Below are 144179 nucleotides of genomic sequence, written 5' to 3'. Positions count from 1 at the left end.
AGGTCAAAATTGAAATGGAGTCAATAAAAATCATTAGATTAACAGTGATCCTGAGCTGAATCACCATCTAGCTGATTCACCAAATTAATACAGCCAGCCACCATATAAAATGATTGCACAGTGCAGTCAGTTCTTACAAACCTGCAAATAGCAGGCACTGTCCATTTAAAACCTGTCCCAATTACATCACTCTACTTACAGCAAAGTAATCAGTCCAACCAGTTGAATCTTTTTGAATAAAAAGAATCCTGTTTTCCATCTTAAAGGATGCATAATGTCCTGAAGTTCCTACACATTTAGCAGCTAGCTGATCTGGCATACTGAATTTTGATGCAGTTTCTGTCATAATTATGTTTATTTTAATGACACTTTCTCTGCCCTCGAGATGACCACATTATTTCTTTTAGGTTTAGTATAAGGAAAAATTACCATGGCAAGTTTGAGGCAATGAGAGGAAGGCAATTCAAACTGGGCTCACCCACAATACACCAAATCTCTCTCACTGACACAGGTGCTCACTCTACCTTAAGCTGCCACCACAAAGGACTTGGGCAGATACAGCAAAGCACGTTTATGAATCTCTCTATCAGAGTTTCAACTCAGCAGTCACTCCAAAAAGCAGAATCTTTTAAAATGGCCCCATTTTACAACAGCCAATAATCTAAGTGTTGTTTAGACAAAAAACTACCAAATCTCTTTATTAAAACCACACTCAGACTTCATGATTAGGGCATTTCTGTGACAAAATCAAAGGTCAGCATGGTGACATCAGGATATAAACCACTGCACTTATTTGAACAGTGATGGTACAACTAGCAACCTATATACCTTCATAGAACCATAGTAAACCTCTTGAAAACAGGGAAAATGGTAGAAAGAAATGGATAAAATTAGGGTCAAATATCTGCCTTGTTTCAGTCCAATGTTATCAGCACATTTTCTCTATTCCTCGAAGGTCTTGGTTTTAATTCTAAATGCTTCCATGTCTTGAACCATATGAGCAACATTGAGAATTTAACTGAACTTCTCATATGCTAAAATTATAAAAATCCTTGCATGGATTGCTGGATTAGGGTCAAATGTTCCTGGAACCTCACATGCATCCTAACCACTGAGCATGCAGCAGGCATCTGAAATAAAGAGGTTTAATCTAAAACCAGACTCAGTCAAAACCAAAACCAAACTGAACACAACTAATATCAAACCAGTATAATCTGCTCAATGCAAAACTATTTGAAAATCAGCCCATAAGTTTTCAATATTATCCAAGCTTTAAACTGAATCTACTCAAACCTCCCAGATGTAAAAAACCCCAACCAAATATCTCTTAAAACACTTCACTAGCACATGCTGCAAAACCACTTGGAGCCAGAAGTCCATTTCATTGCAGATAGATGTGGACAAAATTCTAGAAAGAAAGATTTTCCACAAGAGAGTAAATTAAAAAAAAAAATGGAATTTTACAAGGTTTTGTCATGAATCATATTGGTAAATCACTAGAACTTTTCATTAAGAAAAGTTCAGTTATCTGATATTTAAATGACGTTAAAACATTTTGTGGGTTATGATTACTACTACAGTATTGAAACATTATTATTAGAACCTCTTGTAACTGAATGCAGTTTTAAAAGTTGAATCAGACAGTATTGTTTGACTTTGTTTAGACGTTTGGATGTGCCAATGAAAATATCGTTTCAATTTATCCCAAAACAAAATTTCAGTTTTTAAACTACACTTTCTGAACTACACTATGCTTTTCTTTCACTTTCCTGGTCAGAAGAGGAATTCTACTTTCCAACTATTTTTTTTCTTTGGGGGGGGTATTAGAAATTACAATAAATCCTCTGAAACCAGGGAGCGAGGGTATTGGGGGATGACTTTCATCTAAATCTTCCAGTAACTGCAAGTATTATGGTAAAATTAATTTCTTTCCTATTTTCTATTGTGCCATCACACTCCATTCCATTTTTTCTTTTTTTTTTTTTCACATCAGGAGCTTCCAAGCTAGGATGCTATAGGAAGGAAGACAATGTAAAGCACAGGGGAAGAGATTTCAGGCAATCTGGTTCAATAAATTACACACCTTCTCCCTGCAAACCTTGTCTTACTGGAGCAAAGCACCACAGCACTGCTGCTGGAGGAGAAGTGCGTGGCTGGCACATCCAGACAAGATAAAGGCAGACTTTAGCCACCCCTACTGATAACCCTGACACCCAGTTGGATGGCCACTCCTGTCTCTGGCATTTTAGATCTCAGACAGGATCTGAAGCTCCTTTCCATTCAGCAGCAGTGGCCCTTTCCACTCTTGTTCTCACACAAACACCTTCCCCAGTGTCAGCTCACAATGATGTTGTCACCAGCAGTGCTCAGTTTCAGGTGATAAGGTGCTACCCCTTTCAGATGAAGTAGTTCACAGCCTCCTACAAAATGAATTCCACTTTGCTTATACCATGGATGTACTTCCAGCAGGTATGTGCAACGAGAAGAAAAGCTCACTTTAAAGATGTATATGCTCTTAATCTTTTTAATATATAATTACTTTATAACCACAGCCCAGTTACAAACTTCGTAATATTATTTATCTTTGAATTTTCTCTTAGCAATAACATGCAGTAGCTTCTAATTTCCCTCAGGTCGTGGTTCTCAGGAAGAGACAAGAGACCCTAAGCCACAACTCTGTGTCAGTGGAGAGAAGTAAGGTTTGCCTCTGGCCACCCTTTAGTTGAGAAGCACTGGACATTTTTGGAATCTTCCTGCACACTACCTTTGACTGTTGTTCACAATCATTAGTTGAAATTTTAAGAATACTCTGAACAAAAATACATTTGGAAACAATGCCACCTGCAGCTTTAACCTATCTCTGCTGATTGTGGACAGGGTTTTGGTTCGTCACACAGCATGACATAAAATCTTACGAGATATGAGATAAAATACTCCCATTTGGGCCAACTGGAGAATCATAAGGCACCCCCGGGCTATTTCTAGATGGATACTTAAATTTTATTTAAGTTATGAAGACCTCCCACAGATAAAGAAAACAGGCTGCTCATTAGCCAGAGAAAAGAGTTGGGTAAGAATCTAGGTAGCACATAGCATTGCTTTTCCACTGAGGAAGAATAAATTAGAACAGTTTGCACTTTCTCTGCCTTCCAGACAATATGTTCTACAAGAAAACTGAGGATAATTTGTCTAGAATGTATTATTCATATACAATTAAGATGTATTAAAATAATAATGCTGGTAAAGTCTAAGGATCTAAACAAAGAAGGTATGTAGGGAGATTTAATATCTTTTTATTAGACGGACATATTTAGAAAAAAACAAACAAGATTTCAGGAGCTGAAGACCATCTCCAATGATCTGAGGAACTGTATGCCCAAAAAAGTCTGTCTGATCTTCCCCTAACTGTATCAGTTAGGCAAATAAAAGATATTAACCTGCCTCATAAAACTTACTTCACTTAAAATAGTGAGAAATTGTGCTCACAAGGGTTTATGCTAAGATATGGAAATGGTGAAAACAGAGAGAAGAAATAAGGTTAAGAGCAGGGGATATTATTCAAACAATTTATGCTAATATTCTCCTAAATTCCAACATGAGCTTCCAGCAAAGCTGTATTATTTTCAGTGAAACAAAATTATTCATGTGGAGGCTAAGCAAATTCAGAGACTTGCTTTTTTCAAACTGGCTTTGTATTTTATTCCTGTAAAAGCTTTCAATTGCCTGGTAAGTGAAAACAGCTAATTTAAGGGCACAGTGTATCACCTAACCAGTCCTGTCTACAATACCTAGGTAATTATTCAAAATTATTATTTATTCTTAAGCAATGAGGATGTACATAACAACTTCCTTTGAAGGAAGGAAAGTGGCACAGTATTTGCCTACTTAGCCAAGTACAGACTCTGCCCTTCCAAGAATCATTGACATGTATCATTCCAAGGTATTTTAGTCGTTGTGAATGCTTTGGTAAGTTCCAAGGATATCATAGTGAATAGTGTCTTAGAATGGGGCTGCTTGGAGACTTAATAGGCACAGCTGCCTGTGACATGTGCGTGCTGTCACTGCTTTGGGGTTTGGCACATCCCACCCAGAAACAACCAACTCTTCAAGCTCATGCCTAAACTACAGACCTGAGGCACAGCTGAGAGGGAGGCAGGCTGCAGCAGGCAGTCCTGTTTCTCTAAACAAGGAAAAGCATGTGTGCTTGGAATCATGTCTCAGGAATGAAGGAGAATGGGAAAAGCCTACTAGCTTAGCATCTTCTTTGAGATACCTTAAAGAGAAAGACAACAACTTGCATGTTAACAACATTAACTATTGGATACTTCAGAGCACTCTTCACAATTGCTGTGCTACAAATTGAGATGAATGTATAGAACAATACTTTTACATCACCCTCAAACACAGAGCAGTGATGAAGTTTAACCATCAACACATTTCTGGAAGCCAAAAGAACTCTATAACCTAGTCAGATTGGGCATTTACAGTAAATACCATGTAAGCGCCCTCAATAGGAACCATGAAGAAGTTGCTCTGTGCTACTGCTGTCAGGCAACATGTACATGGCTTGATTTTAAAGTATTGAGGGTTGGCTGGCTAGGGGCCAAAATGCCACACTGCTTGGCTCTGGCAGATATTTGTTGAAGACAGAATGCACACAGAAATGTCAGCACTGTTTTTTCTGCAGTGCCTGTGCATCTGGCTTCATTTGACTGACGCTTAAAAAAAAAAAACACAACAATTTTCCTTCTTTAAATAGAGAGAACATTTCAGGCCAGCACTTTGAAGTGTTTACATTAATTGTTCAATTTTAAGAAGAGCTTTACTATAAATAGCATTGCCAAAATAATCTGACTCAGTTGTCACCCACATAATAAGGATGTTCCTATTTATGTTTCTTCCAGACATCTAAGCTGCTTCCAATTTTATTTTTTTTATTCATTTTAAAGTAATACTGATGAAAAGAGGAAAAGGAAAGGGTTGTGTTAGACGTACATCAATGAGAACATCACTATGTCCTATTAGAAAATTATTAATTCAGAGGATTTGAAATTAGTTTAAGTAAGGCAGAACATAGGGGAATTCTAGTTCTCCTACAGTCAAATCTTGAGGCTCACCAAACCTGCAATGGACTCAAATCAAGGCCACCTGACTTGGCCACTCCCGAGCTCCTCTAGAAAGCTTCAGTTTTATCAGTTCAGGAATCTTCCATTAACTGTCCACCTTTAGCATCAACACTTGTCTGTATCTCCCTCATTATCTGCAAAGGGAAGCCAATGTTTAAAGACCCTCCCTTGATCCAGCATTAACAATAAAGTGCAAATTTTCAATCAGGCTTCTTAACAAGGCTCCTGAAAGGGTTGCCAGACCTTCTAATCCCACAGCCAGGCCTGTCAAAACACGGCAACTCTGGGCCACAAAACCCCCAGCGTGCACCTGAATGGGCTCATTCGGCTGGGGAGGAACGACCGAGTCTTTCTAATTGACAGAAAGGGGGAGGAAGAGAAATCCCACAAACACAAATCATTGAAACCCACACAAGTGAAAAAATTCAAGCTGATCTGGGAGCAAGCACCAAACGGAGCTATTGGCATGAAAGAATCACCCCGAATGAGATCACACTGCACTGGAGCCACGGCAGCTGAATGGTGTGTGTTTGAGAGGTGCCTGAGGCTGGGTTTGCCTGTGTCAGTACAAGAGACTGAAAGAGCAAAGGCCACAAATCAAGCATTAAATACTGAAAACAAACTTTCCTCTTTGCTCTCCATCTTCCATGAGTCTCTGGAAATGGCCACAAATAAACAAAACAAAGAAAAAAGCCGGGGGCAAAGGCAGAAGGACGCTTGAATTAAGCAGGAAAGCCCTGAGATACATGCACAGACTGCACACGGGACCATGAAATTCTGGTTTGTAGCTGCAGAGATTATTCCTGACAGGAACACAAACAGTGTATATTGCAAATTGTATGGGATGGAAGGGTTTAAAGGCCCTGTCTGGGTCAGGGGACACACGCTCATGAACACCACTGACCCCAGGCTTCAGCTCAGAAGAACCCTGCAGTTCCAGCAGTACAACAGCCTCTCAGGTTTATAAAAAAAGCTCCTGTTGCTAAGTGCGGGCTTGCTGGCAGACATCTATATGCACCATTTGCCAAAAGGTGCCTTTTCCTCTTTAGACTTATTGAAACTTCTGTAAATTAACAGCTAAAAATGCCCTGCTTTTCACAGGTTTTAATTAAGATTGCTTTCCCCCTGCAGGAAGAGAAATACTGAAAATAGCCTGAAAAATGAGTCCCCTTGTTGCCAGGTGAGTTTCTCCAACACACCCAGCCTTGCTAATGAAGTAAAACTCTTATCGTCACTTCAGGTGGTAGCTAATTAGTATATTTTCTTAATTAAAATGCTTTTCCTATCGAGGTATCCTGCAAAAAGGCCAGAGAGGGCATTTTGTTGCTATGACCACTTAAAATCAAAATGTCTTATTAGAGGAAGGGGACATCTGCTCTGGGTTTCAAAACCTGCTAGAAACTTCCTGGGAACACTGTCCAAGTCTACAGCAGGAACTGAATTGATTCAAACTCCAGGTAAGAGCTTCAAGAACAAAGGATTTAAACTACAGAGGGCTCATAAACCAGCCCACAGGAGAGGTGCCACTTTAGCCAAGGGCTGTGTGTGCAACTAAGTACTGTCTAATCAAAGTGATGCAGTTCAGGGCCTTTTACTTTAAATTTTGCTTTAAAATAAATTTAAACCCTCAAAACTTTCTCTCCACTGATTTTAACATCTACGGATCTTTAAATAATAACTTGTTCTAAACTGACTTCATGGCTTTGTAATTAGCACGTTACCTGAGCTCTTATAAATGTTATTAGCATTGCCACAGGTCTTTAAAGAGCCAAATGGTGTGTTTTGGCTGCTGGGCTGTGTACTTGACCAGCCTGTTTGGCATCTCAGTTCCACTGATCACAGTTATTGGTTAGGACTTTAAACAGAATGCATTTTAAGGTTGGGAGAGGTGGGAAGGGGTCTCATTGGAGGGTCACTGAAATAGGGGCTAAAAGAAGATGATGGATTTGGTATATTTTTACTGCAATCAGCTTCTGGATCTTCAGTATTGAGGGTTGGCTGGCTCTTCCCCTCCCTCCATTTCTCCCTGGAAAAAATGTGTACAGAGCTATCCTCAAACTTTTAGCTGAGCACAAAAAAATAAAAATATGTGAACTCCAGCATTTGTAACAGCTTTTCCCCTTTTTTCTCATTTCCTGTCAATGGTGCTCAGATAACACAGAAACTCAAGTCTTTCAAATGCTGTAAGTTACTTGAAAGTACATTGAAAGCATCTCATTCTGCTTTTACCAAGTTTGACTCTCCCTCTGATTCCTGCAGAATGGGAAGTAAGAGAATAACACTCTGCTTCCATCTGTCTTATTGTATCCAAGAGTGCAGAAAGGAGCTGTCACTCCAGCAGCTCTCCATCACAGCACTGAGCTGAGGTCACAGCTGTCTTTCACCTATTAAAGATAATTCCAGGCTTTGTCTGCAGTGTGGAGTGTTTTCTTCCTCTTTCTTTTTAGGTGTAATATATAACCTTGTCAAAGAGCTAAATATACTGCAAGTTCTCACAAGAAACAGAGAAGTGTCAGGGACTGAATCTTTTCACACTGACTTTATAATAAGTTTCCGGGTTTGCTTTTTTTTTTTAATAACAATTTGATGACTTGCAGAAGCAGTTAATTTTCCCCTCTGGTGCAGTAGCTCAGGGTTGTGAATCAATTTGTTCTAGCACAGACATAGGTGAAATCCTGGCCTTACTGAAAAATCCTACTCCAATGGGAGTTTGTGAATGACATCTTGGGAGGGCAGAAGCTGTGACCTCCCTTAAATGTTAAAATATGAGGGGATTTGTTTATATTCCAAATGTATGAAAAACCTTACCGTTCATGGAAGGATTACTGACTTGACAAATGTTAGGAAAGGACTGTTGAAAAGGGGAGTATCTTCAAGATAGAAAAGCCAAATTTCTAGGGAGAAATTAATAGTTCTGTCAGAGTGAGAAGTGAAATATTCATTATTAGTTTTAAAAAAGGAAAAGTTATTAATTTAAACAAAACATAAACAAAGTTGCAACCAGGATGAAGAACTGCATGTCTTTTACCCTCAGTCCTGGCAGAACGATGGTGAATTTTTGCAAGAGGAATTAAGAGACTCATAGACTGAACCTCCCAACCTCCCATGTCTGTAGTAGGAAGTCTGGGATATAGCAAGAGGCCTGAATGTCTGTCAGCCCTTCAGGTTCCCTGCAGCAGAGCTGGGAAGCTCTGCATTCCACGGCAGAAGTGTAGCTTGCAACCATGATACCCAGGTTCTTCTATGATGATGTGCCAAACCACATTTCTCTTCAGTTTAGGAACTGCAAACTGGCAATTGAAATGTGCAGTCAGATGAGTTTCCTGACTCAGCAATGAGTGACTGAAAGCAGGTTGTGCCTTTGCAGTGTGGGAAAGAGACACCACTGAAGGACACGAGAGGTCTGTAAAACCTGGCTCTGCACAGTGATGGGTGGATAAAAATTTCCTATTCTAAGTATCTGTTCCAGTGCCAGTGGTCAAAAAGCGAACAGCCTCATGTTCAAAACAAAGGAAAAGATAAGTAGTAGAGAGAAAAAAAGCAATTCTTTGAAGATTTTAAGGTCAAGCCTCACATTCCTTTCATGAAGTCACATCTTACATTTACTACAGAAGCCTTCTATTTCTTAAGTTCAGTTCCTTGCTCCTCCTCTCTGCTTCATTATCTTCCCACATAATTCTGCAATACAATCCTGCCACAGTTTTCCAAAGAATTTGCATTTGAACTATGTAGTCATACATAAGGCACTCTCTGCTAGTTGAGATACATCTGTGCTGTGTAACACCAGCCATCCCTAGATTAGGGTTTCAGAATTGCACATGATAATAGTAGTAAGAAACTGGCTCATCTCTGAATTTGTAGTGAAGCAACAGCTGAGTGAGAGAGCAGCCGAGGATAGAGCTGGATGACGAACATGTGTGCGCCCGGGACCACCTGTCGTGTTGGAGCAAATGTATCTCCTAAAGGTCTGTGCTGCTCCAAGCCCTGAGCACAGCAGGGGGGGTTCTGTTCAAGGGCAGACACCTCCTGCTCTGCATCAGCTTTGTGATGCTGCAGGCACTGCTGAACTCTGAGCACTGTGATTGCTCTGACATCTGAGTCACTCAGCCAGAGAGGAGCAGCATGGCAGGTGGGTAGAGCCCAGGACATCCAGCCTATGTAACCAAAACTGCACACAGAGAAGCACAGGTCCCCAAATAACACGGTGATCAGCTGCCTTTGTGCGTTTGTCAGCAAGCACCTTGGGCAAGAGCCCATGCTAAACCAGGCACTGACTGGGGCAGGGCCTCTGGTACTAATCTTCTATTAATAAATAAGTTCACTTACCAGGAGAAGAGTCTTTACTAATGAAATTTGCAGAAAGATCTAGACCTAGACCCTTCCTAGAAATTCAGCAGGTACTAGAAATTGGGAGCTGCTGCCTCTCAGGGATGTCCATCACATGATACTGCAGTTTGTATTTGCGTTGACATGACTTTGACAGACTTCAGTGCCAACTTTTTGGCATCCCTGTTTCTGCCCTGCTAGACAAGAAATACCTGGAAAAACTGTTGGTTTGCTCTGTTTTGTTGAACATGTACAAAAAGCAAGTGTAGGCCTAGGTTTGGCCTTGCATCAGATGTGTCCTTGAGTGACCCATCTTCCCCACACTGGTGACCTGACACTCCTGCCAATGCTGATGGTGTATCATGACTGAACAGACTGCTCAGAAGCTGCTTCTCACCACCTGCAAGGCCACCAGCTCCTCTGCATTTGGCCAGCAAGGGTTTTTTTCAGCTTCTGCACGCTACACTGGTTAAAACACTGCACTAATACCACTTCCATCTGCTCAGGGGAATCTCCAGCCAGTTCCATGTTCCTGTGTAATCCGATCTCAGTTATGGATCTTGTTTAAAACCATGCTGATCAGTACATTTTACATACATCATTCAAATATAGGTCAGGTTTTAAGTTTCTATGGGTAAGGTTCTATGGGTAGGAACCTTTCTAAGGAAAGGTTCTTCTCAAGGTGTGAAAAGCTATGAAAAGCTTATTCACTAAGTGCTTTGGGACTATTTGAAAAATTCTTTATGTAGAATTAAAAGTGAGAAGTATTTTTAAGAACTCCAGTAGAAGTCAGGTGCAGCAGAACCCCATCCCCAAACCCAGTACATTTAAATGTAGTTGATGCCTTCCTAAATTACTTAGCAGAAAAAAACCAAAGTGTCATACAAAAAGACATAAAGAATCGAAATATTTTTAGTACCTAATAGTGCACATTTGTATAATAATTGCATGCTATTACCTGGCATTTCTCAAATGTAGATTCCCTGTTGGACTGTGCAGTTTCAAACTTCCCCACTGAAAGATTTTTCCTAGAGGAACTCCAAGGACTACACTAGTATGCTTTGATTTTAACATGATGAATGTTCGTAATGAAAAATACATTGTTCTGTTTTCTCCTTGAAGGAAGAGAATTATAGTTAGAAGTGTCAAGATTAAAATCTTTTATCTCCCTATCTGAAATTAACAAAATCAGCATTTATCAGGAGTCCTAAAGGCACTTCTCTCACACAAAATCTGAAATCGCAATTTACAGATGATACATCTGTTAATTGCAAGTTCTATTTTTGACAGATGTTCGATATGTATTAATGATCTAGTGCTTTGACTAATCCAGCCAAATCAACAGCTTTAGATGGAATTCAAAGGCTATTTCAGGGAGCTTTGCCAACATTTATGTCACTGGATTTAAAAAAGAAAAAAAATTGTAGTAGAAGCCCGTCTCCCATCCTCATAAATCTAAGTGTACAGAAAGTAAAATATGAATTGTCACACTCTTTCCATAATCAGGCTGACCAGAGCTACATTGAATAAATAAATAAATGGACAAAATACAGCTAATGTTATTGCCCATGGGTTCAATATTTACCAGTTTATGTACCATCTGAGCTGTTTCCTGTAATCAGCCAGGCACATGGCACTTTCATCCTCAAGAGACGTTATCACCATGACAACTTTATCAGAATAAATTATGAAACACAACACTTGGGGCACGCAGAATGTGGGCACAGGTTTGGAATATTATTTTGTTAGCTACTCCTTTAACAACACTCCAAGCGCCCACTGGAGAAGAGGAAATTTAAAAAAAAAAAAAAAAAAAAAGTCCCTACAAACCACGACTACCGAAACAACAATAAAAATGTAAAAACTTTACAAAAAGAAAAGGAATAAAGTCATTAGGCTGAAAAATGGGCAATCAAAGAAGCTATTGCGCTCGGCAGATGGAAAAGCAGCAGGTGCCATAGTGCGGTGGGACCTTGCTTCCCATCATGCACACTCCACAATGATGCAGCCTGACAGGGAAGGGAATTAATGTGTCGGAGCAGGTACTTTGTGTCCATTAGCTGACTCTCAATACATCCACACAGACTGCTACCTCTGTCTGCTCTCTGATAAAATGACTAACAATCCATTGTTCGGAAAGTTGGGCGCGAAAGGAGGACATTGTGTGACCTGCCTGTCACTGTCCCAGATTAACGGAGTAAAAGTGACCAAGTAAACATTTCTGGGCTTCAAACTGGGATTAGAGATTTCAGCCTATGAATAAATTATTTGAATGCAGATGTTTGGAATACATTAAGGTAAAACACATTGGACAGGCTCCACTGGGGGGAAATACTGATGAATAGAATTTCCAAGCCCATATTAACTCTGGCAAACAACAAAAGCAGCGTGCAAAGCCTGATAACACACCCACACCTATTCTTTATCTGGGAAAATCCCTTGCTACACAAAGGACAATTTATGTACTGTAAACTCCATTACTCTGGCGGCCCAGGATACATCACTATATTCTGGTTGGTTTGCATTCCTCGTTTCCATCACAAATGACAGAAAATACAACCAAAAAAATAAAAACCAAATCAACACAGATAGTCTTGAGAGGTTTCAATTTGTTCAAGTCACTCAGTCTCCTTCACTGGCCATCTGTCCTTTTTGTTGCTAAGTTCAAGGATGTCTAGAACGATAAGTACAAGAATTACTTCTGGCAGCAACACAATGACACACTTTGAAGTCTTTGCTTCTGACACAGCATTTCCAAAGAGGCAAATGCTGCTGGAACTACCAGGCTTGCCCTGACTGAAACAAACTGCAAATTTATTTCCACAAATAAAAGAAATCTTTAAGATGGCACCACTAGTATTTTTCAGTGACTACAGGAATAAAAAATTGAAGTACACACTCTGGAGTGTTTAATATGAATCTGGAACAATCATATGCCAGGTTTCTGTCTGACACCAAGGTGGAAGATTTCCATGCATCAAAATATTTTCTTTTGTAATTCATAACAGTCCTCGAGTACACTGTGCTTTGAAAATGTTTGATTTCTCAATATGATAAGCAAACAAAACATTAATGATGTCAGAACCCTGCTGCTATTTCCAACTTAATACATTACATTTTTCTTTGTAATGATCACAATTAAAACAAACAAAAAAAGCAAACCAGATATATGGATAGAAAAAGCAAATCACTGGTCAATAACAGAAAAGGTGGAAAATGCCTGCAGATTAGACAACATACCTTGTGCTCTCGGTCTGTTGTTGTGCAAAGAATCAACAGCTGCAGTTAAAATGGAGTGTAAATTTTTATTTTAATTCCTTGGATTTTTAAAATCTAATTTATAAACAGATATTTATCATTCTTCCCCCCCCCAATTTCATTGTCAGTGATACATCATTACCCCCTAGAGCTAAGAATTATTTTCCTTTAATTATTTCATCTTCTCAAAAAGTAAGGACCATTATTTCCTGAAAACATCCTTCAGAATCCTCTTAGTTTATTACATTTGTAGAGTAAATAAAAACTTATCATTTACAGATATCTCTAGAAGAGAACTAGCAGAGGACCCACAAGGCTTAGGCCTTTCAAACAATCCACTAGACACAAGCAGTAGGCACTTTATGAAGTCCTTGATTAAAACTGTGACATGGCCTTTTATAATTTAAAATTTGGTTTAGGATATCAAAATACCACCAGAAATGGTCCATTTGTTTTGCACTGATAACACAGGATATGACTGTAGGGAACTTTCAAATGAATAAAGCATATGCAGGACTAGCCAAAGGATTATTTTAGAAATTTGGGGTACAGCCAGGGCAACCTTCACACCTGGCTTATTTCAGTGGCATTTGAGATCCAGTAGAAGAATAAGAATTAACACTGAGATAGAACATGTTCAGAAGGGTCACGGCAGTTCCAGGAACTAGCACATGTAATTAGAGACTGTCTCTGCCTCCAGTAAATCTATGCATTTAAAAGGAAGGCATGAGAGGGAGATGAGACCAGAGAGAGAAATAAATACCACAGAACTGTGAAAAAACTCTTACCTAAAAGCTTTAGGCACAACATTAAATCTCAATATGCTTCTGCATCAGTTGTTAAAGCAAAAGATCCCTGGCTGTCCAGATCTTGGAACTACCCCCAAACAAACACACTGCATCAAATACAACCCACTCAGGTGCCTCTGATTAATTTGATAATGTAGTTCAAACTGCAAGGCACTGCTGTGCTAAGATTTGCGACTTTAAACTGAAGGGCCTGTGTTTTCCCAGAGTCCTAAGGGATGTACCTCAAAGCCTAAACATGATATACTTATTTCTATACATTCTACTTCTAGCAGCTGCCATTTAAATGGAAATGACTGGATAAATTTCTAATCATGGCCTATAAGAAATATTTCTAGTAGCATTTGGCATGATTGATTTGAGTTCCGTAGCACTGCCTTCTCACAGGGATTATCCATTTTGCAGCCTGCTTTGCTCTGCAGGAAGATGGAATGATAGAGACCGAGGGGGAAGAATGTATACAAAACTCCTGCAAACCAGCAAGGCTAATGGCACTATTTATTCCTAAATCCGTATCAGAGCTCATTTTGTAGTTACACGCAACAGCAGACCAAAGAGAAATTGTAAAGATCTCTTCCTTAACTTGTGGTTTAAAAGGTTTTTGTAATTGCTTTTTTTGACCATTAAAAAGCCAGTTAAGATGTACTGTGCCTGCAGATGCTGCATGTTTACAAACACAGGGTCAGGTTACTCCCAGCAGTTCAGAATGCAGCACCATTTACACTGACACATTTGTAGGTAGCATGGCCTCTTCTCTATATGCTCATTTACAATCTGTTGGCATGTCCATTTAAAAAAAAAATAAAAAAATCCCTCTGTGAAATGGATAAAATACTATTACTAAATGATATGCGTAATCATTCAGTACCATTACTACTGAAAGGTGATATTGCAGTGACATTGAGAAAATTGGATCTATTCTTCATACAATTATATAGCTACACTTTCACTCTAATGCCATTCTAATTGGAAAGGAGCACTGAAATGTGAAACTGGGTGCATTTCAATATCTAATTATCACTCAGTAACTCATTCTCAAAATAGTTTTCTGGAAAAGACAGTTGCCAAGAATGCTATTTTAATTCTGAAGTCTTTACTAGCATACTCACAGAAAAAATCTTTTACTCAATATTTGTCTGTATTTCAGCTATGCCACTGTGAAAAGATGGACAATAGATATATACAAGTTGGTCTGGCTCCAATGGAAAAGTACTTGCATTTACCACTCTGCCAGTTAAGTAATTGTGAGCAAGATCTGCTTCCTAGGGCAGGAACTCTTAAGGGTTAAGAGATAAAACCAAATTGAATTAAAAAAGCAGCATAAAGCCAACATTTTTTACATAAAACACTTGCTAGATAGTATAAGAAAAGAAGTAATTTTACTTATTGTAGGTAAAATCAGCAGGATCTATGTTATATACCCATTACAGGCTTTAACAGGGTACTTTCCAATTGGTATTTCTCCCTCAGGACTTAACCTGATGATAATCAAATGCAATTTCATTTTGATAACAGAATACTTTGGGAGAATTTTGTAATGAAAATATACTAAAGAACCAAACAAACATGAAATATGACAGTTTTGGGGTTGAGTCTGGGTTTTGTTTTTGATGTGTAAAAGCTTCTATTACTTTCAACACCCACAGACACAACAATTTTTGTATTCACAAAAACAAAAGGATGCCCTGCCTGCTGGTGTCAATTGGCAGCATTCACCTGCTAAAAGCCTCCTTGTAACAAATCCAACAAATGACAGTCAGAGATCAGCGAGTCCCAAGGTGCTGAAGCTCCAATTCTCTCTGTTTCCAAGATTGGGCTAAAATTCCTAATTTTCCCTGCAGAGTCATTCTTCTCTCCTCAAAAGCACAATTCAATCTAAAAATGAAATTATTTTTGTTGCCTAAAGGCTGTGACAGGAGGTGTTAGGAAGAACAACTTTGAGACAGCTGATTAGCAATACCAGGCATTCCAAACACACTCTAACATGCTCCTTTCTGACTGATGCTAATCTGTAATTACACATTTAAAGACTTTAAAGACAGGGAGCACCGCAAGAAGTTTCTTCAAACATCATTGCTATGTATTTTCTTGCCCAGCACAGAAAGAATGGAGCAGGGGGGAAGGGAATAGAACCAAAAATAATTTCTACAGGTGGAATAAACATCATTCTAAAGAGCCACCCAATCCTGTGATAGTTTTGAAGTTCATCCTCATTTGGTGTCATCTGCCAACTTAATAAAGCTACCAGTAGCCCCAAGCCCTGTGCAGAGTGCCTGGAGAGCCCACTGATCCCTTTTCAACAAAGCCATCAGTAACTACTCTTCAACTACAGTTGCTCTAGAACTTCACATGTGGCTTCTGGAACCTCATTCATTCTCTCCAAGTTTCAATACACAGCTACAAATGGCTCCAAGATTTTCTAACTGGTGCTCTGAATGTCCTACAGAGAATGTCTTCAGACTTAAGTATTTTTAAAATATCCACTAGTTAGAAGCTCTACAGATGAGGATAGGAGCTATCACGGCTTCTTTCATATTAGTTTTGATCATATGTTTAAAACATGTTTTGCTGAAAACCAAGGCAAAAAGTAGATTTCAGCCTCCTGGGCAGTGCCTGCTGCTCTCTCTCCTTCCCTGCTAAGCAGAGAAATAATTGATTCCTGGGTTATTGGCATGCAGAGTGTTTTCTTCTAGTATTTCATGCTCCTGGGTCATTGGTTCTTCTTAACCTTTCTCATATTTTTCTCACTTAGTTTTTCTACTCTTTGACAGTCATTCTTGGCAGTTTCACCTACTTTCCACTTTCTGTACAATTCCTACTTGTGGCTTAAGTCCTTGAAGAGTTCATGATTTAGCTGACCTTCACATAAGGACAGCCAGTGTCTGTGGCCTTACTGGAAAGTCTTTTGGGAACTGCCAGTTCTTGAAAGTCTTTGCTCTTGCACTGACACAGTATCCATATCAGTAACCCAAGGCTACTAAGTATTCTTTTATTAAGTCCAGTATTTTTAATTTGATTTTATCTCTCTCCATCTTCTTCTGTATCAGAAATGTCAATATTCAGAGACTTCGTCATGAACCCGCTTTCACTTTCGCGTTTTCACCTGTTCACCCTTCATCACCTCAATACAGTCCATGAGACTTCCTTCAACTCGTTCTTCACTTCTAAAAGCCTGAAAACTGACTGCAAAATGTTTTAAGCTGATATGGGCCGTCTGGATGCCTTTCCAGCAGATAGGTGCACAACAGCATCGCCATCACCTTTGGTTACTATTCTTGTGATCATTAGAACTGTAAGATACTAAGACATTAATGGAAGTCTCTGCATCCATTTCTTGCTTATGTTCTGCTCATCAAAGCAGTGTGTTCTAAATATCCATAAATCATTAACCAGCATGTCCATTTCTCCTCAATAGTTCATCTCCTTGTCTCATTTTTTAATAACTCCTCTTTGACAGGTAGAACTTCATCTTTCTACCTGAACAATTAATGCCTATTTATATTACTATTATGATACATGTAAAAACTTGCAATTCCACCCTTTTACTTTCATAATCCTTGCATTAAAGTACTCAAAGCACAAATGTCTGTGACATATGACATAAGAGCTGTCAGAAGCAGCAAGGATTTGAAGGATATCTTAAAAATAAGTACCAAGGACTCAATTTTCCCCTCTATCCCAGCATATAATGAAATGATAATGGTGCTTTGCTGTGGCTGGCCAGAAGGAAAATGTTACTGACAGATGGATGCCAAAAGAAAAGAGCTAAAAACAACAGTCCTAAACTGATGAAAACAATTTAAGAATCACAGTCTGTTGCCTAAGTTCAAATTGCTGAGCGATTCTAATGAAGACTGTTCAACCATACTTTTGGATTATCTATAATCAGTTCTTGAAAAAGAAAAACTCCAAATCCCACTGCAACTTGACATTTTTACTATTCTTTTTATACAATACCAGTTAAGTAATTTATAACATTGAAAATCTTTAGCATTTTAAAGGTGATGGTAGCAGAATGGAGGAAAAGCACAAACTAAATAATCATTTTTCATAAGAGATCTTATTTTTTATGAAGAGGATGAGAATTGTGGATCTCTGCAGGAAAGAATACAAAATGAAATAGAAGAGCATCTCATCAATTTTGGATAACAAGAATGCATTGCTAAATAAATATAGCACCATATTTCTCATTTCTTTGCAAAGTTTGAAAGTAAGCTCTTAAAGTTAATATAATCTTAAACTATATGGATTAACCTTTTCCAGGTGTAGCAACCACCAGGCAAAAGATAGAGGGAGTGAAATTCATATTCCAGCAAAAGGCCAGAAGTAAATCCCTGCTCTTCAATGCACCCTGGAAAGCTTGTTCTGACCATTCACATTGGGCTGAACTTCATTTTAAGAGAGTTTTATGGAGTAAGATAATGGAGTTATCACTTACCAGTGGGGGGAAGGTTCGTTTCACTCAGTATTGGACACCTCCTCTGCAGCAGCTGCAGTTAAGTTAATCAGAACAGGATCTCTCTACAGCTCAACTTGAAAATACCTGCGCTTCTTAAAGAATCAATTCATCTAATATATTCTGTGTTTCCACTCCTGAGTGAGCCAAACCATACCCCTAAAGGCCCTATTGACCATAAAGGGAATCTGGACAGCTACTTTTGGCCACATGAATCCCACCCTCAACAGCACCACAGTCCAGAGTTATCTCATAACCTACATGAAAATAAGGACATTAAAAAGTTCTGGAAGAACAAAGGTAGATTAAAAGCAAAGACAAAAATACAGAGGTATGAAAGATGCCATTATCCTCCATCACAGAGGAGATTTTCAAATAAGTAATGAGAAATATATCACATTCTTTGAGTTCCAGATCACAGAGACAGTTCCAGAATCCCTTTTTCAATAATGCTTTTCCAACATTTCATTTGTTTATGTCATACTTTTCTGGTAGAAGGAATACCACAGCAGAGGGCTTTAATCACACAGTACTTATTTAATTTTGCAATGTGTTTCAAAGCCCTGCTAGACATGAAAACCTTAATAATATAAATTCTCTTCTATTAAAAAAAATGTTTATTTTTAAAGCAACGCAAAAACAAGCTAGAAGCCATAGTTTTCTTAAAGGTTTGTCAAGAATATTCAGCAATTTAGTAATTGATTTTCAGTCAAAGTATATATCTTTTCTGTGTTTACAATAAATATTCAATAAATAAATGGAGAAGAAGACAAACTATTTTCCCAGTCCACTCTCTGCATAAATACACCAACATAACCTGAAGTCTATTTTTATCTGTGTCATATGAGTAGTATTAACATTGCCACTGCATATAATTTTTATTCTGCCTACATTTCAACAAAGAAATTGAAGTGAGAACTTTTGGTCAGGACTTGCTGAAGAGGTATTGTATCACTTGATAAAATATTTGTTACTGCTAACAGAGCAGAGAAAATCTCAGGAACATGTGATAACTCACCCACTTTCAAGCTTTTGTCCTCATCTATTTTTTATTCTTGACTCACACTATAGCTAAAAATATTTTCTCTCAGTTTTAACTGGCTACTGAGAATTCAGCCAGTAACTGATACGATTTATCTACGATAAAATGCTGTATTAAAATATAAGAGTGTAGATGAAGTTTAAATTATTTTTGTTTCATCAGAGCCATACCATGAATAGTAAAACCAACTGACTTGCAGTGGTTGCCTCTGAATTTTGTCTCAGCAAAATTACCTTGTTGCTAGAGGTGATCAATGCAGACTCACAAACCTGTGTAAATATCCATTGACTACACAGCAACCAACAAGAGGGGAGAAAAGTGTTGCTATCGTACTTATCTATCAGAGACTCATTAGCCTGCAGATTATGGAGATGTCCTGCCTTTATCAAGTTAGATGATGTTAACATGAGCCTCTGTAAAAGAGATTTTTCTGTGAAGTTTCAAAGAACACAAAAACTAAGGGGCTTTGAGTTGATAACAACATATTGATATCTTTATCCATCTTCTTTGTTTCACATATCCTCTGGGCATCTCTGGAAATATCAGCCCTTCCTCCCCTCAGGATTCATACCATCACACTGTGAAATCCAGAGTTCCCCCATCACCTTAATAGGTCTAGACTCAACTATTAAGTGTTTTAGCCCAAAGGATGACAGGGGATTTGACAACCTCATATGTTACATGAACAAATCTGCTGAGACAGATTAACTACACTGCTCCATTTCCATTTCCCACTGCCTCTTGTGACTGCAACAAAGCACCTTTTTCACCAAAATGGAAAGCATCCCTCTGAATTCTATATAGATATTAACTACCTGAGCTGAAGCATCAAGGAGATGAAAGCATGTTTAAGAAACCAGCCAGGAAAGACTAGTTTGCTTCCTAGTCTAATTAATTGAATTGCATTACCTGCTATAGCACTCTATTAATACTAGGACCATTAAGCAGAACTACAGCCTCAAAAGGATTTTCATTTATTTTATACATCTAGACTGACTCCATCCTGATATTTTACCAGCACAAACCAATCCATTCAAAATTTGCGCATATCCCAGCCTGTCCACTAATCACAGCCAAATAAATCACGATAAGAACAACACCACGGGAGAAAATAATATCCAATGTTTTATTCTCAATATCAGGTACCTCCACACAGATGTTGACAGCAAGTTTCTGCACTCTTGATATTCATATGTAATAACGACTTTTCATTAACCAGGTAGAGAATGCCACAAGAATTCCTGTTCAAAAGTAAAACACGAGTAGAGTAAGACCATACAGTCAGAATATAACTCTGAAAATTCTGAACCTGCACAATCAGAGAAAGTAAGCTGGCTCCACAGAGAGAAGCCTCATAAGAACAAAACCTCATATACCATTACTTAAATTTTAAGATTATGAGGTAATCTTGTAGACAATATTTCTAAGCCTGAAGGGCTAAAAGCTGTGAGGTTATTAACAGAGCCATGCCTTTGCAGAAACTTGCTCTCATCTGCCTCAGACACTTAATGACTGGTTGGAAGGGAAAGGGAATCAGCTGCTCACCATTAATCATTGCAAGAAGTAGCCCTGCAAGCTCATAAACAGCAGGAAAGCCATTTTTACTGATGTGGTTAAGATAGTGGCACAGGACAGTGACTTTTGCCCCATTTTCATCTCCTCCACTGTTCTGAGGGTGATGACTGAATATCAACACTCCCTGACTTTAGCTACACTATACCAGCCCTTCCCTTGGCAATATTGTATTCTGCCTTCCTTCCTTTGAACTTAGCTCATGAAAAAATTGCAAGGCAGACAGGCACTATACATGAAAGCCTTAAATTGTAAGACCACAGAAAAATGCACGTTATGCTAACATTATGGCAAATTTAGTATTTCAAGCAGATGCCTATATTGTTAGAAAAGATTATATTTTAATCTTCTTTTTTTTTAACTTAATGTGTGTCTTCTTTTGTGTTTCCATGATTCTCAACAGTGTTATTAACATCTCATTTCTTCCTGTGTTACAGACCTCTTACATCTCTCTTTTACATAGACAGTGACCTCTGTATGCCCTGAAGCTCACAGGGCAATCTATTTATAACTGAAGTGGAATGAATATTTCACAGAAATGTTTCATTTAAGAAACTTTGTCACTTTTTCTTTTTATACACTATCAATGGAATATTCCAATCTTTTACTTAAAAAAATGACTGAGTGTATTTACCATCTGGGCAGTTTGGCTTGGTCAAGCCCTTCTTGGTCAAGAACTTTCTGTTCTTTGCCTCAGTAAGTGTGTTAGCAAAGTATTATTTTCAAACTATGATCACCAGAACAGAATACTGCTGGAGGGGCCTGGAAAAAGCAGACATTTCGGAGGACACTGAACACAAAAAAGACTCTCTTGTAAGAAAAAACTTAATGTAAGAGAGGTTTAAATACAACTTAAGAAAATTCTTCTGGAAGGTTAAATGAATATTCCCTTCCCTTATCATGGCACTATTAAGACTACTATTCCTGTGTCGTTTATTTACTAAAATAGCTGTATTTCAAAAAAGTTGTTGGGTTACTCTAACCCAATGCAATGAATGCATTAGAGACCTACTCACAGACTTCATTCTGTACGAAAAGAGCAAATTAAATACTTCCATATGTTTACTGGAGCCATATATTCTAAATTTCATAGGAAAAACATCTGCTAAAATTGAGCCAGTACCAAGCAGTACTGTATTACCTCTTATAAACATATAATTTGTCATTTTTTATCTTCCTTGTTCAAGTACAAAGTGACCTCAAAGACCTATTTTTTAGTTTCAAGGTATTTTTCATAGTTTTTTCTGTGAAACAATAAACAGCAAATTACTGTGACCTGTTGAATTTGAAATGGTCTTCCCAGTACATTAAACTAACTCCTTACATGTAACTTGGCAATTGTTACCTGTTATCAGCCTTAGGTCAGTCATTAAAAAAACTACAATTTTCTAAGATAACGATGAGGTATTGGATAAACCTCCCCATATTTTAGGGAATATAACTGCAGAACCACCTTTCCCAGAACTTCAGAATTCCCCCTCCTGCAGAAAGAGGACTGAAAAGAAATATAGGTCTGTGAGCTACTGAAACAAAAAATTGAACATATAAGATAATGTTGAACCTGATAATTCAGCATTAAGGTTTTTTGACCTGATAGTGTCCTAATGAAAAATAAATACAAATGAGCATTTGGTCTGAGGCATCAGTTGTGTTCTTAGGCTTCTAAATCCTTCTGCACAGAAAAAGGATCTATGCCTTTGCACAGTTTCTAGGAGGATCTGTTTCTTGATCTTCCCAAGCACAGAGGTCAGTAGTGCCCAGGGTGCTCCTTTTTACCCCTTCTAAAAAGAGGTGCAATGTTTCCCTTTTTCCAATCACCACAGACTTCACCTGACCACCATGACTTTTCAAATATCATGAAGAATGGCTTGGCAACTACGTGCAGCCAGTTCCCTTGGGACTCTGGGATGCAATTCATTGGGTCCCACAGACTTATACATGTTCAGGTTCCTCAGGTGGTTGTGAACCTGATCTTCACTTGTAGCAGAAGGGACATTGCTCCCCCTGTCCCTGCTCTGCAGTCCATCCACTTGAGAAGTGCAGGAAGAGAGACTGTCAGTGAAGAATGAGGCAAAAAAACCTGTCGGGTACCTCAGCCTTCTCCTCATTTGTTGTTACCACTTTGCCAGTCTTGCTCACTGGAACAGCAGGGTGGAGGCATTTTCTTTCTTTGGCCTTCCTTTCCTGTCCAACACACTTGTAGAAACCCTTCTTGTCACACTTTATTTCCCCTGTCACATTATCTCCACCCCTGTACTACCAGGCCACGTCCCTATGCTCTTCCCAGGACACATGTCCTTGCTTCCACTGCCTGTGCACTTCCTTCTTGCTCTTCAAGTTTGACCAGCAGGTCTCAACTCATCCATGCAGGTTGCTTGCCTTCACTGCCTGATTTCTTATGCCTGGGGATCAAGAGCTCTATGGAAAGTGTCAAAGATCTGCCAGCTCTGTTCTGCTCACTCATCCCTGAGGGCAGCTTCCATGGGGGTCTAGTACATTAAAGGCTGTATATGGTGCTGCATAAAGGTTGACCATACTTTTATATAAGCAAGAAGACAAGCAAATTTGGGATAGTTTGTATCATTCTATTTTATATCTCCAGTCTACTTTCTCTTTTTTTTTTTTTCTGCTTACAAATGCAATGCACTTGTTGGCATCACGTAGCTGATGATTTTATTAACTTCACTGGACAGCACCTGTGCACAATTAATGACAGAATCTAAATAATGTTTTATTTCAAGAATCATGTAAAGTCATACCCCTGTTTGCTGGCTTCGAACTGCATAATTTAAAATGCATCAGCATTTCTGTCCCAGCTCATACTCCAGCCATTACGAAGTTATGGTTATGCTCTTCTAATTATATTGCTTATGTCAGGGAACAATAAATTCATTTATTTTGAATAATTTACTGTTCAAACTGTACCAAACTCTTCATATCAATACTGAGTGCCACAATTTGTATATATTAAGTACTAACACTTTTGGTAGTGACAAATTTTCTCTTTTTTCAATTTCTTTAACTCTGAAGCTAATAGATCTGCTTATAAAATCATGACCCTTCAATGAGACAGGATGACTGCAGAGTTGGTATGTGACACTATTCTGGTTGGTTTCAGTTGCGTTTCAGTCTATATAAGAGGGAAATAACATTTTCCACAAGGAATATGCCATGAAAACCCTTAGAGCTCGTTTTTAATGAAGAATCGCCTCCTTTGAAGCCAGCCACTTTCCCAACCAATTACTTATTTTAAAAATAATGGTAATAAAAAGATTAATTCTTATGATTTATCGGTCCAATTTTCAGCTAGCAACCTTCATTTACACATGGGCAAATCTATTCTTGTAAATACAAGTGAACATAATTTTGAAGTACCAATTCTTGCCTGACAGATTTGTGACTGTGCACATTTCATGCTCTTTTCATTAAGAAAGTCTATTGCATTAATGGACACGCCAGGCACAATAACAGTGCAAGCAGAGACACTGCTTTAAGTTATGCTGCCACAAAAACAAGCTGGGCATAATTTTAAAGGAATTCCAGAGTAAATGAGTTATTAGAGTCTGGTTTAAAACAAAATACTGTAAGGCCTCTATTCTGTTGTATCTGTGCAGTACAGTGGCTTTGGGGAAAGAAAGGTTGCTGGCTGCCTTTGTGTCATCCCTGGACTTTGGCTTTACTCAAGAGCAGACTTGTCAGCTGGTAACTGATTTTAACCACATGCACTTAAGGCAGTCTGGAATTGCTGGTAGAGGTGCACCTCCCATTTTCCATCACTGGCTGAGGAGGGCAGAGAGCTGCCTGCCCCTCTCTGTGCCCTTACTCACATAGTTCTTACAGGATCCTGTTGTATATCATAACTCTTGGGGAAAGGAGGCAAGACAATGCTTTTACAGAGGTATTTCAATAGCTGCAAATTCTCCCATAAACCAAACTATATCTTGATTAACAGCTTTTGTAAATTCAAGAAATACTTGCAGGAAAATCAAAATTCCAGGTCCAAACCTCTGTGAGGACTCTCCCTTCCCTGCATCTCAATCCTTCAGCTTGACCTACTTGCATTTCAATCTGTCAGACTGAAGCTACTTGTAATGTTGTGGCCTGACATAGCTGTCCTAAAATTCATTTTGATCATGTTACCTCTTGGATTAAGAAGCTTCATCGACCTTTCTCTTCTTTTTTTTTTTTTTTTCTTTTTTGAGATCAGGGATATAATTTAAAAGTTTTACTATTATGTTCAAGGTACTTCAGGCCTCTCACCCATGTTATTTATAGGAACAGATCAATGCCTATGTTCCACCTTGGAGCTTGTGCTCAGTCTTAGATTACTGTCTGCCTTGACTCCTTATCATTCTCCAGTAAAATTCAAGCATTTTTCATTTTGCCTTTTGTACATCCTGATTCTCGCCAGGAACCTAAACCAGCAACCACTGTACATCAAAAATCTTTCCATTAGACAGGTACTTAATTGTTTTGCTGAACTGGGACATAAGTTTCTGTTCAAGCTCGTGACACACCTCAATGAGCAGGTACAGCAGGCCAGCAGAAGTGCCTCTGTGCATTCAACATTGCACTATGGGTTTCAGATTTACTTTGAACTAAATTAGGTTAGTCCCATGGATTTAATGCTCATCAGCATTTGGAGTGAATTAGGTACATTTCTAGGACATTTTTTTCGGTCCAATTTCATTGGAGTGAAATCAGAGTTTACTCCAAGGCCATCCTCCAATGCAAACCTAAGCACTCTAAATGAGGGCCCTCAGGAGATTCCTCTTCTGAGCCAAACTGAAACACTAATACAGATACACTTTTGGGCTCCCCAGTGTAGGAAAGGACCATTACTATTTCCTTTTCCTACGTTTTTCCAAATTTATTCCATGCAGGTAAAGATTTCAGAAGTGATTATTATACTGTTAATGTCATACAGTGATGAGGCTCATAAGCTCCCAGGCTGTTTTTAACATAAGGCAATGCCAAAGACACTGTCTCCAGTTACAGATTGGTAAAACACTTAGCACAAAATGAAATTACAAGGCCTTCTCTAGGATCTTCCTTCAATGGCTACTATTTATATCTAATAGACACTGCAGAATTGGCTATTTGGATACACCATTAGAGAGAGGAACTTCACCTCATGTAACACGTTGTAGTTTATGGGAAATGAAGTCATGCAGCTCTGGCAGTTAATAGTAGCAATGTCAGTCTTTGCAGAACTACCCAGTAATCAGTGGCCCACCATACATTTTAAGCAGGTTGACACTGATTTCCACTTATCCCCAAATACTTAATTACTGTTGGATATGGTCACAGTGTTGTCAAAACCATGTAACTCCAATTCCCCATCACTTGCACATGCCTGGGACTGAATTGTAACCTCACAGATGTGTAAATGAGAAGAAAATATAAATATTATATTAATGTTGCATCTTCATCAATATCAACCAATTAACTGCCTGAAGGAAAAACATAAGCACCTGCATTTGGAAAGGGGGAGAGAAGAGCATATTTATTCTATTACCAGAGCAAATGATGAGTGAAATAAAGCAAGAACAGAAGAAAAGACATTTAAGTTCACACTCTCCTTTTTCTTCCTTAATGAATAGAAATATATGCCATCAAGGAGTCAGTTTTTCCAATGGGTATGTTTTGGTTTCTCATAAAAATAGCAAATATGATGTCTGGAGGGTTTATCTGACAGTAGCACAACCACTTTTTGCTACCTCCTAGGCTCCTGACTGCTAAAGTAATATAGGTTTTGTTAATAAAGTGCACATTGCTGTATATTCAGTACAGGTACATCACGACTCAGAGAGCAAACCCTTGGTGATTAGTTATATAACATATACAGATGGTTTGTGTAACCCTTTACACAACCTCTTCAGGTTTCTAATGTGATATAATTTGGTCTTTCAAGCTGTTGGCCTGAAATAGTTGCCCACTGAAATGGTGGGCAGCTCCCTAATCCCCTCCCTTACAGGGCAGTTTCTCTGCTTTCTTTGTGCCTGTCTGAATCAGTCAGGATAAAGCTAAGTCCACTAAAGAAGGAGATGACATTTATAGATTAGCCAGAGGAAACTGTGATTGTGGTGCTTCCTCCATTCTCTGAGAGATTTTGCTCATCCTGTATCCAGCACACTGAGCTGCTGCTTGCAGTTTCACCAATGGATCAGCACACACCTTTCCAAACATTCTTCTCTGTCATTTCCCCCCTTGCTTCAGAGTTAAGCTTCATTCATTAATGTGATAGTAAATGTCACAATTTTGGGGGTTCTAGGTTCAAACATTTCTGAGAGTCCTGACTCTCTGAAACAGTTATAATTGTATATACCCTTAGCTATCACAGCTTTATAAATGCCTCATAGTGGAAAGCCAAAAACTAAAACAAATCAAGTACTAGTCATTTTTTAAAGATCTTCCTGTAATTTCTTAAGCCAAATCACAAAATCATTACTCAGGTAAAACTTATTGGAATGGACATAAAGACTGACTGTATAAAAATCAATAAGAGAAGAATTCAGAAATCATGTGTCCAGCAAGGAGCAAGTTCTTTAAAGTGTGCGATTTTAATTGGACTCTCAAATGATGTAAGTAATGATCTTGGAGGAAGATATAAAGCTATTGGGAATAACATGATAGCAGAAACTCACTACAGTTTAAGATGCCAGCACACCCACACCATAGTACAAGCATGAGGGAGAGGATGAATTGCTTTAAGACTAAGACTGATGAGAAGGAAGTGACATTTCGGTATGATTCATCACTTATTGAATCCTATTGAGTGGCAGGCTGCTCATTCTAAAAGTCCTCAGCTCTGAGAAGAAAAAAATATTTGAAGAGAAACATTCCACTCCCCAGTTCTTATATGAGCTCAATACAGCAAAGTCATCTGAGATAACTGGAAAATGGCCATATGTTATGTTACCTGCTGGCACTTATTATGGTGAGTGCATATATAAGCACACCCTTTGCATAAATAGACTATTCACATAACTGGGTGATGTGTTTATATAGATATGTACACATACAGATCAATAAGCAAATAAAGGATTTCCAGAATGTGTAGCCCAATCTGCATTGCAGAAATCATTAAGGATTGTTCCAACTTTTTGTACTGTGAGATTTATGGTGCTCTAAATCCCATTTATATTTTTATCTGAATCAGCCTGCTCATCCCTTGCTGCTTTGCCTCCCCAAATCAAATTCAGTCAGTTCTCCCTAGCTCTGTCTGAATGTTTCCTTTGATTGAGTGATGTTATTTCTAGAAAAAACACTCAAATCAATTTAATGCAAATTCCTTTTCACGTCCTGGTTGACCCATCAGGACATCGACAATAATAGATTGAAGTAGTTACTTCCTGAGGCAGATGACTCATTGAGTGCTTAGTAATCAATTTTCATCATTGTGACTGCATAATCTGTCTTTGGGGTTCTGTCACATATCGTGACTGGAATGCCACAGAACCCTGGACTGCCTGATACAGAAAATGAATGGTGAGCCATCAGCCACTCAGCCATTTTTAACTGCACAAACCACCACAACAGTCACATCTGATACAGAAAGGCTCCACCTGTTCTCATGCACACCAGGGAAAGGCAGGAGTAAATAATCCAGGCAAACCAGTGGTGCTATATGAATTGAAATCCATAAGCTCAGAATTGGATCCTTTGAGGATATGCCAGTTTAACATTGTTGTGAAATCAGAAGCCACTCACTGCATTTAACCTTTCCTCATCTCTGTAAAAACCTGATTCACCGAGAGGTGTGCAATAAAACAAAGTGAATGAGTTTTGATCTACTGTAGAAAAGACGTAAATTCATTTATGGAAACTTAGATGGGAGAACTGTGGATTTAGATTACCTAATTAAACACGTCATGGCTGTAGACCTGCTTCCTCTGTACGCAAACCTGCAATGATTCATAGCATCCAAGCTGCACCTCACCCAGGACATGTCACATGATGACACTGCATTATAGTGACTGCATAACTTACACTCATTCTGAAAGATCACCAGGAACATGTGTGTCCAGCACAATGGCAGGAAGAAGCTCCAAACTCTAATGCCATAAGGTAACCTGCCAAAACATGTTCTTGCAACTAGGATGCTGGACTAACTAAGTCGAAGTCAAAGTTTTTTGACTATTGCATCCTACTGCACCCTCAGTGCAACAGGATGAATGATGATTCTGAGTCTCTTCATGCTGCAGTGTTACCACTGGGTTAAGATTCCTTCATAATTGGACTGTGTAGGGAAACAAAAAGAACAGGACAAAGTACAGCTTGCAGATTTATGTGCCATTTTAAGGTAAGAACTTTAGTTCTTAAGATTCATATCAGTTTGACAATTTGTTCTGTTTTGTTACACACTCTTCGTTATCTCTGGTGTGTCTTTGAAAAGCAACACTTGAAAGATTTGATATTTTTTGACATTGTAGCTTTCTAACAGGGGAACATTGCTCTTTCTAACAAATTCTCTGTTCATGAGGAGTACCCTGCCCCGCCAAGCAATTTAAGAGGCAAACTCCACAAAGTTTGGAGGCATGGCATGCAGTGGAGCAGTCACCATCATCCTCCAAGAAATGTAACAAACCCAACCACAGAAACAAGGAAAGTTCTGAGTTTAAGCTAGTCCATAAAAGTCACTATTAAATAAGTCTACACCAGCAGGAAAAAAATCTGATTTCCTGCAGCAGTTTCCAAATGATCTTCAAGGCACAGACATGCAAAACTACCTTCTCATCAAAGAAGAGCCAGTTTCTTTAACATTTGGGAAAGGATTCTTTTTAACAGCTAAACTGGTTAAATTTTTAGCAGATATGTACATCTGAATAATAATAAAAATACCTACTATGGAGAAACTTGAAGTATTTCTTGTATATTAGCAACCCCTCCAAAAAACAGATGTTTTAAACTAAAGCAATACAAGAATCTCCCTAGTAGTATAATACTACTGTCATGCATAATAACAAAATATCCTTTAACTGCAACACTCACAAGGTTCTGTGATTCAGAAGCACCCTAAGTGATGTAGACAGAAATAGCTGGATGTGACACAGTTCATGTCCAGCAAAATAAGCTTTGGGGGCTCCACCTCAAGTAACTCCTGCTATTAGATTTTGTTGATGATGCTTAAAGAGCAAACCCACCTGCTGCTCCTTAGCAAACTCAAGGCTCCCAGGGAACACAGTGGGGCTTTAGTTTTACTGACTAATGAACAACCACCTCATGAGACAGCACACAAAATAAATAGTGCTATTTAACCACTGCAGTATGGTCAAGAGTACACTGGCATTATTCTACCTTACCAGTTCTCCAGTGTAGCCTAAATCTTGTACCCTGAAAGCAACTGCAGCCTCTGCCTGTTAGAGGTTTCTTGTCTGGTTTTGGTTCCAGTTTAGATCCCACAGTAGTTTCAGTAACAGAAAAACTGTAACAGAAGTACCAGGGTGCTGGTACTGAGTCCTGAAAGCTCCTGCTCCCCCAAGCTCCATGGCTTGTGTAGGGTTTGATATCAAGTTACCAGGAATACCAGCGGCTGTTTGGTAATTAAGTGCATATTCACAATGCCTCAGGGTTAATTACATGGCTTGGGCCTGGCTCCCATACTCATTCACAATGATTCTGTAGTGACCTTAGCAACAATAACTCTTTCCAATCAGCTAGAGAAACAGAGAGAGGAATTTTGGTAGAAGACTATTGTAAATGAACAAAGTCACAAACAGTTGCTCCCTGTAAAGATGCTCCAGGGCCCTGCACCTCTGCTAACCAGTGCTGCTTGTTCAGTGTCCATGTATATCTCTCCCTAACATACAAAAACTTACAGTAGGCATGACCCAGTCTGTGGTAATTTCAGTGTCCAAGTGAATGTGCAGTAGCAGCATGATCTCAGAAGCGAGCTCTGATATTTCACATCACACAACTGAATGTCTGATAATTATCAACGCAGTGACTAAGACCAAAAGACAACCTTTCCTAAGGGAAAAGCACATACAGAGATTCTGGAAGGCAGAGACACATGTACACTTAAAAATAGCACCTGTCTTAGCTATAAGTTCAGTTCCTTTTGATCATGGTTATTATCTCCATGGCTGCTCTTTTGCCTTGATGATTTCCTGTACTGTACCACTAAAACATATTCTCAGACAGGTGGGTTTTTAAGACAGTTGCTACAATAAAAGAAAGTATAAACAAAAAACACAAATACATGCTGGGCAGAGAACGGATTAAGAACAGCCCTGAGGAGAAAGACTTCAGACTCAACACAACCTGCAGCCCAGAAAGCCAATCCTAACCTGGGCTGCACCCAAAGCAGCGTGGGCAGCAGGTGGAGGGAGGGGATTCTCCTGCTCTGCTCTGGTGAGACCCCACCTGCAGTGCTGCATCCAGCTCTGGAGCCCCCCAGCACAAGAAGGGTTGGACCTGCTGGAGCAAGTCCAGGGGAGGTCATGAAGATGCTCACAGGGCTGGAGCACCTCCAGGCTGAGGGAGTTATGGTTGTTCAGCCTGGAAAAGAAAAGGCTCCAGGGAGGCCTTAGACCACCTTCCAGTTCCTAAAGGAACTAAAAAAGAGCTGGAGAAGGACTTTCAAACCTGTTTGAAAGCTAATTTTAAAGTCATTGAAATAACTCTGGGTATACATCATAATTCACCTATGCCCACAAAAAAATCTTGTTTCAAATGCTTCATTCAATAATTATTGGAAATTTCCATTCTTCTAACTAGTCTGTAAAAATAACATTTCAAAAGATAAATAGCAAATAAGAAACAGTCAAAGTTTACTGATCACAATTCCTAGGCTGAGAATTATCTGTCCAGACAAGCAAGGAAATATTAAAAAATAACAAATGCACTATCAGAAAATAAAGAAAATTTATTGAAATATTTGCAAACCAGAAAGTACTATAGTCATAATAATTTAAAACAAATATGTTTTCTATCTCTACTTTCTAAGTATAATAACTTATTGCAATTGATGTGAATAATCTCAGCTCTGCATTCATATAATCCTTCTCTACAGTGACACATCAGTTAAAGAGCAGCATTAGCACAAAGTCCCCTGAATGTAACCATAGTTGCACTGGAATAGAATATAATTAACCTTTACATAGTTCAGATATGCAAAGGTTATGACACCTGCCCCCTACAAACTACTCATGGCTGGTCTTGGGAAACTGGGTTTCTTGTAGGTACCTGGGTGGTTGTTCTGAATCTGCATAAATACACACATACATCATGTTCAGGAGAATTTCTAGTACTTACAGCAATGGTTCATGAGACTGCACATTATCTGATGTGAGCAAGCTTTACAGATCTGTTTTAAATGTATTCCCTGCCCTGGATCCCATCTCCTTTGTCCCTCGGTACTTGGAGGAGGACACTCCTGCGCTCCAGTTCAGGAGACAGTGTGATCAATGAACGCTCGTGCACCAAGAGCTCATGGCAAAGTCAGAACCCTGGCTATGCAAAAGCAGGGATTCCATCCCCCAAGAGAGCCCTCCCCAGGCTCTGCAGGCAGGTGCACTCCCCAGCTTGAGTGCAGGACCTTGTTGCAATGTGAGTGACGGAGGCCCAGCCGGGGCTCTGTGATGGGGAGGATGCTGGTTGTTTGCATCTTGGCTACTGCAAGATCACTTGGGACATTAATAATACAAGCATGCTGTGCTTCGATGTATTTTTAGCAAGGCTTTTGAGATGAGGATAGATCTTAGTCAACCTTCAGTACACACAGATTGAGAATGTTCTTTTGAAACATCCCATCCAAAAGACTTTGCCTTTTTCCCCCAAACATTCCAAAAGAGCAAACAAGGTTCACAGAAGACATCATCTGTCTAGAGGGCTTGGGGTACTGATGACAGGAAGAACCTGATCCATTAGGGAAAAGTCTTGACTGAATAGCTTTTGATTTAGTCATGATCAGGGAAAAAATTATTATTCACAAGCTAACTATGAAAATTAAGTCTGTAACAACTACTAAATGCCATCATATTCAGTATCCTTGCAGATGGAAAAGCCAGAAGAAGAAAGAAAAAAAAAATCTGTATCACTGACACATCAGCTCTTTAAAAGTTATATAATGGAGAGAAGGCTCATTAATGAGAATATCTGAAAGTAAAATTCTTGTAAACAGCAGAGACATTGTTTAAAGGTATCAGAGTCTCAGAGATTTTAATATGTGAGTAAGGGGCATTATTAGCAGTAAAACAACATCCATCCAAATAAGTAAAAATCATATGTAAATGCATACAAAGAAAAGCCTAAATTCTTGGAAGTTAAAGCAGGTGAGATATTTTGGGGAATAATTTATTGCAGACTCAATAGTTAGCAATAAAAGCTTTTTTTTTAAATACAATGGAAGGAAGAAGGCTGACAGAGAGTTGCTGTGATCAACAGATAACCAAGGCAGAAAAAGGGGCATCCTGCTATTCCCAAAGAAAGCCTACTTTTTGCACCTGTGTTCATTGATGACAGGAATATTCCCACACCAGTATAAGGTGAGTCTGAGGCAATGTTTCAGTAACAAAGGTTTTACAGGAGGGGAAAAAAAGCTCCAAGCAACCAAAACCAAACAAAAACCCAAACAAAACACAACAGACAAACAAACAAAACCAAAACAAACAAAAAAACCCAATCCAAACCTGAATGGTAACAGGTTTCCAGGATCAGAGGATACTCATCTAAAAGCCAGAAAACAACTAAGAAAACCCCACTCTCTGCAGCATATGGTTACTGCTCACAACCAAAACCCGTGTTCCTGTTCCTGCAAAGGGTGGGTTCCACACTCTGTGACACAAAAGCACATTGCTTGGCTATTTCTTATCAAAGCAATCAGAGTAATGGGTACAAGTTACTCCTGGGGACATTATGGTTGGACATGAACATGAGAGGAATGTTTTTCACACTTAGGACAATCAGCCACTGGAATAATTTCCCCAGGGAAGAGGTAGATTGCCCAACACTGGATACTTTTAAGATCCAGCTGAACGGGGCACTGGGTCATCTTGTCCAGACCGGTGTTTTTGCCAGAAAAGGTTGAACCAGATGATCCTTGAATTCGCCTTCCAACCTGGCATTCCCTGATGGTATGATAGTAGTATTCCCCTTGGCTGCACTGCACATCTGCCCTGAGAGTGGGACCTTCACACACCACTGGAGAATGAATGCAGTGGGGCAGAACACCCTTCTACTGCCCTGGCAAAGGCTGTGTTGAGAGGTGCAGCACATACTGATCACTTTTTCATTTTTGGATTGGTGATGGTAAATTGCTATAATCAGAACAGCTGGTAACAGCAATTTTTATTTATCATTAGCAGTCTAAGCAAACATCAAATACCAAATGGACATAGGAACTAAAGAACAATGCTAGTCATTGTAAGAAAAGAGCTCCAATAGTGTCATGTATTACACTGTGCAGAACTCAGCATAGCAGTGTATTTAAGAGATGGCTGCATAGCAGTAGCTGGTAAATACTTCTCGCCATTACATCTCCTTGTTCTTGATAGTTAATCCCTCAGAATCAGACTTTAAAGTGGCACCAGAAGTCTGGGGCTTTGTTCAGGTGTTGTGGGTTTTAGTGCTCTCAATCTGGTATTTTTGTGAAAATGAAATATTCCTTGTCAATAAAGGTAAATAAATATAATAACACTTATGATGGTTGGAGGATCTTGATGATGGATTTTTCCCAATTGTGACTCCACACTGGGATTGAAGTGCCAGAACCAAAACAGAATAATGTGTTCACTGGTTCAGTACACAGCCCATACCAGGAAGGTGGAAAAAGTCTGCTTTCTTATGTATAACTGTATTCCTTTTCTAAAATTTTTCCCCTTTAAATCAGAAGTAAAAGAAGTACAAGTCCAGGGTAACCATGTGAATACAATTTAAGATCTGGATCAGAGCAGAGAGGAACTGCTAAAGTTTATGTCATTAGCTCAGTTGAAGTTCTGTGGAAGAAAACATCCCCAGCAATTTGCAAACTTAGAATATCTAAAAGAGTATGATTGGTTTACTAGACTCCTTAATTATTTTTATGTAAAAATGCAAGTGCTATATCAGACTCATTTTCCTTGGTAAAACTCTAACCAAAATGGGAAAGGAGCTTTAAAAAAGTACCTGGATTATTTTCAGGTTTTCCTAATTAAAGTTTGGTGAGACAAAGTACTTGATATCTGGGCTTATGTCCCTTTGAGGATATTTTGCTTCTAATGCATTTAGTGTTAAAAAAGTACATTATCTTTAATGTTTAAAATATCAATACCACATACTGAAAATCTAATCATTCTCTTATTCCCTGGTGGAAAAATTCAGTGCCAAATACTAGTGAAATATGCAACTACATTGCCAGATCTTGCCCACCAAACTGAAAACAATTTTCCAGTTTAGCAGAGGTGCAAAGCCATAACTACATGTTTCTGTTTGCTTTTATTTTCCCCTAACCCCAGGATAATTGTACATAAGAAACTTTTACATGTGCTTCTGTTTGTGTGCATGTCCTTCTCTCTCAGGCTTTTATCTCACAGAACTGAAAATTTAATGGTTTCTTTACTCTTTGCAGAATATCATGAAAGATTATGAAAGAAGAGATGCATAGATGGCTGAATATACTTGGCTCATATGAGCATGTTTATAAACTGCTAAAAACAAGCCTCAGAACAAGAAGACTTATAAATACTAGAAAGAGCTCACTGGTATTAACTTGACAGCAGCATGTCAACAAAGGTGTTTAGATACAACATCAAAATTATGAACATACCACGTGCTTTGATATCTGTTGTCATCTTTGAGCAATAGAGAGGAAAAAAAGGTAAACCATTTCTTTAGTTTAACTTTAAATAAGGTTCTTAGCACCATTCACAGGAGTTTCGTTTTGTTTTTATGTCTCTGTGCATTGTTCTAAGAGAATATGTTAGAGTAATGAAATATCTCTGCAGCCACTGACCTGCAGTGGCACTGAAACATGTTGCCAGTAGAAAGCAGAATCCCAAACAAGATAATGGGATTTCTCTTAATTTGATTTGCCACAGATGGAGTTAGCATGCCAGTATTCTCCTTGAAGAGATGCTACTCTTTATGTTTTGGTTCCCAGTTAACACAGTCACTTAGAGGTACACAGTGCTGCTGGCTCAGCTACCATTTCACATAAATCTAATTTGGCCTTGCAGAGTGTTGCTAGTTCTATGGATCTGAGGAATTATCTGACAGACAACAGCCTAATGCATCTGGCAAAATGTGGAGTTCTGCATCCCATTTGGTGCTGGTACAGCAGAGGAAGGAAGAACTGCCATCACTGCAACTAACAAATCAATGTCTTTCACAAATGCTCCTCTGGTCATGGCAATTCAGTAATAATAATAATGAAAAAGAGATTAAAAGGATAGGAAATTTCAAATTGATTTTGAAACTTTCTAAACTAGGCATCTGAATGGGTGGTCTGAGATAAGGTAAATGCAGAGTCTAACTCCTAAAACTCCATGTAGGGAGTGGCATTGCAACTTTCCTCAGCTTTTGGAAGCTTGATTTTACAGCTCCAGAGCTCAGTCCTTGAAAATCACCTTCTAGCAGTTACACTAAAGTACACAGAGCAAGGATATGGGCAACACTGATAAGGAGGCACCTACCCTCTATGAAAAACAATCTGAACCAGACTCCATCCTGAAGAGAGAAATAATAATAATAACTAAACACGACTAGGAATGATCTAATTTTCGAAGAGCAATTAGGAGCCTAAATTTTTCTACTTGTGCATAGTAGCACCAGAAAGCCATGTGACTCAAAACATTGCACATACAAACAAACAAAGTTAAGTAGAAATAAAAACACAATATGTAAAAAGTTAAATGGGCATAGAATAGATTAGAACAAAAAGTAATTTGAGGGAGCTTTACTTCTACTGAACTACCAGGTCCTATTGACAAATTGCACTAGTGCTGGACTTCCTCCTTTTAATTAGTTCCTGCATCTTTGCTTACAACTGTAACAGCACAAGGATTGAGGGCCTCAGCAGAATTCAGCTCATAAAGTTCTATTCAAGCTCACACCAACATAATTTATGGTCAAACCCTGTGCCATAAAGAACATAATGTTAATGATCTTAGAATCTGTTAGGCCTCTGGAACAACTGAGAGTTACAACTGTGTCTGTGTACACATTGGAAACTCCCCAAGATTAAAGCCTAAAAAATGAGCTTCTGTCATATTTCACAATCCAATTAAATATTTCAGTGTCTCAAGGGTCATCAGTTAGGTCTCAGAATAATAGTCAAGCAAGGCAGGAAATGAGTAAGTATTAGTGTTCGAGCCTGGTTCATCCTGAAATCAGACCTAAAGAGATGCCACTTCATCCTTCTAAACAGGATACTAAAATGGGAACAAATTGTGAAAAAAGGCATTTACACAGGTAAAATCTTCTGACAGGCAACCTTCATTTTGTGGTCTGTTACAAAAGTACTGGAAACCAACAGTGAAATTCACCCAGGTCCTTTTTATTGCCTTAGTACCACCGTGTGTTAGCTATCAGCGTTCCTCCTAGGATTTTATCTAAAGACCCCTTATCTATGAAGTGCCTGTCACCCACGTATAGAAAAACTGCCTGAGCATTGCTGGTGCCACTCCATTTTGCAGCTGCTTAAGTCCTTTGCAGTGCTCAGAGCAGCGGCTGCATCACTTTCCTCAATAGTAGGAGGGGAAAGTAGCTGGAGAGGGGAAGTAATAGAACACAAACATCATAAAATACACTAATAGGGTGGAACATAATGCATAAAACCCCAGCAATTTTCCATAACTAGCTGATCATTAATAACTTCTTAGTATATATTAGGTAGCAACAGAATATGGAAATGTTTCAAATGACACGCAGAGAAAAACTGAAGATAAAAGGATGTAGTGAACTTAACATTATCCAGGAATAAAGATGCAGATCTAGTCAGTAAGTTAAGAGGCATTACAGATCCCAGAGTGAAACTGTAAGGACTAGGTTAAGTAAGACAAATGCCCTGGTTCCATAGCACATGTGAGCAATGTGATTTCATGCCCTGCACGTGTCCTTTGCTTCTGAAGAGCACTGACAGTACAAAGGACAGGAAGTTTATATCTGAACAGGGAGTAGTGTTACAAGTCACTGGAAGTGCCTCTCATCCCACTCTTTAGTTGATTTAGAGGAGAGAAGCCCCTTTTCCTTCTAAGTTAGTTCAGCTTTTGTTGTTTTGGTTTTTGAACAGACATGAAGGAAGTTAGTAGGGCCTGGTGGTAGCTGATAAGACCCATTCCAACACGATTTCTCTTTCAAAAACAATATGTTGCAGATAAGATCATAAAAAAGGCTGTAATTTGGGGTGTAAGACTTTCCTTCATGTGCAAGGACAAAGCAGTTCACACCATAACAAAGCTTTAGGCACTGGGTGAGTCTGTAATTTTTTTTCATCATCATCATCATTAGCCATTCTTAATTTCAGTACCACCTATCAGCTTCCCTTTTCAACAGACAGAGGTGATAGTTTTACGAAGCTAATAAAGCTTGTTAGTTTATAGCTTATGGATCCAGATCCAACTGTCTGCTTATCACCTCTGTTCAAGTATTTTAAGATCCAATAAATTTCTCCAGACCAAACTCCTGTAGCATTGCACAGGGACCAAATCAAGTGAGCTTGTCATGAGTCAGCCTTGTCATCTGCACACAGCTTGGCAAGATCAGTGCACGTGCCCAGTCCAGCTCATAGTAGCTTTTATGACAAAAGTACAAGAAGATATCAAACAATTTATGTGACAAGCAGGATAATACAGGAAGATGTGAGCAGCTGATGGAAGCACAACAGGGGAACTTAAAGCACTGCAATCAATAGGTAGGGACAAAAGTTCACAGTCTTAAAGTACAAATAAAGATAGTGTTTTATGATCTATCTCCTCTTCTGTTTTCCAGCCCCAAAGGATTTGCATTTGTCAAAGATCTCCCTGGCATTTTCTCTGGTGCTCCATATCAAACCTTTCTCACTCAAAAAATCAATCTACATGCCAATCAATGTTCTCCAGAGCTTATGAACTTCCTAAAGAGCTCTCTGCATTGCAATTCTTCTTCAACTTATCTTAGCACTTCTCTCCTGCTTGCTGGTTCTTGGTATCTAGATCTGACAACCTACATGCTTGAGGACTTCAGAAGCTCTGAAACATTCTGTAATGACTGGAAAATCACCTAAAAACACTGCAAGGTATTCTAACCACTGAAAGTTTTCCTATGTTTGTTCTGTAGAGTTTTCATTTTTGGAAATTCTGTTGAAGAAAAAAATTCTACATGGTAGGATGGCATTTTAAGAATAACAAAAATATGTAAACATCTATCATTCTGAAATCTATCATACAAATGTGGCAAACTCAAAATTTAAGTTGCTCAAACCAAACATCCCTCAGATCCGAAACACCTCAAGATTTAAAATATTATTAGAAAACATTCAATTATTTTGGCCACAGTCAGTCATTGAAATCTCTTCAAAAAGTACAGGAAACCCTACTTCTCTTGTATTACTAGCTGAGGTGATACCAGATTAAGTTTTCTCTTATGAAACTTAGAGGCCAAGAGGGAGCAGATAATCATCTGAATTTTTAGATGCTCATCCTGAAAAGATTACAAAATTCACCTATAGCTGCTTCTCACATTTCTCATGTGATTGAATCTGTCAAGGATTTGAACTTGTACAATCAAAGTACTCTGCTATCACAGGTCATTTTCTTCGCCAAAGACAGTCTCATTTTTTTTTCTTCTGAGGATGAGGTCTTTAACATTTACAGTCTTTAAAGACTAGTCATGCACTTACGAAAAGCATTAAAGCCTCACAGAACATCACTTTATGGCTGCATGTACTATCATCAACAAAAGAACATCTGTCAAAAAAAACAACTCTATCTTTTCCCCTAAACTGTGAGAGAGTAATTTTCAATGTAAATGAGACCTGAATATTTTACTCTTACCTGGCAAGAATCTCACATGAAAAGCAAATGAAGCAAAAAAGACTGACATTATTGCTCACCAAAAATAGAAATGTCTCAGATGCTCAAACATTTGCTTAGGATAAACTACAAAAAGGCAAGATAATTAAAAAATATCTCACAGCCTTCTTCCTACTGAGTTAAGACAAGAATATTCTTTGATGTTCCATGAAAACTGTGAATCTTGGCCTTATGACTTAAACACTTGCAGGCCATACAGAGCTTTTTCACCTATATTTGGAAAATGCCCAGAAAATGTACATGCTACCAAACTACACTCAAGTCTTTCAATGGTAGCAGTAACTGCTTGAATGAGAGAACACTTAAACAGAGCTACAACAAAATGAAGCATAGGCTTGTGTTCTTGGCTGAACTGGGGCAGGCAATCACAGGACATCCCAAGGCAGGCCCTGGGAGGGAAGGTAGGCAGTGCTCTCAGTTCAAGGTAGGCAGAACTTGCATCATAGTTGCACTGCTGGGAATCAGTACAACATAACCTCAACCATCAGTAATAGTGGCTCGGGAAAGGATGTTGCCAAGTCTCTTGGTTGCAAGAAGCTACAAAAACATGACACTGAACACCACAAGATACAGAGAATGCCAGAGATTCACAAATGTATCAATTAAGAAACAGCCAAGGCAAGAGATCCAAAAATCTGAAGTGCAGTGATATTTAAACCATTCTAATTTTTTTTCTGGGGCTTGAATCGTGATTGCTGAACGTGGGGAAGTGGTAGCTGGCACAGAGGTCTGTGCACTACAGCCCTGGTGGCTGCTGTTGTTACTGCCCTCCCAGCACACCAGTACAGCAGCGTGCAAAGAAATACCAAATGTGTCTCCCTGCACAAAAGCAGCCCAGGAAAAATAAGTGAGTTTTATAACACGGGAAATCTGAGAGGAGACATGAAGCTTTCAGAGGAAGCTGGATACAGAAGGGTTATGCACGTGTAAGCATCTGCGTGTGTCTGTCTATATACATGCACACGTATATCACACGTTATCTATATCAAAATAATATCATGCACACCAAGCTGAGAAACAAGAAATTAAGAAGTGTGAATAAGTGAGGGTTTCCTCTGCAGCTGACAACAAGGAAATACCTGTTTGCCAGAATTTTAAACAGTATACAAGCCCCAGCATTTTTGGCACTATAGTTTATTGTATCACTTCCAATGACAAAGATGGAGAAAGACATCATTATTCCATAGAAATTGCAACATTTTTTTATTTAGGTTTTTATTCTAGAGCCAGAATCAGTGGCACAACCCCAATTATTTTCCAGACTAGGAGAGGCAGAACTGGAGAAAAGACTGATTTTGAGAGGACAATATATTTAGAAATATCTTCAGCAGCACAGTCCTGCTAAGCCTCAAGCCATTCTTCTGGTGATGATTTTCTCTGTGAAGGGCAGTACATAGGAATAAACTGTATTGTATCCATACCCAGAAAAGCAAAGATTAAGTGTATGTGTCAGTCTCACCAAGATTCCTAATGTCTGAGGATTCAAAAAACCTGAAGGTTTTAGCTATAGATATCCTTCTATTTTTTAATTCACAGTGTCTTATTTCAAGGCAATTACAGTGTATGTAGTGGTTTATTCTTTCCAAACACATGGGGTAGAACCACAGAAAATTTACAAAGCTTTAGGAATACGAGTAGCAGAGCCTTACAGGAAAAATGATTCAGGAGGGTCATACTGAAACTTCAAGTTTGATCCAAATACATTAAGAAGAATCCTGGGATGTTTCTACCAGAGAACTGTATTTAAATGTGCAATGTGATTTCCCCTTCTCCCTAGTTATTATCTGAGAAATTTTCTTCTGAGCTGGCCACTAGCACCGTATCTCAGAGAAGAAAACTAGACAATGGAGTTGCTAAACTACTTTCTCCTGATTCACTTATGTATTTATGGCCCCTGTCCCTCACAAATGAAGGAGCATGCACTGGTGTCAATGCACACAGATAACTTCCTGAGCTCAGCACATTTGTTCACATGGCTGACGGTACAGATGCAAGTAAGTATTTGCAGGCTTGGTTCATTGTTATTGAGAAACTTAGAAGCATTTATTTTCTATATTCAAAAAAAGAAGTGATGGGCTGAAAAGTAAAGAGAATCAAATAAAATTGTTTCAGTTATTGGAAAGACTGCTATTGACTCCAACAGGTATTTGTTGGGATAATATTTCCAAATGTCTCAAAAATTACACAGGCTGAACAAAAGAAATAAATTACTGACTTCTAAGGACAGATTCAGCAATTTGTTTTAGGGCACCAGAAAACTTTTCTATTTAACTTATAATCCATAAAATAATTGTTTTCTCTGACATGAAAACAAAACATACAGACTTTTGTTTATGAATATAAAGAATAATGATGCAAGTCAAAATGTCCAGATTCCAAAACAAATTCTATCCCTTCTTTGTAAGCTGACATTGAATTTTCTCCGAGTTCTCAGTCTGTAGCTATTGCTCCTTTGATGATAAATACATACACGCAAAAATACAACAGAATCTGTAAGGCTTTTAGAATGTCCTTAGACAGAGAAGTATATACATGTCACTTGTATTTGTAGGTGTCCAGGTATAGAGGATTTCAGAGGCTTTTTTTTCTCTGCAAAGCCTTAATTTCTCAGAAAGTTACAATGAAAAAAACCTTTAAACTCACACAATGAAGTGGCAAGTTCAGGGCCTAAGGCATTGTTTTAGCAAAGTAACCATATGCTTATCCAAGAGAATAAGGAGAATTTAGTTTTGATGTGCACATAAATTTATTGCTGCTGTGAGTCTAGGTTTGAAGCAAATACTTTAATCCCTCTATTCTAGAAGCCTACTCCAGGCATTAAGATTGACTTGCTTTCCTGAAAAATCTAAGTTTAAACTTTGTAAGTAATCAAGAGAGGAATTGTTTCATGGAGGGAATTACATATCCTTCCTTGTCTCTCCTGCCCCAATGACTGTCTTACTAATAAGTAATTAGCTAAGCTACAAAAATATACAAGTCACTTTTGGAAACTCATTTCAGACACTGATAAATAAAATTTATCATAAAAATTTAAGATAAAATTATATTTCAAAAATGAAACCACATTTTAAAAGGCAAATAATTTTTAAGTTCATTTCTTCACTAATCCAGCTTTATATACTTGGAATAAAAAAAAAATGGAAAATATGCATCAAATCTGGATTCCCCATTAGCATTCGGTTAATCCACTTAGCATTCTCCATTGCATAAATAGGGTCAGCTCTTGGTTATAAAGCACGAGGGATAACTTCAATAAAGCAAACAGATAGCAAAATATATCTAAATGAGGTTATCAGAGCATTTTCGCTACATTCACCTGACAAATATGTTTCCATAAAGACTAAGGGTTGGATCAAGAAGAGCAGGCAGATAAGGGAGCTCAGCCAGCTTTGAGCACACATTATGGGGCTGTGCTGCAGGAAGGATGGATTTTGCTCTCAGATGGCTGGCCATTCCTGTTTTATACAGCCTGGCTGTCGGGTCCCAGCAGCACTGGCTGCTGGTTACATTTTTCCACTATATAGATTAAACTGATGAATGCTTTTGAGATCTGCCTCCAAGTATTTCAACTAAACAGACAGGCTGAAAAGTCACAAGATTGGATATCTCTTGTGTTAACTGGCTATGTTCACTGGACAAATGACTTTGTCTCTTTTAAAGCAGAGTAAATATGTCAGCAGGAAAAGCAAGTCCAAAGGGTGGAAAATATGGATAGGACAACTTTTGGGGCCTTTAGCAGAAACAAAAGAGAACAGTTCCAACAGGAGCATTTTACTTATGCATTTATATACCATATTTTGAGCCTTTCACATTAGAAACATCTAAACTGAGAACCTGAAGGAATGATTTCATTCGTAATGACATCGTGCAAAGCATAAAGCCTCAATGGTGCCAGATGTGCTTCAGGGGAAGGAGGCGGATTTAATGCTGCAACCTGCAACTTTGTGAGAAGTAAACTGTGACAAAGATCCCAGGATTTATCAGAAAGACTCCATCCAAAAAGCCTCTGCTTTGGGACAAGAAATCTGGACATTTCCTGCTGAACACTGCACCTTTCTGCAATGACTTAACTACCTTCAGGGGCTGCCCAAGCTGTGGGTCACCCACGGGTGAGCGCTGCAGGAAGGCAGATCCCTGCCCTCGTGGTGAAGGACAGAGCTGTGCAGGGAACAGGATTGAAGCAGCTGACAGAGAAAACAGTGTGGGGAACCCAGCACCGACTGCAGTGGGTGGGAGCAGTTGTAAGGGTGCACAGCCAGCAGGAACTGGGGCAGTCGGCAACAAACTCATCTGGTGTGGGCTGACGGGAAAGATGGTGAGAGGCAACAAGGGACAGTGGCTAATGACAAATACCAGGATTGGAAAGTCTGGAGAGGCCTCCTGGGATGTGTGCTATGCCTTTTTCTTGGGTATTTGCCTTTTAGATGCTCTGTTAAAAACAGGAGAGTGTGTTTACTGAGACGTGCTTGGTCACCTTCAGTTGACCACTGTCCCTTTGGAAAGGAGTGGGAGAGGAATGATGTAGTGTGTCTTCCCAGATTGAAATCCAGCATGTAGAACTGCTGTGAGGTCTTCTAGAGCACAGAGCAGGTCAGGTGGAGACGAGGAGTGGAATGCTGTAAACTAGCCAATGGTAAGAATGTACCTGAAGGAGTAGAAATAGCCAAAGCTGAGGGGATCAAAAGAAAGATACTTCCCCTAGAAACTCATAAGGGTCCTTGGAGAGTTTGCTGCAGTACAGGAAGACATCAAAAGGCTTCCTGCTTAGGATAGAAAGTGGGATATCACCCCAAAATGTCAGAGGACAGGACTGTCACTGAGAGAAGCCAGGAGGAAAGCTGCTTAAGAAGCTTTTATTTCCCTCTGGCTCAGCCAGTCTGAGGTTCATTACAGAATATCTCTCATGAAACACCATTTTAGAGACCTGACAGTCCTGCTGATTTGAGTGCCACTCGGAGCAGGAACACGAGTTAGCTCTGCCTCCATGCTTCAGCTGATTCAAGGTCTGGTCCCACCTCCCTCACCAGCCTTTTAAAGGTCACAGAAACTCAACAGCCACCTCAGAGACAATCTGTGAGTGTGCCACAACTGCAGGAGAAAGAGCCAGCTGACAGCCAGCTTACCAGCTCTTGGGGGTGGGTGTTTGTCTTGTGACAACTCTTCATGACATGTTCTCATGTTTCCAGCACTCCAAAAGAAGTTCATTTGATTAACTCTTGTGAACAAGAAAGAATCACTTAGATAACACTGAGACAACTAAATTCAACTTCCCAGTTTTCTGGATAGTGCTTGTATCTTTGTGGGTTCTTATTTAGTAAGGTCCTCCAGAGGCTCTCACTACAGCCAGTCAACATCTGGCAGAAGAGTTACATGGTATTTATTGACCCTTGTAAAGCTCCTAGAAAGCTACAGATGGGAAGAAATACGTGAGGAAAAACCCCATTTATTTCCCTGAATCAAAAATAACACCTAATGATGAGAAAAAAAAAATTGACAAAAAATAGTAACTTTGCCAAAGCTTTTTTCATGAATTGAAGAACAGTTTCAAAACTGAAATTCCTTAGGCCAATATAAAATGATTCTTCTTCGCCTAAGCTAGGAGATGTGCTTTTTATCCTTTAAAGAGGCCATAGCTGTACATATTGATAAAGTGTTCCTTCTCCAGCCCAAGGAAGATTTTAAACTTTCAAGGGATTACAGGATTTTATATTGTTAGTGGATAAACCTAATCTTCTCCTAGCCATGTCCTGGAATCCCTAATAATGAAAAAAGAAACCAAGGATTAAAAGCTAGTGGTATTACAGCTGTCAACACATCAGCCTTAATTTTTCAAAAGCTTTCACACGGGTACACTGATGTGTCTGGAGTCTTTTGCTGAAAGTACTTGATCAGTTTCACAGTGATAAGATAACCAAAAGTTACTTTATTTTTATAAGCACAGCACATCCTTGCAAATACACTGGATTCATTTTAAATTCTTCCTGCTCCTCTAAGTCATAGGTATTCGGAAATATATGGTCTCCAGGATGGAAAGGCACTCAAAGGCATCCCAGTAAGAGTGATTATTGCAATATTGACCAGTATTTGGTGTGTCATAGCACCCTGGCAGCCAGTGAAGAGGGGAAAATGAAAAATGCATTGTGAGGCAATGATTATTTTTCCCCCCATAATGTTGAAGTGGTGAACTAAATCCCCCAATTAGCAAATCCCAGTGTTTCATTTCTTGTGCTTCAGAGCTCCTCCTTCTGCAAGGAGGTTGAACTGCTGGGAGCTACTGGGACTCTCTCAAGCCAGTGTCGACATTTACACTGGATGCTATGACATGACTGTGGCCAAAAACCCCAATAGGGTGAAAATTGATGTGTGAAGTATTGCTGTTCTCAGCCTCCTGGTTACTGACTTTGACAGAAGAAAATCTTTAAAGAGAGGAAGGCTGGGATACGTTTTTTTACTGCTTTCCTTATTTTTTTAACTTCTTTTTTTATTTCAAGATTCAAGTTCAGATGAAGAAAAGAATTCAAAGAGATGAAAGTTATTAAATGTTGGGATCCCAGAGTTCTTAGATTCTCAGGGAGGTATAACTCAGCTTCACGACCTACATACACTAGTACAGACTTCTGACACCTGAGGAACCTGATGGATCTATGGGACCTGATGAGATGCATCCCAGACTGCTGAGGGAAATGGCTAAGGTAGTTGCCAGGCCACTTCCTATATTGGAAAAGTCACAGCCTTCGGGTGAAGTCCCTGGTGACTGGAAAAAAGGAACTGCACATATTTTTAAAAAGGGTAGAAAGGAAGACCCTAGGAACCACTGACCTATCAGCCTCACCTCTGTGCCTGGGAAGATCATGGAACAGATCCTCCTAGAAGCTGTGCTAAGGCTCGAGGAGAACAGGGAGGAGACTGGGGGAGCCAGCACAGCTTCACCAAAGGCAAGTCCTGCCTGACCAACCCAGTGACCTTCTATGATGGAGTGAATACATCAGCGGACAAGGGAAGGGCTACAGTTGTTGTTTATCTGGATGTGACGCAGATTTGATTTGACCCCATCACTGGAAACATTCCAGGTCAGGTTGGATGATGCCCTGAGCAACCTGATCTAGTTTAAGATATCCCTGCCTATGGCAGAGGGTTGGACAAGTTGACCTTTAATGGTCCCTTCCAACCCAAGATATTCTATGATTCTACAATATCTACCCAAAATGGATGCAACACATCCCTAGACACAAGCAGAGGACATAGCTGCATGCTGTCCCCACAGTGGCAGAAATTTGCAGAAATTATTCCTATAGCATGTGGCTGAGCATTAAAACAGAACATCCTTAATGGCCATTAAGTCAGGGGTGGTTTAGTAAAGCCTGTTCTAAAAGTCCAGCGAGTAAAGCTTTGCTCATCTCAGCTGTAAACAAATGTAGCTGCACATGGAGCCATTGGATACATGAGGGAAAGCAGAGAGGAATCAAGAAAAAAAAAAATAATGAGTGGACAGGGAAGGAGGTCTATATAGGTTCTATAAGATCTGAAACATTTGCACAATACATTAGTAACTAATTCAGCTCCCCATGGGAAAAAGCTTAAGAATAATATGGAAGGACTGACCCCACTGAAGGCACAGCACCAAGGCACGTCTGGGCAACTGAGAAAAGACAACCTCTTCTCAGTGACCCTGTGCAGTGAATAATCATCAACCTCTGGTTTAGAGAAGGCAAAATTTCCCCTCTTCCTTCACCAACCTCTCAGAAAAAAAACCTCCTAGGCAGCTACTTAAATTGAGTATTGAAGTTTCTTCTCACATACTCGGGTTATTCTTGGATAAATCAGAGGAAAGTGCTCAAATAGAGCTGTGTTGGGAGGAAAAAAGAAAATAGACTTTGGAAAAATCTTCACATCTCTCTTTTACATTGATCCAAGAAGCTAACAGGCAATTAACTGCTGCAGTGGTACACTGCCACCTAGAAGAAGCGCTTCAAGACATCACAGACATCCCATCTGATTATTAAAGAGCAAAGATGCCATCACACTGGTCAGATCTTTGCAGTTTGACCTTTGAATATTAAGTTGTGGCTGATACACACACCTACCAGACAAATGCTTAGCCCAGTGAGAGACTTAATAATTGAGAAAAGACACAGACTGATGCCAAAAATGTAGAATGCCTTTCCCATTAAAAAGTTAACCTGCATTGATTTATGGCACGTGCATATCTTGCTATTGTGAAAATAAACTGACAAAAGAGCCTTTGAGGATGGTCAAAGAAAATAAACTTCCTATGGAGGTTTCTGCCTGTGAAAGCCCTTTCAGAAATAAAAAGTGCAATTAGGAAAACAAGGCATACTAAAGAACTCAACAGCACATCATCTTATAGAATCAGAATATTATTGAACATTTGCTGTTCATAAAGGCTAATCAGCACTGCTTTGTTATTGGGGTTTTCCCCCTAATATCTGTTCTTAAGGCAATCTAAACTAAGCAACCTGTGAAATGATCTGTCCATCTCAGCCAGGGGAAGGAGTCATGCAGCCAGGGGGAGTTCAACATTTGACATTTGGTCTATGGAGCACATAAGGTGCACAATAGTGGTTTTTTCTCATGTAAGCAGCAAGACACACAATTAGTAAGAAAAAGGAAAGGAAAAAAAAAAAACCAACAAACCAAACCTAACAACATTATGTCACCCAAAATTCCCTGATGCACCTAAACGTGAGAGGTTTACATCAGAGTCTACTGAGATGGGAAGTTTTGATTTTCACTCCTTAGGATTTTTTTTTAATCAAAATCTGGACTGCACACATCCTTAACCTCAGTTCAAATGCAAGCACAGTGACCTCCTGCACAGAAACAGCAAATGACCGAAAGGTCCAGACTGTCCACAATGCCCCCTAAAACCTGTACTATTCCTATAGTATGTAATGACCATACCTTGGAGTTCCATCTCACTCTGCCTTGAATGGCTCCCTGTACAATTCAAAAACTTAGTAGTTACCTTTAATTTAATCTATTTTGTCGATTTTATCAATGAATGAATTCTCTGTGAAACAACAGAAAGATTTTGTCTTATGTTTATGGTTGGTCACTTAATTAAAGATTAAATAAACTTTAACCAAGGTCCTCAAATCATCTAAAACAATGCAGAAAAAGTATTTTCTATCAAACCAAAGAAAGTGGACTGTTTTCATTTCTCATTCACCATCACTTCCTACTGCATGAGCATTCAGTCTCTGTTTATCCCTATGAAATCCCTGCAAGACCACAATATACTCTGTGCACAGACTGGATAATGCAAAAAATCTCCCTATGAATATTTACACCAACACAGCAAACACATCAGTGTCATTCACACGTGGAAGGAGCTCCATTACAGAGTGTTGTCTAATCTGTGAATTAAGCCACAAACTAGTCTTTCATCATATAATAATAAATTCAAAGGAAGTCTGAGATGAAATGTTTTATCAAAAACGTTGGTTGTGCTAAGCAGTGCAACAAACCCTTCACTAGTGATTCCCACAGTGGGAATATGGGACCCTCACATCGTCCTGAACAATGCAGATTGTCTTGGAGAAATGGATGAGCTGCTCTGGCCAAACACCACTTCTCACCATATCACTGCATAAAACCATAAAAACAGAGAACTTCAGGTGGCTTTGAGGAGTCTCTGCACAGCACTGATCGCTGTGCTGCCCAGGGCAGGATTGATTATACTTCTACCATTTCTAAAACACTTTCCTATCCCTTTCTTAGAAAACTCCAGCAACCGAAACTTCGAAATTCTCCAAAGAATGCATCATTATCTTTGCTTCAGAAAGCATTCCCTAAAGAATCTTTCCTGCTCTGATTTAAGTCTATTATTTATTGTGGTCACCACAAACTCCTACTTAAAATTTTCATTCTCCAATAATCTTTATGTATATAAATATTATCATATCCCTCTTGGACTCCTCTTCGACCTAAAAATCCTGAAATTTTTAAATCTTTCTATACATTTCATGTTTTTAGACAAATCTTGCTTCTCTTTAGGACCTCTATAAATGATGGTTCAAATCTTTTTTGAAATTTGCCATCTCCAAACTGGAGAGCAGCAGCAAATTTATATATATATATACAGATTTATACATATATTTATGTATAGTATAGCTATAGCCTTTTTGTTCATGGTTGGTGAAATGTGTGGTTTAGATATGCTCTTTTTATTCCAGAATAAAAGTGTTTATCTTTTTGTCAAAGTGTGAGACCTCTGATTCTTGAGCAGTTTATAAACCATCATAATCCCACTGCTTTTTTTCTAAGAGAAATAAGAAAAACCCAGCCTAAACAAACAAATCCTCCAAAATCAGCAGCTTCTTCTCTTATATTTGTGTTGCTGATTACTTCTGTGTAAGTGGGATAACACAGCATCATTTATCCCCCTTAAATTTTATTCTATCCTTTTAGACCAGCCTTTCTTTTACTAAGACAATTTTGAATTTTAATTCTGTCCTGCAAGGTGTTGGCTATTCCTTCCTCACCATTGTTTCCTTTCAGCAAATCTTATAAACTTACTCCTCATTCCATCACTCAGGTCTTTCACTACATCATTATTCATTATGTTTACTGCATAAAACCAAATCAAGGCAGCATGAGATGGGATTTTAAACCAGTATCTCCTTACTTTTGTCCATGAAGTATTCTTTATTAACTAGGCTGTGGTTATCTTATCTAAACAGTTTTTCAACATTTTTTCTCTTTCAGATACTAGAATATTGTTTATGTGCTCCTTTCCCTGTCTGCCCCTTTTATTTTTATGAGAGGTTTTACATTTTTTTTCTTTTCTAGTCTTCTTATACCACACTCATCCTCTGTAACTCCTCAAAGTTAAGTAATGTTCTGAGTCTGCAGCACCATTCCCATTCTAGACTAGATCTCACACCTTTCCATCTATACAAAAGGAAAAGAAAAGGCATTTAAGTGTTGCTATTTTTCAGTCTTCTAATCAATGGTATTCGCCAGTTCTGTAAACACACCAGAGCACGAGGAAGGCTCCTGTATTTATAGGATGGTTTCTGGGTACATGTGACAGAGAGTTCCAGGGGAACAGGTCCCTGCAGAGTTACGTGGGAGGTGTTGAGTGGAGGCAGAGAGAGAGATTACAAGTTGCTGCTTTTGGTAGGACATTTCTTCTTTTTGACTCTCTCCCTGTGATCACTTTGCCTTTGGAAGGTTGCATAACAAAAAACTCTAGGTGTTTCAGCAAGGAGTTTTTCTGACCCTCTGCCACTTTGCCACAGAAATCTCCATTGAAAATGACAGCACGATGCATGTTCAGAGAGCAATAGCAGCACCTATTCAACAAAAAATATAAGCAGACTGGTAATTAGAGTGAAATTCACTGTGTACCCTCTTTTTCTCTATGCAAGTTACCAGCAGCCATTCAAAATTCTTGTTTATTAAGTCTGACTAGCAAGCATCTGTCAAAGAAAAGGTATCTGTTTAATAAGAGTTGTTTGGCTTAGGGGTTTTTTTTTTATTTTCCTCTCAAATGGGCTAACCTTTAAAGTTTTTCAAAAGGCACTGTAGGTTGTTTACCAAGAAACTGAAGGGTGCTTTCATTTTTATGTCCAAATATTTCATGTGAACTCTGTACCCCTTTCACACTCTTTATTCTATTAAACTACCTATTAGAGCATCTCAGCCTCAAACAACCTCAATCTAGCTCTATCTATAATATAAAAACTTTGAGATTAGAGAAGTGAAGCATGAGTCTAACTGCATCAACAGTTCAGGTTCCAGCAATACAAACTCATACCTGAAGACAAACACCATATCATTTATCTGTTACATTCTTGACAGAAAAAACAACTGAAAACCAAACACGGTGCCTACCCAGACTCCCCACCACTGCATTCTCTGGGCTTTAAGCATGTTGTAATAGAGAATTAACCTACCAAATTGTAGAAAAATTGGGCCACAGAGTGCTCAGAAATTTAACTGCAGAGAGAACAATAATCCATGGGCATTTTGAAAGGATGGAGTCTGAATGAGAACACTGCATTATTTATAAGCTAATTATGAACATACATATTTTTTATCTCTACACTGTGACCTGGGGCTCAAGTGCTGAAGAGTCTTGAAAAGACATGATGGCTCACAATGGAATTAACTTTTAAAAGAGCATTTTCACAGCTTCAGGTCTTTTTATGAGCATCAGCAAGTCTAAGAAAAGGAACATGAACAGTGCAAAGTCACTGGAGAAACTTTTCTTTCCAATAAAACGAAGGTTCAGAAGAGATGCTGCACCTTCAAACATTAATCCACACCTGACAACAGCAATAAATAACAATCACAGGTTAATCAGTGCCCAACCTTTGAAACGTAAAGGAGATAAATCTTCCTCTAACACACAAACTGCAGCAGACAAATGGGGTATCCAAATCTCTAGTTTTTGACTCTTTGCCTCTTATTGACAACTCATCAAGTCTCTTGATGAAGATTTTGTGCCACAACATAGCTGTGCCCCTTCTTCTGGCACACACTGACTGTCTACCCTCACACTGGGAGTGCTTCAAGTCATCACATCCCATATGAGATGAAGCAATTAACAGTACCCCTTACATAAGTAATCTTTTTCACTTTACCATTCTCATAGAATCCTTTAGGTTGGAAAAGACCTCTGAGATCATCAAGTGCAATCTTTGAATGATCACCATCTTGTCAACTAGACCATGGCACTGAGTGCCATACCCAGCTGTTTCTTGAACACCTCCAGGGATGGCGACTCCACCACCTCACTGGGGAGTCCATTCCAATGTTTAACAACCCTTTATGTGAAGAAATTCCTCCTGATGTCCAATGCATGCTTCTGTTAGTAACGATGCTCTGCTGAGATATTCAGCAAGATGAAAAGATGGTTGTATTCAGAGAATGAAAAGGATGTAGAGAATATGCTGCCTACAGAAGCGCAGAAAAAAACCCAATACTGTCTATAACACAGGATAGAGACCTGTTCTGGGCAGAAGCAGCTCCAAAACAGACTGAAAAAGTCCTAAACACCAGATCTAGAACACATTGTTTAGATAACATCCCACTATAGCCTTGGCATTCTTCAGATTCTTCTAATGTACTCTAAAATTGCGCAAATCCTCTGTTCTTTAAACTTTGTGCAATTACATAACGAAACTGTCTGGGAAACATCTAGTTTGTCAAAGGACCTTGGAAAAATCTATGACACCTAAAACCCCACATATGCACTATCATAACCTCCAGTTTCTTCAGTCAGCTGCTAAAAGCCAATTCAAAACCCAATTTTTTACGTAAGGAAATACGAGAACTCAGGCATGCATCCCAACCCTTACACCTGCCTATTCCCTGACTATGTACCTTTTCCCCCACTATAATCCTGAAGGCCATCAGTGGGATGGTTACAGCTACAGCCCCAGTGCTGCTGCATGTTCTTTGCATATACAGCAGCTATGGGTCACTCTTTTCCCACCAATTTGCAAGAAAACATACAGAACTGGTTGTTATTGGCCAGCTACCAATTACAAAATTAAAAACCTGTGTGCCAAATGGGCACAGCTGCATCAGCCACTGCTCAGCTATAGGCAGACCTGCCAAATAATAGCCTCCTCACTTAGGCTGACCTGGGATGCATCAGAGCCAATGTCAAAAGCACAGTTAAGAAGTAATTTTTTCCCTGTTGAATGACTTCCTCTTCAATTACCACTAAAAAACAATTCATATAAAACATAGGACACAATGTAAGCAAAACCATACAGCCAAAGACTAGAAAAACTTCTCCCTGCAGTACAGTCACACCTCAGACAAAGCTGTTAATGTGAAACACCAGTATGCCCTCAGAGCAATAAAGTATCTTAGACATGTATTTATTGGTATTAACACATTAAACAATATATGCAATTTGAAGCATTAGAGTGTCAATAAGATTGAAAGAAAAAAACCTCCTCTTTATTTTTACCCATACCTGCTTTTTGTTAAGTTTTACATAAAGATTGTTTTCTTTCCCCTTTTCAGGAAACAAAAATTTTGAGATTTTACATTCAAGTTGCAGAAGCCAGACAGAAAACCACCTTTTAATGTGAGATGCTTTCTTTAAAGAAAAAAATAGATCAACATTTCTAATGGAAATAAATCCTGAATAGATCTGACAAGGCTATGTAAGAATCAGGGAATTTATGTCTCAAAGTGTCCACTGCTAGATTATAGCAACTGCACAACCCTCAGCAAATTTGCCATAATTTCTTTTCAGGAAAATAGCATTTTTCTGTTTTTGTTTTTGTTTTTTTTTTTTTTTAAAGTCAAGAGTATTTAGATTACACTGTCTGTTTCAGCAGGACAAGCCTCAAGTCAAAATTTGTCTCAGCATCAGTAAATTCTCTTTTATTTACATTACCATAATAGATTTCTTTTCTGAGTAACACTCAGTGCTGCTTTTTGTAATGGCAATAAGTCACCAAACTTTTTGTTTGCCCTATGGACCAATAAGATGAATTACATCTGTAATTCAAAGCACCATTGCTTCCTTCATCACAAGCAGATAAGAATAGGCAAAAGTTATAAGAATTCTGTCTGGAATTCTACTGTCAGCTTTTATCTCATTCCTTGTCAACTATTTGTAGGAACTTTTTTCTTCAAACACGTCCTCTTTTCCCCTCTTTGATCGTAGAATTTTCAGAAAGACCTTTCATCATCTAATCCACTTTCTAACAATAATAGTTGCAATTAGCTTTTCCTAAAATGTATTCTGTGGCCATCTTTCTTCCTCACATGAAACGTGCCCTCTTAAGAGGCAGCCATGCATTCCTCCAAGGAGAAGACAGAGCCTTTTAAACTCTGCCTCTGGAGAAAGGGACACAATTTTCACCACCACTACCATCCTTTTCCTGAAACAACACAGGCAAGTCACTCAGTGATGCTGTGCTTTATTTTCCTATCTGTGACAACAGGCCAAATGATTGCTTCTTCTCAGAAGTCAGATTCTGATATATATTGACTAGAGGGTAGGAAATTACTCTTATTGCAGAAAACACCACAGAAAAAGTCTCAGCTTTTTTCCTCAGTGTATCAGGTGTGTACAGTACTACTGCATGGGCTACACTGCCCATGCCTCCCTCTGCCTAGGCAGGACAGTCTAGTTCCCAATAGAGATTCTTAACATTACCTAAAATCTAAATAAAATTAATATTTAATATGTCTCTGTGTTTGTTTTAATGAAACTAGAGAAATCTAATATATGTTAAGATTTACAATAGGAGTAAGGATAGAATAACAATCCTCTTGCATGAAAGTTCCTCCAGGTTTTACTGTTAATTTTTTAATGGAAAGAGCAGCGACTCCCTCTATAGGGGAAACCCATCCCGACAAGGAGGCACCAATTAAGCCTCATCCTCCATCTTTGTATCTTAATCTGAGGGTGTCGTTTTGCACCACTGATTTTCAAGCAGAAATCCCCACTGAGCTCAATGGGGATTTCTGTTCAAAAAAAAAATCAATGGCACGATATGGTTCAGTGTATTTAAACTAACCCTGGACTTTGCTTTAATCTACTTTCTTTCCTGTTTCTTAAGCATGGCAAGAAAACTGTTATTTTTATGTCTCTATTGACTACGTTTTAAGAGATTAAATTATCCAGACCTCACACAAGTACCAACAGTTATTATTTTTACTGTTTTAAAGATAAACCTTGATATGCTGGTTTTCCATAAAATGTCACAGTGGTAGACAAAGTGCAGCTCAGCTGTGTTGTGGGGGAGAAAGCAGGATGCAGCAGACTCGGAGTGAGTACTAATACACTGGGAAAACTAAGAGTCTATTGAAACCAACCTAGAAATGTGGTTTCTTTCCAACCCTGTGTATTGCTTTTCATTTACTTTGTAGTCAGGGCACATGAGAATTTGTTTGAAGGATGTTTACTGTACTTTCACGAGCTCCTGTGTGTGATGCAGTGGCTTTCACTCAAATATAAATCTTCTGGCTGTCTACAGAGACTTTGGGACTACTGGGACGCACACGCACACAGAAACAATTGTTTCTTACTGAAGAAAATTAGAAATGTCGTTTTTTAGAGTATTTGAGGGGTTTTTTTCTACAGGAGGTTTCTACAACCTCATTCAATTAATTTGTGTAAGAGAGAAAACACTCCTATAGCTCCTCCAGCTGTTTGTTGTAGTTCTCCTTAACAGCTTCTGCATTCCCCAGCCATGCCAAAGCCTATCCCATGTCTTGTGCTGTGGGTCCAAGATTTACAGTAATTCTGATGGACTTTGGTCATGAATTGGTTTGGCCTGTATCATTTAGATTTGATTCTACCTTATTCCCAATGAACAAGCAAGGCAGAAAGGGACTGGGTTCTACATGGTCTGATACTTGCTTCTTATCAATTTAGCTGAAGACACCCTTCAACTAAGGATCTAGATTAGGAATCAGGATTATCTCTTTGCCACCTTGGAAACTAAACCCTAAAATATGTTTCAGGAAATTGTACAAACTTCTTCATGGGCCAAAATCAATGTAAATATATAGAGTCCAAAGTAGTTTTGATGGATGCTGGAACAATGTTGAGGAATTAGACCCAATTTTAGGTAGACTGCAGTGCTGTAAAGGGACAGACAGTTCTCACAGGAATGGTGGGAATGTATCATCCTGGAAAAAAGCCAAACACTTACAAAGGTCACCAGTAACTTTCCTGAGGTAGTTCTGCTAAACCCACTCTCCAATTCCTCCTCCACAGACAAATCTAGAAATTGTAGAGGCTTTGGGGCTGGAAGGATTTGCACATAACAGAAGAACTGCTTCAGAAGAACTCTTTTCAGAACAAGAATGAAACACTCATTGTAACGTGTGCCTGCTCTGATCCCATGGAAATCAATGTCAGAGTCCACTGATTCATTGAGAGCTAATGATACTTTAAAAGGACAAACTGTGAAAGATCAGGAACGAGCTTGTCATAATACCTATTTATGCCAACTGTTGTAGGCCTCATCTTCCTATTTGGATGAGCTCTCAGTGCATTCTTGATTACCTGACCCCCCTTTGCATTATGCCAGTTACATATACAAAAAGAGCAGCTGGGAAGCTGACTCTTACTCCATGAGTAAGCATTTTGGGAGCTAAGATGTCTTGAAAAGATTCTGTAACCACATCTCCTGATACTTCTTCAAAACACTTGAAGTTGCATAAAAGGTGAGATAATTTTAACAACAAATATTTGGTCTCCTAAAAGTAAGTGATGCAGTATCTAACTATATAGATCATCATCAACCCAAACTGGATTAACATTAATCACAAACCACAATTTTCTGTGCTTTCCTCTAGGACTCTACTCAAGAGAGCTGTTTTAGATCAACTGTAGTCAAGCAAGTTTGCTGTCACTTGATGATATAGTAGGAGCTAGTCAGCACTAGATATAGTGCTCATACTGTGAATAATGCTGCAGGCACTGATGCTTTACCACCTTCTGAATTGAGCACCAACGTTATTACACTTTGTTCTAATATAGACTTTAGGGAAACAATACAGAGGTCATTATTTCTGAGACTGAACACGGCAAGAACAGAAGGCTGAAAGCTCATGATACACCCTTAAAATCAGGGGTCCTACAGAAAATCCATAATATGGCTATTGTTCCAAGATTTCTAACAAGTAGATGATATTAAAGGTGCTGCTAAGAACTGTACTCCTCACTAAAGATTTTCAAAATTCAACCAGTCCTCTATCCCACCTGCTCAGAAAAACAATGGCTGTATTTCAGTGGAGGCTTTCACATAAGAAGCTCATGTACTTGCAGAGCTTAATTTGTCACACTTAATTGCTCACTATGCTAGTAAAATATCTCACCATCCTAGTAAATGTCTCACTATGCCAGCAAGACAGTGAGATATTATCCCGATCTTAGACAGAGGGAAAGCAGGACATTAAACAGGATGCTGTAAAATTGATGAAACTTGAAAAGAATCCAGATCTCCTAGTTAAAAAGCCAGCTAAAACCTACTATTCCCAGTACACAGAGAAACTTCAAATTTTTATTCATTTAAATAATAATAATAAATCCTGTCCTACTCTACTTCCTAAATGTCTAAGGATTTTAATACATTTCATGAAATTGTATTTAAATTTTAACTTCCCCCTTTTAATACTACTATCTTGGTATAATGATATGACACACCCCATTTTTCTATTGCTTTAGGTCCACAAAAGCAGCTACCTCCTAATATAGACTGAATATTTTTCTGTTGGTGTTGTAGTGAAACTGATTCTGCCAGTTACTAAATATTGCTACAATAGATATGCCAAGAAATAATTTAAAGTAGTTTTAAATAGAGAAACTCATCTTGCAGAGCTAATTATCATAATTAAACCAGACAAGCACTCAGAAGAAATGAAACTTTCAAAAAAAGGCTTGCAAGAGTCGGGGTCACAAAAGGTGACAAGGACTACGGGAGAAAAACACCAGTGTACAAGCAAAGCACAGGCTCTTGGGAATGTCTCTGGGAGAAGCTGTTTGCAAACAGACAAGCAGTACCCTGTGAGAAACATCTGCTTTGCCAACAGCAAGCCATCAGTAGGAAAGATGAGACTGCAAGTAGCATATAATTTCCACACTTTGTGTAAACATGTGTATAATAACCCCTTCCTCATAACGGGCTCTTCCTTTTCCAGCCTTCAAGAAGAGGTAGCCAAACTGCTTGTCTGCAGCTGACCCAAGTCACAGAGCAAAAGTCTCTCCACCTGCTTCTCGGCAAAACTTTCACATCAAAAATGTACAGCTGCAAGTTTTTTGTTCTCCTTTTTATTCTTTATCTTATGGATCGATCTCCTGACAAAAGGAACACATTCAGTACAAGCCATCTCAGGTGTTTTCCCGCTGGTAAATACGTAGCCCATCATTTCTAAATAACCTCATGTGATGTTGGGAAGGAACATCTTGTTACAATACAGACCCCACAGCCATAAACAATTACACTTTCTCAAACCAGCAGCATCTATCCCTGTTCCTGTTCAAAAATCCCTGCCAGAGTGCCTCTTTTCACTTTCTTCAGCATTGTACAACATTTTAAGAACTGCAGAGGAATTAATGAGACAGGTTTTGAGATCAACATATTAACATGCATTTCTTCAAATATTCTCTTCAGTAAGTCAACAACAAATTTTAAGTTATTCCTCCATTATTCTCTGCCTCTCCTCTGAGACAGAACTGCAATTTAAAATACAGTTTTTAAGTTCTGTTACCTACAGCTGAGCCCAACAAAAGGGACACGTGCTTCACTTCTTGCTGCTTTCCTAGGTCAGCAAGGAATGAGATCACTCAGAACAAAGGGTCTTCCTTGTAAATTAAGTGGTAATTTTTCACAGGACAGTTCTAGAGCCACACAATATTAAGGACATTTCTGACAGATGTTACCTGCGTGTTCTGCATTGTGAGTCTTTCCTCTGTGTTGTACTCTGCACTTTGCCCACTAATCTACTGCATAACTACAGCAAATTTAACTAGGGACTATTTCTGCTGCTGCTTCCCCCAGGAGTATTCTCTTCTCCCCTTCCCATCTGCTGTTCCCATTAGCAGAATCTGCTGCTTTCCCCATTTCCCTCATACCTAACCAAGAAGTCATTGTCTGAGGCCTGCTACAAACAACTCAAACCTAAGCTCAGAACTCTGATGTCTTGCAGCTAACCTTCAGAGTGCCTTCTGGGAGATTCAGTCTCACAAAGTAAAGATTCCCAGTTTTTTGACTGGGAATGCTCATGCTGCTCCAGAGAATTCACATTACAAAGCTCAAAGTTTCAATGTTCACCTCTGTGAGCCTTGTACAGTAAGACTCAAAGAATAAAGACAATGGCTAAATCATCTTCTCAAATAAATTTAATGAAAATATCCTAAAACATTTCATAAACTAGACTTTCTGTCTAACACAGGACAATGCACAACGATGTACCAGACGTGTCATCCATACGGAATGACCTGGACAGTGATCCTCACTTTGGAGGGACTGCATCACTCCCAGCATACACAGTAAAATATTTTTATCACATTGTGAGGGTTTCAAGGAACAGAGCAGAAACTTGGCAACGTGGATTTAAGACACACAAAGTTTTGTTAATCAAATGATGGGTGGCTCAGAATTGTGTCCTTTTCAGAAACGAACAATTGCACATTATTACAGGACAGAGTTTTGTCAATCACTGGATGTTATTAAGCTTAGTGTGACTAATGAATAATTTAAACATTTTTTTAGCTATTCTGCTGCAGGAAGATTTAAAGACCTTCTTTTTCTTTTTAAATGATATGAAGCAAAAGTAACTTGGACATATAATGCAATCAGTTTTATAATTGACAAGTATGATTGCATTTTTGCAATAAAATATATGCCAGAACCTCAGTACATTATTGCCTAATGCTCTATGAATCCGGCATTAATGAAGAAATTGAAAAATAAACAACAGCAGCAGCTTTAAGTACAAAAATCATCAATGCATATTCGAGACTAATGTGATTAAGAACAACATGATGTGTGAACATAGATTGCTTCTTGTTTCAGCATTTCTCATTTTCACACAGCTTACAAGATTGGACAGGTTGCTTTTTACTGAAAAGCCAGCCTAGTTTAGAGATGTTACATGCCCATTCTATTTCCTAAGCAGAGCAACACTTATATTCTTGGGATTATATTCTATTAGTGCAGGCAGATGAATTTTTTAAACTTGTTTGTCCTGGGATTAGATGAACATGAGTTTGCAATATTTTAAAGCCATCTACATGATTTGAAATTAAGTTAAAGCCTGTAGAATTATAAAAGGTTCAAAAGGAATAAAGAATGGGGTTTTTTCTTGTTAGTTAGGAAAAGATTAGACAGCATATGAGCAATGAGTGAATCTCAGCTGTATTGTTTCAAAACTGGAAAATGAGGGGGGCATGTACAACTCACAGGTAACCATTCTACATAGATGACAATGAGTATAGTTCACATTGCTTTGAAAAAAAAATTATGTTCATTGAGAATTTGTCCATATCATTATGATCTTTCATCAGAAGTGCATATAATAGTGTGCCACAATTATGAAAAACATATGTATTAATGTAAAACATTACAGTGAAACGTGACTCCCTCAGGAATACTATGACATTGTGAAATGCCATTTTTGACAAAATTAGATTCTAACTTAGTAGGCAGGTTAAAAGTCATTCTTCAAAGGCTCCAAATGATCTTAAATTACATAAATTTACTATAAATTGAAACTGAGTAAGGGGAGGAAAAAAGAAAGGTTAACAAGAACAGGAAGATTCAGCTCGTGCTGGTATCCTGAGCAAGAAGAGTTGTGATGTTCGTTTGCTGTGCTCTCTGCAGCTCATGGTATGTGCAGCACAGCTAAGTACACAACTGAGGATGACCAACATCCCCAGCTGAAGATGTGCTAAGAAGTAAACCTGGAGAGACATTCCTGATCTGACACCACTGACACTACAGAACTATTAAAATGCCATAAAAACTCCAGCATTCTGCCAGCCAATGACCATTTTCATTTCTGGTATTATGGTATCATCAAAAACTCACAGCAAGCATTAAGGTTCCACAGGGCAAGGAAGTAACATTTAAAATAATGCTTAACATTATAACGAGCAAAGGACTGGAGAAAAAAACCCTATCAATACTGTCCTACCTATAGGATAAAAGAACTATGTCAGAAGCCTGTCTCTCCACTGGCAATAGAGGGAGTCTGAATCAGATAACTTAGAGGTCTAAAACAGCACAGGATATCTCTCTCCTCTCCCCTGTGACTGGATTAGCACACTGCCTCAAGTCATACACCTAGATTTTCAAAGTGGAAGGAAATGAAGCTGGAGCTCCCTACATATAAACCTGGTTTTCTTTTCCTATACCTTCTAATAGTCTCATATGGTTCACATACACCTGTTTACATTTTTTTAATAACAAAGAAAACAGGTTTTTTAATGGAGGCTGTGCTGATTTCAGCTGGGATAAAGTTTATTTTCTCCAAAGTAGCCCAGTACAGGGCTATGTTTTGGATTTGTGCTGGAAACAGTACTGATAACACAGAGATGTTTTAGTTTCTGTTGAGCAGGGCTTACAGAACCAAGACTTTTCCTGCTCCTCACATCACCACACCAGCGAGGAGGCTGGGGGTGCACAAGAAGCTGGGAGGGCACACAGTCAGTCCCATTTTCCTTTACTCGAGCATGTGGCTTTCCCTTTACCTATTTAACTGTTTTTATCTCAACCCATGAGTTTTCTCATTCTTACCCTTACGATTCTCTCCCTCATTCCATGGGAGGTAGGCAGACAGTGACGAGCTGTGTGGGGCTTAGTTGGGGTTAAACCTCAACAGAAGCCCATCTTGCAATTCTTGCTGATGAGTCAGTCATCAGATAAAACCAACATTTCCAAGGCTGAAAGCAGCATTTTTTCCAGCTGTGTCAAACCAAGGCACTGCCTTCTGCAATCTACTGCCCCAATTTATGTGACATTTCTCCAGTTCAGTTGAGCAGATATTCTGTCTGGAACAGAAATATGCAGCTCAAGGAACTAATTTTCAGTGTATTGTAGCTTATGCCTTTCCCTCTCTTTGCTGTTTTTTTGTAAAGCACTGTGATGTGTCATTGGGGTATTTACTGCTTAGTTATGTATATCTAACCTCTTTGAGGAAGAAGTTTAGCTGTCAGGCAGAAAGTATCAAGGGGGCTGATAACAATTTCCTTTTAAGTAGAACTTGACAGTCTGTATTAGTGTCTGCTTTGAAACCAGCAAGTTAAAACCCACCTGCAGTCAAGAAGGAGGGCCTCTTAACAAGTTCCCAGCAGCAGGAGCCAATTTTCATTAAATCAGCATTGTTAAAATTAAAGTTCTAAATACTTGTTACACAACAACAACATTCCATTATGTTCACTACTTCTCTTTCTTTAGGAGGAAAAGAAATTTTTTATCTGTAAACTGGTGTTTAGCAAGTGTTCAGGATTGACAGCTCCAAGGAGAAAGGTCCTTTATTTATGGACAAGACAGCATATGAAGAGTAGCAATAAAAGCTGCTCCACTACAGCTTCTCAATTAAAATCCCATGTATTGGCACCTTTCCAACTTTCAGCCACTGCTCTCTGACCATACCTTGACTTTGGGTAACATTTCAGGCACAAATGCCCATCTCATGTCAGATTGCTGCAGTCCCCTCTCAGCAGCTACCTGAGGAGTACCAGAGCCAGCACACGGAACTGCCTCTGTGAGAAGGATCTGTTAAACAACTAGGCCATTTCAAATTCACTTTTACATAATTATTCACTAGATGAAAGAATACCATTGATACACAAATGACCCCAATTATACTTCTGTTAATGAATAAAGGAACTCCATAACTACTTCCTACTATTCTGCACTCAGACAAACACTGATTTTGGTAAGACCAGAAGTCTGATTATGAGCTTTATACTCTGTATCCTGTGCTTAGCTATTAAATTTATAAAACCACACAGTCCAATACCACTTCCAAAACCCAGTCCCACAGACAAACACAGTAGCTGGGCACAGGCTCAGAATCATCTTCTACTGGCATGGCTGTTGACATTTAATGAGTGATCTGGGCACACACGCACACACTTTCCTGCTACAGTTCCCAGACTGGTTCTGGATGATCCTTTTTCCTTTGTTCCTCCCTAGTACAGCCACAGGAGTCAAAGAGGCTGGAAGATGGAGGCCAAACCCCCTGACAGGAAACTCACGGCTGTATAGACAACAGTGCATGTACGTCATTTCTCCCAAAACAACCCCAGCAATGGGTGAGCAGCTGCTACTGCCTAAATTAAGACTCCTTGAACAGGACTAAAGCAAGGCCTGTAACAGTCAGAGGATGAAAAGCAAGTGCAGAAGTCAATGGAAGAGCTACCAAGCCCAAAGAAAAAACATAGACAGCAACTGGAACAACTGAACACCCAGAACAAATTAAAGCCCTCTTTGAAGGTGTGCAGTCTCTACAGCTCCCAAGATATCTGGCTGAATAGTAAGAGCTTGTGGACAGGGACTACACATCACTGCTCAGATTGCTTTGAAGTTATTTATTTACCCCATTACACTAGTTCATTAGAGGACAGATTGTCTTCATATTGTTTGCTGTTCACATTTATCACTCTGGTAACATGGTATTTAGAAAATAATCTTCTGGCTTAACACCATGGTCAATGTCTCTGCCACGCCTGTGATCACTGCTTTGCACAAATTTGGATGCAAAACTTGTACTCCCTAATCCTTTTTTATACAGCTTAAATAATCAATAGCAGGAATAGCTAAGGGTGATCTACCTGGGCCACCTACTGAATACTCCTGTTAGAGAATATATCTAAAAAGCTCAAAAGCAAGTCTGAAGAACTGCTAAAAGTTTTGGAATACTTTAAATTTGTGTGTGTACGCAATAAAATAAATGTGAAAGTAACACTTTATTTTCTCACACTTATATTTTTTGAAGCCCAGTTTTGAAACAAAATCTGTTTCAAGCAAAATCTTAATTTGTTTCAAAATATTAAAACCAAAATGTCATCAAATGATTTTTTTTTACTTTCTCACATTTTCTATTCAGCTGATGCTATTTCCAGCTTAAGTTTGAATTTTTAATTGGCTTTTGGCAATCTTGCACAACATTTTCCATATTAAAAACTGCAATCCCTTATACTTGTATCTTACTAGGACACTTTCTGTATTTCAAAGGAAGAACTCCAAAGCCTTTCAAATATGGGACACAGATTTGGGTATGTAGGGACAAGGATAACACCCGTAGGAAAGGTATCTTTTACCCTACAGAGTCAGTAGTATGTGTGAAAAAGAGGAATACTGAACAGAAGATTACTGAGACAAGGCAGATTGATTATTGCAGCATTCTGCCTGCCATCATTTGAAATATCAATAGAAAGCTCAATGCTACTGACAGGATGGTTTAGTAAAATTTTCCCTAGACTAGTACAGCAAGAATTTGCTGGAGAACTTTTAAATTAATAAGAGAGCAGGTAGCTCAAAAAAACAAATATTGGAATGCAAACCATAGCAGAACAGTAAACTACAAAAGGAAAGGGGGGGTTTCTTTCCAGATGACTTTGTATTGCAAATATTCTCCCAGAACTTATAAAGTATTATCTTGCTAGAATTGCCCAGGAGAGAAAGAAACTCATAATAAATAGAGAAATCACCAATATATGACTCAATGAGAGGATGAGGTGGTCTTGCTAGTTCTGAAAAGGTGAAATTATTTACTCAACATCTGGAAGGAAAAGGGAAAAGAAAAAAAAAACAAACACACAGATTTCCTGAAAAAACTAAATAACCATCTGGTTCAATGTCAATTTAAAATAAAGGATTAAAGACTTAACCTGACACCTGCTGAAGTCCATGGAAGTCTTCAAAAGGTCTTAGACTAAGCCCCAAAAGACAAAGAACTGAGTTTAGGCTCTCAGCTTATTTATCTTGTAGCATTTTTACTAGCAGCTGCATGCCTCTTTCCATATCTGCTTGCATCTTTCACACTGCCCTATTTTTTAAACACTTGTCTCCTTAAAAAACACCTAGCTCTCTCATAGAGAGGAAGATATAGGAAAATAGCTTGTGTACCATAGATCAAGTGGCTGGGTTGGATATGACAACTTGGAAAATTACACAATTCATCATTAGGATGGACAAAATAGTTCTTATAAAATAATTAGCCCAAACTCTTCTAGAATCTCAAAGCAGGTGAGTCCACTGAGCATCCTGGGCTCGCAGGCACACCACACCCAGCCAAGCTGAGGAAGAGCCTTTGTCAAGCAAGAGGCAATTATTTGGCTCTAACATCACAAAGTAGAGCTGTCTGGCACCTGTTTACACTTCAGTGCTTCCACTGGTCAGTATTTAGCATGGATTGTCCTGTCCATTTTGCACATGGACTTGACGCTGAGCACACCTGCATCTGTGAGGACAGTGCAATAACAGCCTGGGGGCTACAGGGATAGTTCTGCAGACACTCCCCATGCTCTTTGCTTTTAATTTTGTACTGAATTCCATGCCAATTCTTTTGTCATCTTGTGTTATGGTCCACAAAAGAACAATACACAAAAGGTTGCATGAGGACACAGTTCCCAACAAGGACCAAGCCAGCCCTCCCACAGGAAATGTCTTATACACAGGGTTTTCTGATGCAAGTGGATCAAGCAAGTCCATTGGTAAAAAGGTGTTGGAGAAATTGTGCTTCTCCCAGACCTAACCAGCCACTACAAAACTGAAACATCTTGTGAAACAAAACATTGTGCCTCTGCCCAACGTGGGGGGAGGTTGGAATGAGATGATCTTTAAAGTCATCTTCTAACCCAAACCATTTTATGAGTCTATGATTGCGAAATCCTGTGAAACAAAGCAATAGAAAATTTCACAAAAAACATTTCTCACAAATTATGCAGTCTGACAGTCATCTGTATATCCTTAAAACTATGTTCTATCAGAAAGGATATAAAGTAGCACCTACATTGATACTCCAAAGCAAAACAAGACCTGACATCACAGTAAAGAACGTGAACAACTTAATTCACAATGATGTTACTTCCAATTCTTAACCGTGTAACTCCATTATCTTAAAAGGAATTTATGCCAGCATGAAACTGGAGTAATGTAGCAGTAAATCAAGCCCAGAATCTGATATTCATGCTGGTTCAGCTCAATTTTATTTAGTGCAGGTGTTCACTTAATTTTGATCATAGGATCTGGGGGAGGGGATGGTCTGCTGTTAATTTATTTCTACTGTCTGGTAGACTCAAGCCACTACAACACTGGTCCTATTTCTGTGTACTTCACAGACTACTGAATATGTATTTTCTTTTGTCTGCAACCCACAGCGTCGTCAGTTAACCGTGGTTTTCTTCTTTGCTACATTTAGAGTATCTCAAAAGGGGCAGCAAAGGGTATGGATATAATAATTAAAAGACCACACAGGGGTAATGTATAAATAATAATAATATAAAAATTAAAAAGAACAGGAGAAAAGCATACCAGCAGCTCACAGGAGAGAACAAAGACACTGCAACAGGCATCAGCAGCAGCTTTAACTTGGCTGCCAGTTTTCTATAATGCAATCAAAGCCATTGTCTGCAAGCCACAGGTGCACAGCACATGGAACAGACAAAATGCAATGGGAAGTGATGACAGACAACTTCTGAGCCCATGCTATATTCATCCCAACATTCATTTGTGCATCTGTTGTGCTGAATTTTAGTCTTTAATTATTTTTTTCCCTCTGATATCAGAGTCATTTGAGCAGCTGAGGAACTGTACCAAATATGTTGTATGGCAGAGAGAACCTGAAACGTGAGGACACTCAGTGTGTTTATCAGATATCCCAGTGGTGGTGACTCTGGTGACAGTGCATATTGTCAGCTAAGCTGCAAAGCAACTGCCAAGGAGAGTGTTCATCGACTCAACTATCAACAGAAATGTAACAATGCAAGTATGGATTTTGTGTACAGTGCAAGAAAAGGTCATTAGGGGAAAAATTATTAGATACATTACAATAATAAATGGCAATATTATAATGGTTGATTTTACTGTTTATCACAGACCAGGTCAGTATGGATTACATTTGGATGATGCTTTTTTGATCTCAGATGTTTTCCCCACCGATAGGGCACTTTTCGAAATTAGATGCAGTTTGACCTCTTATTCCTTGTTTTCATCACTCTCCAATCAGTGGGAGGAAATTAGTCCCCTGGGAACATTTGACTCACATTGGCTCACTGTGTTATTTCAGCTGTGAAAGATGCTAATGAGCTAATATCAACTTTCCTAGCGGAAAATACACATGTCACTTTAAATTTTTGGCCAGGAACCAGCATTTCATCATGTTAGGCAAGGTCTATCATTACCCTGCAGCAAAAGAAGAAAACCCAGCAAATGAAAGACAAGTTCAATCCACCAAAAGGGCAGAATTTCAGGCAGTCTCCTTCCAATATCTAATGCAGATCAGCAAACACATAATTTGCTGTGGAAATTAGTTGTCAGATTATGTTCCGTGTTTTCCCAGGTGGACAGAACACCGCAGCATCCCAAGAAGCTTTGAGGATAATTGATTTCTCAAAGGAAAAAAACATCCCTGAAAGTTTTCATGTGCTCTTGAGGAACTCGCCTATGACCTCCAGACAGACAGACAAGTGCCTAATGAAGGACAAGGGCAGAGAAAGGGAAGAACTTTACAGTTATGAGGTTTCAGTTTCAGGGTGAATCCACATCTTTCATACATACAAATAGAAAAATCAGATCACTCTAAAATATTTGCAGGCTTTTAGAAGAAAAACAATTTCAGGTCAACGACTCAGTTGAGTTTTTTATTCTTGGGAAGAACTTCTGAAGAGATGTATGACAATAAAAACCCCTGTTCTCTTTTCCCCCACCACCACAGTTGCCACTTTTGGAGAAATTTAAGTCAGTTCCACTACTAGAAGATTAGCAAAGTATTTCAAAAAAATTGCAACACTTTCAAGTTTTTTAAAATAAAACATTACATTTGGAAAAGAGGACATTCCATCCTCTATCAATTTGAGCCTGAATCTTTAGGTTTCAGTTACTAAGTTTTCTTTCAGTAAGTAGTACACTGATCTTCCTCAGATAACTTTCTTCATTTCAGAGGAGCTCTGTAGCTCAATATTACTTCCAAAGTAAAGTATTGATGCTTTGGTATAGACTATTTTGAGATAGAAAAATTTCTAAGATTTCAAGATTTAAAGCAAGGTGTAGACTTTTTCTTTCTTATCTTTTACCAGCCAACTACTTATCACACGTTTTACTGAGAAGACTGAAATACAAGCACGTGAAAGCAAAAAAAGTTGTTTCACCTACCAGAACAAGAGTGACAGACAAAAAATTTGAGGGTGATTATTCTCCCAAGACACAAGCTTATTTATTTCTAATGCTTAAAAGCAACAACTAAAAAAGATTAATGATCTGACTAGATCTGTCCAAAAAGTTTCTTTGAACATAACAAAAGTTACAACTTAACTTTTTTCCTCATTTTTCCTTACTGCACAATTTTTCAAAACATCTTTGTCTTTGAAAAGTCAGCCCATAATTTCTCTGTCATTCTTTCCCTAAAAGGAATGAATTAGCTTTCAAATACTAAAGATGTAAATAAGACAAAATAGGAAAGAATTACCAACTGGAGTATAATTGTATACACGGAAAACCTGAAAATTTTAAAAACCATTGAAAATTTAAATATAAAAAAATCTGCAGACATCATAACCAAATACCTCTACTTCACCAGAACAATATAAAGAAATCTTTTGGGTTTGCTTGGTTTGTTTTCTTGTTGATTTGTTTCTGTGGTTTTGTTGGTTTTTTTAAACCAACATTCAGTTCTAGACTGGTCCTGGTTATCTGAGCAATTATGCGGGTGACTGAAGATTGGTTCAAATCAGAATATTTGGATACAAATTTTTGTAAATTTTGAAATTATTTGAAGCTTGGATCTTTGTGCTGACTTTGGCACTGTCAGCCTCTCCAGAATTTAATTTTTTGCCTGTTTCTAATACTAAAAAATTTATTTTAACACTTGGTTTATTTTTGTAGGGTCTTACTGCATAAGAATAGTTTATACCTTCCAGACAAACTAATACTAAGACTCTGAAAGGAATGAATGAGATTAGTCCATTTGCCCAAGCTCTGAAGCTGCTACATAAGACACTGATTGTCAGAGACAAATCATTCTTTGTCTCTGAACCACTTTAGAAGCTTCCTAGAACTGTCTGTTGACTACATAAATAGCAAATACATCATCTGGCACTCGCAAACCAGCCCCGTACAATGCCGTGAGTCACTGCTGATCCTTCCATATGGCATGGGCTTCACTGCATGTGAATAAACCCAGAAGGAAGAGAAAAATCCACAATACTACTTACAAATTATGCTTCCCTTGTTTCAGTGTATTCTTGTTGGTTTCAGTTCCCGGTTTTCCTATTGTTTCCCTTCTCTGTGCTATCACAGCAATACTCAGCTCTGATGAGATGACAGCTCACAGTTCAAATTCAAACCTGGCTTCTGCACTGTCTTTCAAAAACCAGTTAAAGGGTTGTTCAGAGGTCAGGCACCTCTGTGAGCGATTATTAAAAGTTATTGAAAGTGATTGAAATTCTTGTTGATTTACATTAAGTAGCTTCTGAAAAATAACTGGGGAAAGAGAAGTTTGGAGCTCTGTGTTCTATGGTAATATCTTCCTTTACTTACAGGCAAAATCACTCAAATGATTGTAGTCCTAAACACAATGCCTCCATCTTATCCAACATCCCCAGACACTAAAAAAATCAGACAAACCCACTTACAAATATTCTTATTATAAAATTCTCTAACCATGAAAAAATACTTTTTTACCACTCCATTATTTTTTATTGTCTATTTTCAAAATAAGCACGAGCCCAAACATATATATTACATGACTGTTATACTGCCATATCAACTCCTCTTTATTCATGAATATCAATATAAATGGCCCAGAACTTGGAACAGAAATGCTTTGTTTATAAATTACAGTGTGCTTTTTCTATGACTGCAGTCACATCACGTCCTTTTTTTATTTAATTTCACTTCTGTTTTGAATTCTGCACTCCCTCCTATGCACAGAAAAAGGGCATAGGAACACCACTACCAATTTTGTGATAAGTCTGAAGTGTTCTTCAGGACACTTTGAAATATGCAGACCGAAATCTTGGCCAGCTTAAAATCACTGGGAGCTTTGACAATAAAGTCAACTGAGTTGGAATTTCATCCTTAATCTCTACTCTGCCAAGCCATCACTATAACATGCAATACATATTCTTTCAACGATTCTATTTAGTGCCTAACAAATAACATCTTCTAATTTTGAAATTACAGTAGCATGACCATGACTTTTTTCAGATCTGTAAGAACATGTAGTAGAAACACTCAGTGTTCTGAAAACATTAAATATTCCCATTAATTACGTATTAAAAAATTGGCTTTTACTTTTTTTTTTTAAATTGCACAGTCAAAGAATAGGCACAAGAGAAGCTTTTCTCATTCCTCACTGCCAGCACTGTTCCTCCATTCTGTCTCTCACGACATTTTCAGCTGGTATTTTCTCACTGTACCACAGCATACACCCCCTAATGAAAACTCATATAATGTAATGGTTCTAATCACACATAATTAATGCTGACAGAATCCTATTGCTGCTGTTCTGATTAGCGCAGATCAAAAGATGACTTCTTGCACCCACCTGTTTTGCCTATGGAATAGCTCTAGCTCTCAGCCTTCATGGAATCAAGTACTGAGTATAAGCTTATTTGCACTGCATCTGCATTACTTGTCTGAGTGAAAGGTGTCTCCTTGCAGATTGAAGAGGCAGCTAAAGGTTTTGGGAGTTATATTCATTACTTTCTCCATTGGTTGAAAAAGATTTTAGAGCTTTTTATGATGATAAAGCATACAGTATTTTCTCTACAAGTCTTTGCTGCTAAGAGTTTATCTGCCCATCCCAGTAATAGTCTGATTTGCATATTAAGAAAGGATAGAATGTCAAAGACTTCTAAGTCAAGGGGACCCATGCACAAATGTTTGAAGGTAGGCTCTAGGTGGCCCTCAGATTTTCATCAGAATTTTCTACTGAAATCCAAAAACAACTGTGGGCAAGATTTCACTCAAAAAGGCACAAGATCATAAACTATATTCCAGGACAGCTATTTTTCCATGTGTCAAGATGGGATACGTTTCACACACTACTGCTCTAAACACAGCCTTTGCCAAAGGTCTTTGCAGCACTTCAGTCATCTCCAAGAGACACTTGGTCAGGCTCTGAGGCACTCCCATGAGGTCCTCTTTTCAGAGATTCCTCTGAAATGAAAGTTCAGATTACTTCAAGAGAAACATTAACAAGCACTGTGGAGCTAACAGTGGGACTGAGATAAATATAGGTAATAATTATCTGCAAGTCTCCCTGTCACTTCATTTTTAATTCAGCTGTATCTGAACTTTGACGTGTTTGTTTCTCCAGGAGTGCAGGTGTGAGGTTTTGTTCAAAACATTTTGGAGAGTAGCTATTTTTCATTTCATAGTTCAGACATGAAAGGGGGACTTCAAGAGGAATATGATTAACTGTCATTAGTAATAATTTTGCTCCTATTTAGTGTCAAAGGTTTCTATCTTCCTCAAGGAGAGGAAAAAAAATGAGCTTTACCATAGCTGGTCGCTTGTTATAAGTAAAACATAGTTTCTAAATAAAGCAAATACTTACAATCAATGCAGAGGGAAGAAAGTGTTTCTCAAATCATTACAAACACTCAAAGTCTGCTTGGTTATTTCATGAATAGAAAACAAGCTTAGTTTATCAGAAAATTGATGGTTTGATAACAATTTACCTACCTCTTACGGCTAACAAGTGGCACAGTCCTAAAACATATGATTATTTCTGTACCCAAAACCAAAGATTACTTAAAAATAATTTTTACTTAACATAACTGTTACTCTGCAGAGCAAGGGAGAAATGAAGTTTGCTTCTGCAAAACTCTTCATTGAATATATTCCTTTTATAGTAGTTAATAGTCAGGTTGCCATTCATTTATCATCCTGTGTTACTTTTCGGTTCTTAACTGTTGAAAGCCCACAAAACAATGTATGTTCTACTTTATCATTGTCCTGAAAATGGATGAACACTGTAACATTTGCAATGCAAGTGTAAGACACGCTGGCACAAGACCACAATAAATATCGACCCATATGGAAACAAGAAGATTTCAAACCCTTTATCCTAATAAGACCTTCTGAGCACTAATAGCAATTCTAATCCCTTAGTCATTAATTTTCCTGTGTTACAAGTCTGGATGTAATTAAGAACAACACATTGCTGTCTCTTCGGTGAAGAAAATGTCATGCTGACGTGATTGATTACGTTTATTTAAACTGGAGATGGTTGACACTTTCCAGTCATACTTCATTCAATTTTTATTATTATTTTATGTGTCAAGATAGGCTCTTAATTTCCCCTGTTGTAACCTACTTAAATAAGACTTAGGAAGAATCTGAGAAGTGTTACATGAAAAAATATTGCTGTATTTTTGTGGGTCTCTAGGCTATACTGGACTATTAAAAATAAAATTAGGTTTAATATTTTCACTTACTGTAACAATTGTCAAGGATTTAGTTGGAAAGCCAAGTCTAAAGTTTAACTGTAGAATATGCAATATAAACCTTACAAGTTGCTGTTCAGAAAAATAATTAGACTGAATAGAACATACATGCTATTTTATTACATGTTCTTTCAAGGCACTAGCAGTAAACTTATTACTTTATACTTTTTTTTGTTTAAATATGAAAGTCATTGTGAGACAACAGTAAAACTGAAAGCACAAGGCAATCTTTTTCTTCCTTTCATTCCTAATCAGAGACTAATTAAAATTCTCCTCATACAACATTTGAGAGCATTAACTAACCTGTAAATGTAGAAATTTGCCAAACAATAGGGACAAGAATGCTGAATTGGAACCAAACAGAAATAATGTTTAAAAGTATCTTGCTGTTTTCATAAGTGGTAGAGGTAAGAATAAGAATTGTTTATGTATAATACATCTGCACAGACTTATGAAGTTCTCCTTTAAAATACCCAGTACTCTGTTGTGCAGAAGCATTCAAAGAGCAACTGCCAAGAACTCACTGTGGGTACCAAGGGATCACATTTACTGTCTGTAAAGATGAAACAAAGTTTAATGAGAAATCAGAGCTTAAGGGTACAGCTCTCCAGCCAGCTCTGAGGGGCCAGGCTGAGCCCGTGCAGCTCCAAAACAGCCATCCCAGTGTCCAACCACCATACGTTCTTGTTGACTCAGTTGTGGCTACACAGAGAGCCAAGGCAGGGACCCAATTCATCAGAAATGTCTTTCTGTTTTCCTGTCTGATTGGCTCAACATGTGTAATTGTTACTGCCAGTCAAAGGCTCACAGTGGAAATGGATGGTAAAGGGCAGGAAGGGGAATATTGTCTTCCCATGACAACACCATTCCAACGGCAAAGTTTAGAAAATTATTGCATCCTGAAGCTAACCTGGAAAGAGTGAAGCATCTACTGTGAAGCTATATCTGAAAGATGAGAGGAAAAAAAGGTTGATAGGAGGAAATGATAGTTAACTTTGCATGGAAAAAAGGTGTACTTTGAATTTTAAACCACAGTTCTTCAGATGTGCATCATTTAGACACAGCACATGACCCAAAGATGACTCTTTTTCTACCATATTCCTCAGCATGAATGGCATTCTCCAAGAGGTGAAACAGTCAAAAGGTGAAAAGCATTATTCATTTTCATTACCAAAATCGTATTCATCGTCACAAAAAGCCCTAGGAAATGTTGTTTTCTAACAGTTCTTTTGGCTAGGCCTGATTGCACCTTTTCTTCATAGGCATCACATTCCACTCGTGAATTCTGACCTGTGTCAAGGACCTGCAAACCAGTACGTTGGGTTCACTGATACATATTTTAAATAGGTTATATTATTTTCAGATATATTTTGTCATTCATCATGAGTACAGTGTACCTGGCAGTAGGGTGGTCTTATGAGAAGTAAATTGAGCAAAATTAGCATTTGAATCGATGCTACGTGAAGATAACAGCCTGCAATAATCCTATTTAACAGCTGTTAATTGTCTGCTATAAACCACAGTTCAGCAAATTTTGATTACACAACTGAAAAACCTCTCTAATATACATGAAGAAAATATACCAACTGATGCACAGAAAGAAATATTCAGAGGTGCCCATCTTAAATTTATTGTAAATATAGATTTCATGCAGATACCATATCTCCTAACTACATGTTAATTCCAACCAACAGGCATTTGTCACACTCACCATGGCCAACTTACAGACAGATCCAGCCATGACCTCAGCTGTTGCATCACAGGTTCACAAGACAGTGACAAGTGTCACTGAAAATTTCAGCAATATGTACTTAAGATAGAAATTCAATTGTCAGTTGCATTTCAGGGCTCATATCCTGCCAAACATATTTATGGTGTTTGGATTGCTGTTTCAGCACAATCACACCAAGTTTCTCTCAGCTCAAATCACACCTGAGGTTATGATGCTGATGTTGCTCTGCATTTAAAGGATTTCAAGGGAAAGAGAAAGGTTGCTGACTAAGGCTGGTATCCAGCACCTGGAAGTTTCTCTGTCGTTTAGATTAAGAATGTGCTTAGTGAGACAGATTACAAATAAACTGTGTGAGCAGCTGCAGATTTCCTGTAGATGGGTTGAAGACAAAACTCTTCCTTAAATACAGGTCCTTCAGGATGTAGCATCAGAGTTGACTGACAGATTGGTTTTCCTTATTTGAGGTTTGGACTGACCACAGAGTGCCAGTTTGACATTCTGAGCTAGCACAAGGGAAGGAGACAGGAATCTGCAGCCAGAGACAGCTGGTGGAGAAGACAGGACAGGATTTCCCAGCAGTCCACAGTCTTAAATTGACTAATTCAAGATCAGAGAGAGAAGCTTTAAAACAAGTGACTTGTGTAAAAATATGTCATTGTGTCACTGTATTTTTCAGTGTATTTCATGAACAATCAGAGATTCTGTCATAACATTTTTCTTGGCAAAGAAACATAATAAATTATTTTTAAAAAAAGGAAAGTTAGTAAAGCTACAAAGTCAAGTACCCAAAAATGAAGATAAAACATTTTTCTTTGGAATGGAAGCAGGTTAGGAGCATTGTTATGCTTTAACTGTTTTGCTTCTTGGTTATGTTTGTGTCCGAGTTCTCTATCCAGTTCAGATCCCATATACTTTTCTCAGAATTCCCAATGCAGGATGCATTCCACATAAGGAGAAAGAAAACACTTTCAATTAATGGTTATATTTATAAATGCAATCTGACTTCTTTTGCTTGAGTAATTTTTAAACCATCAGTAATGAATATGCACTTGCTGGTGTGGACATATGGGCAAGAAACTCCAGATTAAGTTGAGAATGGATGTAAAACCCATCCACTACTTCAGACCTGTGAACTGGCTCTCATGTTAAAAAAAAACAAAACAAAACAACAACAAAACTAATAAAAAAACCCCAACAAACCACACAAAAGAGAAGGAGTGGGCTTATCCCTCACACAGCTTCTTGGCTTCTGAAAAATGAGGAGGTGATTTATTGCAAATCAGCTGATGGTTTAACACATACAGCCACACCTTGGCTTCTCCAAAGGTTTGTTTATGTGCTTTTCCTCCACCTCAAATTAAGTTTGTCCAGGAGGAGGCAGTACTGAACACAAAGTCATTCTACTAAGCAGTAATGCTGAGAGCCAGGCTCAAAAGGTAGCTATTTTAATCAACCTCCGGGGGCTTGGGGCAGACCCATTAAATCAGGGAAATGAATACAGCAAACTGTTTCAGCTCACTGATGTGTGCAGTAGATTGCCTGTGTATGTTAATTACTGCATTTGGCAGAATATATTTCCAGAAAAGTTCACACAATCTGGAAATAAAATGTCTCCTGGCACCACAACAGTATTTTCAGACACCACATTCAACAGCAGGACAAGCTGCAGAAAATAACCCCAGTCAGTATCATGCCCACCAAATCCTGACAAAGCTCTGCAAACCTGGGCAAATCTTCCCCCACCAGCTAATCACAAAACTTCACAGGGGAGACGTTTTGTACCATCACCTACAGTGCTTGGGTGCAAGAGTAGAACTTGGCACCCCAGTTAGAACCTGGAGGCACAGTTACCTCCCTTCAGTGTCTGCCAATAAAGTCCTTTAAATTTCATCCACTGAACGAGTACAGAGTGCCTGAGGCTGCTCAAAACTGAGCTGGTTATTGCTCCTGCCATGCCAAGGCTGACAACAGTATTCATAGGTTAGGTTGTCCACCATCCAGCTTCCCCCTGTAGGGAAATCCATTAGGCTGCCAGGCCTTTTGCAACCCACTTTCTGTCTTCTCCCTATTTCCAAATTCCCCATAATAAAGATTCCTTTCTTTTGAAACACAGAAACCAAATGCAGATCTTCCATCTCTGAGAGGATGAGATTAATATTTATTGGACCACAGAGAAAAGTGGAGATTTTTTGGGAGTTCAGCTGTACTGCAGGTGAGTAGAGACCTGACTCCAGAGATTATTATTCATAGAACATCAAACAGCTTCAACCAAAAAGACTGGAAGAGATAAACTTCAATGAGTTTTATAGAGAGATCTTTAATGATAAATTGCTACTTGTATATATAAAAAAACCCCAAACTCTTTAAGTATTCATTAATTTCAACTCATATATAATTTTAAGAGATAATATATATTGCAAAATGCACACATACATGATTCCCATTTGGGGGTTACTATTTTAACAGGAAACTGATATTGTAAAATTGTAAAATACTGTTCCTAATTCCTATTTATTTCTCCATAATGCCTTCTAATTTCCAGCAGCTGAGTAATATTATAATCATGGTCATTTTACTTGAATAAAATAGATTTTAGGAGTAGAGAATAATTTGCCATGGTAGTTAAAATATTAATCTACATGAGCATTAGTGGCTTGCAAGACCTATATAGAGCCCGAGAGTCCTGTAACCTACCAAAGTACACAACCCTAATCTTGTGGAGGTTACAATGATCTTAATAGAAAAAGGTTCCACTATTACCTTACTTGTAAAGGGAGCATGGAGTGAAGAATATGTAATAGAAGTGCTGACACTGTCTTAACTATTGTAGAGAATCTGTAAAATAGTCCCTCAAAACACCATCATACTGCATTTGTACCAAACTGAATAGACTGTCTTCAAGTCAGCAGCATTAAAGATGACTTTCAGATAAACTCTGTTTGGGAGTACTAATCAGTACTAAAAATAAGAGAACCCTCCCTGAAGATCATTATTTTCCCACCTATATTTTGGCTCCTAGCTGCATTTGTGACTTTTAATATCCTTCTGTTCAAATACTGATAAGTACTTATGGTAAAGCAATAACAATAAACGAAGAAAATAATTAACCTATTTAACTTGATACTGCATCATGGCATAAAGTCAATTGGCCATGGAAATGTTATCTGAAAGTTCCAAAGCAATGCTGGCTTTGGAAACAACATCAAGATAAATTCAGGCATCAACAGAGACCATCACACCAGCACCATTATGCAAAGTTATTAGAGGAACATGCTTTCAGTATGTAACTCAGATTCCTTTGATGAAAAAACTCATTTAAAACATCACAACCAAGCTCTCTTGAACACTGAGTTAAGTAATGTGTGCTTTTCTTCAGCTTCTGCCAAGAGAAAGGAAAAAGAGGGTAGTTTTAAAAGTGTAGGTCATCTGGAAGGAAATGCTGACTGTTGAAGCTGCAGACTGGACTATTTTAACCTTTCATTTTTTTTTCCAGCAAGTCCCAAGCACATTTCTGAAAATAGGCCACACTAATTCCAGAGGTTAACTCCTCCATCTGCAGTGCTAAGTATTTGTTAATTATAATGACTACTGTATCCTTAGTGGAAATTGTCAAGTACAGTCTATCCAGACATTTTTTTCCCCCCAGATTTATTTAAATGAAAATCTTATTGTTTTAAAAAGGAAATCTGCTCAGTGCAGGTATTTCCTCCTGAAGTTTCACGTGCTTTTTCCTTAAATCAAAGAACTTCTAAACGTGAAACACTTGAGCCACACTTGGTAGTTATGTCAGATCAGTCAAGGTGGCAGTACAGGTCCAGTGAAAGTTAGATTTAAATGAGAATTTAGATTTGAAGCATATCTGGGGATATAGTTCATATTGAAAATTAATTAGAAATTAAAGCAGTAGTAATATTCTGAATTTTGGATGTACAAATCCCACCACGAGAGGCATTGGCGGGGTATGGGAAGTGATTTGTCTTGGAGGAAAATATTTCAAAAGGTAGGAGGACAATCCTACACAAGCAGGTAGGGCAAGGGTCTTGTGGCTTCTTCATGCCCACACACCACTACAGGTTAGTGGGCAGGGTGGTATTTGGTTAAAGTTGGACTTGATGATCTTGGAAGCCTTTTCCAACCTTAATGATTCCCAGGATGTGACATTTCATCAAACCACAACTAAAAAACACGGGGATTCCAAAATTCACATTGTTTCCGTAAATGTAGAGATTTCCTCTTCTGAGGTTTTGAGTGTGGGCTGTGGAGATACAGTATAGAATTGTACAGAAATAGCCAAATGATCTCATGGCAAATCATCCCTGCCTTGCCTAGATTGATAACAGAATTTGAAACTCTTTCATTCCATACACACAACCGTTAAATTCATCAGCTCAAAAAAGAAAAGTTATCTACTTAATCTTCCCAAGGAAAAAGCATACTAAAGCAAATAGACACTATTTTAACAGAATCTGAATTATTTTCAACAAAATAAATTGATAAAGGATAATATTCATGTCCTCAGTTCATCTGCAACCCATTAGGTGCACTCTATTCAGTGGAATGAACAACATGCAGAAGTGTACCAATTCCTTTTCTCTGTTAAATCATACCGGTTTTATGAATGTTTCTATCACACAGTCAAAAGGGAACACTGAAATTGCTGCTCACTACTGTTACAGACACGTATCTTTAGATACTTGCAGTGGATTTTGTCCCAAGACACCATCTCATTAAACCTAAAGGACAGGTCTGAGCATGTGCCTTTTACACACTGGTAAACTCAGTTCACACTTCCCTGTTACCTCACGGGCGTCTGGGTGACTTTTGATGTCAGACTCAATTTCAATTGCAGCACTTGCAGCTCTTTCAGTAGGTGAAACCAAGCATGCAGGGTAAGCTCAGCTGGAATTTTCAAGTATGCTATTAGAAGGTGTTAGCAAGCGCAGCCTAATCAGCACAGCCTTCAGCTATTGGTAGTTAATATTAAAGTGTTGACTGAGTAAAAGCTAAGAATGACTCTACCCTAATATCTGCACACAGTCCAAGATATCTGTATGTTTTAGCCACAAAAAAAAACCACACATAAAAACAAATTAAGTATGAAAAATCATGTAAGAAAATTTCTCTCAGAGAAGCATAGATGTGTAGGCAGCAGTATCTGTACAGGCAGTAGAAATACAGCTGGTTTGTACATTTTAGTGTGGATCAGAGGGGTAAATTCAGCTTAAGTTGTCCAACCCAACAGAAGCAATCAAGACACGTTGGATATTTTTGGCTGTTGGCAGTATCTTGTGGGGCATGTTTTCTGAAGAAAACATGTTTGCATTGAGAGAAAGGAGAGTGGGAAAGAAAAGGGGGGCATCCAGTGCAACAACTTTGAGGTCTAATACTGCATTTAGATGAAATCCCAAATGCTTATCAAAACAGTGTTGAAATATTTATTTTGATTTCAGTGGTGAAATCAATCATTTCTCATGACTCATGGTTACTTCTTTAAAAATTTGGAAAATCAGCAATAATACCAAGGCTGCTGAATTTTGATTGTAAGGAAACAGTCTGAAACATTTCCCGTACCAGGACTAACTCCTCATTTATTTTCCTATTTAGGAGAGCATTGCTCTGCATGCCAATAGGCTGATGCTTACAGCAGCGTTTCACTGATAGAATATCAACGGATGTTATGAATACTGATGAAATTCATATTCTCTTATAAAGTAGGACTGCATTTTTCCAATTCCATTGTTAGGTGCCTTCCCATTCCAGCCCAGGACTTGCACATCTGCCTTTTCTGCCATTCATTACAGTCTTTCTCTCTCCTAATGCCTTCAATTATATTCAGCCCTTGTTTCAAAATGGAATCCCAATATTGCCAGGCTCATTTTAAAGGGCATTTTAATAATACTCAGGTTGTGTATAGAACTGTTAAAGGTAAAAACAAAGCAAATGAGATTTTAGATAAGATTATCATATTTTCAAAGACTCTCGAGGGATTGGGATGCTGAATTGCTCTTAGTTACAATGCAAATTGAACATCCAAATTCCTTCCATGGAACTGAAAACTTTTTACTGATCTTCAAAAGATAAAGACTGGAAATTGAAGTTGACCTGTTGCAGTACCTGCAGTATCTTTTGTATCCTGGCATAAAACGACATTTCCAAACTTTGCATCATCAATGCATCATCACATATATTTGCTCTACAGCTCCTGAGACACGACAAACCAGAGTTAAAGAACCCTGTGACACTCAACTAGGAAATTACTCGAATTTCTGCGTTTGCTTCTGAATAACAACATTATCTAAACATATTATTTTCTGTTTAATTTACTTCATTTTTATAATGAAAAGATAATTGATCTGGCAATATTTCAGTTTACATTGTAATGTTTTCTCAATAAATCTGCACTAAAATTAATTTTCTGGTGTAATCAGATATTTTAAGATTCAACTGAATTGTACTGAAACTGAGCTGAGATTGCTGCAGCACAATATTCTAGTTTTCAAATGGTTTTAATATTGCATGTTTGCTATTTCTCAAAAGGTGTTGAAGTAAGATAAAAATAGAATTAGAAACAAATTTGTACTGCAGAAACACTGAAGCTATTGTGCAAATATTACCTTACTTTTCATCCCTTTTATTTAGTAAAAGACTTCTGGTATAATTTCATGTTTTCAGTAAAAGTTCACACTTCATAGAGGTGCATATAAATTCATACAGAAAAAGGTAAAATAATCTTTTTCTGAGTATGCAATGCAATACAGCCACCTGCATCTATCTGCTTTGACTTAATCACGAGCTTTAAAACCTTCCACTGGTAATAATTATGGCCGAAGTTTATCATGAAGGCCTGAAGTTCAGCTTGTTTAAAAATGAGCAAAAAAAAGCACAGTATCTTGAGACTCTCAATAAAACTAAAGAAATCAGTGCTGTGGATATGCAATACATGACAAGGGGTCTACACCGTTCTTGATCCACTACTGGCATTTCCAGTACTTTAATTCTGGAAAAGAATATTATACAGAAAATTATACAGGAAAACTGTATAACCTTTGGGGCTCCACTTCTGCTCATATCAGTGTGCAAGGAGAGCCTTTGAAAGATGCAGCAGTCAGCCAGGCAAGGGACACAATCATCATTCCTATGTTCCCTTTGACAACAGGCTATTTCTGAGATCCCAGAGCAGAAAACCATTTCCTGTTGGATCCCAGGAAGATCCACATGGTACAACCCCTTCAGAAAAACTGCAAAGGTAGGACTTCAGCAACAAAACTCAAATCTCTCATTACTTTAGCAAAACTAACAATTTGAGCAGTAATTAGCAAGGGGTCATTTTTTTCCTCTATGTCCCTCAGTACCGTCTGAAAGATAATCCCACAAACATTATTACGTCCTTGTGAGTAAAAGTTCACCTCTCATACCAGAGTTCTAGCAATCTAATTGGGGGTTGCTAAGCCTGCTTTTTGACAAACTAACCAATTCCAGTTCAAAGTTTACCAAAATTTATGAAACCATTCCCTTAAATTCAAGAACTCTGAGCACTCCTTCCTTCTCTGCTAATAAGGATCCCAGATACAAAGTCTGAAGCAGCCCATGTTCCACACAAAGAGAGCATTACTAGGACAGATACTGAGAAAGTGGATGAAAATACTGAGATGTTTCTGTGTGGTGTGGAGCAAGAGCTTTCCCCTGAACAGCTCAAGATCTGGGAAAAAGGAATAAGGTACTATTAAAAGCTCGAACATGTTCCAGCCTGGTCTCCTCATCTGAAAAAGAGCTGTAGGAACTGCAGCCAAGTCACCACGTAGCCACTTTGCATCTTTTCTGATCTCCAAGATATTTTTAGATATTTTTACTATTTTTCAAAATGTTTGAATTTTAATGTTTTGATTTTTGTTTAAATTTACCATCCTAGAAGTAACTGCACGTTAACATGCACACGCAAAGAGAAATTTCCCAATCTTTAAGTAGCCAGATGACCCTCTACCCACCTACACATACATGGACAGAACAATTTCCCATAAAACCAGTCTGTGTGTTTCCAAGTGGAGATAACTACATTAAGTGCCAGGCTTACTCTTTCATCCCACTCACACAAAACCTCTTTCTCCCTCTTACTATCTATTATCTCTGTTATGACCTTTCATTATACAAATGTTCTGAGGATTTTTTTTTTTATTTTATACCCACATGACCAATTGTAGGAAGAATATTTTCATGATCTCTCAATAGGACATGAGGGTGCTATAAAAGTAAATGTGCTATGGTTATGAGAAAGTTCAAATTATTGTTGGCTTTTTAGATAATTTTTTTTTAACAATTTTATTAGTATCATCTCTAGTTTCAGCACCAAGTTGAAAGCTATTCCTATGGTGCATAGGCAAAGCCTCATCAATTTTGACAGTATGGCTATGCAAATATTCTCCCTTCAAGTACCTTAATGAATAATTAATATTGTGCTTAGAGATCCAGCTGAAAGCACCAATCAGAGGGTCCAAATAAATTGGATTGGTATTGAAGAAATTGTTCCCCATGCTCATCAGAAAGATTACTGTTTCTTTTAGAGAATAGCTTTAACAATATGAAATAAAGCCCTTTTGGAATAACCTGCTGATATCTGCATGAATAATCAGAGCAGTTATAAGTTATCTGTCATAGTGCTGGCTGGCTCTAAAAGACATCTGCTGTAAAGGTATTGTTTTGTAATGACAGAAATCAAACTGATTTGGAGAAAGTAACAATCTCTTTTTGTCTTGCTTTTCCTTCATCTTTGAAATAGATACTTCCAGCATATCAGTTTGAAATTAAAAACAAGTGACAAAAGCCATTATTTTCCTGCAGGAAGGACAGAAGGTAGCCTGCCAGAAGTTGTCTTATATCAAAATAATTTTTGTTTTGCCTAAAGAATGTTAGCTCTCTGTGTTTATGCCCTTCAACAATTTGGGTTTCAGTGTAGCTCGTGAATTACACACTTTATAAAACTGATGCATGTTGGGCATGTGTGTGTGCAGGGTTTCCATGTTAAAGACAGCTCGGAATGAACAAAGGAAGTGTCAAGGGGGCATATTGGGAGAGAGAGCTGGGACCAAAATACACCAGAGGTATTTTTTACTTCCTTAACAATGACTACCAGATACAATTACCAGCACTGACAAGTAACTTACTCCTACCTAAAGACAATGAAACCTTTGTATCATCTCTTATTAAAAAAAAAATACTGAAAGCAATTCTACATACTTTCAGATAAATCCTGTCATTCTGAGTCTGTAGCAATTTTTCTAAGTTAGTGTGTGCAACCAATTGTAGAACATTTCAATCCTCCCAAAAAGAGCATTTATCACTAGCTGATTAAAGTGAGGGTTTTTTATTCTTGTGAAAGGTGATCAGAGAAAAAATGTCAGGTTTTACATCCTCCCTCCCAAATGTAAAAGGTCACCAGCTTGAAGAAAAGTTTAATACTTCATCTCATGGAGTATACAAGCCTGTTGCCCTCAGAAATTTCCAGTTTTCTGTTCATTCTGTGTTACCATTTATTTGGATACCAGGAATTTCAGAAAGTAAGTAGATGGGATCTGAATCTAAGTTTCCAGTGTAGGAAAGGTTCTCCACCCAGAAGAGGTGTTAAAACAATACTCACTTAAAGCATAAGTTTTAGAGCATCTGGGAGCACACGGGCCATGTCCTTTCCTGAGAAACACTAAAACCAGGTAAGGAAACAGAGCTGGGATCCAATTATTCAGACAGACATCTGCATCCATGAAGCTGTTCCAAATCCATGCAAGTCTCAGCCCACTGCATGGGTATATAAAGTCAAGTTGAAAGCACTTGAGCAGAATTCCCAAAGTCATGCTGGAGTAACACCTCTCTTGCATCTGTGTCACACTTGCTCATGGATTAAGCACTACTGTAACTACATTAACTGGGCTTTCCCATCAGCAGAAACAAAGAGCTGCTGTTTTGTTTTAGCTGTCTCTTTGCACCACACTTTCAACTCAGGCATCAAAATATAGGTTAAAAAGCCAACAACAGAAGTAAAACTTAAAATTTTATTTTTAACGTGTAAAATAACGAGTTACTTTTACTCACCTTTGTTTTTATCTCTCTGGCAAGACCAGCAAATTAATGTGTCCAACATTGGATGCCCACTCCATACTGTCTGTGTTTACTGCCCCATATTACAACCACAAACATCTGTGCTTGAAAACTTTGCTTCTCTAGTGGGGGAAAGAACTTCCATCCCCAAATTGAAAAATTGAGCTGGCTTATGAGAGGCAGTGGTTTGTTTCCATGCATAAGGGATTGCTGAATGTGAGACAGTGGCTGAATAATCCTTAAAGAACTTTTAAGACTAATATATATGGTATCTAGCTGTCTTTTGTTCTTTTTTGACTATTCTACAATCATGTCTTTGTAGCTCATTCAAACAGGAGCCTGAGGTTTTAAGGATGCTGTTAGAACATCTGTGAGAACACATGAAATAATTGTAAAAGCATATATAAGAGTTTAAAGGCATTTGATGGCATTGCAATCACCAAAGTCCTCACAAGTGTCTAGTAGCTCAATATCTGGTAGAGTATACATCTAAAGAGATACCTGGTCTTAAATCAAAGTCTTCATAGTAGTTAGGAGGCAAAAAGATTTCAGATAAAAGAATTAAGAGCATGACCTAATGTACTGGAAGTTACAGATATATGTCAAACTGCAGTTAATACATAAATTGGCTGCACTTCTAAAAAAATGGTAACATGACCAATCCAGAAATTTAGATTATAATGAAAAAGTTAGAACCAAGCCCACAGGTACACTTCACCTTCTATTGCACCTAACATCAGTAGGAGGTAGTGGCAAGAATGAAGTGAAAAGTAGTGATATCAGTTAATATAAGGAGGAAAAGCCTTGATTTTGACTGTTTCCAATGGTTATTACCATTATTAGAGTTTACTAGGTCCTTTTGGCACTTTCTAGTCCTAACAGAACTGCAGAATAAATTCTTATTTGTCAATTTAGATTAAAAAATATCAAGCATCCTTGACTTATGCATTCTCATCCATAATCGTCACTAAAAAATGTAAATATTTTGTTGATGGTTGTCTACATTGATGATCGGATGAGACATTGAAAATGACATCTTGTTTTCACTGCCAGATCAACCTATCCAGCAAGAGAAGCAGATAAATTGTTTTCACCTCAATGAAGTGTGACAAGAAAAAACACAAAAGGGGAACAAAAGCATGCAGGCCTTGTTCTTATGAAATATCTCAACTATTGAATGAATTGTTTAAGGCTAAATCTTCACCTCTGAGGAGCCATGCCAAGAAGAGTAGTAGAAGATCAAAACACTACACTGATATAAGACTAAAATATAATTCCAAGTTCAGAAGCAAAATTGCAAGTGCTTCACAGTGCAAGAGGTATCAGGGGCACTCCTGCCCAGATCTGGGGCTTTTCATCCGAGAGCACATCTAAATATATCTGATAGAGGTTTTAGAGGAAAAACAGAACTGTTTACAGATTCAGTAACAGAGCAACACTTGCTCCTGACAAGTAATCAAAGCCAGGCAAGCTGAAAGCATCTTGCTCGCTTTCCTTCTCAGGCACACCTTCCCCCTTCACAGCTCAGCCTTCCAGCAAACAAACACATGGCTTTTAGAGGAAAGATCACAGTCAAATTTAGTGAAACAGAGCCTAAAACTTTTGCTTTGACCAAAATTAAAGCCTCAGTTTGCTTACTTTGAGAGCATTTTCAAAACCATATATTTGACCTTTTTCCCCTGTTTTAATCTGTCATAAGACAAACTAACAACAACAACAAAAAAACAACCCAAAAGATTAAAGCAAATAAGGTCATTCTCAAAATGTCCAAAGCATTTCCCAAAATAACATTTTTTACATAAACCCCTCTTCTTGTCAAGCCCCAGATGGAGGTTCTCTTCCCCAGGAACCATGACATTCTTAATTCAGCTTGTCTCTAGGAATGGATGTCTGTAGTATCACAGTAGGGCTGCACACACAGTCTAATCCTGTGCATGTACACAAATGTCTTAGTGCTGCTCCACATCCAAGGACATCCAATGTTCCACCTACTCCAAATACATCAGCCCCAGCCAGTGCTGGGATCCAGGTTGCCCACCCTCCCCATTCCAGCTTCCTCCCTTTCTGTCTTCCACTCCTGCAGCTCCTGACATCGTTTTGCAGCCACTGTGGTGATGTGGTCACTCAGTGACCTCTCACACACACATCCCATCTCCTGGCTGAACTTCCAGGCTTATACATGGATTTATACATCTCCCCACACAGGCAGGAAAGCTGTGTGAATCCATTGTCTTTCAAATGTATGCACTCTTGGCAAAAAGTCCCCTCAGATGATGCCCTATTAAATGTCCTCCATCACCAATACACTGTTATGTGGACAGTTACATTTTCCTTCGGGAATACACAGGACATCAGTTTCCCCTAAAACCTGTCTAAGAAAGACTAACAATCTCAACTGGGTAACTAAAGTCACAGGTAGCTGAGGCCAGGGAATTCTCTGCAGCTGTGAAAAGTATTCTGTAAGAGGTGCTATTCTGAAAGAGAAAAGAGATTTTTCTTATTTATTGGCCAATTATACTGATTTTGAACCGTTTGGTAAAGATGCTTTATCTTTGCTTAGCCTATCACAGAACTTTGTTTAGTTTTCCAAAATCAATTTATTCATATCAAGTCACCAGGAGCTGAAAAAGCAGCCCTGACCTCAATGTAACCCTGTAGGCATGAATAAGATCCTGAAAGATTATATCAGTGCACTGCCCTTTGAAAGCAAACAAAAAGCAATACATCTTAGAGAAGAAAGGAGGAAATAAAAAAACCCAAACTCAGAAGCACTACAAAACTACACCCCAAAGCCCTGGTGGGAGTTAAGAGTTCTTGTCTAGATGGTATCTTGCTTCATTGACATGTCTCTATGTCTCTACCTGTACTTGCTAAATGTGTGTGAAACACTCTGAATATGAAAGATCCTAATTTTGAATGACACTCATCATACTTCTGCATAGATTGTGCAGCATCTTCTGGAAGAGCAGCTTAACAAGATTGGTGCAATTATAAATTTCTGTGCAGTGGAACTAAGGTTATTTTGCATTACATTAATTTATTTTTTAATGTGTTTTGCTCCTTTGCTTCCTCTGCAGACATAGATCACATTCTAGTTATTTTCTGCAAAGGGTTCATTACAGTGTGCTTAATAATTCAGAGAACCTGGCATTTAAGTAGCAAATATCTGTACTTCCTAAGCATAGCATAAATGAATAAATGGATTTCCTGATAACATGCATTCCTTAAAAAAACTCAAAATGCAAAGCACTGACCTGCACTTGAAAGTATTTTTCCCTCTCTCCCATTGTCTCTACACTATGCATGAAAAGAGGCAGAAACCACACTGGATTTCAAACACCCATGTTCCCCAGCTGGATACAAATGGAGTCAGAACTTGCCTTATCACTTGCACTACAAAACACAGAGAAAAATTATTCCAATCCACCAGAGCACAACAGTTTCCAGAGACACATGCAGTTATCCACTTAGGTCCAGGAAGGCAATTCTTAAAGTTACCTTAAGCTTATACAATTAATTCGATTTTTAAAAAGCCAAATTGATGTAGCACATAGTTAATTTTTTCCTCAAAATATGCAAGCCCTGACCATCTGTGTCCAAAAAATTTTTTGTCTGATGACCAGCAAAAAAAGGCAAACAGCAACACCTGACCAAATATCAGCTGGGATTACCAAGTAAGGAGGAAAGTGTAGAGCCAGAGTTCTACACTTTTAAACCCACAGTTCCCACTCTCCATGTGAATGTTTTTTGCCAATGGGTCCAGACCACTCTGGGTTCTTTACTCCTAATTTTTCACATGAAAGTTTCCAGCTAAGGAGAACATTTTCAAAAAGCTTTGCGACGCAGAAAAACAGCACTACACAGGAAATACTAAAAATCTCAGGGGTTTTTGGGTGCATATCACACACAATTGCTGTTTAGAATGCAGTTGATGTTGCATAATATTCATATTTTACAAGAAAAGGGGAAAGTTGCCTGGCTAAAGGGTATAACTCCCAGAGCATTATTTCTAGTGTCAATTCTATAGAGATCTTCTTTATCTTCACTCCTTTTTCCACATGGAACAAAGTTCCTGATCTCTTGCACTTATTCCAATCTTCTCATACTCTTTCAACTGTTTTTAGCAAAAAAAAGAAAAAAAAAATCACATTAACTGTTCCAGTCAAGGGCACTTTCTAAATCCTAATGTGTTCCTGTGGTGTCACTGCCATACAGAGATAGTTTTAACTCCAGTGCCTTCAAAAATACAGCGGGAGAGATGGAGACTGGCAAGATTTGGTTAATACCATGTGATCTGTACCATCCCTTGTCTGTACATTACCTCATCTAAGGTAGATTACTCTACTATCTTCAGAAGGTTTGCCCTCCTGCCCTACCTCCTGTGTTTCCCTAAAGGTGGTTCAAGTTACCCCCAGTCACTCTTCCTTAGCTGGTGAAAAGAGTAGGCATGTGAATAAGACAACATTCACCATTTTCCCTTTTTAGAAGCTGCATTAAATGCTCACAAGAGCTACTTTTACTGCAAAAACCAATGTCTTTTTACAAACTCCCTTGCACCCTCATATGCTGTTTCTTGAACCTTGGATTTTATTTCTATCAGTTGTTGCCCTGGTGGTTTTGCAGATGACTATTTGGGCAGATGGACTGGAAGTTCATGCTGTAAACATGCAGAAAAAGGGGAATCCATGGGTCTGCACTGCTTCAGTTATCAGAATCTGCAGAGATGGCAAAGACATGTTATTCCCCATTTGGCAATATGCTTTGATTGCTAATTAATGCAAACAGCTTGTTGTCTACAGTAATACACAATTACTTCTCAGTGACCAAATGGCTTACAACAATTTCAACAAGCAGTTCAGGAGCCAAAAGCATTCCATAAATAAGATGCTGACACTAAGCTTGTGTACTTTTATTTAAAAATGTAGTATTATAGCCATCTGGAAAACCATTTATTTAATAACATCCAGCAACACAGGACTTGCCACCTGTGAACTGGCAAATTATCAGCAAAACAGGTAGCCAAAGGCATGAGTGGATCCAGCATTCAGGGCTAGGGAGGCAGAAAGAGACAGCGATTTCTTGTAATGGTTTCTTTTTTGACCACTCATTTTTGAAAAGACAGACAAATTTCTAGGGAAAATCATCATGGAATAAATCCAAACACTAGGAAGGTATTCTACTGTCACAGTGAGAAACAAATCTCTTCTTTCCATTTTTCTTGAAGAAATCAAGAGAGTCTTTGGTTAGAGCTTCCAAAATGTATGAATGACAAAAGCCTAAAGCCAGGACTTACTGCAAGCTCTGGACCAGTGATGCTGTTTACTGTTTATTCCTCTCCAGTAGTCAGTCTACAGCAGTAGAGACAAACAAACTTGAAAACTGAGCAACTTCATGAGGTGGCATTTGAATGCTAAGTGACTTCCTAGAAATTTTTCCACTGAGGCCAAACATTTTCCAAAAGGGCTTTCTTGTAGTAAACACATCTGAAAGCAATCCTTTCAAGTGCATGATTCATCTTCTCTGCTCACAGCCAAAAGTGTTCCAAGCACAAAAATGTTTTTACAAAACTAAATGGCCAAAAAAAGGGATGCAGCACAGAGCAGAGCATGAGCTGGATTTCCATTTGATAAATACATTGGCTAGGATCTAACATACATTGCATCTGAACAGAAATTGCAACCAAGTCAGAGCAAAGGAATCCTACCAGAGCTTAGGTTACACTTGTAGTAGGGTTTAAGTCATTAGAGAACACATAACCAGCAGTCTGTCTACATTCTTATCGTGTCACTTCAGTCTTTAAGCTCTAAAAACAAATCATTTAAGCAGCAAAGGGAAATAAAGGAGGAAACGTTATTGTATTGTCTGTCTTGTGACCCCACAGCAAATCACTCACCTCAGCTAAAGCACCTTTCGACAGTCCTGTAGCAGCTGGGACAAATCTGGACTACTATAGCTGAGGAAATACCTACTCTTACCTAAGCCACAACTAATCTTGAAGTGTAAAACTTTCTCTAGAGCCAACGCAGACCCCTCTGGTATCAAATATTGCACAGATTGACCAAATGCAGTTATTTTACTACTATGGCCCCTGCGTCCTGTTTTATGTCAAGTGATGGAATGATGGGATACCACAAAGTACACTTGGTCACTCACTATTCTGGCATTATGTAAGCAGCACAGATAAAGAAAATGACCTGCAATTTCCTTGCAGAGTCGTATATAAAAATATAATACACATATTTTTAATTATATATTATTTTTCCTCTCATACACTGAAACGTAAATGCTGTAATTTATTAGACTTCTGAACACAGAATGGGAAGTAGATACTTGAATAAAATAAATGATGAGTTTGGATAAATTTACTTTGAATATTAATATCATACTAGAAAATGTTTAAAAGGTCAGAGTAGACAAAAATGCTGGAGGATTTTCTCATTTCCATAGATCATTTTACATTTGCATATTAACTGTAATCCTGACTAATGGCTGCCATGCTTCCTTAATCCTGTTTTAAGTCTGAGATTCATATATAATTTCTGCTTCCAAGATCACTGCCCATTACAGTAATTGTGATAGTACCAAGCACATTGAACCTGAGTTAAAGGTAGCAGTACTATCCATGAGTGAACAGGTTCAAGATGGAATCAGAAAAAGCTGCTATAATGGGGTAGTGTGTGTGTAGAAATAAGTTTCAGTTGCTATCCTACAGAATTTATGGTGTTGAAATTCCTGTTATCTTAAAAACTTCCCAGAAATGGTACCAAATTCAGACAGAGAAATAAGAAAAAAAATTAAAAATTAGGGAACAACAACATTAACATTTGTTTTATATGCCCCTTCTCTTGCAGACCTAAAAAACTTCCAATATTTCCCTAATTATTATTTCATACATACTATAGAACATCATGAATTGCAATATTAAGTGCATATATGTATGCTTTTTAAAGTAAAGAGGTACTCGTGACTATAATTTGTAATGTAAAGAAATAGGAGAACTACCACCAAAAAAAAAAAAATCATAAACATAACAAAGCTTATTCACACAAATCTCCAACTTGGCACTACTGGGTACCATCAAATTGAATTTTCTACACATGAACTGTTCACCAGTCCTTACCTTGATGAATCAATCAACTATTTTAGAGTTCTCTCCCTTTCAAAAATGCACATGAAAAGAGCAGCACAGAATGAAAATAATCTGCAGTTAAGTTTTCAGTAATGCTACACAAAGCAGTTTTTAAGAAAGGAGCCCACACACGTATTTTTCAAACCTACTAGGCTTTGAAATATATCACAAATACCAGAAAACTGTCATAAGCTGCACCTCTGGAACTGCCACCCTCTAAACACTTTCTGTATGAGTACATTCTTTATAAAATGCAGATTGTTTCATTTTCCATACAATTAAATACTGTAACTTATATATGATTGTCAAGTATCCCTGTAAAATGAAATTTGGAATTATTTTTTTAACTGCCACACACTGTGGATGTCCTGGATACACAATTATGGTATGAGAAGATGCAGAAATCTCAGTTAAATACCTTCCCAATGTTAATGCCACATCAGATAGGTAAGATAAGTACAAAGAGGAGGCAATATATGATTTCGTTGTGGCACACTCTCAACATCATGACAATAAAACCAAAGTGCATTTGCTTATAATTTTTGAACACACATAAGTGCCAAATGTGGCAAGTGAAATGAGGATCAAATTCCACAGGCCTTACTCAAACACAAACATGTAGCAAAGTGAATGTGCTTTCATAGTGGCAGTGTTCAAATGCATCAACTGCACAACACAACAAAATTTCTCCTGCAGTTTCTAACCTTCCCTGTTCCATTTGTGAGCAAGGCAGTTTGAGATGCGGCTGACATACAGGAATTAGGTTCTGAATCCCTAACCCAAATAATGCCACATATAGTTTCAAAGATACCAGCATAAAACATCTACAAGATGTACAAACACTAATTTTCAGGGCTCAGTCAGGCACAGTTCTCTGTTACAGTTCTCTGTAGCTTAAAAATACCACTCAAAAAACAATCATCACAAGGGGAGCCAAGACAACACTGCATCCTACAAAGCAGACAGACTATCTCCTTCATGTAATGCTAGTCCTAATCGGACTTTTTACCTGCTTCTCTCTACAGCCATAAATGCTTTCTGTATTTCCTTTTAGTAGCCCAAATCTGAGCACCATTTTTCACCTGTTACTGATGCCTTCATCAATACCTTCCCCTTCTACTGCAAGTACTACATTTCCAGTCACCTTGTCAGTGGAGCTGAGCTTTTTTCTAGTCTACCCACCATTCTTTTGTTAAAAGCATTATTCCTTCCCTTTCTGTGGCTCATTTAAACATCCAAACTGACAGTCTATTAGGTGTTCTGGTGGCAGCTTCTTAAGAGATTGAGTCCTTTTGTGTGTCAGTCCCCTGACACACAATCTACATTTAGCAGGGAGGTGGCAGACACAAGGAATACCTTTTTAAATTAGAGAGCAATGGAGAGATTTTCACGGAGTAAGTGAAACTGCTCTGAAAACATGGTTCTTCTGGAAATGGGGTTGCAGGGCAAGGCAGTGATTTGAATTGCCCACACAACCACCACATCAGGCAGTTCAAGAGGTGACATAACTAAAGCAGGTGGGGAGGAGTTAACTTTAATGGTCCTTCTCATGTCTGAAGACATGAACATGGTGATGGGGGGGTCCCTGTCATTTCCCTGTGCTGTTACTGCCACTTCTGCAGGTGGTAGAAATCAGAAATGTCCCACAAGTTATCAAAAACCAGAGAAAAAGTGTTCAGATATCATGACAAGGCCAGCAAACTGCATGTGAGGATCCCTAGGGAGTAGTAGGAATTTGTTTGCTAGTTTGATAATGTAGAATTTAGGTGGATTGTTTACATACCCACTTCTTCAGGTAACAGACATTGTACAGATGGAGGAGCATACTGAAGGAGCTTTCAGTTCCCTATATTAATAGTACATAATGATACAAATAACTGTCAGAACAACAATGCCAACACCTCCATAAAACCTATTCTTCTTGATGGTAATAATTTCTTGAACTTTCCTTATTTTTGATCATTGCCATTATTACCTTTTAAGACCATCCTACTATAACTGTTTATCTTTGTCTGTATATTATCAAAAATTCATCCTTCAGCCATTCTATTAATAGCTTTGAACACCCAGATGAAGGAATTAAGAAACTCAGTTAAATGTATTCTTTATCTAACTCAGATGTCCACTCACCCATCTACAGGAAGCCCAGGTGCTGCAAGCAATGGCTGAAATTCATAGTTTTGTTCCTATAACAGATGTCACTGAAGCCAACTTCTCCCTATACAGGAAGAGAGAGCACTGATTAAGATAAAATATTAAAAAAAATAAAATCAGGAAGGATTAGAAGTCCCAAGCTCAGTCTACTTCAGCCTCAGAATACTATTGGAAAATGAGGTGCTAGTGATTCTGTTTCAGAAACATAAATGATACTTTGCAACTTGCACTAACATTTACTATTGCAGTATTTACTGTTATGGAGCAGAATCTTACAAAATAAATCACAGAGAAAAGCCTGTCATTGGCATTCAATACATAAAAAGAAGGAAACCATGTATTTGTGGTTGATCTTTACCTTCCCTGGCTTCACCCCCAACTTGATTTTCCCCCCTTCTCTCCTCATTGGGAATGAGGATCATTAAGTGATGTGGGGCAAACACACATTCTGCCTTCTCCCCTTCCTCTCTCTTTGGTTTTTTCCTCATATGCTGAATGGCCATTTTTCTGTTAAAAGTATTTATTTCTACTGCTGAAGATTCATATTAAGAGCTCTTCTCTTGTCTGAAATAAGTTATTCTGTCTTCTTTACTGGGTAACCATAAAGTTCTCTCTCACAACTAAGTATCTTATATTTATCTTCTTCACTGCATTTGCTGCCATTTCAGTACAATTATAATTATTTTGTTCTTAAAATTCAGTTCCTTATTACTCTGAAGTTTATGTGGGCCTTTAGTGGTCCCAAAATTCATCTCAACACTACATTCTGCAATGGATTTTCTTTTTTCTATATTTTTTTAAGGAGTATCAAAGTCTCACATCAACATAAAACCACAGATCATAGTGTCAGCTTAAACACAGATCTGGAGTTAAGGATTTTCCAAAAAAGAGATTCAGAACTAAGAAAGACATTAAAATCAACCTGAATAGGGCTTGGACTTTGACGATCCTTGAGTCCCTTCCAGCTCAGGATATTCTAGGATTCTATGAATATATTCTTTATTTACCTGATCCCACAAACCGTTATTTTTACTGAAAGTTTCTATACATTTCTACAGAAGTCGTTGATATCTGCCATTGCCAACAATGTAAGACCTTGTTATCATCTACAGCCCATTTTATAAACATATAATTTCCCTGTCTATCTATCCCATTCATCCTGCCTCTCTGTTAAATCCTCTGCCATTTTGAGCAGTGTCTTCCATCTCTAACCAAAAAAATGTGCTCAATTCATCCAACTTTTTTCACAGATATATCAAAGTGCACTGAGTAAAGTGAATCTCTCCCCCTAATTCTGCACTACTGGCAACAGAAGGGATATTGCACACTCAAGAAACACTCATCTTTTTGAACTATGAGCCACAGTTACACAATATTAATAATTTTAATAGGCACTTTAATTTCTTTCAATCCAGACTTTTCCTTTAACTATTTCCCTTTCTTGAGGCTTTAAATAACCACTCATATATTATAATATCCTTACTTTCTACTAAGCTTGCCATTTCTCGTTACTCTTATGTGGACTGGGTGAAAATTATGAAAAATAATCTATGAGATAAAAGTAATTGTACAATTGACATCAAATAAGTTATTCCAGGATTATTTTTCAACCCCTTCTATGGTTCTGCACTTCATTATAATTTAGTCTGTTTCAGGAAAAAAAAAGAAATCAGTGCTGTCAAGAAACAATAATCCTGAAACAGACTGCAAAATCTGTTTAAAAAAAAAATCTGTGGGCTTTATCTACCTTTTCTTAGATTCATTTTAATAATTTAATATTAAGTAATCACTGAAAGCATTATACAGTTTCTTGTCTTTAAATCTGTAAGCATCAACAGAAAGGTTTTAAAAATTTTAGATCAATTGGTCTGTTGAAAAAAAAGATGGTTTATCCCTTATCGTACATAAATCAAACATACCCAGTACTTAGAATTCCAGTATACTGCACATTTCCCTTAAAAAGTCAGCACTGTACATTCTTCAGCTAGAAGGTGACTGCACTAATGGCTCCAGCCAATACTAAAAATTCCCAGATCAGTCAGTAGTCAACAGACAATAGAAAATGGGACAGTCCAATTTTAAAGACTTCCAGTAAAACTGAATTATTCCAAAAAGCCTTAAATTACACCTTCCAGACAGCTTATCCTACTAGAAGCAGGACTAAAGCTCTTTCCATAGCCAAAAGCCAAGACTTGTAAATGCAACAGCTTAGTTATCTGTAATGTGTATCATGCTGAGCCATTCATCCAAGAATATTCTTTGCCTCCTTTAGGGTAAGAGGTAATTTAACCTCAGTACTAGCTCATTTCTCCCAAGATTGCCAGTCTTGTGAGAAATTACAAGATTAGCTTTACAATGAGAATAAATATGCATTTGGCAGTGAAATTTAACCCTACCTTCACCCTAGGGCTGATATACAACACTGAAGGGGCAGTTTTTCTCTTAACCTATTGAAGTTTGATAAGGTGAAGCTATTTCACTACTAAGTGGTAAAATATACGTATCCTACATTCAGCAGTGGAAGCTTAAACGCCTTATTGACAATCTTTTATTCCCTTACTATCCTATTTCATTATAATGGCCAAAATCATTATGCAAGAATACACTCTGGGACTCCACTTGCATAACTCAATAACCTTCACTGCCAATAAATTATTATCTCATCTAATACTGTATCTCTCTTTAAATCCTCTTTATAGAGCATAATTGTTCATTCATTTGGTGAGGACAAATCAGTCTCATACACAAAAGCCTTAGTACAGATACACATCATTGCACAGTTACAACTTCAAAATGCTTTTGAAGCAAACACACAACAGGACAGTATTTTCACAGAGCTGAACAGAGCTAACAGTGCAAGGCTCATGCCTTGTGCACTATCATTAATATACAGAACTGTGTAAAACAAATTCAACTGAATAAACCGAATTTACCTGACATTTCTCAGCTGGGTTTTGGTGCTTATTTATAGTCACTAGTATGATTGCAAACACATGCCTGGCTATGACTACCCAACAAGGATATCCGGGCACAGAACACTGGAAAATAAAGTCTTTTCCTTACAGGTTTGACTAAAGCTCCCTATGTACTATGACATATCAGGCTGAAACTCATAAAAAGTGTCAGAGGCCTCATTCCTAGTGGTAACTTGAGGGGAGACTGAAGTAACAGTTTTGGATCTCTACACATGTGGCAGGAGGGGAAATTACTTCAACCAAGTTCAAGTGTTTTTCTCACCCCAGGGACTTCAGGGGTGAACAAGTTTAGAATTCCTACTGGTGTCTACTTCAGACTTCAGTGCCTTTTTTTTTTTTTTCCCCTCATCACACATGAACTTAGCAGCCTTTCACTCAAAAATGAAAGAACAGTTCAATATGAGAAACTAGTACTGAATTCAGGTGAATGGAATGATCAAATTGAATGAAATCAGACACAGACTTATTCTCTGCTTGTTCAAGCTAAATGCAACTCAGTCTGGAATCATTTGATGAGATTTGTTCAAGGAGTGATTACATCCCAGCTAATTATAAATAACAAACACAATATACCAAGTTTAAATCACCATTTAAACTAGGTCAGTAGATAAAAGGTGAACAGCCCAAATGCCACATAAAACAATGTTAAGAAAGCAATAATATATTATTATCTTTCATATGCAGAAAAGATACCCTCTGACTTCTAAATAAACAAAAGATCAAAAACCTGACCTATGCTTTTCTAATATTATTCACACATGGAATTTGATCTTGTGCTAGTTGAACATGAAATGGAATTTTCTGACATTTTTCAAGAACTGTAATTCTTCTCATTTCATAAAGACTAGAGGTTCTTGAATTTTTATTTTTGTCCTGCTAGTGGTTTTCATCTCATTGGCAAAGAACCTTCCCAGAACTATTTGGCCCTACAGAAAACCTTGAGAAAATCATTCAGATTTCTGACAGAAAGCAATCTCCATTGAGACAGAAGTTCAACACCTCTCATACACTTTCAAAAAATTGTTTTACTTTGATCAATCAGTGCTTGATAGGAAAAGGATGTTTTGTCCCAAAATCCCAAATCAGAAAGGGACTGACTATTTGTCATACACCCTTCATATATCAAATGTCTATTTTAAAACAGAAAACTGCCCTACCATAAACTCTTCAAAAATTTTCTACAATTATCATGCTTCTACAATTACCAAAGCTTCACCTTGATAATAAATAGTTTTCCCTAAAACTCACTATAACAAAACACTAGTGCTCACAAAGGAGCATTCAGGTTCACCTCTCTGTTTTCTCCTTATGCTTTCTATCTTCCTAACTCTCTGATATTTCTCTTAATTACTTTGCCAGAAAAGCAACCTTCTGCTGGTTATTAGTGATTACCCAGAAATACTCTATAAATTACCAATTCGAAATCTTCAACACAGATTTGTACTATCAACACATCTTCCAGAAGCTAAGGCATAGTGGGAATAAATTGCATTAGATATCATAATCATCTTCATGAATAGAGGGCACTCACAATTTTAGACATGTCTTAAGTTCCTTTATGTTCTCCCCAGTGTGACAGGTGGCTTCTCTAACAAGCACCGTGCATAAACAGTGACAGAAACCGGCAGTATAATGGTGGAAAAATATATCTTTATTTTCTTTGACTTCTAAATTTCAGCATGTAATTTTAGGTTCCTGTCCAAATCTTTAGCATCGAGAATTATTGTATGGTCACTGAGAATTATTGCCACTGATAATTATGATCAGGAAGTCAGAAAACAATCTACAGAGAGGCCATGAGTTCACCATGTAGGAAACCTAAACCTGCAGGCAGATGATGTTTTAAAGCATAGGAAAAGCAGATCCCCCCTAATTTGGCAGTGCTGCCACTAATGCCACGTTATAACACACACTATGCCAGTATAGTGATAACAGTCAAATGAGGCAAGTGTACTTTAAAAACAAGATACATCAGCTTTAGAAAGGTAGCACAGAACAAAGGAAATCTGCCCAGTAGCCACAAGTACAGTGAGTGTTTCAAGTTAATAATAAACTTTTTTACATCACATCTGTCCTATTCAGTCTTGTACATCTCAAACACTGCCTGTTTGCCACATCAGCCTAGTGGCTGGCAACCTTCTCATATGCACCAAAACTGATACCGAAAACTCCCTGTCTACTTCCCTCCTCCAAAACATGTAGACCTGTTTTCTCTTGAATTCCTTTTTCCTGACATCTTGAAACAATTTCTTTCCTTTTTTTTTTTTTTTTTCCTTTTTGGCTCAATTGCTGGAGCATAATCTAATGCCTCTTACCTAACTTCTTTATCTCTGATCATCTCAATAACAACCGCACATCCCACACTGTTCCTTCGCTCTGTCCACATTCAGAAGATCCATTTCACTGACCACTATTACCATCTTTCATGCCTGCTGACATCATCCAGTGGTGCAATATCAGAATTGATGTGCAAGGTTAACTGGGGTTATGAATAAACTATGATGAATCTGACCAGAATAACACTAGAATCGATATATGGAATTAAAGTATTTCTTCAGTTTGCTTGGTCAGTTCAGAATTTATCATCATCATCTTAAGAGTCTACACTTTTAAAATCAGGAGCTTCCTTGGGAGGGTGCTGGTGGTAAGCTGAGCTGATAACTACATGGTTTCATACTACTGATGGAATAGAAATCTGGCATGTTTCATGTCTTCAGTTTGCAGCCAAATAAAACTAATCAAAATGACTGAATAATAACAAAAAAGAAAAACCACAACCCCCTCAAATTAACTCCTCCCCCCAATCAAAATACACAGAAAATATTTATTCCACTTCTTCAGTCCATTTTAGAAAGTAAGATATCCCCTTTTGCAAGAACTGTACATTGGTACTGGACACAGGCTTCTGGGGGATAAAATGACCAGGGCTGACACCACAACTGTGAAGTGATGGTGGTCTCATTCTCTCTGGAATTTGGAAGAAACAGTAACTACCTGTCTCCCTTGTCAAAACAGTCTGGTTTGGATATGACTTGTTTACTTTTAAATTTTTTTTATCATCCTTTCCCTAGGTTTTTGTAGAACATTAGCTAATGGTGAGATTAACCATAGGAATGGGCTAATTCACATTTAAACACCTGAACACACACATGACTCTGCAAAAAGCTGAGCTACAACTGACATTTTCACATCTGCTTTTGTCAGGACAGAACTTATTAAAAAAAATCTAAAATAAACATTTAAAAGAATAAAGATTTTAACAGCTCCTTTGCAAACCCCTGATCAATTTGGAATTAAATCCATACAGCACACCAGCTATAATTTAGTTATGCTTATAATTTAGTTAGGTTTTCCTATTGTATTCTTGCAGCTGAAATAAACAGGTTGTTTATGTGTCTACAGAGACTGTATTCTTCCAGTTTCTTCCATCCCAAAGCTAAATACTCATTCCCTTCTCCCTTTTCTGCCAGTGGAGAATTATGTGTGATAACTTTCATTTTGCATACAAGTCTATGTGCAGAAACCTAAGTTTTGAGAATGAATAATCTTTCTTCATTAGTGGGAATCAAAAGTTTGTATCCATGAATCTCTCACTCTCGAGTGCACAGTAGGGGCTAATAATGAAATAATTAAACACACAAACAACCATTAAGCTAATACCTCGTGCTGCAGACATTCTTGCTCCGTAACAATAATATTTCCAACAGAGTAGTCTTGAAACTTTCCTGTAAACAGCAGTGCAATATCTTGTGGAGGGAAGCTTTTCTTTTACACTATAGCAACACTACAAGGTCAATAGATTTTTTTTCCCCCCTCCAGTTCCTTGGTCTTCACAACAGGCCACCTCGTATTGATAGAGCAACAGAGGCCTGTTCTACTGTCTCTTATTTTTATTTGGATTAATGTGGAATAGTTGGTAATGCACACAAATCCTAACAGTTTACAGAAGTGCTATCTAATCTAAAAATATCAATAATACTGAGAACTAAGTGTGGCTCTACCTTTACTTCTCAGAACTATGCTCAAAATGCACAGTATAAATAGTAACTCAGATGTCAGGGACAATGCACTGGATATATACATGCAAGTTAAGGGTGGAGAGAGAGAGCTCCAGTGCTACATAACTGTCCTTCAACCAGTTTAAGTTACATATTTAATACACAATCTTGGAAAATATCATATGTTTAGCAATAAACCCCAACTTTCATTAAGGAGATTATTGTATTTTCTATCTCTGCATCTCCTGCTTGATTCAGCAAGGGAAATAAAATTAGCTCTATGAGAAGAGTGCCTCTGTTCAGCTGCACAAGTAATTAAGTATGAAGGGGAAAAAAAAAAAAAAGTATAATTTTAAGTAATTTTAAACAATTTTTCCTGATGTGCAACTATCATCTCTGACTAGAGAGTGATGTTTTGGCATTTCAGAAAGAAAGAGCAGACAGGAATCAGAATTCTTCATTGTTAGTTGAACAGCTTGAAAATGTGAGGGTGAGTCCTCTGGGCAGCATCTCACCTTTCTACAACTCTGGGCAGCGTCTCACCTTTCTACAACTCTGGGCAGTGTCTCACCTTTCTACAGCTCCTCAATGCCCCACAGGTCAGAAGTTATTGGAAGACAGGCAATTCCAGAGACATCACAAGTAATCTTCTCTTATGAGAATCTTCACTGAATGGCAGCACTCATACTATAAGTGCCACTTTTCAGCCACAAGGATTGCCAGAACAGACTTACATGAACATCTATAACCCTCCAAGGGGTTATCAAAACCTTTGGAGAAAGCACATTAGAGGAAATCTGGGGAGCAGACAAGATTCCATTGAGAAGTTCCTGTCTCAAAGGAGGAAAGACTTTTAAACTGGTTTTATTTTACTTTTATTTCCTAAAGGGAAAGAAGAAAAAAAAAAAAAGGAGGGAAAATAAACAGGAAAAACACATCTGTAGGCATGTAGGGGGCATGCTAAAGTGGCACTGTATTTTTAAATGCAAACAAAAATACATGAGTTACAGGGAAATACATCTAAACTCACTCTGTCAATGGACTGCAAGGCTGTCACATGACTGCAATTATTACTTCCTTTCTGCAAAATCTCCCTCACTGCTGGGACAATCACTATTCTTTTAAACACAGCAGCACAGATGGAGTTTCTGAAAAATCTCTTGAAGAACAAAGAAAAACATGAAATTGGGAAACTCTTATGTGGAGAGCACTCTCTTAAGAGTAATAGCTTCTGTTTGCAGAGCAATAGAAATACTGAATAATCACAAAAGAAAGACATTAACAAGTTTCTGCAAACTCCTGAATGCCACGTGGATCAGACTCACTCCTGTAGCACGGAGTGCACAAAGTACATACAAGAAGGAATTAATTCATCACGTGCCAAGTAATACTGCCATCCCCACTCCCTCAGGGCTGCAGCCTTCACTGGACAACAGAGGCTCTATCACAGCCTTGCTGGCAGAGAGTGTCTTGTAGAGGTAACAAATCAAGAAATTTTCCAGCTTCCCAGGCTCAGCTCTGCCTCCAGCCCCTGGGTGGGTGTATCCCCAGGTCAGCTCCTGCTCATTGCTGTGTTCACCACCATGTGAGACCCTGAAGAACCTCTCCTACTTGCTCCATATCCTACATTTCCCTACACTGTCGAACTCATCCAGTGCTTCTCCAGAGATTGCAACCTGTAGTTCAACAGTCCCTGATTTAAACCAAGACCAACAAGTCAGAACCACAGCTAACTCGTGTGTTCTGTATAATAAACAGACCAGGGACATGGCTGGTAGCCCATGAAGCCCATCAGATTTCCACCTCTGATGTTCTGGAAGCTTTGGATGCATTTTTCTCATCCAAGCTGAAAAGCTATGCTTAGAACTCAAATAATCTTATATTTTTGATTATGATAGACACAGAAATCTGTATTTAGTTCTCTGTAACGGGTCATGTCTAAAGAGAACCACACAGGTCCATTAGTACCAGTGAGTATTAGAAGTTTCCAAATAACTTCTAAAGAGCATCCCAATACAACAGTCCTTGCTCAGTTTCCCTGTAAAGAGAAGGTAGTGTTTGGATAATGAATGAAACTTTTAGTGTTACTGATTTTCATCCTTATTCAATAAAGATGTTTGTGAGTTTGGTTTTTTTTTATTGGTTCTTTGGCTGTTGATGGAGGGGTTTTTTTTAGTTTTTAAACAGAGGATCTTTTCTGCAGGTAAAGGTTAGTATTACTGGTTAAATTCAACCAAGATTAGACATTTTACCTTGGATTCTCAGATTGAATCTCTACATTTACACATTTATTTTCCATCTGTGGTCACTAAATTAGGTGAACTGATTTAAGAAGGTGCAGGGGGTTGTTGGTTATTCTGCAGAATCAGTATACATACCCACTGAATATTATGTGGACATGCAAATCAAATAGCATCATTTCACATTTGTACTGTGCTCCCTTTAGTAAACCCTCAGCACCATGTACACTTCTCCTTTAAACCATAACTCCATTTCATATTAGAGTTAACATTTCAAAACCAGTTTTCTAATTTAGTATGAACACTTCATAATTACATTTTTCTTAAAAGCTGTAATAAACTTTATTTAAGCAAGTGCTTCCCATTTTATTGCCAACCCCAAACATTGTTCATTTGCAAGCACAAAGTGTCCTCTTGACACGATAATGAAAGTGCATTCATACATGTCAGCTGGAGCAATTATGCACTTCAGATTTATATGCAACAAGTATTATTCAGTCTTTTCTGCTGACATTTTCAAACATGACATGCATATTAAAAATAACACCTAGAGCGTGAATATAGTTCACTTCAACTGCAGATTTACCAAATCTCCCAGAAATTTGGAAAACAGGACAGATTAGGCAAAATCTTTTTGAAAAACAGGACAACTAATTCCATAATGTATTCAAACATATTTACTGTTGTTCAATTACCTCTCCAGTACCTAATACAGGAAGAAATAGAAATAATCAGATGAGAGCCCTGGGCCAGTGTTCAGGTTTCCAAGTGTCTCTGCTGATCTCACAGGGCACAGGATGAAGCTCTATTTGTTTCCCTGGAGCAGTTCTCCATTTCCTGAGCCACTTGGCCTGGTCTCCAGCAAAGCTCATTGCCAGGGCTTGCAGCCCCACCAGTGCAGGCTTGGATGGGAACTGCTAGATGTATCTGGAAAGGCAGATTATATCCTACAGTTTGGAGCACAGAGACTGCTGGAATAATGCTGATTTATTGAAAGGGGGGAAAAAAGAAGTGATTACTTGGAAATTGGATTTTAAAGGATACTTATTTTCCCTATGCCCCTGAGCTGCCTCAAACGTATTTCATCCTCAGAAGCCACAGAAGAAAACTTGGATTATTTGTTTCCCTTTATTTTAATGAGCTTTCAGCTTTTTTCTTTTGCCCAATGTCGCCAACTCTCAAGAAACCAACCAAAATTAACAGAAAACCACTACTGCCTTAAAGAGGAAAAACCACCTAATTTCATAGAAAGCAAAACCCCACAAGCACAACCTCAGCCAGGCTGCTTTAGATGGAGCTCAACAGCTGCAGCACCAGTTGCCCCAGGGCCCTACTTCCCCCCCCAACATTTGACTAATGGTACCTTTGATTTCCTGCCTTACAGATCTGTTATGAGGATCACCCACCATCTACAGAGAGCTCCATGAACCTCAAGTGAGATAAAGAGGAAAACTGCCAGTATTCTGTTCAGTGCACGTGGAATTACACATTAGGGTGCGCTTGCTGCCAAAATACATTCTTGCAGGACAGAATCCAACAGCAGACAGTAGAACTTAGATCTGCTTATCTCTGCTTCATCTTGCCCATCCTCTAAACCCAAGCAAAACAAAGCACCCAAACAAATCTCAGTGTCTTGCTTGAAATCTCTGTTATATCATTTCACCATGACACCACATCACTGTGAGGCGAGAGTGGGTTTATCCCTCATTACAAAGAACAAAGAAATAGGGATTGCCTTTGTAACAGATCATGAGAACTGACAAACTCAACTGTTAACAATTAGAGACCTGCAATAGCACACAGATCTTCAAGAAGTAAAACATCTTAATGATCTAGCAGTAAAGGCTCAAAATCAATATAAGAAACAAAGAAAAACTAAAAAAATTTGTACAGAATTGTGTGATCTCAATAATAACCAGTGGAGTGAGAAAGATAAGCCAAATCCTAACTGACATGTACCAGTGAAAGCATAATGCACATTCAAGCAACAGGCTCAGCCATAAACTACAGTCCAGCCCTGCCACAGGCACTGGGCTTCAGTCCTGCTTCAGTTCCAACCACTCCTGCTTAGTGTTATGACCCTTAGTTTTATTAATTTTAACTATTTTTTAATTTTCCATTGTCACTGGAAGCAAACCCAGAAAATTGCAATTAGAATGGCAGGTGGAAAATAAAACAAAAAATTAGCACTTAAAATTTAATGCTTAATTTCCTCCATGGGAACTCCAGAGGCACAAGTAATGGTTCATTGGAAACAAGTCGTTATGTCAAACATCTAAAGACAGAAATAATCTTCGAAGCTTCTAACTTCTTATGAGCTCGTTTACAACAGGATTTGGCTTTGGGATAATTTACAGACTCTTTAGTGTTATCTGCAATTACTTCCTTTGTCAAAATTATCACGAGAAGCAAGACAGTGAGATAAAAGTTACACCACATGTACACACACTCACAACTACCCTACACAAAATAATTGTGTATCTGTCAGAGAATATACTTTATCTTTCTGATTCCATAACAACCTATTTTTTTCAAGTATAACAGAAGAAAAAATTGTGAGTGCAAATCTGAGGAATATAGAAGTCTCCAGTTTCATTATATAGATCTTGTACGTCTGCGGGTCAGACATTATCTATGAAATTACATTGATCTGATAGATTTCACACAAGGCATGACAGAGACATATCATTTGTTTCCAGTGTGCCCTACTTGAAGAAATTAGATTTACTTACCTTGATGAAAATGAAGAACAGTTGCAGGGATATATCTGTAGCCATTAGTTCTTATTAGCAAACTACTGCCTCGGGGCTTGGCTTAGAGAAAGCATGTGGCTCAAGGGAATTCAAAAAAAACCCCCAAACCAACAGCTTCAACAAGTGAAAATCTTTACTTGTATGTAATTTGAAAAATAATAAAATTCATTTTTACATTAGTAATAGTGACAAATAGAGAATTATAAGGAACTAAGCTGCTTTGCCAGAAACTGGCTAAGTCTAAAATATTTAACCACATTCACTCAAAGTCATTGATGTTATACCACAGAACATGCCCAGAAGTGTTAATGGTCCCAGCTGCAGGGCCATTGGAGACCTACTCTTTGTTGAGTACAAAACGCAAAGGTCTTCACCCATCTGGAAAGCAGATTACTCATCTCCAAAGGCAGTGATTTCTGTTCTCTTCACACACTGTGCAGGGCAGCTCTCACAACACACATGTGAAGCAGTAACGGCTCCCTACGTTTGTTCCTTTACATTTGCTGCAGATGAGCTGCAGGTTTGCTGTAACACCACCACACCTCACTATCACTCCAACAATTCTCAGCTGTCAGCCAGAATTATGTTTTCCAGTTGTTAGATGCACACTGACTTATCCTCTGCATCATCAGTATACCCCCTGGAAGAAAAGCTTTTAATGGAGCTTTCCAAAATAAGACAAGAAGCAAATCCCATAAGAAACCAAAGCTCAGTTTTCATGTATTGTTTTCATTTCCTCTTCTGAGTAAATATTTGTACAACCACAGACTGGTACATCTGAGCACCGAACTCCCCTATTTATCAGTAGGTCAGCTCCATTAACACAGAGACACAATGCAAGGTCCCCTGGGGCTGTCTTTGAAGTGACCTTAACCTGATACAAAGATGGCATGAATAGAAAAGAGAAAGAATTTTATCTCTTTGAGAGCTCAGTGCTTGAACTCTGTTAAAAAAACAAACACAAAACCAAACACCACAAAAGAGCCTAACAGCAGTGCCAAGCCATACTGAGTTAATAGGTTTGTGATTGGAAGCATTTTTCTCAATGGACATAGAGTTTTCCCTAAATTTTGTTATTTTCATTATGCTACAGACTCCTGACTACTGTCTTTTCAATTACAGTTGTTGTTTCTTCAAACATATTCCTTCCCTGGCCAATTTACCTGTAAAGGTACAGTCAGGTTAGCAGGAAATCTTAAGTTTATGTCAATAGATTCTTAAGTAATTTGAAAAACTAAAATCAAAAGTATGCTGACTAAAATAAGATCATTTAATATAGTTATTTTATGTCCATAGGTAAAGACCCTAATTGAAGTAGAACAGCAAACCTGAGAAGAATTGTCTTTTCTTCTATACAGATTAACAACTCATAGGAATCAGCAAGTGAGACTGTGCACTTCAAAACACAATAGAATCTAAACTTATGGTCTATAAAAACCTCAAGATGTGCCAGACAAATTCACACTCTTGCAGTATGGAGTACATTTCAGTGAAACCTGTGGATCCAGGCTGTGACAGTGCAAAAGTAAACTCTGGGATGAGCTCACCTCAGCACAGCAGGACCAGCTGTGCTCTGTGTGCTCACACCACAGTGCAGCAGGTCTGCAGGGCTGCTCAGAGGAGATCAGCTGCTCTTCAGGAACAATAGAAAGCATTTGACAACTAGACAACTCCAAGATTTCCAGACTTCCCTTAAACTACAGCCACAGAGAAACAGCATGGACCTCACTGCAAGATTCTCAGAAATCCTGGTCAAATATTGTCAAACTGAAAATCCTGTGCCAGTGGAATTTGTGGAGAAAGATGCCGTGTCCAAGAAAACCAGCAGTACAATAACCGTGCCCAAAGCAGTCCAGGACTATCTGTCAGAACTAACCAACAAAGTCAGCATAAGACAATTGAAAACACAGGACAAATAACGCCAAACTAAACTGCTGCAAAGAATTCTGCCACTAACATAAGAAAAGCCCATGATGTAATTACAGCACCATATAATGAGGACCATTGTGGTGTTATCATGCAACAGGATAAAGATGGGAACTGCAGATGAGTTTGAGCAGAGCCTTTCCTTCCTCCAAGAGGCCAAGCTGCACTGGACCATGCACAATGAAATTAGAACATGATCTAAATATCCATGCAGCCAGTTGTTCAGATCATTAGCAAAAGCTTCAGAGTTCTCCACTGAGATGGAACAGGTACTGAATTATTTTTGTTATGCAAACTAATTCCCCTTGGTGTCATCTGTCTGTTAAATTAAGGTATTTAGGATTTTAACTGTCTGTGAAGTAAAGCAGAAGACAAAACACAAAGAACTACTCTGAACAATAGCATTAATTATAGCAACTTAATTATATTAATTATATGAAAGTTTATAGAAAGCTTTTCACTCCCACATTCAAAAGTGACCAAATATCCTCATCTCCCCTTAATTTTTTCTATCTTTCCAAAAATAATTTCTTTATGTTCCATCAAATGGCACGAAAAGCAGATAAAAGCAAATAGACCTTTTCAGTAATTCTCCAAGCTACAGGGTTTTAAAGATTATTTTCCCCTGAAGAAATCCATAGCTTTGCTTTCCCCCCACCCTGTTTTTAAAATCCTTTATTCTCAGCTCAGTAAAAGGCAAAGGATCACTGATCAGAGCAAAACTGCTGTAGCTGTATGGAAGATGCTGATGGTAGAACACGGTTCACTTGTTGAAGTATATTGAGATGGGACAGCAGGAAATGAGAAACATTCTACCTGTCTGTTTCTTGAATCACTTGGCTCTTCACAAAGCTTTCTTCATGACTTCTTTATTATGTTGTTCTTTTTGCCTTTCTATTCCCCAGTGGAGAGACATTTCTAGGTTCATTTCAGTAATGTCAAAATAATTGAATCAAAACCAAGAACGAAGTATTGCAAGAGCTGTGTCTTGACGAATTTATTATTAGAGTAAATGATAAGAGTTCTTAAATTTCCCAAAAGACTCCTCAAGTTCAAAAACTAAGCAGAAGGCTCACAGAAAAACACACACAATAATATTAATACTGTCTTCACCTTTCCCAAGTGCTCACTCTTATCATATATAAATCTACGCAGAAGGGATCGGAGCAGATGCTTATTGTTTTACATTGTTACCAAGTCAATTATTCTATCCTAAAGCCTGGTTTCAACCACTATAAATCAGAAGTGATTCCACTAAAAGCAATGAGTGCCATGCTCACATAAAATTGAGAAAGGCTCCTGGCCTTGAGAAAGTTCAAGGGGAACGTGCCTATATGGTACTAAAATAACTTTCTTCTATATCATTTGCTTTTATAAAAGGTAATGAGAGCCCAACTGCAGATCCACTAGGAAAAAAAAAAAGATCATGCAGAACACCATTTAGACAATAGTCCAAAACACACTGAGAAATTATTAGTGTTACAAATGACACAAGCAAACTGACTGCCAGCTTCAACAACTACAAGGAAATAGAGTAATATTTAAGGATATCCATGCACTTGATTGTACTTAAAAACAATAAACCTTGGAAAATTCAAGAAGGAAAAGGAGATCCCAAATATCAACTATTTGTTAAAAATAGTAAAAGGATAAGACAAGATTCCCTCTGTACTTTCCTGTCACACATCAGAAGCCTTGTAGAAATTTCTCTGTACTGAGACAATATAAGTTTATTGTTACACACAGTCAAAACATACTATGCCAGTGGTCTAAATTTAGGATATGAGCCTGTAGCAGATTTTAGTTGAAAAAGAAAATGTGCTATATGATTTTGCCTTTGCATGAAAATCATGGATGAACAGACCAGGACATACATAATTCAAAGTTTCTTAAAGGAGTTTAGCAGAAATAGTGTATTAGGCAGCTAAGGCAGACTGCAGAAGAATCCTTAGATTGGAAAAGACATCGTGTTTTGAAACAAATAAGCCCATAATATTTGAAATGAATTCTTATATTTTGTTTCAAAGTTTGAAGGAGAGAGAGAAATTTTATTTTGTTAAGTATTTTTCTGCATATTGGCATATTAATTCAGGACGTGTGCATGTAACTGCATTCATGTTAGCTACTATAGTACCATATGCTATGTGTTTTGAAACAGAACATTTTTGGAGAGAGTTTATACAGGGGTGCAACAATGCAGCCTGGCTCCTTGGCTTTAGCAGCCTAAAGAAATACATAAATAGCAGCACATACCAAGGGAAGATATACAGACTAATGGTAGAGTGATAATTTAACCCAACTCGTTTTTGTGTCTTTTTCTGGGTTCTGTACTTTATAGCACATTTTAAAATAAGTAATAGGAGTAGTAAAAAAAAAATAAAGGAAAATTGGGATAAAATGCTGGCCATATTTATGGAAATAGACCATGTGAGTGACATGAAGTCCTAACAGATTCTGTAATTATGGCAGACTCACTCCAGGCTTTCATAAAGACATTTGAAATTCAGGCATTAGTATAGTGCTATCGCAAATAAAGAAATGTAAGCAGAGTTCTAAAATATTTTAGAGGATATATTCCCACTGCAGAGAGAAAAAGATTGAGATTAACACACTGAGAACAGGTGAAATAAGATCTGAAACCTAGCCTGCCTGCAATCCTAGCTACCCACTTCTAAGCAGGAAAAGCAATCTAGAACTGGAAGAGAGAAGGGGTTCCTGGTGTTATATCACTTGCCTTAAGAGAGGAAACTGGAACAGTTGGTAAAAACAAACAAACCAAAACCAAAGCTTCCCTTAGTCTGGTTTCTGTTCCTTCACATACACAAATACAGAGACATGGCTGTAATCTGAAAACATTTAAATTGAGCAACATGATAACTACTGGTTTTGATAATTGGCTTATCATAAACACGGCTCATAAAATGTGGGTTTAAGTTTAATTGTAGTCCTTTTGTCACTCAGAATTTAAAGCTTTGCTTCTTGAATTTTAACCTGATTGTAAATGTATCATCTGGAGACTGAACTCTCCGTTTTGGGGCTTCCTGAATTCTGACACTTCATTTCTCACTGGGACCAAGCTCTCATGGCACACCTTGACTTTACCCCTTCTCTAATTATAAAATGGTATTCAGCATTGCCTTTTGCAAAACATGATCTTTTGTACATCTCCTTCATAATTGTAACAAACTTTCTAGCCCCTCAGCTGACAAGCAATGTTACAGGCCTGTCAGGTTTCTGGTGATAATGTCTTATTCTACAGTGCCATATGAAAAGCTGTCCTTTGAGGATCAGAAACGTACAATATGCACCGCTTCAATGTGTGAAGATAAGATTAAACTACAAGGAAGGCAATTAAATGCTTAGATCATATTAATAAAAGCATTTCCTGTGTTTACCCTGGTGTTATCATTGCCTACAACATTGAGCAGTGTGTTTGTTTTGCTGACTGAAACACGAGCTGAAAACTCAAAAAGGGATTAAGGAACTGTTTTTCAAAGGATACAGTCAAACTACTTTTGTTCAGAGCCTTTTTACTCTGCTGTATTGAAAAATTGTGCACTTCAAGGGACAGATCTCTTTATAGAAGAAACATCAACCTGTCTACAAACAAATCAACACATATTAAACCCCTTTGAACTCTGATTTTTCTATTGAAAACTGCAGCTCATTTTATAGCACTAATGGTTTCTTATTTTTCTTCATAAAATCATATTAACCTATCAATAAATATAATTTATTTACCTTCATTTTGCCATCACATTCTATAAGTGACACTGATGGAAATCAGAGCCTCTCCAAGCTTAATAAGCTTGTTAAGTATTAAGAAAAGTAAATTTATATAATACGGCACTACAAATGGTGCTGTGATGTACCTGGCACTACTCAGATGTAGAGACAATCATGACTCTTATTTTTATTTTTAAAGATTACTTGAATCTTTTTGGTCACTACTAAGTGTGATATTAGTCATGTAGGTTCCAAAGCAAAGGAGGCAAGAAATTAGCTGAAAATATCTCTTTTGTTTATTTAAAAGCCTGAAGATTTTTGACTCAGTAGCCATGGGCTTGTTACCCAGCCATATTTCAGAAAAGGAATGAGAGAGACTGGAAAAAGACAACTCAATATATTGGGGAGATAACAATTCAAAAGAGTGGCCGAAACCTGAAATTTTTTTTCATTGCACATTATTTTAACACATATATAGCACTGCACAGTTACCCAATCACAGTTCTATCATGTGCAAAAGGTGGTGTGGTAACAGAGCAATATCTGCAGAAAGCACCTGGTACAGCAGAGGAGGCAGAGCAGGACAGAGCTGTGCCCAGTCACCTGTGGTCTCTCCACTGTGGTGTCTGAGCAGCACTCACACCACTGGAAAAAAAGCTGGTGGTTTACAGAGGTCACTTGGCTCAGGGAAACAAAGGACTGTCTCTATTATAGCTTTTCACACTGATCAGCACAACAGGCCCTATTAACCAGCACAGGGCAAATAATACTCAGAATAATGATAAGCCACAACTGACTCGTTTACTAAATATTTAGGCCTGTAAATTAGTCTCCGAGGGAAGTGCATCCACTGTTCGAGACATTTAAAGGTAGTATGCACAAAACACAAGAAAATGTTCTGTGGAGATGAGCCTGTATTTACAGAAACATTAACTAGATTATCTATTAAGGCTGTTTCACATCCAGAAGAGTCAATTTACATGAAAAGTTAAAAATGACAAGTTTACTCATTCTTAGAGTGCTTTCTATTTCTCCTGAACTGTTCATACTGTTTTACAGCAAAAAAAAAAATTGGGAGATTTGTTTTGGTTTTTAAACACAAAAATGGAGAAAGTGTTAGAAAGACTATATGGAATTTCTTTTATATTATGCAGAACGAGAAAGGGATAAAAGTCTTCTGGGCCAAAACATCCCATTCTTGGAGGGTAATTATTTAGTTTTGGCAGACACTGAAAAGCATCTAACAAAACTCACTATCACGTATATAAAAGTACAACTTTATTCAACAGAAGAGAAAATGGAACACAGCCTTGTGAAACACACAGGCATAATGATGATACATTACAGAAACGCCTATTAAGATCTAGAATTTACATGAAAAATTCCTATTTGTTGTTAGGATAAACAAAATATTAACACAATATACTTTTATCATGTGATGCAATTAAATCTTCAACATACCCCCTATAAGCATCAGCATACTCACTCAGAAGCTTGTAACATTTTTAAGTCAGAGTCCTCCCTGACTTACTCATTTTCTATGCTTAATGCAAGCTGTAATTTTTTCCACTTTCTTTCCCTAGAATCAGGAAGAAACGTTTCCTAAGCAGTTACCTACTGACAAGCAATTACATCCCATTGTGTAATAGCAAAGAGCCAGACTATTCCTTTATAAAAAGACTTTAAATTGTTGGTTTCGTCGCAAGGTTATTAATGTGTTGCATATAAATCCATACATGCAATTACAGCCACAGTGTGGCCACATGATCACTTGATTAAAACTTTGATTAAAGGAATTAAAACAGTCAAGTTTTATGATGAGAGACACTGCAAGGAATGATTTCATCAAATCTGCATTTCCATGTGTCAGCAAATTTAGCACCAGAGCTCTGCCAAGGCTGTGCTGTTCTGTAACACACTGACAGTATCTCCATTAAAATTAGGATCTCCAAACTCTGTTAAGCAGCAGAATTCATTTCTATGGCAAGAAGTGAGATTTTGTGGGTGAGCTCTAGCACATGTTGGTATTCCTCCAGTGAGGATAACACATTACCTTCCAGAGACTGGGATTGGTGGCAGGATGCAAAAAGCTGCCTCCTACTTTGCAGGGGCTGACCTTCCACAACTTACAGACATGAATGTAATAATTAATTAGAGCACAATTCCTTCAAGCCCACCTCCCATTTTTTTGCTACTCTGCTGAAAATGTACAGATCTCCACCAAGTTACTGCATTGACAGTCTTGCTGCACCTACCAACTGAACTAACATTGGAAATCTCAGCCCTCTAGAGCTTCAATGGATTTCTAGTTACATAAATGAAGAAACAAAACAAGTTAATTATTAATTAATGCTTGACCAGAGCAGAAACAGTTACACATTTCTTTAAGTTCAGTACACACACTGTTAAACCAAAACCAGCTGGAGACAAATGGGGTACAAAAAGATCTCTCGATGTCAAGTACAAAAAAAAATTAGAAACTGATATTATTTTTAAAAGTACAAGGTCAATATAAAGAAACATTTTGATAAATGTGAACCCCTTAACATACAAAATAGAGAACACAGTCCAGCAAGCTTCATGAGCTGGAAAGCCAAAGAAGGTCACAGCATATAAAATTGCTAATGTGCTTTCTGTGAGAATGGAGAGCATAAATAAACAAATCATCTTTGAACAATGATGTTGCTTCTGTCCATATAATTCTTGTTCAGAGTTCACTTGCAAACACAGATTTGCACAGTTGCCACTCTTTTCAAACCTATGACACCAGCAAAACAAAACTATACCAGATGCCTACTGGAGAATCACTGCCTGCTCAGTCTGCTTTGTCAGCTGAGATCATTCAAAATCATCAAGTGCCTCAGAGGGAACACAGCAAACTCCTTACTTTGATCAGAGGTAAAAGAGGGGGATGATGACCTACATCAGCAGCTGGCACTGCCAGTGGCTTTAACCTGCTTTGTTACAGTTATCAGATTTAATAACTATCTCTTTGTTCTATACATAGAAAAGTCCTGGAATTTCTACAGTAGTCCTTAATACAGCTAAGCCTGACCTGTGGATTATCAGAGAAGGCAGAGAAAGCTGCCTTACTTTTTTTCTGCCACAATCAGAACTCTCTTTTCTGAAATCGAAGGAACATATTTCAGATACTCATATTTCAACTTGCATCAAACAGTGAAGGCAAGATCTGTGTCTGTGGTACCTAAAATCAGTTTCAGAAGCAGAAGGAGCTCGCTGCCCATTTCCAACAGTTTGCTCAAGAAACTTAAATATTTAGGGAAGCTTAAATATGGACAAATTACAATCCAAACATTTATATCATAAGACTCAGTGTATATAGTCCTTCACCTCCCTTTGGACCTCAGCTTTTTGTCCTTCACTTTCTCAAATGCTTTTAAAAAGTCATTGCTAATCCCAAATTGTGGTTTTGTTTGGTTTTTAAGAGAGTAATTTAGTTTCTCCCAGTTTTCATTTGAAGATAAACTTCCAAATGAAAATTGATTGCAGGGCTTGTAAAATTGCCAAGATATGTTTTCCTGAAAAATGTTGCTTATTCATGGCTTCTCTCACTTCTTGGTAACTTAGGATGCTTATTCAAGTTTGAAGGATGGAGGTTAACAAATAATCCTCAGTGCTCTCCCAAGCATTTAAAGGTCATTTGAGAATGTCTGATTGGAATGATTGTAACTGAGATTAGTCCTCAGCTGACGAGAAATAAAATGAAAAGGGCAAGTTGTTCAGGAATATAAAGGAGACATGCCAGAGAGTATTTGCCTTGTTTCTACATAAAGCAGCACATGCTCTCCTAGGCACTGATGTAGTGAATCTCTGATAATTATTATAGTAAACAATAGCTTTTAGATCAACTCTGCTCTCATTCATAACCTACATTCCAGATTTCCTGCTTTTAAAAGCATTCTCTTTAGAAATTTTAGAAATGGCTGCACATAGGAACCTCTTGAAAAGAAAGATTTCTATGAATAATTCCAGTCACCAACTTGGAAATTTTCCCCCATGAGAAAATAAGAATGCACATCATGTAACATATGACTACATTTATATATCATAGAGCCTGAACAACCGAGTTGTTAATTTTGCTCTTGCTTCCATTTTTTGTGGGGCAGCAAATGTTCCATCAGCCATTATCTTGAGAAAAAATTGTAACTGATGGGTTCATTTTCATTTATGCCTAAGGAATTTCCACATAATTGTAAGCTGGAAAATATTAGATAATTAACACTGGTGATAAAACTGCATTCCTCCTGATTACCCTGTTCCACGTATATGCTTAATTGTCAACATTGCAATAGGTTTAACTGCAAATAGACATCGTCCATTAGCCAACCAGACTGCTCAATGAGAAAAACACAGACATTTTAGCTGTTATTTGGAGGATGAGAAGAGCATAATTATCATTTAAATAGGCAGTTTTACTTTTCGTATCTACTCAGAATCCCCCCCAAAACAATTTCTTCAATATCTGGGGACAAAGAAACAACATTTTTTACAATAACAGTGACACTGAGGTCTCCTAATGCACTGTCCATCCAGAACTGTCACAGTGTTTTGCAAAGATAGAAAAGAAATACATTCATTTCCATTTTTGGAAAGAAGGAAACAGAGAGGGGAAACAGTTTGCCATGTGGCTGACAGTGTATAATTTGATATACTGGGCAAACCTTGCAAAGGAGAGCTGAAATAGAGAGAAAATAGACTTCCCAGATCCACAGGGAAAACAAATTTTCCCAACACAGGTCACATTCATTTCAAGCAGAATAGGGAGATGGGGGTGTCACTACTGCACTGTTCCTTCTGCCTTGCATTCTAGGAAAAATAACATCTAAAGAGCATTCTGTGACCCCTCTGTGTGCAAGTTCTCTGATTGGACTTGACACCTTTTCTTCAAAAAAGTGGGTGACAAAGTGAATCTTTTGGTAGAGAGGCTGGCAAAAGAAGTCAATTTTTGGTGCACGTTTCTATGGGCTCTCCCTCTGGTCAGTCCAACACTGCCTGATTTCTAACAGCATTTCTTCCTTCACTGTAGGATGTCCTTCAAATTTCAGAAGCCTGTTCTAATTCCAGTGACCAGAACATTCCAAACAGAAGCTGAATCAGCTTCCCAAGTGCAAAGCATTTTCACCCCAGTGCATTCAGTCCTAGTCCCTCTACAGGTCCTGTTTAATGATAGAATTATATTCCAAGCTATTGAGCATTTGTGTTCACTCAGTCTAGTGTTTCGGCCTGCTCTATCTATCACCAGTGTTATTTCCCTGGATGGTTGTTTCATATTTTATTAGAAATGACAGCTCTATTATTAACAAGAAAAAAATATAGCATGAAAGAAAAATACCAGTGCTGGCTTTAAGATCCAGGTACTGAAGGATGTGAAAGTTCTATCTGGTGACACATAGGAAAGGCTGGATCTGTAAAATATTTTCTACTTGAATGGTTTATTAAAACTGATACCAGTACAACAATTACTACCAATTATTCTGTCAGAGTGTCTATTCCATTCAAAGTGAGAAAGTCCGTAGCAATAAAAAATTCATAAAGCCTAAAAGTATTTTATTAGGGGTCACTTCATTGCTCAAGAATTTGGTAAGGAGAGAGGTAGAATTTTCTCTTCAGATTATTAGTTGAAACCAGTACCTGATACTAATCACAGAAATAAATCCCAGCAGGTATTTTATGGTAGCTTGTATAGGTTTATAACTATATGATCCACTGGTTAATAAAGCCTTTGGTGCCAGAAGTTACATATCATGCTTGAGTCAAGCCTGTTAAGTCTACCAAGGTCTCAGTTGTCTCCTGTATGGACCACCAGGGCCCAGAAGAAATTTCAAAAGCTACTGGCCTGGGGCTACTTCTGAATTCAATACACATCCTAAAGACAAACGAGTCTGAAAGCAGTGCTGGCCCCGCAGGGCAGGGGCAAAAAAAAAGCAAAGCCGTTTCAAATTTGAACCTAACCCAGAATAAAAATCTACTTTATTTTGATATACAGGAACCTGAAGTAATACATTTTTACAATTCTCATTCCCAGAATTTAAAGCCAGAAGAAACCATGAGATCATACAGGCTGTGTGTTTCACAGACCACTGTATTTCCCTCAGTTATTCCTGCACTGGGCCAAATAACTTCTATGTAATTAAAGCATTATTTTCAATCAACTTCAGAGAATCCACCAAACCCCAGAGCTTCAATTGTATGTTCCAGTAGTTAGTAGCTCCCTCTCCAACATATATTTCATATTTAACATCCAACGTGAACCTGTCTAGTTTCAGCTCTCAATCACTCGTTGTTTCACCATTTGCTGCTGGATTAAAAACCAGTTTTTACTCATGAAGAAATTATATAGTGTAACTAAGATATTCTCAGGATTGAATCTGTAATGGTAGAGCATTTCTCCATTCCACAAATGGTTTTAACTGAAGAGGAAAAAAAAAAAAAACACATTACAATAACCTTTGAATACCACTAAAAATTGAGCACACTTTCTAATCCTGTTTGTAGAAAAAAAAAAAATCATTCTGTTTGCCTCTCTACCTAAAAATGTTTACAACAGAAAAAGCAGGAATTATTTCCATTTTGACAAAAGCAGGTAAAGATCATATTACACACAGGGCAGCAAAGGAAATGCTCTAGAGGTACAACAAACCAAAACAAGGAACAAAAAAAGCCCGAGAACCATTTTTAAGGACAGGGCTTGAGAAGGACATAAAATTAAGGCCACAATCTCATTAGCATTCAACACTCCTGGTTGCTCTTGTGAACGTCCTCAGGACTGAAGAACAAACAAAATTTTGCAGGCACACTATCAAAGCACAGATGTTTGCCTTGACCACAAAGCAACTACCATGAGTGACATACTAATCTTCTAAAATGCCTCTGACACCAACCAAAAATATAATTTAATGGGTCCAGATTGTACATTTATAAATATTACCATCTGAAAATTTTCATGAAAGAAGATAAGCAATGAAAACTTACTTCGAAGCAGAAAATCAAAACTTGAGAAATGCATTGTTATGAAATAATATATCTAACAGGTTTCACTCACATAGAAAGCCTTAAAAAGCCATGTGGCATTTAAAATAAACCTAAATTCTAGGATACAGGACAGTTGGCATCAGGTTGTTGCCACAGCTAAAGTAAATTAATCAATAATGGGGGCCTCGTTTAGATCATCCTCCCACCTGTTTAGAATCACCGCCAACATCCCACAAACTGCAAGTAAAAGTAAGTATAAATAAGAGTAACAGCTGGTGTCAGATAGAACATGGCAACATTTAAACATAATCATACTTCCCAAAGAAATATATGCTTACAAAGCTGAGCACAAGTTAACAGACCAACACATCCAAAATTTAAAAACATGCCTAAATGCATATTTTCAAGTGAATATTACACAAACATGTCATTCCTACTCAGCAATGCAAAACTTAGCAGGGCAGTAAACCTATCCACTTTTTTAACTCTCATCTGCATTTCCTTCATCCCTTTATTTCCAAGTCTGCATTTATATCATAACAGTCCTTCAGTGAATAGTTTGATGCAACACCAAGTATTGTTACTGCTGCCATTCAGAAGGCAGAAGCTCCCCACTGTACACCAACTGATAAACACTAACCCTGCAAACATCTACATTCATTTGCATCACAACAGCAGCACGTTTTTCTAAGGAGAAATTGCTTATTTGGGGTTGAAGGGTAGAATGACAATAAAACTGATAAAACTATCAGAATCTTTTCTAGGTTTCCTTAAACCTTTGGCATTTTAGATATTATGTATATGGTTTTATTGTAGATTTTAACTACACTTGGAACTCTGCCACCGTTCTGTTGAAATGAGTCTTCCAAAGCAAATGGTGATGGCAGAAGAGCTTATTGCTGATGAATCTCCCATTAACCATTCTCCCAGCGGGTGCAGAGCACTTCCGAGAGATTCTTGTGCACATTAGGATTTCTTAGGCCTGCAAGTTCAATGCAAAAAGAAGTGGTATGTTCTCATGCCTCAACCCCAACTTAGTTTGCATATGAATACAAGTCGCCCTTCGGAAATTCGCAGTAACAATCTAGTGACTCATGTATGCGGAAGAAATTTAAAGCACTGACTCCTAGAGATCGGGATTTCAAAAGCATTTTTAAAAGACTTCAGCTAACAAAATCGAAGTCCATAGGCATTTGGTAAAAGCAGCATTAGTCCAAGTCGCTGGTGTGCACAATTCTTAGGAAATACTCTGTATGCTGTGTATGCCAGGCATGCTGGAGCAGCCTCAGTCCTTGGCAGGACTTGCAGTCTTTCCGGAGGATACAAACCACCAAGTATTTAGGAGCATTCATTAAACTGAAGAGTCTGGTTTGTTGGTTGCTCAAGTCGGGTCACCTTTTAACTAGTTTCCAGAAATGCCTCAGACCTTATCTCTCAACTGATAGTAAAGGATTGCTTGTGACACTGATTACAAAACCTCCCTCTAAGGGACTGTTCAGTGTCACTGAGAGGAACATTCTTCTGCAGGAAGTCCGAGGAAGACTTTGCTCTGGGTATTAAGTCTATCTGGACAGATTTTGTCCTCCAAGAAGTTTTACTCAGAATACAATTATTCAGGTTGTGAACAGAACTGTTTTTAAACCTGCTTCCAATCTGCAAGCAGAACAGCTTCCTAATTTACTTCAGGTTAGGTCAACCAGTTTATCAAACAGGTCAAAGTCCCTGTGTCTGCTAAGTTCACTCTGGTGGAAACATATTATGGAGCACAACCACACAAAGATTCGCAGGCATTTTGCAGATTTTAAAGAGGCAGCAGAACGGTGATGATCAGCCAAGTGCCACAACTTTCTTCCCCACACAGCTGAAGATTGTTTGTGCTAAAGAAGCTGTCACTGACTGCAGCAAATTCAGGTGCTTTCCCATCCTATGCCATGGAAACAAATACATTCAACCACTTTGCACAAAGACCCAGGACTGCAGCCTAACTGAGGAGTAACTGTATCTACACTTCACATCAGGGCAGGTTGAATTTATAGCCACTGGACATTGTAATGCACTTTCTGCACCTTCCCACTTTTTCTGTGGATACTCATGATTTTCCAGATTAACCTGCCATAGGACCTTGACAGAACTGAATTTGAATACTACCAGATGAGCTCTAAAGGGTTGGAGGAGTTGCTGTTATTTGGAGAACAAGATGGATTTGCGACAGTATATTGAAATATAAGTTTTAATAACGAAAACAGTAATTGTGTGCCTATAATTTCACTGATTACAGAACACAGCTTGCAGCTCTCTAAATTATAGTTTACAAAAATGGCATCCTGAATCTTTTAATCTCTGTGCTTCTTACTAAGCATCCATTCACATGACTTGTCCCTTCACAGCAGAATATGAATGTTGCAGAACTGCTTCTATATAATCTATAATTCTTGAAGTAAAAGAAAATTACTTTACTTCAAAAGGCATATTTTCAGGGTAGATCACTCTCTATGGGAGGTTCAGAGAATTTCAGTGTGTCAGAGCCATATACTGTTAACACTGGCTTTGATTTAGTCAGGTGAATCTAACAAGTAGCATCCAAAAATATTTGGTGCAACAGCATAAATGTAACAACATTATTGTCCAATTATAGATTAAGAAGAAACTAGCAAAGAGGTGCCTGACTGCACATTTGGCCACATCAATATTGGAGTTAGAAGCACAGGCAAGGAACCAACCTGTGTTTCCTTATTCAAAGCATGAAATACAGTCCTATTCTAAGGTTATTTAACATGTGCTGTTGGTACAAATATTGTTCTTCTACAAATCCATTTGCTTTATAAAGAGACAAGGCAGCAGTGTTAAAAAGAAAGCCTGTCTTTCATTTGGAATTATAATGCACAAATCAAAGCAAACGCTTGGAGTTCCGATAGTTACATTTTTGTTTACTTTTAAAAATCACATCCCTTCTTTTGGATGGATTAAAGCCTTTTCCCTGCCTGGAAAGACTTTTATCAGAAAATACAGACTAAGTATTCCATGCTTCACTCATCACTTGCAGTAGCTAAAGAAATTACAAAGTGACATAAATCCAAAGAGCTTACAAAATATGAATGTTTGGGTAGAAATTCCCTGTCTCTTAAGGCAAAATTCATTTCTTCCTTCTCAGTTTAAGTAATTACCCTAATTACAGATATTGCATTTTCTACTAACTACAAAGTAATGCCACTACTGAAAGATGTGGTTGTGCCTTCCTTCTATCATTTATTCTGCCTCTGCATTGTTCTCTTTCCTTACATAACTCTACACACACAAAAAAACCAAACCAACACAACCAAAACCACCCTTATGTAACAAAACAAATAAAAATTAAAACTCAGAAACTTTCTGCTTGTGTCTTTCCTGAGGCAAATACACCCTTTCAAATGCCCATTGGTTAGAAATAGCCAGCTTACTTCCAACCTCAGCAGGATCCTGATGGAGCTGCTTGCAGTGCCTCAAGAAGGATAACATTTCAGTAAGTACCTTTTAATAAGTTTTCTGCCATTTTTTTTCTAAGCACTTTCCTTAGCAGCTCCTACAAGCTATTACAGTCCCCTACCAAGCATATTAACCACCAGAGTGCCCTGTTTTCCCTTGGGGGGAAAAAGAAAATTATCAAGACTATCAAAGGAAAGCAATTTATAGTGATAGATATTTATATTCAAACAGAAGAACATCTTCATTAAATGGCTTTTTAGATTTGTACTATCATATTTCCAAGATCTGACGCAAAGATAGAAAAATAAAGAGCTCTTACTGTCCAATGTGAAACAAATGCTGCTTAGATTTCAAACCAAGGCTCATTTCTTAGTGATATGGGCAGATACCCAAATGGTCCTACACACCAATCTGTGATAGAGGGCATTGGTCACGGGAAGAGAGATGAGACCTGTAAGAAAGCAAGTCCTACATTTTGCTTTCAGGCAGTCACATCCTCAGACTCATCACCAGCTAAAGACATTTTGGAAAGTTTTTACAAGGTACAGCACTAAGATCCTTGACACCACCCTCACTTGCAGCAGCAAATGAAAATTCACCACCCCTACTCTCTTCATCAATATTTCCTCCTAAAATCTGTTCTACTAGAGCTCCCTAGATAACAAAGTTCAATTAAGATTAGATGCACTGCTTCAATTTTAAGGATCATTCTAGGCTCAATTCAATCCCTGGTCTCGCCACTGAGAATCATTTCAGGGTTTTCAAATTACTTTATCACAGCTTCCTAAATGCATCCCCAAAGCACACTCATTACAACATGAAACCCAAACAAGGACAAGATTTTTAATGAAATGTTGAAGAAAAGCTTACATGCTGATAAATGACTCCATCCCAAGTACCAGCAACACCACCAGCCACAGATCTCCTACTCACTGACTTCACCAGGCCTCTCTTTGCTTTATATACAGAGGCAGAACCACTCTCCCCACCCATCTGCTAATTAAAAACACCCTTGTTAACTCAGCATCTGTAGCTTGTTAACACAACTCATCCTACAACAGAAAAGCAGGTTCTTGTTCTAAACTATCCAGGATTTTATCTTTCTTGCTCATTGAATCATTGGCCCAAGCCAATGATTCAGGCAGAAGAAATATCAGCAGACAGAAAAGTCCACAGTGTCCCTGATCTACAATTGTCAAGAACATTTTGAAGGACATGAACCAGATTGGCACAATATTCTACTCTTCTTATACTGCTTGTGACTTCTAAAATTTTGGTTTGTTTTTTTTTTTTTTAATACAAAGTGTGTGTTTATCCAAACAGATGTTTTTCAGTGGAGCAAGCTGTTACACATTTTAAATTACTATTTCATTTCAATGCAAACAATAAATGTTTATAACAGTTATTCAATAAATCCAAATTTTAAAATTAATCAGTAATAAATATTAAAATACATTTTTAGAAAAAAAAACAACTAATGAACAAAATAAGAGCTTTGTTTAGAAAGTGTCAAAAAAACTTATGTTATCAGGATTTTTTTGCAGGCCTCTTTTTGGACAAAAGCACCAAACCAATCTAAATTTTTAGTAAAAAGATCAGACAAAAATACTTATGTGGTCATTTCTGTGATACAGAGCAGGTATCTTATAACAGAAAAAGAGAGTGAATGACTTCACACATCTTCTGTGATATTAAAGCAATTATGTTGAACATGAACTTGGTTTCAACCTGCACCTCTTTGTGTTGGTATAATGCAAACACAGGCTACATTTCTGGGGAGAAGCAACAGAGGCACTGGTACAGTCTGGTCATGTCAGGGAGATGGGTTCATTCAGCCTCTCAGAGTCTACATAACACTCATATTAGTGCTGCTGAGTGCCAGAAGCACCTGTGGATGAGGAAGGAGCTCTTTTGCTTTTGTTAGTCTATGATATTTTAAAGAAAAGCATTAGACATTTCAAATCCAATAGTTAAACAATGTGCACAAATATTTTAATAAGCTATTTTATGGTTCTACATTTTTGTTCAATAATAAATAGCTCATTATTATTGCTAATGCACAATGGTAATCTGTTTGTGGCTGGTAATGAATTATATCTATGGAATTTCAAACAACATCTACTTATATGCAAATAATTAAATTAACATAAGAAACTCATGGCTAATATACTGAGACACTACTCAATGCTTTAGATAAATCCTTCAGGCCATGCAATACAATCAGAAATAGAAACAGAGTTCTCCCAAATACACTGCTGTGCCCCAAGCCCCCACAGCTGGTATCCATCCTGACAAGCACATGGCAGGGGCACAGCTGGAAACAGCCCCTAAACAAACCCCTCATGTGGCTTCTGCCCTTAATCAGAGCTAATTCTTCCCCGAAAAGCCAGAATTTCTAATTGCATTACAGTCATTCAGCAGAAGAGTTCTTAACACAGAAATGCCCCATAAAACTGTAAAATATGAAGCAATACTTACTGAACTGATGTTTCAGCTACTCAAAGTCTGCTGTGAGGGCAGCCTTGGACCCACTGCTAGATAGAGGTCTTTTGAATTTCATTCCCAGAATATGCAGAGAAACAGCATCCTATGCAGAGTTGTCTGACAGCCCAGTTTTTATTTGTCTTATTTATTTTATATTCTTAGGCTTCTCAAGTGTGGTATTTTTTGCCATTTAAAATTCACCTTCTTTGTAAACAGAATCATGGCAGGCAGGCAGCTCTGTGTTTGGGGTTCTAAAGCCCTGACAAGAAATGTCTGGCTCTTCTCACCAGCTAAATATAGCTAGAAAATTTCCAGACCTCTGGATCATATTCATCTCATTTTAACAATGCAATATATTCCAGTGTTTCTGCAGGTGAGAAAACTGCAGCTGCTGAAACATGTGCCAGGACTGTGCTCATCTGGCTGACATTGAAATGATACTGCAGGACCACTGCTGGCAATGAGGTGTGTAGGATACAGCTACAGCCAGGATGGCAAACATATAGAGATGGAATTACAGAATTAGCTGTGCAGGAGTTCTGGAGTCATGGTTCACAAGGTGCTGCTATGCTGCAATGAGGTTGCAAACCGATCAGGTAGAAAAGCAGATGATGAGTGACACAAGTAGAAAAACAGAAGATGTGCAGGGCTTACAGGCCCCAGCTGAGTTTATTGGTGTGAGAGGATATCCTGTACAAACCTGAACAAGCATACCATGATTGCTGTAAGCACATTACCTAAAGCACAAACAGGAGTAGAGAGATCAGTTAATCTGATGCTCTTGAGCAGACACTGCTGTGTTTACACACATTCAGACTAATACGAGCATGAACAGGATTCACATAAACAAGAAACCGAGTGTCACAGCTTTGCCTAGAGTGCAAGTCTTTATATTTACTATAGTATTAGATATATTGTTGCTTTCCTACATCCTTTCTTACATCAGCAAGACACAATTTATTACATTACCTTCTACTGTAAGAGGGTTCAACAGTGTCATTTAAATGATGTGGCATTGTTGTAGTTTAGAACTGTCTATGTACTGGGTTAATTACTAACAAAAAGCTCTGTGATTCCCGCTATAATCTATTTGATGTGGTAAAATAATGAATATGTAATTCTGCAGACACTTCTTACTGTTAGAAGTCTAACTCAAGCTGAATTGATACATTCTAATGATTTCATGCATGTGTCAGTTGAGCTTAGCCTGAGAAAACATTATCTTTATTAACACTTGGTAAGATTTTGCATGGACAGATCTGCTGCAGCATTGGACAATGGGCTCGGAGCTGAAATTCCTCACTAATATATTTGAAGAAGCTATTAAATAAGCCATGCTGGCAGTCTGTGCATTCATCTTCATCAATTACATTTTTTCTTTTATACTATTTTTAGGCTTAGTTTAGCCAGTATGACAACACAGAACACACATTTAGATGCAACATAATTAACTGAAGACATGCTGTTGCGCAAGAAGGATGTCAGTTGACCCAGCTTTAACCTCTCATGCCTTTGAAGACTAAATTAGTTCTATGAAAATTATTGAAGGCAAGAATAATCTTGCTTGACTTGGAAATTAGCCAGATATCCACCACAAATTCACAGCAGCTTAGTGTGTAAAAGTGTGCCCCAGTTTCACATGACTGGATTGCAGTACAAGGATTACACACTTTGAAATCACTATCAAGGAGAATCACTGTCTTTTCCTTTAAGCAGATGACATTTACATTATCCTTCACACTAAAATGGTCCTAACTAAAAAGAAAGCTCATCTATACTGCCTATTTAATTATTTTTCTATACTAGTAGTACATGTTATTGCTTTCTTCAGGACGCAAATTGACAAGGAAAACTCAGAAGACTATTGTCAGCCTGTGCTAATGGTTCCTGACTCATCCCTGTGATGTAATGACTCCATGGATATTGCCTCAATATGCGTCATTAGAATATTTTCCCAATTAGTGAAAAAAATCCAACAATATGAGTTTAGCACAGGAGCGTGCTGCAACACTAGCTGTCAGGAAATAAACTTTAAAAAAATTTCTTCACCTAAATTTCAATTCATGAAAATACTGACAATATGACCTTTGTTCTGCCAATACCATTTATCTGCACTTCAAATGCATTTGTTTAATTCACCACCATGTGATGTGATGCTGTGCTGACTGTTAAACCAGCAAACAACCTTGTCTACTGCAACGTAAGATCTTCTGAAAAATAAATCTAGTTATTAGGGTCTAAACCTATTGAGATCCCTGTGGAACATCTTCCTATCTGCACTACCTGCATTAAAAGCTCTTAGACTACAAAACTAAAACACTTTAGGCTACCATTAGCTTTGATAGAACTGTTTCTTTTGACTCCTCTTGGAGTTGAGAGCTTCATTAGATTCCCAAGAAGATATTTATGATGAGAAGGCATTAGGTGATACAGAACCTTCATGTGGACCCTCCTCACCCAGCAAGCATATAAAGACTTTTTAGGCTCAAAAGAAAGAAGATCTCTTGGATGATATCTAGACTGTTTTACGAAAATATATTGTGAAGCTGAAGGATGGTAAGGTATTCCTGCATATTTCCTCTAATGACATTCATAAACTAACAAAATACTTTGTAAAGACAGGTGGTGAATGAATAAACAACTGAACATTTGTTTCTACAATAAACAGTAAAATGCTCAATACACAAGCCCAAGATGAAAACCCAAGGAACCAAATTTAATTTTACCATTGTAACCCTCGAGAGGTCTGATAAGAAAATAAAGAATTAAAATTAAAGAAGTAAATAAACTATTAAAAAGTGCTCAGAATGTATCACCTGCAAGGAGAGTAACACATACAGAAGCAGCACTGCTATTGTGTCTCTCACTTTATTCTACAGACCACAGTAAGGCATCTGTGCCCTCCCACAAGTGACACTCAGGGAGTCTGGCTCCAAGGATGGCCACCTTCCCTTCAGCTTCAATTTCTACACTTTTGTAGCTGCTTTTCCTTTCTTCTAAATTTCATAGGTTTATAAACTCTTCATTTTTAAGAGGAAACTGGTAGCTGGAGAAGATGGAAGCTTATTGCTCAGAAATTACCTAACCTATCCAAAAAAAATATATGCAAACAAAATGACTGAAATATCAGACCACATGCTCAATGAACAAGATCCATTCCAATGTACAGGTCTTTATAGGGATGTGCCATCTATCTCCCAAGCTCACTTTTTAATTCAAGCACTTTTTTTGGCCTGCACAGCCACCATAAACCCATCCACTCAGTTGGTGATTTTCCAGCATCCTTAATGTCTGGGTACCTGTTCAACATGCACTGCTACACTAGTGCCTACCAGTGTTTCCACTAAGTATGATCACCAAACTGTCTACAGTTTCTATCAGTTTTCCAACCACTTAAACATACAGTTCTGATTTTTTTTTGAAGATGAAATATAAAGTTTATCATTCTTGTCAACTCCTATTACTTGTGTTTGATCATTTACATTCTGTTCCCTGACATTCCTTACAATATACAGGATTACAGAAGCTATGCCAGACCTTCAGAAAGCATTTTGGAAACATGAGGGAAGCAGTCTCCCAAATTTTGTTCATTATCAGAAACTGCAAAAGCCTGATAAAGAAAATTGGGAAGTAAATAATCTTTATATGCAGTTTATGTTTTCACAAGAGGAAAATGTTTGTCAAGAAGCACAGCCAGAAACAACAGCCAATTTTTTATATGATGGTGAAAGGATTTAAGCAAGGCCTGTTTCATTTTAAATCCAAATGAAAAGACTTTTAACGTTTCCTCGCTTTCTTCAACTACATCAGTTAGTTTAGTGAAAGATGTCATGCCTTTCTGAAAACTTTACTGAACTAGACAAGGGCAGAAGGAAAGGAAAGCAAAGCTGTGGAATCCTTCTAGAAGAAAATTTGAAGTACTAAATATCTCAGAAAATGTGACTTCCCTGAGAAAATGGCACTGCCAGGAGATGGCCTTAGTAAGTGGTCCTGACTGGCTCTACACACACACATTGCAGGGGGATGGCAGAGCACTGAGCCCTGTCTGGTGCACCCAGAGCTACAAACCTGTTCTTAAATGGTTTTTTTCTGGAGTTTGGGGATGGTTAATTTACTAGGCACAGCTGTCTTCAAAACGTTGGTGTTCAAAAGACTGAGAAAGTGAGGTTTAGATTTGTTCATATTAAGGCATTTTGTCATAAATCCCTTTTATAGGATCTTATGACTGTCCCTCAGTCACTTCAGTGTGCACACAACCCCCCAACTTTTATTAGGGCAAGAAGTTTTATACAGATAAAAAACTGAAGCAAAAACAGTTGAAGTAACTTGCCCAAAGCAACAAGGAACCTTGGCAATGAAGCCACTTAGTACCTTAAACACAAACATGCTACTCCACAGACCCATTGCCTTGGTTCTGAGCACAATTAAGAAGGGAGATGAAATGCCACTGCTATTTTGGGGTCACATATTCATTTTTAATTTTTAACTTATTTGTTGTAATTTACATACTCATATAGTATGTCCAAAAATATATAATAAATAAACTTTTAGAAAGTTAACAGTGCCTTTTTTCCTGTCACATCCTATTCCTTCACTACAGTGCTAAGTTGACCTCAGATACCCAATAAAGAAAAACCTAGCAAGCACATAGGGTTGTATTGTGCAGATCTGCTGAAGTCACAGATGTCTTAGACAGGCACATTATTAACAATTAGCCACTTACTGTAAATTCTAGTTGACACATCTCATTAAATATAGGCCAAAATAGACTGTGGTGATCGAACCTCATTTTTAATAGCTTTTCCCAGCATTCTGCCAATTGTTGTCAGGAAGCTGAAAATTACTCCCACCACTAGGATGCCCACTTTATTCTTGCTAACTGCTGAGAAATTTCAAAAGGCTGGTCTGCCTCCTCTGTGCCTGATAAAGGTAAAACCCAACCATGTGCCTATGATGGAGATAGGCTTTTAAAAATGCCCCAGCAGGCAGCATGAAGGGAAGAGAAGTAGGGGGTAAAAGGAAAAATATTTTCCTTTGTCGTTTCTTCTACATAAGAGCCCAGAGTGACTTATAACATTGACTGCCCCCTTCTAATACAATTTTGATGTGCAGAAGTGGGACTGAAAAGCTGGTCCAGTGTCCAGAATCTAAATGGCAACTTATTGTTGAAATGTCAGCAATTACTTTCCACCCCCACAACCAATCAGAAAATAAATGAAAGTAAATTTTTCATAACTATCAAACTTATCCAAAGAAACTTTTTTAGATCAATTTTTTTTTTCTTTTTGATTTCTTTTTCTTTCCCCCCAAGCCAGTTTCCCACACAGAGCAGGGATTCTGGCTATGTTCAAATGGAAACAAGCAACTGCAGGGAAATTTAATTTACCCAGCAGAGTCCTCTGTGAGTATCTTAAGATCTCACTACCCGAAGATAGTTATCTTAGCTCAAGTAATCTCTTCAGTTTTAATGTTTCCCACCTCTGAGCAAGTATCAGAACCTAATCTGAGGCCTCTGGCTTAGTGGTGGCTTAGTAGTTTCAGTAGATATTTTATAGGCCACATTTCAACAGATCAAATGGCATGGTAGACCACAGCAATTCAAGAAAAAACACTTGTTAATCTCCCTCTACTCTGAGCCAGATGACACACTCCTACTTCTCAAGATCTTGGAGTTCCTTCTTTGACCTTAATTTTTTTCATGAAAAGTACCCAAGGCCAAGAATCTTCTTCACTGTGAACACAAGCAAAATATAAAGATTACAGGTATGTTCAGGCTGGCAAGGACCTCATTGAAGGACGAAAGTCTGATCTCCTGCTGAAAGCAGGGTCAGCTATAAGCTCAGACCAGGTTTCTCAGGCTTTTTCTCAGTCAGGTTTTGAAAACCCCCCAGGAATCCACAGAAACTGGGACTATACAATCTTCTGGGTCAGCCTGTTCCAATGCTTGACTGTCCTCAAAGTAAAAAGTTTTTTCCTTCTATCCATTCAAAATCAACCCGTGTCAACTTCCATCTTAGGTCTGTATAGGCTATCTGAAAACAGCCTGATGAGGCAGAGAGGTGTCCAGATAATTCTGAATGACTGAGCCACTGCCTGAAGTACAGAGGGTTATAGCCATGATTTTACACAATTTACTGACCTCTGTAATAAAGTTCCAATGGCCCCCACCTCCCATTCTTACAGTTTGCAATTATTGTCTGCATAAGTCCCTGGTCAGGCCAATAATGCCCTGATCCCTGGCTTCCAAAGATGCTATTCTGACTCATTTGGCAAATCCATTCAGTGGGCACAGCTTCTTTAGCTTCTGTATCCTCCCATTTGTCTGTTTGAGAAAACATTTTTGACAAACGCTTCTGGATCTATGAAAAATAACTCAAAACACATACAAAAAAAGGGAAATGCATTAATAACCTAGCTGGTTTTGTCCAGTTAGGATGCTACCACGTTTTTAAAAAATAATCTCGAGAGAATTTAGCTATCTGCCAACCAGTGCACTGAATGGAAAACTTAGGAATAAAGCTTCACAAGCCTCACACATTTTGCCTCATAAGTATTCAAGTGTGAAAGTGGAGTCACTGATCTGTGTTTCCCTAGCCTTGATTCAGCCAAGACCTTTTAATGATGTGTTTAATTTTAAAGACATAAATGTGACCTTCTCATGGGAAACTTTCTTTACAATCACACTGCAGCAATCTAGTGAAGCCATCTTTTCTATCTAATTAGAAAAGATTTTCATTGGGAAATCTGCAACAGAGATTGGCTATTACAGCATTTCCAAGTTTCCTCTGGGATACATTTCCAACAAGGACTGGAACCCTTATGCGAAATATATCCCCGAGGAAATTTTTCCCACAAGGAAAATTCGAGATCAAAGACTGTGTCTTCACTCCATTTTCTGGTCATCCTTGAGACAGCCATGAGCATTTTCTGTCAAATGATGCATTTCTATGAGAAAAAATGGGAATAAACGCAGGTAATATATACAATCATTAAATTAGTTTTTGTAATAAAATTTGAAAATACTGCTTTTCCAATTCTCAGCTTCAGAACCAAAAATGGAAAAACTAGCAAAAACATATTAAGTCACACACAAAGCATTTCAATGTCCTGCCAGTGCAAAATGTTCTTTACTTGTCTGATATTGCTTTTTCTGTATCTACCTGAAAATAGGAAAATATCGTAAAAAACCCTTTATTTTTTCTTCAGCAATGTATACTGCAAGGGAAAATGAATCCTTCAGTCTGAATCTGCAGACTGTGTGGTGTAATCATCACTACCAGTAGCTCCCACTTATGCACATGTGCAGAAGGCAATGCTGAGCTGCTGAGGAGCAGCAAAGGGATACAGGCTGGTAAACACCACAGTGGCTGGGGAACCCTAACACTGCCTTAAAAGGAAGGAAAATGAAACAAAACTCAGTTTGATTTCCTGGATTTAGCTGGATTCTTGAAAATAAGAATCCTGAGGTGGGCCAGGATTATTTTTTAAATACGCTTTTCACAGAAAAATGAAGAACTCGGAGAAAAACTGAGTTTTTCTGGAAAACTGAGTTTGTTTACCAGAAAACAAACCCAGACATTCTGCCATATGGAAAGATTCTCAAATTCTCTAATCTGATTCACATGGGCTATTTAGGTAATTAACTAAAGCTGTTTAAAGAAAGGTAAAGAGGGAATATCAGAAAAGGAAGCCAAGAAGCTCACAAATATAGCAGATACATCAGGCCTCCTGCGTCGCCAAAGGAGACATTATCGTAATGATGGTCAGGGTAGAACACGGGTGGAGCTCAGGGGCTGAAAGAAACCTGCTATTCCAACACTATGGTGAGCTCTGGAACAGAGGAAAGACTCCCTGACCTTCCCTGTAACACAGGAGACAAGAGCAACTCGCCTCTGTGAAGCTCTGCTGTCCCTGAGCTGAGGTAACTCACCACCACAGCCCTCAAACCATCCAGAATTGAGGCAGGATGGACCCTTGTACAGAACAGCCTGTTTTTGCTGTTATTTTTACAACTGCAAAGAGCCAATTACTGCCTCAAAATTACTTCCTGGCCCCAGTTCTAAAACAAGCTATTGACACCTGCAGTCAGAAACACTTACAAGAACTGTTTGCCATCCACAGCCTATAGGGAATCTCAAAAGATAAGGAGTAACTGCTCCACTGAATTAGAAAATAAGAACCTTAAATTACTGTATTCTTGACAGGATGATGTTTGGGGCCAGCTCAAACTGAGACAACCATAAGGATCTTCAGACCAAGCCCTAATTAAAAGAAGTCATGTGCAATACTGTTTTCTTCAATGGAAAAAAAGGTCTTGCTCCATCCTATATGTAGTATTGTTCTCTGAACAAGGAAGGGAACTAAGGCTTCTAATTTCTTGACTAACTTCATTTAAAGAAAGAATGAGATTGGTGCCAAAAAGCAATCAATGGATCCCTAGTCAAACAAAACACTTAATGTCCTGATTTGAGTCCAGTCACTCATGTATTTAAAGTTATGAATGTGTTTAAGTGCCTTGCTGGATGAAGGCCCAATGACCTCTTTTTTTGGACTGAAGTCTGGCTAAATCCAACAAATAAATGGACTTACACTTGAGAACTGAACGTTTATTTAATGATAAACTCCAAAATCCTGGTTTCCTCTTTCTTTACAGCCACACACATTGTGTTGGAAAGTGTCCTTTTTCCATAATGATATTTGAAATAACCGCTTCAGAAGATGGACAGTCTGGGTTCACCTGTCTAAAAATGGCCCCAAACCTTGTGATACTGGGAGATGTGTCATAAGGGTTCTAACAGTAAGTCAATATCAAATTGGGGCTTGAGTAAATTAATTTTATTTTCTAAAACAGGACAAAAAGAACTACAGCTCAGGAATCTGGCCAAAGTGCTTTCTTTCAAATCTTGCTAAATAGATTAACAGATATTTCAGAAAGCTGTGATGATTTTTTTCTACTCCTTCTATAGCCCTTTAAGTACTTATCAACAGAACTCATTTAGCTATACTGGCTAAGACTTTTTGAAACTTTCCTTAAAATTTTTATTTATTTTTTAATTACCTTTATTTCATCCTAAAAGTAAATTCAGTTAAGTAATATACTTGAAAATGGATTTACACTCATCCAAGTTTCACTCATTAGCAATGTACACATGCATTACTTATTCTCAAAAGAATTTTTTTAATGTATGTGATTTTATTTTTCTTCAAATAAGTGAAATGAAGAATCACCTCTTCCACTACCTTTAAGGCAACAATCCCACTGACATACACAAGAAGGACTTTTGCACTTAAAATCTCTCATTAACTATCAAAGAGCTATAATCAAACATAATTATCGCTGCATCCTGTATGCAAAGATCAATAAACTAATACATATTCATAAGCCCTTTGAAAATTTGAGTTATTCTGGCACCTTGGTGCTAGAATAACCCTGAAGGACTCAGGTCCTTCACACTTGTGACAATGTCACCCTTTTTTTGTGCTTGGGCTAATGTTTAATTTTGTGTCTTCAAAAAGACCACAATTTGGGGAGGAAGTAATCCCTTTAGGATAAGTGGCTGGTGTCAGGGATCACCCCCTCATTTATCCATAGGGAGAAATTGTGAGCATCTGCCAAGACTACACAGAAATTATCATATATTTTAAAAGGAAAATGAGTAAGAATTGTGTATTTACAACTTAAAGACTTCTGGAAAGTCATCCATCTTGCAGTGAGAAATGCCATTTCCAACTACAATGAAACTTGCTACCAAAGCCTCAGAAAAAATATTCTTTATTACAAATTTTAAAAAATATTTCCAAGATCTCCAAAATCCCAGTTCCAGTAACACTCTGGGTTTATACTGTGAGGTTCAGACCTGGCAAAAACTTAATAGATCTGGATCTTCAGCTCCCAGTAAACCCAGAGTTGTTGTGAGTCCACAGTTCTATAATTTGTAGGGATGACCTATGCAATTTTCCTTCCACTCTATCTTCTTTCTTAAGTTTTTCATCACATTTCTTATTCTACTTAATCATAGCCTGGACTGATAAATCATACTGTAAATCAGCTTATAATATATAAACCTGTATTTAATTCAGACACATTCTGCCTGAAAACATTAATGAATTCATAATCAACTACACTGTTTTCAACTTTCTTAAATACAGTAGCCTAAGTCCAGATTTTTGACGAATTTTTAGGCAAATTTACCATGTTTTCTATCAGTCTGGCCAAGACTACCAAGACCAGTCAGTACCAGCTGTTACTGCAACCCTCTCACATTAGAGATTTCCCACGAGCATCTCGGTTCTGTAGGTGGCACAAAACACATATATATCATGGGTTTTTCAAAGTATCACCCTGTGCATTTTGAAAGCTACCTATCCCATGGAATGCTGAGAAACTACACTACATCTTGGTATTTGTATGAAGACATTTATTTAGTAGCATCTGGTAATAGCTAATGATATAAGACATCAGCCTGTATAAAAAAGTTTGAAACCAAAAGATCGGTTTCCCATGTTCACGGGGGACATAACTAAAATTCATCTCTTACTTATGGATGGTAATTTTAGTTTGCTTAGTTTTTTTATTTATGAACTTCTTGCTGGTACAGGCACCATATAGGACTTTTTACTAGTGCAACTAGATAGATGAAAGCAGGTTCAAAGTGAGATTTGACTTTGTATCTATCTTTCAAGATCTGCTGTGTATAATACACACTAAAAGCTTCACCTAGTTTGGCCTCATTATATCTTCCTTAATTGAGTCTTAATAAAAAGACTGTGTTCTAGTGTGAAATGTATTAATTGGTTTTCAAGAAGAGAGGCTTGAAGCGATATAGACATCTCAATTAGGGATGCATTTCAACATAAATACAAAATTTAAGCCTCCTGTGATTGTCAAAATGACTTAGAGCTAAACACAGTGAACAGACAGACCAAGTCTCTAGATATATTTTGTACCTAGCTAGGAAGGCAAAGTATTTCTATAGTAGATTGATTTAATGCTGCTGAAGACTAAAGCAGGGCTACATCTTGAGTGTATGAAAGGCTGTCACAGAGGGAAAGCTTAATTTATCAATTTGCCAGTTTCTCAGGGGAAGCCATTAATGACAACAGTATGAGGCTGCCTTTTAGCAGGATTCATTGGACTTATTTTCCTAACTTACAAAAAAAATTATAACTCTTCCCCCCATAAAATATCAGACATGTCAAACACACAAAAGGACAACAGGAAATGCAGCTCTCATTACCAAGAGGACCATCTATTCACCTCACAGTTTCCTGCTTATATTCAGAACTCTGAGTGCCATTAAACCAGCACGTTTAAAATAACAACAAAACAAAAAATCCAAACACTCCAAAGCCGAACAGACCCATCCTACAAAATGTTACAACTCACTGTGCACCTCATAAAAGATGGTATCTTTTAAACAGTATGGCTTGCTTACACCTGTAGATGCCCAGGCAAAGGCACACACAACATATGAGTCAGTAACTACTTCCTGAAAGTATCATGGAGCATTCTAGTAACAACTGTTCAACTATTAAAATAAAACAATTTTTAGTACCAACCAAGGATGACTTTAAGGAAATTACAAAAATCTGTGCAGCATAACTAGAAGAAAAATCTCAGCTGTATATACAGTTCCAGCCCAGAAAAAAACCCATGTAAAACTACACCCAAGTCTGTGTCTCCCTGACTCAAACCAAATTTAAACCTATCTGCAGTTCTATTAAATAGTTAGACCTATGAAATATGCTAAACTTACGCAGACCACGTGTGACCACCACCACTGATCTCCATCGGTTCTGTTTCATCACAAAGTCTGGAAAACAGTTAATAAGGAATAGTGTCTGAGACAAGAAGTTTTATAATGATTTACAAAGTTTTTTACCTGTTACTTGGAGTTTGTAGCTTGTTAAATTAGCGTAGTTTTAATTAAACACCTGGTTAGCCCCACGAGGTTTTAGCACAGCTACTGCTCCCAGTGAGAAGGGGTGAGAGCTGAGTCTCCTTTGGGCTTTGCACATCTACAGATGGGTCAAGTTTCTTGATCTCAGCTCTGGCAGAGGGGTCACAGAGCAGAAGCTACTCTGCTGTTTTTCCATTGCTGAGCTTGCACTGTAGCAGCTCTCCCATCCAATGACCCCTTTCTTTGATCTCACAACAGGTTCAGGGAAAGCAAAAACTGACAGTGACTCACTGGTAGAGACAAAGCTGAGGTTTTCTTTGCTTGCAGAGACAGAAGAGCTGACAAGGCCAGGAGACAACAGTGCACTTCCTGGCATTTCTGCCCCTGCCTGGGTGACAGGATGAAATGGAGGAGCATACCCATATTTAAATTCCTTACCCTTTCAAAGGATTTACTCTGTTGTTCTAACCATTGTTAAAAGGTGAACAAAAAGGATTCTGTCACCTATGAGAATGGTCCTCTTTTACCAGGAAACTCTCCAGTGGTTTTGATCATAATTTTTATGTTTAACCCATGGACCAAAGTATGCTTGCCCCTGGAAAATTAATTGCCCCACGGGAACTGAGAATAAATCAAAAACATTGAGGCCTTCAAACACCATTTTCATCAACTAACAGCAGTGCCCTTCTTTAACATATTTAGGCAGATTGCAGCTATCACAGAGAGAAACCTTTGGGACTGAAATGTCCTGCTGGCACAGAGATACAGATTTGCAGAAGACAGGCATGTGCTACCAGAACACAGACACGTCTGAACACCAGCGTTCAAGATGTACATCAGCTGTTCTCTGAGGCTCTGAACTTTTCCACTGGTACCCCAGAAAATGCAAAACTTAAAATTCAAGAGCATGTTACAAAACTTGTAACTGGAATACAGTGACACCTGAGACAGTCAGGATAACTCAATATTTTCAGGGAGAGGTTTTGAAATCTGTGAGATCTGTGCAAGCTTTGAGCTGGAGCTTGCAGTGGAAAACTTGAAATTTTGTCTCAAAGATCAGAGTGAGAATTGGTGTCCTAGTGGTAGCTTGTGACTTCATTTTACTGCCCATTCTCCAGAGCTTACACAGCTGTTCTGCACAGGGGCTGGATCAACCTCAGTCAAACCAGTCAGGCTTTTATGGCTTCTCCAGGACCACTGCCAGTGTTTTTTGCCAGCTCTGTTTTTAACTGAACTGAACTCATGTTGGGTTTTCTCAAAGATCAAGGGATGTGTGAAGAAAGTCTCCAGACCAAGAATGTCAGCCTTACAGAGCTGTGGGGAAGCAGCAAGTAAGGACTTTGCCTTTGTAATCCACTTGGTTAGCACATGTTCTTTTTTCTCCACCAAGGGAAGATAAATTCTCTCTTGCAAACCCCTTATCCTTTACTGTGCTTTCACCTTTTAAACCCCAAAACTGATGGGAATTCACTGAGTAGAGTAAGGGACCAGATTTCCATTTGGGTCACTCCAGTCATTGAAGAGGATTTAGTTTAGTCCCCAGTTGCTATTAGACCCCAATAACTCCTTTCTGCTTCTGTTGTCCCAAAAACGTTTCTTACACCCAGTGTGTAATAAGCTGATACATACACAGAGCTGAGATATTTGATTTCATTTCATTTCTGCACAGAGATGGGAGCTAGGTGGTGAATCCAAACCTTCATTATGCCAGGAGCTCATTTTTATACTCTTGGAAAAATAAAAATTTGTTATTTCCCATGTATGTAACAGCCTAAAGTTATAGTCCTTGTCTTTGCAGTCTCTCATCTCTGTTTGAAGATAGAGTGCACACTTATTTACCACACATGCTCTATGAGGAAGGGGCTTATGTGAGTAAAGGATGATCTAGGGTGGGTATTTTATTATGTTAACAAGCACAAAGTTCAAGTAAAGTTGTTATTTGGTTTTGTAGTTTGATTTAGTGTCCTCCTGCTTTTACTTCTTGAGCCGTGGCTCTTGGTTCCTGTAGGTTTGGTTATTCCCTCATTTTTCATAAGTTCATTTATTTGTCCTGTACTATACTGTGGTCAATTTTTAACCTTTTAATGGTATTTTATTTCAACAGTTCCAGACTAGGCAAAAGCTCTCCCAAACAACTAAATAGTCTCTAAGATATTCTGAGGATTTATCATAGGAGCATCCCTGCAGGAGCTCTAACTCCTTCCAAATGCAAGGTGAACAAACTGAGCCTAAAGATGAACACAGATATTTGCATTCACGTGCCTCCTCTTTCTTAACAGCCATGTAATCCCGCTCTTCCTTTTGCACACAATGAAAGAAAAGAGAAAAAAACCCAGCTCTTTTGAAAGCTAGCTAGCAAATGCAAATTTAAACCCTCTTTGCCCAGTACAGAATGTGTCTGAATTCCATCTGTATCACACTGCTACATGCCAATTACTTTAATTAGGGTGAGATCCAAGATTCACAAGAGAAAGTTCATAGTGCAATTAAGAAATAGTTTTTCTCCTCAGTGCTCCTCTTTCATCTTCTTTGCTCATTTTCCTGCTTCCCTCCCACCCTTTCTCCTTTCAGGGACTTTTTTATTCTGATTCTTTAGTCATTTGGCATCAGCATTGTTGCACTTACATCTTCAGGCAGGCAGGAAAGCCAAAAAGCTGGTTGTCTTTAATGCTTCCAAGTAAGGTGTAAAAAATGAAAAGGAAAGAAATTAAAGTGAAAGGATTTATACCGTTTAGAGCAAGGTTTGGTGTGGCATGGCACAATGTTTTGAAGGGTATCTTACTAAAAGCAGTGGCACATTCTGCCAAGAAATGCCAGTGCTCAGCACTCAGGGAGCTGGGTAATCTCACAGAAACACAAAAAATGTACTTGTCAATGAAGGAAAGAACTGATTGGGATGTGTAGATGTTCTCCAGGATCTATAATCAGCATGATAATACTGAATGAATCAATGAAATGAGCGTGTCTTAACAATACCAGCAAAAGTCATACATCTGTCAAGGTTTATTACAACATCAATTTTCATTTGAAGAGCTACCCGGTCTCAATCTTCTTTGCAGTTGAGATGGATTAACACCAACAGTGGGCAGCTTTTAACAATTCCTATGTTACATGGTAGCCAAGGCTATTTTTTCCCCTCTCTTGACACTTCCAACCAGAACATACCAGAATTTGTCTGAAAAAATTTCTCCATAAAATTCTTTGTCTGTAACAAAATGCCTTCTGGGTTGGAAGCATTATACAAATTCATCACAAAACTGGTTCTGAAGGGGGAGGATTTATCTTTTGTTCTTTTGAAGGATTTGTAAAGTATTCACTGGATTCATTCATCACATCTTACTTCAGCTACAAACCTTTCATTGCTTGGTAACAGAGAAAAGCCAAGCTAAGTGTTGTTTCTAAAATTTATCATTCTGGAAGCATTCTAAAACACTGTGATTATTTTTCATAATTATTACTATTACCCTTATTATTATTATTATGTATAAGCCTGTCTTTCTTTTAGTTCAGGTTTAAAAATTAAGTGTATTCCACTAGTCAAGCAGGTGCCTCCATTTAGAATGTGTCTCCAGAAACTGGTTTAGAATCAGGTGCTAATCTAACTAACATGCCTTAAAACCTCTCAGTTAAACAGCATTACAAAAGAAAATTCCAGAATTTAAACCATCTATTCTTTAATCTCATACATATGCACATTACTCATCATACCTTACTGTCAGCACAGTCAGGCTGATGGTCAAAGTGATGTGACACTCAGTGCAACACTTTGTGCACCCTTACAGCTGTAAGGAGACATGTACTTCATTCAATCTGAAACTTTCATCATTTTGCTGTACCATCACATCTGAGACTGGACTGAAATGGAGCATTTTTGAAAATTCAGCCATTAAGATCTTGACATTCATCTGTCTTCTGGTAATAGGAATGTCATCACTGATTATGGAGATTAGTGTTGAAACATCTGGGTTTAGAATTATACCGAATAATTTCTCAATAAACACTTTTTTTCTTCTTTGCTAAACCTGAATACATTTTTTTTTTTTTAGTGGAGAAAGTAGGTTAAGAATCAGTGTTAGATAGGAAATAGGTTTATTCTTTAAACAGAAGGGGATGGATTCCTAGTCAGGATAAATTATTTAAACACTGATTTATGCCACATGAGAACTGGTCCCTGCCTCATTAAAAGAATGATTCAATCCTCTGTCTTGTAGTAGGTGCCAATATCTCAGTGACTTCATCTAAAGCCAGATCAGATTATAGATACTTTAAAAGCAAAATGTACCAGTGTGACCTCAGTTGAAGCCATTGTATTTATAGTGTGCAAAACCTTCAGAGGGACGCTCAGCAGTCACTTCTGAAGGGCTCTTTTGTTTTCTTTAATTAAAACCTATTTCCAGTTGATTTCAGCTTAACTGAATGAAATAAGGATCTTCCACATTTGGATTTACACCGACTCAATTTTGGTTGTTTACAGTCATACCTTGGTTTGCTGGAGCATCTTTCCCACACAGGAAAAGCCACTGCAGACAATGCAAAATCCTAAAAGCTGCTTTACAGTCCTTAGATATTTACTCCAGTGAACATCTGTCATATTGACCGGGTTGTACAACTATACAACTAATTTGCAGTTCTTCAACTCCTTTTGCATTGACGTAAGTGAATGTGATATGGTGGTGTTTGGGGCATTTTGACTGCTATTATTAATATAGTTTTGTGGTTTTTTTTTCTGAAATTAAAGACTGAAAAAGTAACAGAAATTAAACTTAAAGCAAACTTGGTGCAAGAGTAGGTCTAGATTTGGACTGACAACCTAAGTAATCCTGAAACATATACACAGTTTTTAAAGTTCATGAATGCACATGTGCACATGCATTACGATGAGAGTCAATTTATGATGAAACTGATCCTTGTCTGAAAAAAAAGTAACAAAAAAAATATGTATTTCTAATTGACTAGGCAAACACACATATGAGAGAGTGAAGGCCACACTTAGGATCAACTGTGACATTATTTACATTTCCAGAAACATGTATGTCCAAAGTTTTTTTTCCACTGGGCCATGATACAGGAATTACATTATTACGTCATTAGCATTTAGATGGAAATAAATAAAATGTGCAATTTTGATTTTTTTCAAGTTCTTTAAGTTTTCTTTAGTGTAAGTTATTCTCTCAATAACTGCATTTTTCTCCAGAAATATAAATAGAAAAAAAAAGATTATTCACTGTGGAACAGAAGTACTGACTTGATACTCAGTTTCAGAGTCCCACGTGCCCTATCATTAGTGGCAGACTGATTGTTTTCTACATTTCAGCAAAACACACTGGACTAATTATAATTTCACCAACACTGGAGTTGAAGAACACAGATTAATGATCAGCAATTAAAACATCAACAACATCACAAACAATAATGTTTCATACTGTTAATTTCTGTTGCCTGAAGCCATGCTATTTCTCTTTGGGCATGAAATACATAATAGAATCATTACTTCCAACATCAATAAAATGCTATCATATTACATGCTGAGATTCATATACTGTAGCTAATTTCCAGTACCTAGAAAGGAATATGCAGTTGGTGTATTGTGCATATGTAATAGGAAGCTAAATCAGTGTTAAGATCTGAAAAACTAGAAGTCAGTCATATTGCTCTATCCAAACATATGCAGCACCAAACCCAGATTTTAAACAACCATAAGCTTGGTGTAAACAAAGTACATCAGACTGGAGTCTTTACCTTCAAAAGTTTTTCTCACAGACCAAAGCTGCCAGGTTCAACTGACAGAGGTACAGCCTGGTCCTTTGTGCTACATTTCCTTAGAAACCCAACATCATTGTAATCCTTTCTGTCTGGTGCAGCATTCAATTTAATCAAGTTTGTAGCACAAAGCTCATCTGATGTCATTTCTCATTTGTGCACTAGGAAATCAGTGGCTGCAGCTGCAATCCCTGCAGTTGGTAACCACAGCTTGCCCTTGCCCTTTGAGCATTTGCCTGTGGAGTTTGGAGGCCGTCACCCCACAGTCAGTGTGGCTGCTGGGAGCACAACCAGGGCAGGACTTAAAACAGCCCTTTTGTCAGCACAGCTGCAGGGCCATCCCATTAGCTGTGGTACGAGGGATTTTGTGAACTCTGCTGCTGTAACGCTGTTTTTGATACGCTCAATATTCTCTGTTACCTTTTCCACCTACTGAAATTTATGTTGGTAGATGCATTCAGTAAACCGAAAAATAAACAAATGTACTATCTCTCTGTTGAATGTCAGCACCTTTATGTGATCTGAAACACGGAAGAGCAAGCTGGGGGATAGCTTTGTTATGAAAGAATGGTGAGCAGTGGCAGAAACACAGCAGGAATGAAAGCAAACATGTGAATGTCACTGGTCATTTTCAGAATGGAAATATTCCATTCACTCAGATGCAGGCCTGTTGTGGAAATTGAAATGGATAATAAACCTAGCAAAATCATACAAGAGTTAATGTTTGCTACATTTAATTCAACTGGGTAAAGCAAGATGTCAGCAGCTGATGTGTTATTTACTAATTATTTATCAAGGAGCAGCTAAGTGGTCTCTCACCAAGGGTATAGATATTGCTGGTGACTATAGAAGTGCTAGACTGATGTGGAATAAAACAGCCCAACAAATAGGAAATATAGAACCTGACACTATCAAGACTAGTTATGTCCAAAGCCAAGACAGGTGCAGAACTGTAAATGGACACACAGATAAATAATTCACCCACCAGCTCACAGGGATGATCTGCCTGGTATAGCAAATATCAGACCATCAGGCGTGTCATGGAAGAAAGTGGAACTCAAAGGCAGGTGCTCCATTTATCTGCAAAAACTTTCTGATTCTTTTCTAACTACAGACATTTCTGGTTCCTTTCTAAGCAGCTGGAATTAAAGCTGTTCATGAGCTGCCACTCATCAACAAAGTAAGATTCCACCACCCTGACTTCATGCAACAGTATCTCACAAGTGTCATTAAAACCAGCTGGTACATTTATGAACAGAAATGTTACTTGGCAGAATTTTTCCCTAATACATTAGCAGCCCTGGAGGCATTGTCACAGAGCTGTGCAAAGCCAGAAAAAGATTGGGTTTCACTTCCCACCTCAGATTCCCAGGAGCAGCAGGGATTACAGCAAGAAAAGTCTTTAGTGATTGCAAGAGATTTTCCTTATGTCACTTAATGGGATGCCCTCTGGCCAAGTGAATGTACTCTGTGGGTTCTGGATACAGCCAGGTGGAAATGCACAGTGTTTGTTCCTATAATACAGAGAAGTAAGGATGCTTCCACCTGACACCTAACACATGGCATATGGGCAACTATTACAAGTGATAAACAGAATGTCTGTTACCATTTTTCAAACATAAGCACGGGTGGCTAAAGGCCCAGTTTAAGACAATTCCCCTTTTAGATCCAAACAACAGGTGGAATAGAATTAGCATCATTTTCATAAGATACTTTATGGGTATTGTCAGATGCTCAGACAATGGGGCTGCTTATACATGCAGGAGTTTGGATATGGACTTTCTGTGCATTTAAACATAAAGAGCTACAATTCCCAAGTAGCTTTGCCAGTTGGAGGAGAGCCAAAGACACAGCTAAAGAGCTGTGCATGGAATTCAGATACCAACTCAGGGAAACACTTTACTCTCTGCTGTAAAGCTTTTTCATTGCCTCGTTCGTTAACCTTTCCTTGAGCACTAAAATACTCATTACCTTCTCTAGTGCAGTATGTTCATGCAGCATTATTTGTGATCACTGATGGTCACAGTATGGTGGTGTCCAGTTAGTATAATCCTCAAAATGGCAAACACAGTGAACCATTCTGGAGCTTAGTGTTGTCATGACAGCTTCAGACAACCTTGCTGCAGCTCCAGGGGAGGCTTCAAATGCTT

The sequence above is a fragment of the Manacus candei genome, unplaced genomic scaffold (genome assembly GCF_025592945.1).
Source record: "Manacus candei isolate 608988 ecotype Guabito, Panama unplaced genomic scaffold, ASM2559294v1 h1tg000046l, whole genome shotgun sequence".
In the NCBI taxonomy this organism is placed as follows: domain Eukaryota; kingdom Metazoa; phylum Chordata; class Aves; order Passeriformes; family Pipridae; genus Manacus; species Manacus candei.
Note: the sequence above shows the minus strand (reverse complement) of the source record.